The sequence below is a fragment of the Solanum dulcamara genome, chromosome 8, assembly GCF_947179165.1.
Source record: "Solanum dulcamara chromosome 8, daSolDulc1.2, whole genome shotgun sequence".
Lineage (NCBI taxonomy): Eukaryota > Viridiplantae > Streptophyta > Magnoliopsida > Solanales > Solanaceae > Solanum > Solanum dulcamara.
In genome coordinates this window covers 9,001,182-9,145,360 of record NC_077244.1, presented here as the reverse complement: position 1 = coordinate 9,145,360, position 144,179 = coordinate 9,001,182, and the positions used below count along the sequence as shown (strand labels likewise).

The 144,179-nt window shown below is 35.9% G+C and overlaps 2 protein-coding genes, 2 long non-coding RNA genes and 1 pseudogene across 7 annotated transcripts in view; 1 reads left to right on the top strand and 4 right to left on the bottom strand.

The window, feature by feature from the left end:
• Window positions 1-44,764: 44,764 nt before the first annotated feature.
• Window positions 44,765-47,489, bottom strand: LOC129900897 (uncharacterized). The gene is made up of 3 exons (XR_008769719.1): window positions 47,407-47,489; window positions 47,222-47,313; window positions 44,765-46,664 (listed from the first exon to the last, which is right to left on the bottom strand). It is a non-coding gene; the product is annotated as an uncharacterized LOC129900897 (long non-coding RNA).
• Window positions 47,490-56,915: 9,426 nt separating this feature from the next.
• On the top strand, window positions 56,916-93,939 carry LOC129899784 (uncharacterized; annotated as a pseudogene).
• Window positions 93,940-94,043: 104 nt separating this feature from the next.
• Window positions 94,044-97,203, bottom strand: LOC129900983 (mitogen-activated protein kinase 3). Of its 2 annotated transcripts, XM_055976085.1 has the most exons (6): window positions 96,882-97,191; window positions 96,080-96,209; window positions 95,708-95,845; window positions 95,292-95,624; window positions 94,821-95,004; window positions 94,044-94,591 (listed from the first exon to the last, which is right to left on the bottom strand). In XM_055976085.1, exons 1-6 carry the CDS (start codon window positions 97,046-97,048, stop codon window positions 94,422-94,424), a joined length of 1,122 nt encoding a protein of 373 aa, XP_055832060.1. In that variant the 5' UTR covers window positions 97,049-97,191; the 3' UTR covers window positions 94,044-94,421. The 2 variants fall into 2 exon arrangements, with proteins under 2 accessions (XP_055832060.1, XP_055832061.1); XM_055976086.1 differs by lacking the exon at window positions 94,821-95,004 and having other exon boundaries at window positions 94,374-94,591; window positions 96,882-97,203.
• A 6,348-nt stretch (window positions 97,204-103,551) lies between these two features.
• Window positions 103,552-109,480, bottom strand: LOC129900833 (uncharacterized). 2 transcript variants are annotated; one of them, XR_008769704.1, is made up of 6 exons: window positions 109,141-109,480; window positions 108,735-108,813; window positions 104,204-104,332; window positions 104,034-104,075; window positions 103,860-103,953; window positions 103,552-103,776 (listed from the first exon to the last, which is right to left on the bottom strand). It is a non-coding gene; the product is annotated as an uncharacterized LOC129900833 (long non-coding RNA). The 2 variants fall into 2 exon arrangements; XR_008769703.1 differs by lacking the exon at window positions 104,204-104,332 and having other exon boundaries at window positions 109,141-109,479.
• Window positions 109,481-143,349: 33,869 nt separating this feature from the next.
• The window catches only part of LOC129899031 (L-ascorbate peroxidase 1, cytosolic-like), a 3,728-nt gene continuing 2,898 nt past the window's right edge, over window positions 143,350-144,179 (bottom strand). For both annotated transcript variants that reach the window (XM_055973780.1, XM_055973782.1), the window contains exons 7-10: window positions 144,170-144,179; window positions 143,926-144,028; window positions 143,777-143,835; window positions 143,350-143,629 (exon numbers count right to left, since the gene is read on the bottom strand). The exon at window positions 144,170-144,179 is cut by the window's right edge and continues 70 nt beyond it. In XM_055973780.1, the coding sequence (XP_055829755.1) occupies window positions 143,614-143,629; window positions 143,777-143,835; window positions 143,926-144,028; window positions 144,170-144,179 (188 nt within the window). In that variant the 3' untranslated portion in view covers window positions 143,350-143,613. The remainder of the gene's footprint in view (window positions 143,630-143,776; window positions 143,836-143,925; window positions 144,029-144,169) is intronic.

The window sequence follows — 144,179 nt, the reverse complement described above, 5'->3', positions numbered from 1 at the left end:
AGATTGAGTTGAATTGTATGTAATTGGTCCCGTCTAAATCATATTCTTGTTTAGACATTAGGACATTTAATTGAGTTGTTATTCCTCTTGAGTTGAGATTTCGAGTTGATTGATTCTTCCTTGATGTTCGTTGTATTCGGCCATTTTACATACTCGTACATTCCATGTACTGACGCCATTTGGCCTGCATCATTTCATGGTGCAGAGACAGGTATTAGAGATCATCAACCAGCGCTCCGTTGAAGATCCACATACACTCCCATCTTGTTATCATTTTCTTTATTTTATTATGGGTAGCCATGAACTTGTCATTGGCACCTCTTAGACCTTGATAGAGGCTTCATAGACTAGAGTGTGGGAAGTTTGGACTGTTACTTTTGAGGAGTCTTATTATATTGTTTTGATGGCTTGAAATGTTTGGCCTTCGGCCCCCATATTATGAATAGTATTTCATTAATTGAGTTTCCGCTAAGAGAATATGATTAAATGAATATGTGACTGGACCAGGTGGTTCGTTCGAAGGTCAGAAATGGCCTTCGGGTGCCGACCACGCCTAGGGTCTCGGGGCGTGACAAATATGGTATCAGAGCCCAGAGTTCAAGTATCCTAGAGAGTCTATGAAGTCGTGTCTAGTAGGGTCTTGCTTATGGATGTGTTGTGCGCCACACTTATAATCAGGAGGCTATAAGATATTAGGAATTGTTTCACTTCTTTCATACTCTGAATTCGTGCGATAGAGTTAAACTCTATAAAACTCCTTTTTAATTCGTGCGTTTGTACATTACAGATAATGCCTCCTAAACGTACCGCTAGCTCGAGAGATGTTGATAACGCCGAGATGCCCCAATCAGAGGTACATCCAGCAAGGGCTAGAGGCTGACCTGCGAGGTATGCGGAGGCACCTCAAATGCCTGCTACTCCACCTGCACCCACATCAGAGGCAGAATTCCGAGGGGCAATTGCAATGCTCACGCAGTTAATGGCTGCCCGAAATGGTAATAAAAGCTCGCCCACTCTTAGCTCTAGTTCCCAAGAGCCATCTGCTGCCACTAGAATTAGAGACTTTCTGAGGATGAATCCGCCGGCATTCACGGGTTCTAAGGTTGATGAAGATCCCCAAAACTTTATTGATGAGATATGGAAAATTCTAAAAGCTATGCATGCTACGGAAATTGAGGGGGTTGAGTTGGTGTCTTATCAACTCAAAGATGTGGCAAACATTTGGTATAACCAATGGGAACAAGGTAGGGGTGAGGATGCTGAACCTGCTAGGTGGGATGAATTTGAGGGAGCCTTTCTTGACTACTTCTTTCCCCGAGAATTGAGGGAAGCGAAAGTGGAGGAATTTGTGAATCTGAAGCAGGAGGGTATGACTATTAAGGAGTACGGCCTGAAGTTCATCCAGCTGTCTAGGTATGCTCCTGAAATGACCCCATATATGAGGTCAAAGATGAGGAAGTTTGTCTCCTGTTTGGAGAGACATGTGAAGAAGGAATGCAAAGCGGCATTGTTAATCTCCGATATGGATATTTCAAGGTTAATGGTGTACGCCCAATAGGTGGAGGAGGAGAAGAGAAAGGACAGAGAGGAGCATCTGAGCAAGAAGGCAAGATCAGCTGGGCATGAGAATTAGCAGAGGCAAAGCAAGGGCAACAGGTTCTTCTTTCAGAAGAGGCCTTCCAACTATGCCTCCTCTACCACCAGTGCACCTATGCCGCAGAACAGGTATGATTAGCAGGGACAAGTTCGCCAAAATTTCAGACCCCAGGGTTTTTAATCCCAAGCTATCATGGGTCAAGGTGCGCAAGGGAAGCCACCATGCGTTAAGTGTGGGAAACTCCACTTGGGAGAGTGCAGAGCGGGGAAGGTTGGTTGTTATAAATGCAGCCAAATAGACTATTTCTAGAAGGAGTATCCAGCATGGGGGAACAGAGCCCAGTTCTCTACCACCGCACCGCCAGCTAGGGGTAATCAGAGGGGCGCTAATTCAGGTATGAGTGGAGGTACAAACCGCCTATATGCCATGGCTAGTCGCCAAGATTAGGAAAACTCTCCAAACGTCGTGACGGGTATGATTCGAGTCTCTTCTTTTGATTATTATGTATTGATAGATCCGGGTGCCACCCTATCTTTTGTGACTCCTTATGTGGCTAGTAAATTCAATAAAATTCCTGAACATCTTCTTGAACCTTTTAGTGTGGTCACTCTTGTTGGTGATTCTGTCTTAGCTGAGAGAGTCTATAGAGATTGCACTGTATCCATTTATCATAGGGATACCTTGGCCGACCTAGTTGAGTTGGACATAGTTGATTTTGACGTGATCCTTGGCATGGACTGACTCTATGTCTGTTATGCCTCTATTGATTGTAGAACTCAGATTGTCATGTTCAAATTCCCGAATGAGGCTGTCATAGAGTAGAAGGGTAGTCCTGTTGCGCCTAAGGGTAAGTTTATTTCATACCTTAGGGCTAAGGAGCTAATCTCAAAAGGGTGTATTTATCACCTTGTCCGAGTGAAAGATGACAATATTAAGTCTCCATCCCTTGAGTCGGTTCCAATTGTCAACGAGTTTCCGGATGTCTTTATTGAAGATATGCCTGGAGTCCCTCCGGATAGGGAGATTGACTTTGGGATTGATGTTCTTCCTGATACTCAGCCTATCTCAATTCCTCCTTATAGAATGGCCCCAGCCGAGTTGAAAGAGTTGAAGGAGCAGTTGAAGGACTTGTTAGATAAGGGATTTATTAGGCCGAGTGTCTCACCATGGGGAGCTCTGGTCCTATTTGTGCGAAAGAAAGATGGGTCCCTTAGGATGTGTATCGACTACAGGCAGCTGAACAAGGTCACCATAAAGAATAAATACCCTCTCCACAGAATAGATGACTTATTTGACCAACTTTAGGGCGCCACTTGTTTTTCAAAGATAGACTTGAGATCCGGCTACCACCAGTTGAAGGTGAGGGAGTGTGATATTCCGAAGACCGCTTTTCGGACTCGTTATGGCCACTTCAAATTTTTGGTCATGTCCTTTGGGTTGACTAATGCCCCCGCCGCTTTTATGGATCTCATGAACCGAGTATTCAAACCATATCTTGATATGTTTGTGATTGTATTCATAGATGATATTCTGGTTTACTCCAAGAATGAGGAGGAGCATGCCAATCATCTTAGAGTCGTCTTGCAAACTTTGAGAGACCAGGTATTGTATACAAAGTTATCCAAATGTGAATTTTGGCTTGCATCAGTGGCCTTCCCAGGCCATATTATATCTGGAGATGGTATTCAGGTTGATGCTCAGAAAATTAAGGCAGTAAAGAGTTGGCCCAGACCCACATCCCCGATAGAGATAAGGAGCTTCTTGGGTTTGGCTGGCTATTATCGAAGGTTTGTAGAGGGATTCTCATCCATATCATCACCATTGACTAAGCTGACTCAAAAGAAGGATAAGTTACAATGGTTCGATGCTTGTGAGGAGAGTTTTTAGAAATTGAAGACCAAGCTAACCACTGCTTTTGTTCTAACCTTGTCCGATGGTACAGAGGGTTTTGTGATCTATTGTGATGCATCTAGAATTGTTTTGGGTTGTGTGTTGATGCAAAGAGGGAAGGTGATAGCCTATGCTTCAAAACGGTTTAAGGTTCATGAGAGGAATTACCCAACTCATGACCTTGAGCTAGCAGTTGTGGTGATTGTGCTTAAAATCTGGCACCACTACTTGTATGGAGTGCATATTGATGTATTCACCGATCACAAGAGCTTGCAATACGTCTTTAGCCAGAAGGAACTCAACCTGAGGCAAACGAGATGGATTGAGCTACTCAAGGACTATGATATGAGCATCCTCTACCATCCAGGTAAAGCTAATGTTGTTGCTGATGCTCTTAGCAGGTTGTCTATGGGTAGTACTGCCCACGTGGAGGAAGGAAGGAGAGAATTGGCGAAGGAGGTACACAGATTAGCCCGATTGGGAGTTTATCTAGAAGAGAACAATGAAGGCGGAGTTACTATTCAGGATGGGTCTACGTCCTCACTTGTGGAAGAGGTAAAGGAGAAGCAAGACCAAGATCCTGTCCTTCTCCAATTAAAGGGAGTTGTTCACAAACAAGAGGTAATGGTTTTTACCCAAGGGGGAGATGGTGTGTTGAGGTACCAAAATAGATTGTGTGTGCCGAATGTCGATGATGTTTGAGAGAGGATTATGGCCAAAGCGCATAGTTCCAGGTACTCCATTCATCCAGGCTCCACGAAAATGTATCATGATTTGAGGGAAATCAATTGGTGGAGTGGGATGAAGAGGGATATTGCGGAATTTGTTTCCAAGTGCCTGAATTGCCAACAGGTGAAGGTTGAGCATCAAAGGCCATGTGGTTTAGCTCAAAATATAGAAATTCCAGAATGGAAGTGGGAAATGATCAACATGGACTTTATTACAGGTCTACCGAGGTCTCGAAAGCAACATGATTCGATTTGGGTGATTGTGGATAGAATGACGAAATCAGCTCACTTTTTGGCAGTTAAGACTACTGACACCGTAGAGGATTATGCAAGGTTGTACATACAGGAAATCGTTAGATTGCATGGGGTCCCTTTGACTATCATCTTAGACAGAGGAGCTCAATTCACTTCCCAATTTTGGAAATCCTTTCATAAGGGACTGGGTTCGAAGGTGAGCTTGAGTACAGCCTTCCATCCCCAGACAGATGGCCAAGCAGAGCGCACCATTTAGACATTAGAAGATATGTTGAGGGCATGTGTGCTTTACTTCAAAGGAAATTGGGATGATCACTTGCCTCTCATAGAGTTTGCATATAACAATAGCTATCATGCAAGCATTCAAATGGCTCCTTATGAAGCCTTGTATGGGAGGAGGTGTAGATCGCCCATTGGGTGGTTTGAAGTTGGTAAAGCCGAGTTGATTGGGCCCGATTTTGTTCATCAAGCCATGGGGAAGGTGCGAGTTATTCGAAAGAGGCTAAAGACAACCCAAAGCCGCCAAAAATCTTACATCGATGTGAGGAGGAGAGACTTAGAGTTTGAGGTGGGTGATTGGGTGTATTTGAAAGTGTCACCCATGAAGGGTTTCATGAGGTTTAGAAAGAAGGGGAAACTTAGTCCTCGATATATTGGTCCGTACCAAATTTTGAGGCGGATTGGGAGTGTTGCTTATGAGTTGTAGTTACCCTCAGAGCTAGCTTCTATTCATCCGGTGTTCCACGTTTTGATGTTGAAAAAGTGCTTGGGAGATCCCTTGTTGGTAGTCCCTATTGATAGCGTTGGAATTAAGGATAGCTTATCCTATAAAGAAGTTTCGGTCCAAATTCTTGATCGCCAAATTCGCAAATTGAGGAACAAAGAGGTCGCCTCAGTCAAAGTCCTATAGAGGAATCAATTTGTTGAGGAAGCCACATGGGAAGCGGAGGAAGCCATAAAATCTAAATATCCACATCTATTCGCGCCTACCGAGGAGGATGTCGAAGGTAATGTCCCTTTCCTTGACATTGAATTCATTTGCGCATTTTGAGTCCTGATTAATAATTGACTGAGAATTTTGATTGAATGAATGACAGAGTTTTGATTGTTATTTTCACCACGAGTCTATTCTTAATTTCTCGTCATTCGAGGATGAATGATCCCAAGGGGAGATAATGTAACACCCCCCAAAAGTTTTCCCTAAGATTCGGACCCTTTTTGTGTTCGGGTAGGGTCGGACTCGTGTATTGTAGAGCCTTCGCGTGAGTAAGACGAGTTGTTGAGAAATGTTGTAGCATTAGAGGTGATGTGGCGTCATGAAGGACCCCTAGGACCAATTTAACCCAAAGATTTGTCGTGACTAAGTTTGAGGAGGAGTTCGCTTGAGGGGTTGACTTCTAACGACCCTATCTTTTGATAGATGACGATATGGGTGGCCCAAAATCTATTAAATCAAAGGTCGTCGAGTCTTCTTTCCAACGCCACCAAGAATGTGAATTTTGGAGTTCGGAGTCGAAAGATATGACGCTCCTAAGATGAACTAGCACGGCAGGAATTTCATTTTTTGGCCTGGGTTACAACTGCTAGGGAAATGGCCTTGGCGCTGTAAGGGCGCGACGCGCCACTATCGCGCCAGAAATATGCCTTAGTAGTTTGGTACATGGCGCGACGCACCACTAAAAGTTGTTCAGGGTTTTTCAGGCCAAATTTCTAGAACCCAGAAACTTTGGCCTTGGCGCTATAAGGGCGGGACGCGCCACTATCGCGCCAGAAACATGCCTCAGTAGTTTGGTCCTTGGCGCGGCACGCCACTATGAGGTGTGCAAGGTTTTAGGCGTAATCGGCCTGGTGCTGCAATGGAGCGACGCGCCACTATCGCGCCAGGTGCATTTTTGCCTATTTTCGGAACTTTTGAGAAGGGGTAATTTGGGAATTTCCCCAAATTATATATGTATCAGCCCTAACATATTTTGGGATCATTTTCAATCCCTCACTCTCTCTCTCTAAAAGCCCTAGGAGCTTCTCTCTCTCTCTCTCTTCTTCTTCTTCTCCATTTACAACAAGAAGAGTCCAAGAACTTCAAGATTTGAGTTCTCCATTGAAGGCCCAACACCAAGGTTTTCTTCAAGTCTTCATTAAGGTATGTAAGGCTATCCAAAACATGGGTTAAGTCCACCCATGTGCCCTACTCTTGCTTGATGTTAGATGTTCATAAAAAATGGAGTTCCTTGGTATGGTTTATGGTTGAATGAGTTTTGTCCCCTATTTATTTGATTCTATATGTGTCAATGTTGTTGAGCTAAGAGGTTCCTAAAATGAGCCCTTATGTGAGTATGAGTTGATGAAGAAACGAGTTGTTGAATATATTTTATTAATCTTCTTAACTATGTAGATTATGATAAAGGATGTTATTTTCTTAAAAATATTGCTTATTATAAAATGTCAATTTAAAGTCTTGAAATTGTGATAAGCCTCAAAGGTTTCTCAAATGGATGGAAGACATGATTGATTATATCTAGACGATGCTATATATGTGCATTTAAATTTCTTTTGAAGTGTGATTGAGATTGATCGGATAGTATGATTGGTAGAGATTGATTGTGATAGAGTTGATGAGTTGACGATGTTGTAATGAGACTTGTCGATATGATTTGATTGAGTTGATTGGATGGAGTTTTATGAGCATTGAGTCTTGGGAGGAGTATCGAGCACCGAATTGGGCAAGAGTATAGTCCATACTCGAACCCAATAACTGCGTTGCAAAATGTAGGGAGGATCGAACCGTCAAGTCGGATGCTTCCCCGAGAGAATTGTCCTGACATTATAGGACCTGGTTGGATTGGATCCATGATTGGTTGATTTATTCATACCCTGGCAAGGTATGAACGGACGCGGCAACAACGTCGGTTTGTTGTACTTTCACTGGCTCATAAGTGATGGTTGTCGGGTAAGAGAAACTCCCAAATAGGTCTTGATAGTATTCTGAGTCAGATTGAGTTGAATTGTATGTAATTGGTCCCGTCTAAATCATATTCTTGTTTAGACATTAGGACATTTGATTGAGTTGTTATTCCTCTTGAGTTGAGATTTCGAGTTGATTGATTCTTCCTTGATGTTCGTTGTATTCAGCCATTTTACATACTCGTACATTCCATGTACTGACGCTATTTGGCCTGCATTGTTTCATGGTGCAGATACAGGTATTAGAGATCATCAACCAGCGCTCCGTTGAAGATCCACATACACTCCCAGCTAGTTGGTGAGTCCTCCTAGTTTCCGGAGGATGTTGAACTTTCTTGTATAGTTCTTGTTGTCATTTCCTTTATTTTATTATGGGTAGCCATGAACTTGTCATTGGCACCTCTTAGACCTTGATAGAGGCTTCATAGAGTAGAGTGTGGGAAGTTTGGACTGTTACTTTTGAGGAGTCTTATTATATTGTTTTGATGGCTTGAAATGTTTGGCCTTCGGCCCCCATATTGTGAATAGTATTTCATTAATTGAGTTTCTGCTAAGAGAATGTGATTAAATAAATATGTGACTGGACCAGGTGGTTCGTTCGAAGGTCAGAAATGGCCTTCGGGTGCCGACCACGCCTAGGGTACCCTCCCGAGATGTGACAATACGATCGGGTTGGGTTAGATGAGTTGTGATTGGATTATGCATGATTGGATGGATATATGATTCGATTGGATTAGATGATATGTGATTAACTTCGAACTAACAGTATATGATCGAATTGGATTGAATAATTTGATTGAACTGTATTGTGTATGATTAGATTGGACTGTATGGTATATGATTGGTCTTTGTCTAAAAATGTATTATTACTTTAGACTTATGACGCCTTGTTGAGTCTCTTTTATCTTTCTGATTTGAGATATTTGGACCGCTGCTATTCTTCCTTGAGGTATGTTTCATTCTGCCATATTACATACTCTTGCATTCCACGTACTGACGTCTATTTGGACCTGCATCATTTCATGATGCAGAGACAGGCTTAAGAGATCGTCTGTAGGAGCATCATTGAGGATCTATTCGCACTCAGCGTATTGGTGAGTCCTCCCCTACATTCGGAGGACACCGTCTGTGTATTCTTGCATCGAGTTAGCCCTTTTCATTTTGATTTAAGGTAGCCATGAACATGTCATTGGCACCAATTAGATAGTAGTGATAGAAGCTTCATAGACTAGATAGTGATGGGTCGATTGAGTACTTCTATATTTGAGTTATTCTTGTCAAACTATTTTAATGACAAATATTTTAGTTGATCTGTTGGCCCATGGCCTTTATTCTTCGAGTTGGATGGGTGATTTGAGTTGTCCGCTAAATTATTCTTTATTTTTAAACTTTCCGCTGAATGAATGAATGAACGAATGTGTGCTCAGGCTATGTGGTTCGCTTGGGAGCCAGAAATGGTTTCTGAGTGCCGGTTACGTCTAGGGTACCCTCCCGAGGAGTGACAATATTTTAGATTGTTTTATATTTCAAATTATGCATATTATATTTTTTTTGTTGACTATTTAAAACCCTCGATGTCTAATAAAATCATTAAAAGTCATATATAGACATTTACCATCCTTTTTTGCTGCTTCATCTTTTAAAAAAACTAACAACAACAAATAACTTCTCTTCATGATCTTCAACATTTTCAGTAACTTAAGCTTGATTTGTTTTGCACACTTTATCCATATAACTGAATTGCTTGCAGACCTTGCATTGAACTTCAGGTCTGTACCAACAAAACTTTTATGCATGATTGATCTTTTTATAATAGGGACAAGATGGCCAGGTACTTGCCATGTGTTCCATTTGATTATCGTTTTAATTCACCATTAGATTGAGCTTTAAACCTTTACACAGCCACAAGAACAATTTCACTTTAGTTCTCTTCCTCTCTAAAAGCTTTCCTCCACTCCACAACTTGAAGAGCATTAGAAAGTTCATTCAATTGAGAAGATTTTTGCTTCAAATTTTTATGGAAGTTTCACCATCAAAGCATCAATTAATGCTTTGATACTAACTATAGAAAAGCAAGCAAAAACAAGCATGAAACAAAGGAAGCTAATCTGATGGAAAGAGGAGTTAGTTTCATTCATATAGCAATAACTTGCTTTACACAAAAGTGCATAAGAAGTAGAGCCTGTCAAATCCTGAAAATATTTTTAAATAAAATAAAATAAAGTTCCACCACATATTACTTTTGTATAGAGAATTCCAGCAAAATATTCAAAAAGTGATACGTTATCAGCACTTAGCATCACATGCATAATCTGGAAGCTTCATGAGGAGATTTTCTTGTGATCTTCATGTTAGGTAAAAAGTTCACGGTCAGTAAGCTTGTCATAGAGTTATTCAAAGGAAATTGGAGTATCAGTTTGAAAGAATTGAAACACGTCGAAATGGAGCATGAATATCTGCACTGATAAGCAGAGACAGATTTAGGATTTGGAAGCTTAAGGTGCCAGCTATTTTGAATAGTAAGTATGAAATATTTTGTGAAAGTGGTGGCAATATTCATAGAGGAAATATATAATTATCATTTATCAACATGATATTGTACAATATATACTCTTGCCTACTTGGTTTTGTTAAGATTTTGTTATATGAGGTCAAAGGTTCTACTCTAAATAGCCAATTATAAGATTGAAAATGGGGGTGCCAAAACAAAAAAGTAACAAAGTCGAGAGTGAAAAAGTTTATTTGACTATAAAATTGAGCCTTTTTGTATAGCAGAAAATTTGTTAAATATCCGACAGAGATCGAAAGTGCTCACTTTTGACAAATTTAAAGACCAAAACTGCTCATGAATATAGTTAAGAGATTGCTTTAAACCTACCTAAAATTTAAGGCACCATTTTCTCAATTTTCTTGTCAAAGAATATATAGTTTAGTTGAACTCAAAAAAAATTAATAGATTCCTACTAAGATGAGCACTCTACTATAATTGAACAATAAGCTGTCAATCCTAATCGAAATAAAATATATCACTGATAGAAGATTTGGAGCTTGGGAGAAGCAAGAAAATGGAACAAATTCTCGAAAAATTGAATTAGTTTGCAATTGCTATCACAAAGAAATTAAAAAAAAAGGCATTCGAAAAAGGCATTGTAGATGGATGAATAAGAAACATCAGTTTACGGGTCATATCGGAGATGACATAGTGTTTGAGATACTAACATTTATCCCGGCCAAGTCTCTCATGCAATTCAAGTGTGTTTGTAGAGCTTGGAATGCTTTGATACGACAAGATCCCGACTTTGTCAAGTCCCACATTGCTCGTTCTCATGCCCATCCAAATCGACCCATTTAAGGAAAAACCAAGCTGAGCAGGAAGCAGCCAAAATGCCTTATGAATACATTCAGGAAGATGATCCATTTAAACTGTTTCTGCTTTATTTTCCTTAAATATTGGGTTTTAGGCCAACTTGTCCAATGAAAACGAACATGATCCATCACACTCGGATTTGGGTCATAACAGACAACTATCACTACGAGCCTCGTAATGGTACAACGGCTTGCCCATGTTGCCGGAGCCATCCAATACCTTGCCAGGGTAAAGGATGAATTAAACTTATGGACCCATCTAAAAAGCCCTCAATAAGGCTGGGTGAGGATCGCCGGAACCAATGACATGATCTATCTACACTGGCATAGTGGGTTATAGGGTTTGATTTATCTTAACTCGTACCTAAATCAGTGCTCAATACTCCTCCCAAAGCATGCACTATACTCAATAACTTCAACATGTCCCACTTTAAAGGAAAGCTGAGAATCTGATACTTGGAGTCTAAGCTCAAAATACTTCTTTAAAGCTGAAATGGACTAAACATAAATAGACTGAAACTATTTTCTCAAAATGATAATGTTTTCTTTTAAAGTAGCCATGCTCTTTTCAAAATAAAGTAATGCATTTGGAACATACAAGTTCCCTTAAAACTCTTCTTCAACTGATAACTTAAAATACTTGAACTTTACTTTAATTGAAAACAATGCATAATATATATAACAATGTAAAACCTTTAAAAAAAACTCTTAGCTAAATAGAGTTCATGTGAAAAATAAGCATGAACAACAATCAAGAACTAGAATCGCATAAATAATCATAATTTAAATGATAGGGATTCGAATTCAATAATAGTGAATAAGAGAGAAGCTAGAAATTCAAGGAATTTTAGGGAAACCCTAGGTTAATATCTTATTGCCTGATTCTAGATGCATGGCATGAGGACAAACTCAGTCCAACACTATGAATACCCTTTCATACCTTAAACACTCTACATTTTCTTGAAAAACCTCAACTTGATGAAGAAAATCAAGAAACTCTTTCTTAAAGTTCTTGGATTTGGTTTCTTGGAAATCCTATGGTTAATATTTAAGATTTCTATCAGTGATTCATGAATAGATGAAGAAATTTGGGTTGGAGAGCTTAAAATATATGGAGGAGAGAAAACCACTTCTAGGGCTTGAAGGAATGGCCAAAAGTGAGAAAAGTCGGACTAAATTTCGATTTAAATAATTTCCCCACGTCCAACTGGTGTTTCGACCGGTGAAACGCCTATCCAACATTGTTCAATGCAATGAAATGCATGTTCAAAAAAGAAAACATCTTAAATTTTCCTCAACCAGTGCTAGACTAGCATTTTACATGTTCAGTATCATTCAACGCTAGATAAACGCATGTCCAAGACACAATATTAGACATAAAACTAAAATGATCATAACTTTTGACTTAGATCTCATTTTGATGCAATCATAGAGGTGTTGGAAAGAAGACTCATAGTCCTTTAATTTGATTGGTTATGATCCATATAATCTTCATTTTTAAGAAGGTATTTGAAGTTGACCCAAGTAAAATCTTATATCGAAACTCAATTGATAAGGACGTTTTCAACTCAACTTTATGTAGATGATTCTTATGACCATAATTCAACTCAAAATTCATTCCCACCCTAAATAATTGACCTTAATACCTATACACAATAAAGGATCACCTGGTATGACCTTATACACATATGAATAATGGTTCAAGTCTTAGCTTAGAAATTTTTGGAATGTTACAACTAGTTCTCTTACCCGTCCTTCAGCCACCCATCTCTAGTTGTGATTCCCTAAATATATTCCTCATATCTTGTCGTCGAATATTGCTTCTCTTTAGTTTATGTCCTTAGAACAAATAACTTTTTTTTCAGGGAATAAATTTATATATCATATCCAAGTTATGCCCCACGTGATTTCAGTTTCTAAAGAACTTATTCATAAGTTATGTTGTTAAAGGACTAAAATTAAAGACAAACAAAATAGTCCAACTAGCTAGAGAGCTTTTGTTAATAGTAAGGGTGGCAAAACTAGTTCAAATAATAAGTACCTGGCCACCTTGTCCATAATGTAACAATATCAATCATATAGAAAAGTTTTATTGGTACAAACTTGGAGTTCAATGCAAGGTCTCCAAGAAATTCAGTCATGTGGATTAATTGTGTAAAACAAATCAAGCTCAAATTACTGAAAATGTTGAAGATCATGAAGAGAAGTTATTTGTTGCTTCTATTATTGGAGAATGTAGTGTAACAACTCAAAATGATGATGTGTGGCTTGTTTATAGGGATGCACACATCATATGAAAGATAAGATGAAGAATTTTGAACATCTGGACATAAATTATTTTTCAAAAGTTAGACTTGGGGATGAAAAGGGCAAAGGAGCAGTTGCTATTCAAACCGAACCGTAGACAACAACAACATACCCAGTAAAATCCCACAAGTGGGGTCTGGGAAGGATAGGATGTATGAAGAACTTACCACTAGCTCATGAAGATAGAGATATTATTTCCGAAGGACCCTCAGCTCAAAAGTCACAACCCCAACTAAGAGATAAAAACAATATATAGCATAATGTCAAAAAATAGGTGATGCAAATTTTACAAGATAAGAACAATAACGATAATAAAGTAGTGTGATATTCAAAGGCAATAATAACACAACTATAATGGTATGCCTACACCTATGATCACCCTAAACCAACACACAAAAAATACCATTCTATCCCTACTAGCCTTCTACCCTGATCCGCGACCTCCACTCCTTTCTATCTAAGGTCATGTCCTCGGTGATATAGATTAGCACCATATCTTGTCTAATCACCTCTCTCCAATAATTTTTCAGTCTACCCCTACCCCTCGACATAACCCCCAAATCCAACTGCTCGTACCTACTAACTGGGGCATCAACACCTCTCCTCTGTACATGCCTAAACCATCTCAGTCTAGCTTTTCTCATCTTGTCTGCCACAGAAGTGTAACACCCCCCAAAAACATTTCCAAAGATTTGGACCTTTCTTATATTCGTGTAGGGTCGAACTCTATTATTATGAAGTATATGCATGAGTTAAGATGAGCCCCTGAGTAATTGAAGAGTGTTGGAAGTGATGTGGGGTCACAAAGGACCTCTAGGACTAAGCTAAGTCCAAAAGATTCATCGTGGCTAAGTTTTAGGATGAGTTCGTATAACGCATCGACTTCTAATGACCCTATCTTTTGAAAGACGGCAATTGGGGTGTCCCACGACCTATTAAATTAAAGGTTGTCGAGTCTTCTTTCCAACGCCACTAAAAATGTAATTTTTGGAGTTCGGAGTCAAAAGATATGACGATCCTAAGACGAACTAGCACGACAGGAATTTCAGGTCTGGGTTGCAACTACTGGAAATCTGGGCTTGGCGCTGCAGTGGCGCGACGCGCCACTATCGCGCCAAGAGTGTTTTTGGCCTATTTTCTAGATTTTGGAGAAAGGGCAATTTGGGTATTTCCCCAAATTATATATACACATAGTCTTGGGATGTCTTTGGACCATATTTTCAGCCCCTCTCTCTCTCTAAAAGCCCTAGAAAATTTCCCTCTCTTCTTCTTCTTCTCCAAATCCTTCTCCAACAAGAAGTGCCTCCAAGAGCTTCAAGATTCAAGTTTTCCATTGAAGACCCAACATCATGGTTTTCTTCAAGTCTTCTCTAAGGTATGTAAGGCTACTCAAAACATGGGTTGAGCCCACCCATGTACCCTACACTTTCTTTGAGGTTAAATGTTCATAAGAATGGAGTTTCTTGATAAGCCTATATCCAAATGAGTCTTGTCATCCATTAATGTGATTCTTGTTATGTTGATGTTGTTAAGACAAGAAATTTCTAGAAAGAACCTTCACGTGAGTATGAGTTAATGAAGATGAGTTGTTAAACATGCTTTATTGATTTTTCTTAACTATGCGGATTATGACAAAAATGCTAATTTTCTTAAATATATTGTTTATCTTGAATTGTTGATTTAAAACCTTGGAGTTGTGGTGAGTCCCAAAAGTTTGGTTAAATGAATAGAGGAATGATGGGATATGTTTATATGTTGCTATAAATGTTCATTTAAATTTATTCTTGAAAAATATGATTGGAATCGATCGGATAGTATGATTGGGAGAGATTTGATTGTGCTAGAGTTGATGAGTTGACAAGGTTGTAAATGAGACTTGTTGATATGATTTGATTGAGTTGATTGGATGAAGTTTTATGAGCATTGAGTCTTGAGAGGAGTATCGAGCGCCGAGTGGGTAAGAGTATAGTCCATACTCGAACCCCATGAACTACGCCTCCAACGTAGGAAGGGATTGAACCGTTAAAGTCGGATGCTTCCCATGGGATTAAACTATTAAAGTCGGATGTTTCACATTTTATTATTCTGAAATGATAGGACTTGGCTGATCGATGGGATCCATGATTGGTTGATTCGTTCATACCCTGGCAAGGTATGAACGGACGTGGCAACAACGTCGGTTTGTTATACTATCACTGGCTCATAAGTGATGGTTGTCGGATAAGAGAAACTCCCATATAGGTCTTGATAGTACTCTGAGTCGGATTGAGTTGAATGATATGTGATTGGTCCCATCTAAACCATATTCTTGTTTAGACTTAGGGCACTTGATCGAGTTATTATTTCTCTTGAGTTGAGATTCCGGGTTGATTTGATTCTTCCTTGATGTTTGTTTCATTCGGCCATTTTACATACTCGTACATTCCATGTACTAATGGCATTTGGCCTGCATCGTTTCATGATGTAGAGACAGGTACTAGAAATCATCAACCAGCGCACCGTTGAAGATCCACACAATCCCAGCTAGTTGGTGAGTCCTCCTGGTTTCCGGAAGATGTTGAGTTTCCTGTATAGTTTTGTGTTGTTTCCTTTATTTTGATTATTGGTATCCATGGGCTTGTCATTGGCACCTCCCAGATTGTTGATAGAGGCTTCATAGACCGGAGTGTAGAAATGTTGGATTGTTCTTTTGAGTAGTTCTTCTATAACTGTTGGTTGGTTTGATAGTTATTTGGCCTTTGGCCCTAAATTATGAATAGTACTTCATTGATTGAGTCTTCCGTTGAGAGAATGTGTTTGAATGAATGTGTGACTGGACCAGGTGGTTCGCTTGGAGGCAAGAAATGGCTTTCGAGTGCCGGTCACGCCTAGGGTACCCTCCCGGGGCATGACGAACATGGTATCAAAACACATAGTTCAAGAGTCCTAGGGAGTCTATGAAGCCGTGTCTAGTAGAGTCTTGCTAATGGGTGTGTTGTGCACTAAACTTATAATTAGAAGGCTATAAGACATTAGGAATTGTTTCACTTCTTTCATACTCTGAATTCGTGCGATAGAGTTAAACTCTATAAAAACTCTTTTCTAATTTGTGCGTTTATGCATTACAAATAATGCCTCTTAAACGTGCTGCTAGCCAGAGGAATACTGATAATGCAGAGATGCCACAGTTAGAGGTACGCCCATCGAGGGCTAGAGGCTGACCGGTAAGGTATGCGGAGGCACCTCAAATGCCTACTACTCCACCTGCACCAACTTCGGAAGCAGACTTTAGAGGAGCAATTGCCATGCTCACTCAATTAGTGGCTGCCTAAAATGGTACCCAGAGTTCGCCAACTCTTAGCTCTAGTTCCCAAGAGTCGTCTGCTGCTACCAGAATTAGAGACTTTCTGATAATGAATCCGCCGGCATTCACGGGTTCTAAGGTTGATGAAGACCCCCAAAATTCTATTGATGAGATGTGGAAAATATTGAAAGCTATGCATGCTACGGAGATTGAGGGGGTTGAGTTGGTGTCCTACCAGCTCAAGAATGTGGCAAATATCTAGTATAACCAATGGGAACAAGGTAGAGGTGAGGATGTTGAACCTGCTATGTGGGATGAATTTAAGGTAGCCTTTCTTGACCACTTCTTTCCCCGAGAATTAAGGGAAGCAAAAGTGGAGGAGTTTGTGAATCTGAAACAAGAAGGCATGACTATTAAAGAGTACAGCCTGAAGTTCATCCAGCTGTCCAGGTATACTCCAGATATGATCCCAGATGTGAGGTCAAATATGAGGAAATTTGTCTCTAATTTGGGAAGACATGTGAAGAAGGAGTGCAAAGCGGCGTTGTTAATCTCCGATATGGATATTTCAAGACTAATGGTGTACGCTCAACAGGTGGAGGATGATAAGAGAAAAGACAGAGAGGAGAATCTGAGCAAGAAGGCAAGATCAGTTGGGCATGAGAATGAACAGAGGAAAAACAAGGGCAACAGGTCCTTCTTCTAGAAGAGGCCTTCCAACTATGCCTCATCTACCGCCAGTGCACCTATGCCACAGAAAAGGTATGATCGGTAGGGATAGAGTCACCAGAATTTCAGACCCCAGGGTTCTCAATCTCAGGTTAGCGTGGGTCAAGGTTCGAAAGGGAAGCCACCTTGTGGCAAGCGCGGTAAGCTCCACTTGGGAGAGTGCAGAGCGGGAAGGGTTGGTTGTTATAAATGCGGACAAATGGACCATTTTTAAAGAGAGTGTCTGACAGGGGGGAATAGAGCCCAGTTTTCTACCACTGCATCGCCATCTAGAGGTAATCAGAGGGGCACTACTTCAGGTACGAGTGGGGGCACAAACCACCTATATGCCATGGGTAGTTGCCAAGATCAGGAGAACTCTCTAAATGTCATGACGGGTATGATTCGAGTCCTTTCTCTTGACTGTTATGTTTTGATGGATCCAGGTGCCACACTATCTTTTGTGACTCCTTACGTGGCAAGTAAGTTTGATAAAATCCCTGAGTGCCTCCTTGAGCCTTTCAGTATAGCTACTTTTGTCGGTGATTCCGTCTTAGCTGGGAGGTCTATAGAGATTGCAATATGTCAATTCATCATAGGGATACCTTGGCTGACTTAGTTGAGTTAGACATGGTGGATTTTGATGTGATCCTTGGCATGGACTGGCTTTATATCTGTTATGCCTCTATTGATTGTAGAACTCGGGTTGTTAGGTTCAAATTCCCGAACGAGGCTGTCATAGAGTGGAAGGGGAGTCCTGTCGTGCCTAAGGGTAAGTTTATTTCCTATATTAGGGCCAGGAAGCTAATCTCAAAAGGGTGTATTTATCACCTTGTTCGAGTGAAAGATGACAATATTGAGTCTACATCCCTTGAGTCAGTTCCGATTGTCAACAAGTTTCCTGATGTCTTTCCTGAAGATCTGCCTGGAGTCCCTCCTAATAGGGAGATCGACTTTGGGATTGATGTCCTTTCTGATACCTAACCTATCTCAATCCCTCCATATAGAATGGCTCCAGATGAGTTGAAAGAGTTGAAAGACTTGTTAGATAAGGGATTCATTAGGCCGGGTGTCTCACCATGGGGTTCTCCGGTCCTATTTGTGTGAAAGAAAAATAGGTCCCTTAGAATGTGTATTGATACAGGCAGCTGAACAAGGTCACCGTAAAGAACAAATATCCTCTCCCCAGAATAGACGACTTATTTGATCAACTTCAGGGTGCCACTTGTTTCTCAAAGATAGACCTAAGATTGGGCTACCATCAGTTGAAGGTGAAGGAGTGTGATATCCCAAAGACAGCTTTTCGGACCCGCTATGGCCACTTTGAGTTCTTGGTGATGTCCTTCGGATTGACTAATACCCCTGTAGGTTTTATGGATCTCATGAACCGAGTATTTAAACCATATCTTGATATGTTTGTGATTGTATTCATAGATGATACTTTGGTTTACTCCAAGAATGAGGAGGAGCACGTCCATCATCTTATAGTCGTCTTGCAAACTTTCAAGGACCAGGTATTGTATGCAAAGTTCTCAAAATGTGAATTTTGGCTTGCATCAATGGCCTTTCTAGGCCATATTATATTTGGAGATAGTATTCAGGTTGATGCTCAGAAGATTGAGGCAGTGAAAAATTAGCCCAGACCCACGTCCTCGATAGAGATAAGAAGCTTCTTGGGTTTGGCCGGCTATTATCGAAGGTTTATAGAGGGATTCTCATCCATATCATCACTATTGACCAAGCTGACCCAAAAGAAGGCTAAGTTCCAATGGTCCGATTCTTATGAGGAGAGTTTCCAGAAATTGAAGACCAGGCTAACCACTGCTCCTATTCTAACCTTGCCCAATGGAACAGAGGGTTTTGTGATCTATTGTGATGCATCTAGAGTTGGTTTGGGCTGTGTGCTGATGCAGAAGGGAAAGGTGATAGCTTATGCTTCAAGATAGCTTAAGGTTCATGAGAGGAATTACCCAACTCATGACCTTGAACTGGTAGTTGTGGTATTTGCCCTTAAAATTTGGTGCCACTACTTGTATGGAGTGTATGTTGATGTGTTCACCGATCATAAAAGTTTACAATATGTCTTCAGACAGAAGAAACTCAACCTAAGACAAAGGAGATGGCTCAAACTACTCAAAGACTATGATATGAGCATCATTTACCATCTAGGTAAAGCTAATGTTGTTGCTGATACTCTTAGCAGGTTGTCTATGGGTAGCAATGCCCATGTGGAGGAGGGAAGGAGAGAATTGGCGAAGAAGGTACATAGATTAGCCCCGATTGGGAGTTTGTCTTGAAGAGAACAATGAAGGTGGAGTTAATATTCAGGATGGGTCTGCATCCTCACTTGTAGCAGAGGTAAAGGAGAAATAAGATCAGGATCCTGTCCTTCTCCAGTTGAAGGAAGTTGTTCACAAATAGGAGGTGATGGTTTTTACCAAAGGGGGAGATGGTGTGTTGAGGTACCAAAACAGATTGTGCATACCAGATGTCGATGATGTTAGAGGAAGGATTATGGACGAAGCGCATAGTTCCAGATACTCTATTCATCCTGGCTCTACAAAGATGTATCATGACTTGAGGGAAATCTATTGGTGGAGTGGGATGAAGAGAGATATTGCAAAATTCGTTTCCAAGTGCCCGAATTTCCAACAGGTGAAAGCTGAGCATCAAAGACCATGTGGTTTGGCTCAAAATATAGAAATCCTGGAATGGAAGTGGGAGATGATTAATATGGACTTTATCATAGGTTTACCGGTGTCCCAAAAGCAACATGATTTGATTTGGATGATTATGGATAGAATGACGAAATCAGCCCACTTCTAGGCAGTTAAGACCCCTGACACCGCAGAAGATTATGCAAAGTTATACATTTAGGAGATTGTCAGATTGCATGGGGTTCCCTTATCTATCATTTCATATAGAGGAGCTCAATTCACCTCCCAATTCTAGAGATCCTTTCAGAAGAGACTGGGTTCAAAGGTGAACCTTAGTACGACCTTTCATCCCCAGACAGATGGCCAAGCGGAGCGCACCATTTAGACGTTAGAGGATATGTTGAGAGCTTGCGTGCTTGACTTCAAAGAAAATTAGGATGATCACTTACCTCTCATAGAGTTTGCATATAATAATAGCTATCATGCAAGCAATCAAATGGCTCCTTATAAAGCTTTGTATGGAAGGAGGTGTAGATCACCCATTGGGTGGTTTGAGGTGGGTGAAGTTGAGTTGATTGGGCCTGATATTTTTCACCAAGCCATGGAGAAGGTGAGAGTTATTCAAGATAGGCTAAAGACAGCCTAAAGCCGCCAAACATCTTACACCGATATGAGGAGGAGAGACTTAGAGTTTGAGGTGGATGATTGGGTGTATTTGAAAGTGTCACCCATGAAGGGTGTCATGAGGTTTGGAAAGAAGGGAAAGCTTAGTCCTCAATACATTGGTCCTTACCAGATTGCGAGGCGGATTGGGAGTGTCGCCTATGAGTTGGAGTTACCCTCGAAGCTAGCCTCCATTCATCCAGTATTTCACGTTTTGATGTTGAAGAAGTGCTTAGGTGATCCCTCATTGGTAGTCCCCATTGATAGTATTAGAGTTAAGGATAGCTTATCATATGAAGAGGTTCCGGTCCAAATTCTTGATCGCCAAATTCACAAATTGAGGAACAAAGAGATCGCCTCAGTCAAAGTCCTGTGGAGAAATCAGTTTGTTAAGGAAGCCACGTGGGAAGCAGAGGAAGATATGAAATCTAAATATCCCCATCTATTCATGCCTACTAATGAGAATGTTGAAGGTAATGCTCATTCCCTTGACTTAAATTCGTTCGTGCATTTTGAGTTTGGATAGTAAATTTTATTTGAGAAATTGATTGGTTGATTGACTGAATTCTGATTGTGATTTGTGCCCCGAGTCCATTCTTGGTTTACTCATCATTCGAGGATGAATGATCTTAAGGGGGAGATATTATAACACCCCCCAAAAAATTTCCCAAAGATTCAGACCTTTCTTGTATTCGTGTAGGGTCGAACTCTATTATTGTGAAGTATATGCATGAATTAAGATGAGCCTCTAAGTAATTGAAAAGTGTTGGAAGTGATGTGGGGTCACAAAGGACCCCTAGGACCAAGCTAAGTCCAAAAGATTCGTCGTGGCTAAGTTTTAGGATGAGTTCGTATAAGGGATCGACTTCTAACGACCCTATCTTTTGAAATACAGCAATTGGGGTGGCCCACGACCTATTAAATTAAAGTTTGCCGAGTCTTCTTTCCAACGCCACCAAGAATGTAATTTTTGGAGTTCGGAGTCAAAAGATATGACGATCCTAAGATGAACTAGCATAGTAGGAATTTTAGGCCTGGGTTGCAACTACTGGAAATCTGGGCTTGGCACCGCAGTGGCACGACGCGCCACTATCACGTCAGGAACAAGTCTCAGTAGTTTGGCCCCTGGCGCGGCGTGCCACTACGAGGTGTGCAGGGTTTTCAAGCCTATTTTCCTAAAACCCAGAAAACTTGGGCTTGGCATTGTAAGGGTGCGATGCGCCACTACCGCGCCAAGAACAAGCCTCAGTAGTTTGGTCCTTGGCGCGATGTGACACTAAAAGATGTGCAGGTTTTTAGCCTATTCGACTTGGCGCCACTATCGCGCCAAGAGTTTTTTTGGCCTATTTTCCAAATTTTGGAGAAAGGGGAATTTGGGTATTTCCCCAAATTATATATACACACAGTCTTGGGACGTTTTTGGACCATATTTTCAGCCTGTGTCTCTCTTTAAAATCCCTAGAAAATTTCCATTTCTTCTTCTTCTTCTTCTCCAAATCCTTCTCCAACAAGAAGTGCCTCCAAGAGCTTCAAGATTCAAGCTTTCCATTGAAGACCCAACATCAAGGTTTTCTTCAAGTCTTCTCTAAGGTATGTAAGGCTACTCAAAATATGGGTTGAGCCCACCCATGTACCCTATACTTTCTTTGAGGTTAAATGTTCATAAGAATGGAGTTTCTTGATAAGCCTATGTCCAAATGAGTCTTGTCATCCATTGATGTGATTCTTGTTATGTTGATGTTGTTGAGACAAAATATTTCTAGAAAGAACATTTATGTGAGTATGAGTTGATGAAGATGAGTTGTTAAACATGCTTTATTGATTTTTCTTAACTATGCGGATTATGACAAAAATGCTAATTCTCTTAAATATGTTGTCTATCTTGAATTGTTGATTTAAAACCTTGGATTTGTGGTGAGTCCCAAAAGATTGGTTAAATGAATAGAGGAATGATGGGATATGTTTGTATGTTGCTATAAATGTACATTTAGATTTATTCTTGAAAGATATGATTGGAATCGTTCGGATAGTATGATTGGGAGAGATTTGATTGTGCTAGAGTTGATGAGTTGACAAGGTTATAAATGAGACTTGTCGATATGATTTGATTTAGTTGATTGGATGAAGTTTTTTGAGCATTGAGTCTTGGGAGGAGTATCGAGCACCGAGTGGGTAAGAGTATAGTCCATACTCGAACCCCATGAACTACGCCTCCAACGTAGGAAGGGATTGAACCATTAAAGTCGGATGCTTCCCATGGGATTGAACCGTTAAAGTCGGATGTTTCCCATTTTATTGTCCTGAAATGATAGGACTTGACTGATCGATGGGATCCATGATTGGTTGATTCATTCATACCTTGGCAAGGTATGAACGGACGTGGCAACAACGTCGGTTTGTTATACTATCACTGGCTCATAAGTGATGGTTGTCGGATAAGAGAAACTCCCATATAGGTCTTGATAGTATTCTGAGTCGGATTTAGTTGAATGATATGTGATTGGTCCCGTCTAAACCATATTCTTGTTTAGACTTAGGGCACTTGATCGAGTTATTATTTCTCTTGAGTTGAGATTCCGGGTTGATTTGATTCTTCCTTGATATTTGTTTCATTCGGCCATTTTACATACTCGTACATTCTATGTACTGACGGCATTTGGCCTGCATCGTTTCATGATGTAGAGACAAATACTAGAGATCATCAACCGGTGCACCGTTGAAGATCCACACACTCCCAGCTAGTTGGTGAGTCCTCCTAGTTTCCGGAGGATGTTGAGTTTCCTGTATAGTTTTATGTTGTTTCCTTTATTTTGATTGTTGGTAGCCATGGGCTTGTCATTGGCACCTCCCAGATTGTTGATAGAGGCTTCATAGACCGGAGTGTAGAAATGTTGGATTGTTCTTTTGAGTAGTTCTTCTATAACTGTTGGTTGGTTTGATAGTTATTTGGCCTTTGGCCCTAAATTATGAATAGTACTTCATTGATTGAGTTTTCCGTTGAGAGAATGTGTTTGAATGAATGTGTGACTGGACCAGGAAGTTTGTTTGGCGGCAAGAAATGGCTTTCGAGTGCCGGTCATGCCTAGGGTACCCTCCCGGGGCGTGACAAGAGGCCACTCCCACCTTCTCCCGAATAACCTCACTCCTAATCTTATCACTCCTAGTGTGTCCATACATCCATCTCAGCATCCCCATCTCCGCAACATGTATCTTCTAAACATGAGATTTCTTTACTAGCCAACACTCCACTTCATACAACAATGCCGGTCTAACCACCATTCTGTAGAACTTACCTTTAAGTTTAAGTGGTACTTTCTGATAACACAGAACTCCAGAGGCAAGCCTCCATTTTATCTATGCTGCGTCAATGCGATGCGTGACATCATCATCGATGTCACCTCTACTCTGGATGATGGATCCAAGATATTTAAAGTAGAACCGCAGACAAGGACAACAAAAATGATGTCCCAACCAAGTTACCAATAGATTTTATCAACAACAATCATGTACCCTGAAACCTTAACAGATGCAAGTTCAGTGCAACTCTGCGATAGATCTAGCCATGTGTCACGGGCTTGTAGATCCACATGTCAAGGCTCCACGGCTTCATGGATCCTCGCATCATATAACAACTGATGCTCAAAATCTAATGCCACCATATGATTACAATGCACAGGACGAAATAACAATGGGTGATGGTAGTGCCCTACCAGAACTCATAGAGGCTCAATTAATCTTGTTTCTCCCTTTTCTCAGCTTTCTATCAAAAAAAATGTTATATCAGTTTCACAGTTTTGCAAACAAAATCAACCATCACTTGAATCTTATTAGAAGTGAACATTAATTGCTACATATATTTGTCTACCGAATTTATGGATCGTGCATTGATGTTAGAGATATATTTGATCAAATATCTAAACTTATTAGCATAGCAAGATACATGGGAAATTTCACATTATTAGCTGTAAGCTGTGAATATGATGCTAGAAAATTTCACTTTAGGAGGTAAAGCGTTCCTAACCAAATGTGATTTACTCCGGAACAACCTTTGGTAGTATTGAGAAATAGTGCTAGCTAATTCTTATGTCCGGTTTGTGTCATATTTTCCATATTAGTTTGTGTTGGTGTAATATATCATAAATACAATAAATTACAGTTGAAAGTAAAATAAACAAAAATGAATAAAAAATATGCAGGCTAGGGCGCGGATATCTACTTCTCTTTAAGGAGATTCAAGCCCATTGTGGCATAATCTACACCAATCCAGCAGTATATATCTTGACTTCTCCCCTCCAGGATACAACAATCCAACAAAGTTGTACAACTCAAGCAATTCCAGATAAGTTGAAGAGTCCAAAGCTCAACCAAAAGAAAATCTTCCTTCAACATATAGATACCCTCTTTTGTATAATGAATATAGTTGAAGACTTATAATATTTGCTTGTCACAACTCTCTCTTTCACTACTTCACATTACAATATTTTTCCACACTTAAACATATTTCATCTCATCTTATTTGCCATATATTTCACAAAGAAAGACAATCACTATTTATAGGTGAGGAATAAAGTGGATAATAATGTAGGTAAATGAATGGAGGAATCATGCCTTAGAGGTTACATGAGTTACAAGGCATAATGAGGTAGACGTGACTTAGTAATTACATAAAAAATAATTAACCACATTCTTGTCAATTTATATATTCTAAAATAATACACTTAAATATAAAATTTAATATTAAAATGTCATGGTCCAACAGTTTGTATCAAAAAGAATTTATACTTATTTATTTATAAATAATTTTTCAATCCCGTTAGCTCCTTATCTTTGGATTAGGAATTACGTTTGATGTACTGGAGCTAGCCAATTTTTGTAAATTTTGTTATGCTAATCCTCTGTATTCCCATCAATGAATTATTTTACTTCATAAAAAAAATGAGACACAAATGAGAAGAATGATATCTTTGCGAGATTCTAGTTTTAGCTGATGATGTAATCTTGAAGCATATAGGTTCAATAATACTCAACATCTAAAATTGCGATAAAAGTGCTTCAAGAAATTACAAGTAAATAAGATATATCGTAGAAAAGGGGATGAGGAAACAGACAAAGGGAATGCCCTGCTACATCCCACTACTCTGATACTTATAATGAACTATTAACCATCATTCCAATCATAGGCCACCAAGTAAATGGTCATGGAAAATTGAAATTTGAGTAAGGCAAAGATCATAGTATTTAGTTTGAATGTGCAATGCAGGAACCTCCGAGTTGGTAATCTGGCCATCGACAAGAATGCTGACACCAGAATACTCCTTAACTTCCTTGAATTCAACTCTTGATTCTGAAAATCTAATGCCTTGAGAGACATTATTGCTATCGTTGAATAAAGAGATCATCACTGAACCACTTGACGGTTCCCTTAGCTTTCTATCCATGCTCACTCACAAACAAAAACCCTAAATTTCATATGCTCAAGTTGACGGTAGATGGGAGCAGTAGAAACTCAAGTCTGCGGATCAAAGCAATAGCTTTTATCTCGATGTTATACCGACCTTCGAAATAAAGATAAAAAAGCAAATGACCATCCTCACCACACTTGTAGCAACTATCGCTATAGGAACCTCCTGAGACATGGCACCAGCAAATAGGCTACAAACATACTCAGATCTGATACTAGACTGGTGAACAAAGAGATCGTCAATGAACCGCTTGACGGTTTCTTTAGCTCTCTATCAATTCTCGCTCACAAACAGAAACCCTAAAATACATATTGTTAAGTTGATAACTAATAGGAGAACTAGAAACTCAAGTCTGTAGGTCAAAGCAATAACATCATCTCAGTGATATACAGACCTTCAAAATAAAGAGTAACCATATTCGATGACCACCAGTGGTGCATTCACAGGTAAAATGACCATCCTCACCTCACTTGTAGCAACTGCCGCTACTGGTACCTACTGAGATAGGGTCGGTCATGTCACCATCAAAAATTTTACTAACACACTCAGATTTTATACCAGACTGATGAATAAAGAGATAGTCACTGAACCACTTGCTAGTTTCCTTAGCTCTCTGTCCATTCTCACTCATAAACAAAAATCGTAAAATTCATATTCTCAAGTTGACAGCAGATAGGAGCAGAAAAAACTTGACTCTGCAGGTCAAAGCAATAACATTCATCTCGGTGATATAGCGTCCTTCAAAATAAAGATGTAAAAGCAACCATATCCGACGACCACCATTGGTGCATTCACAGGTAAAATGACCATCCTTACCACACTTGTCGCAACTGTCGCTATGGAAACCTCCTGATACAGGACCATTCATGTCACCATCAAATAGGCTACAGACATATTCAGATCCTATACCAGGCTGGGGAACAAAGAGATCGTCACTGAACCACTTGACGGTTCCCTTAGCTCTATATCCATTCTCACTTACAAATAGAAACCATTCATATTCTCAAGTTGAGAGCAGATAGGAGAAGCAGAAACTCAAGTTTGCAGGTCAAAGCAATAGCATTCATTTCGCTGATATACCAACCTTTATAATATAGATATACAAGCAACAATATCCGATGATAACCACTGGTGCATTAATAGGAAAAATGACCATCCTCACCACACTTGTAGCAACTGCCGCACAGGAACCTCTTGAGACAAGGCCCGTCATATCATCAACAAATAGGCTACAGAAACACTTAGATCTGATACCAGACTAGTGAACAAAGAGATTGTCACTAAACCACTTGATGGTTCCTTTAGCTCTCTGTCCATTCTTAATCAAAAATAGAAACCCTACCCTTTGTGTGTTCCCCTTGGAAATGTCACTATGAAATGGAAATAGGTTGTTGAAATGAGAAAGAAAGACATGAATATGTGCTCACCTTTTGGATCAAGCAGTACCCCCGCGCTATACTTTGGTTGCTTCCTGCTCACCATGGTTTTCACTTGAATGGGTCGACTTGAATTTGTATTTGACTCCATCCACCAAGACTGTTGCTCTGTACTTTGGGATATGTACAGAACCTTCATTGATTGATTGGTAACTTGGGATCTCTTTCTCAACTTTTGGATCAAGCAGTAACCCCGCCCGAGGAGAAACTTCCTCTTCTAGATGTTCCAAAACATAAGTGGTGGCCGATGTGACAACTGCATCCATAATATTGTAGATGATGGATGGAAGTGCAGGAGATGAAATTGGTGATGCATCTGTGAACACTAGATCTACTAATGTTGTGGCATATATATTGGCAGAGATGAAATATGTGTCAGATTCGTGGAAAGGTGACAAAAGCAAAGCAGTCATGGATGATTCTGTACATACTAGTGACAATGAGGTCGTGTAGACAGGAAAACACAATAAATTGATGCGCAATCTCGTTGGAAACAAGATTATCAAAGCTAGTATTAGAGAGGATTTCATCTCGCTGTGGTGACATTGATAGAAATTGAAAGCATCAATAAAGGAAAGTAATATGCACGTGGAAGTGCTCTCAATTTCTCAATTACAAGAGTCCTTAAATAGATAGAAACTACTACTAACAGAACATACATGTCTATTACTCCAAATTATTTGGATCTAAACTGACTCCACTAATCTTATTGTGGCCAAAAGACAAGGAAACAACTTATTTAACTCCAATACAATAGAAACAAACAAACCACTACCCCTAAAATTAGTTAGTCGTCGACAGACATTGTGTAAGTAAAATTCAGTAAGTTTAATCATTGGAATAATTTGAGATCCATAAATTGGTATATATACTAATTAGCAAGATTGCTAATTTTACTAAAACAATCAGAAGAGGTTTTTACTATCTTTCAACACCATTCATGCAAGAATTTTTTTTCAGTTTAATCATCACTAGTGGTATATCAATTAATTTACGTAACCTCACGGAATTTTATGAATTGATTAATTCTTAGTGAGAAAAATGCATTACAGTAAAAGAGACATTTAGTGGCAGTAGATTTTTCTGTCACAATTTTTTTAAATTACAATTGAGTTGATGTCATTGAATCCAGAGTCACTAAAGTCTTTAACGGGATTTATATAGAGTGTTGGTTTAAGTACTCATCTTTATTATTGCCGATAAATATAATACAGCGATAGTTATATTATTTCCGCTAAAAATAAAATAAAAAATATCCAAAAAATGAAAGGTGTCTTGGAGGGAAGAAGAAGAAACATCATTTGATGGGTCAACTCAGACATGATATAGTATTCAAGATACTAACATGGATACCTACCTAGTCTCTCATGCAATTCAAGTGTTTTTGTAAAGTTCAGAACACTTTGACATGAAAAGATCCCAACTTTGTTAAGTCCTGCATTGCTAGTTCTCATACCCGTTCTTCAGCCATCCACCTCTAATTGGAATTCAAAAATAGCTTCTTCATATCTTGTCCTCGTATATTGCTACTCTTTAATTTATGTCCTTATAACAAATAACATTTTTGCAGGGAATAAATTTATATGTCATATCTAAGTTATGCCCACGTTTTTTCAGTTTCTAAAGAACTTATTCATAAGTATTGTTGCAAAAGGACAAAAACTAAAGATCAACAAACTAATCCAACTAGCTAGAGAGCTTTGGTTAAGATTAAGGGTGGCAAAATTAGCTCAAATAACCATGACCCATCCACCCTGTTTATGTTTCGGTGACTAAATAACCTACTAGTTTTTAACTGGTTTCATTTTGACCCACTTAGTTTAAAAAGGGGAAATTAGGAAAAGTGGTCATTCAACCATTTGCTTTACGAGAAAACTGGCCCAATTTTTAAAAATTACTGGAAATGGCCGAATCCACTTCTTCTTCTTCTTTTCACTTTTTCCATTAATGACTCATCGTCCTACTCCGCCTCTTTCTTTTTCTTAATTTTCTATTTGTTGCTCTTAGTCTTCTTTCCATCTTCTTCCATGATCAATCAACCATTAAAGTTTCAAACCTTGCTTGTTTAATTTGACGTACTGCAAACGTGAATCGTTTTGAGCGAATTATTTTACAAAAAGACCTAAAACATTGAGAGAATTTCATATCTAAAATGTGGAATTGTTTAGAGGGGATTTTGAGTTGATCAAGATTTAATAGGCAGTGTATACTTAATATATAGTTAAGCTATATTAAGCTTTTTGAGTAGTTAAGTGTGTAACTCATGTATAGGTAACCTATATAGAATAGTCGGTATATACTTTCTATGGTTTTTGAAAACTATATTGTATAATAAATGTATACTTTCTATGATTTTTTCTATTTTAAATGTACTTAAAAACAGATTTATATTTGTTGTAAACTTTATTGTACATATTTAAAACTATCCTTTTTAAAGATTGAGAGGATATGCAAATCAAATTGACCAATGAGAAATTTTGTCAAAATACTTTTAATTTTTTTTATTTGATATTTTTTATAGGAGTCGAGCCTTAAGGGCCGCCATAAATTAAAAATTCCAAATAGTCCACTAAATTTTGGAACAAACCAAGACTGACACATCGTCCATATGTCTACGATTTGCATTAATATTGCTTCCCCCACCCCACCCCCACTCCCACACACCCCAACCTATTTTCTGGAAGTTGAATATCGTTCAATTGCGAACGAAGTCCCAATCTTTTTTTTCGTTCTTGTAAATCGTACAGTGTTCAATGATAAGTCATATTTCCCATTATTGAAAATCGTCCAAAGTTGTAGGATTTACTTTGCAAAGTTCCTGAAAGGCACTCTTGTCTAAATGTGTCTTTTGTTGTAATGTAAATTTGTCTCACTGACAAATAACCAACTAATAACATTTCGTGAGGTTATGTAAATTAATTTATATATAGAGTGATGATTAAACTGAAATAATTTTCTTGTTTGAATAGTGCTAAAAGATAATAAAAACCTCTGATTGTTTTTACTAAAATCAATAATCTTGCGATGAATCTATACCAATTTTTGCATATCAAATTATTGCAATAACCTTATTTATTTATTTATTTTTACATAAACTTTGGCAACCAGCTAATTTGTGGGGGTAGTAGTTTGTTTGTTGCTATTGTTGAGGAGTTAATTAAGTTGTTTCCTTGTCTTTTGGCCACATCAGGATTAATGGAGTATGTTTAGATCAGAATAATTAGGAGTAATAGACGTGTTCTGTTATTAATAGTTGTCTATTTATGGACTCTTATAATTGAGAAATAAAGAGCACTTCCACTTTCTTTGATGACATATGCCCCTGCTTTTTCCACTATTGGCACTATTCATCATTGATGATTACAGAAACTACATCTAATCTAATCAGTCCCTTCTCTGAAAAGCCAAAATATTTGGAATTGCCACTTTGTTTAGCAAATCAAGTTACAAAAAAGAACCAATCACGGAATACCATTGCAAGAAGTCTATGTATGCGAAATGTTAATCAGTAGGAAAACAAGATTCAGGTTGGAAATGAACAAGTGCGAGTTGATGAAGCCAGAAAAGTCAAGGTTGTCTTGTATGGCAGATCAAAGAGAGATGAACCAAGACAGCTGGCACTGGAAAGGATACCTCTGTTTTTGAATGAAATATAACTTGCACACACGATGACAAAAGAGCAATGTTTGTCTTCTTGAAGAAGATGTCTTAGTCATCCAATTGATCCAGCCCTGCAAATTTAAGGTAACACCTTTAGAGTGCTTATTAATCAAGTTGACGAAAAAGAGCAAGTCATGTTGTTACCAAACTCGGACCACGGCCATATAAAAGATCAATGATAGAGATAATGGCCCTCAAGGCATTATATTTTCAGAATCAAGAGTTGAATTCAAGAATGTGATGGATTATTCTCGTTTTAGCATTCTTGGTAGATATCTAATAAGAAAATATTTTCACATTCATTATTAGCAGTAACGTAACACAACTCACCTTCCATTTGTGTTAATGATCCATGCCTCCCAACTTGAATAGGAAAAGATATGGATCTCATCAAAGGCGAATAATTCGTTTGGTAACAACATGACTTGCTCTTTTTTGTCATTTTGATTCATAAGCACTTTAAAGGTGTTACCTTAAATTTGTAGGGCTGGATCAATTAGAAGATCAAGACATCTGCTTCAACAAGACAAACATTGCTCTTTTGTCGTCATGTGTGCAAGTTGTGTGTCTTTCAAAAACAGAGGTATCCTTTCCCGTGCCAGCTGTCTTGGTTCGTCTCTCTTTAGTCTACTATCAAAGTCAACCTTCCCTATTCTGGCTTCATCAACTTATACTTGATCATGCCCTACCTGAATCCTGTTTTCGTACTGATTAACATTTCGCATACTTAGAATTTTTGCAATGGTATTCAGTGATTGGTTCTTTTTTGTAACTTGATTTGCGAAAGAAAGTGGCACTTCCAAATATTTTGGCATTTCAAAGAAGGGACTGATTACATCAGATCTAATTTCTGTAATCATCAATGATGAATAGTATCAATAGTGGAAGAAGCAGGGGCATATTTCATGCTCATGTAACCAATTTCATCAAAGAAACTAGGACAATATGTGTTTAGCCACAAAATAGAAGCAAGTCATTTTTTAGCATTGTGCAGTGTAAAATTCCTTACTTAGTAATTTTAGTTGCTCCTCTTGGCCCGTGGTTTTTTTCTTATTTGGGTTTTCACGTAAAATTCTTGGTGTTATTATTTTTTTCATTTTATTTCTACTATTTTGACTATATATATTTTTGTGTTTGTCCGCCTTTTTCCAACAATCTATAGGTAACTTGGTTGGGATATCGGTTTTGCTTTCCTTGTCTGCGGTTCTATTTGAACAACAACTGCTCCTTTGCCCTTTGCATCTCCAAGTCTGACTTGGTAAAAATAATTGATGTCCAAATGTTCAAAATTCTTATGATGCGTGCATCCACTATCAACAAGCCACGCATCATCATTTTGAGTTGTTATATTGCATTCTTCAACAATAGAAGCAAATGTTAAAATTTGATTTTAGTTACTACAATAGTTTTGAATTTTAGTTAGATTGTTTGAGTTGTTGATATATTTTAGATTGTTTTATATTTCAAATTATGCATATTATATTTTTTATGTTGCCTATTTAAAACCCTCGATGTTTAATAAAATCATTAAAAGTCATATAGAGACATTTACAATCCTTTTTTGCTGCTTCATCTTTTAAAAAAACTAACAACAACAAATAACTTCTCTTCATGATCTTCAACATTTTCAGTAACTTAAGCTTGATTTGTTTTGCACACTTTATCCATATGACTGAATTGCTTGCAGACCTTGCATTGAACTTCAGGTCTATACCAACAAAACTTTTATGCATGATTGATCTTTTTACAATAGGGACAAGATGGCCAGGTACTTGCCATGTGTTCCATTTGATTGCCGTTTTAATTCACCATTAGATTGAGCTTTAAACCTTTACACAGCCACAAGAACAATTTCACTTTAGTTCTTTTCCTCTCTAAATGCTTTCCTCCACTCCACAACTTGAAGAGCATTAGAAAGTTCATTCAATTGAGAAGATTTTTGCTTCAAATTTTTCTGGAAGTTTCACCATCAAAGCATCAATTAATGCTTTGATACTAACTATAGGAAAGCAAGCAAAAACAAGCATGAAACAAAGGAAGCTAATCTGATGGAAAGAGGAGTTAGTTTCATTCATATAGTAATTACTTGCTTTACACAAAAGTGCATAAGAAGTAGAGCCTGTCAAATCCTGAAAATATTTTTAAATAAAATAAAATAAAGTTCCACCACATATTACTTTTATATAGAGAATTCCAGCAAAATATTCAGAAAGTGATACGTTATCAGCACTTAGCATCACATGCATAATCTGGAAGCTTCATCAGGAGATTTTCTTGTGATCTTCATGTTAGGTAAAAAGTTCACGGTCAATAAGCTTGTCATAGAGTTATTTAGAGGAAATTGGAGTATCAGTTCGAAAGAATTGAAACACATCGAAATGGAGCATGAATGTCTGCACTGATAAGCAGAGACAGATTTAGGATTTGAAAGCTCAAGGTGCCAGCTATTTTGAATAGTAAGTATGAAATATTTTGTGAAAGTGGTGGCAATATTCATAGAGGAAATATATAATTATCATTTATCAACATGATATTGTACAATATATAGTCTTGCCTACTTGGTTTTGTTAAGATTTTGTTATATGAGGTCAAAGGTTCTACTCTAAATAGCCAATTATAAGATTGAAAATGGGGGTGCCAAAACAAAAAAGTAACAAAGTCGAGAGTAAAAAAGTTTATTTGACGATAAAATTGAGCCTTTTTGTATAGCAGAAAATTTGTTAAATATCCGACAGAGACCGAAAGTGCTCACTTTTGACAAATTTAAAGACCAAAACTGCTCATGAATATAATTAAGAGATTGCTTTAAACCTACCTAAAATTTAAGGCACCATTTTCTCAATTTTCTTGTCAAAGAATATATAGTTTAGTTGAACTCAAAAAAATTAATAGATTCCTACTAAGATGAGCACTCTACTATAATTGAACAATAAGGTGTCAATCCTTATCGAAATAAAATATATCACTGATAGAAGATTTGGAGCTTGGGAGAAGCAAGAAAATGGAACAAATTCTCGAAAAATTGAATTAGTTTGCAATTGCTATCACAAAGAAATTAAAAAAAGCCATTGGAAAAAGGCATTGTAGATGGATGAATAAGAAACATCAGTTTACGGGTCATATCAGAGATGACATAGTGTTTGAGATACTAACTTTGATCCCGACCAAGTCTCTCATGCAATTCAAGTGTGTTTGTAGAGCTTGGAATGCTTTGATACGACAAGATCCCGACTTTGTCAAGTCCCACATTGCTCGTTCTCATGCCCATCCAAATCGACCCATTTAAGGAAAAACCAAGCTGGGCAGGAAGCAGCCAAAATGCCTTATGAATGCATTCAGGAAGAAAATGATGATAAAATGTTTCCGCTATGAATAATGAATATCTTTGCAAAATTCTATTTTTATGTAGCCGATGATGTAAATTGATAAAAGTGCTTCAAGGAATTACAAGGAAATAAGATAGATCCTAGAAAAGAGGATGAGAAAACAAACAAAGGGAATGCCATGTTAAGTCCCACTACTCTGCAGCCTAGTCTTTGGTATTTTAACCCTTTTGCCTCTTCCCAAATTTATCTATTTTTGCTGGCATGTCCTCTCTATCCACAGCTGACCTTGTGGAGATATTATCTTGAGTTGAATTGTAATAAGTGCAGATCTGATTTTCTGTCATTGTTTCGCCATTGAAATTGTGGCAAAAATGTGTATAGGCAACAAATAGAAGCTAGTCAAAAATCAGAACACGGGCTAATAATACAATGTTCTGCATCTGTGCTAGCATCTTATTGTGAGAAAATCTTCTCCCAATCTTTTGTAACACCATAGCGAGAGTTTGAGATTGATAATGAAGATTGCAGTTACCGCTTGTGGGATTCCAGTCGTTTGTTGGGATATGTGATGTGTATAGAATGGAATTGAGATGGATTTTTAAAGAGGTAGTAAAAGCACAAATGAGATTAACGAACCCTTCCAATGTATTGTCCCAAGTTCTAAGCACAAATATAATTTTGTAGCTGCAGTTGTTCTTGCATTTTAACCTTCTCTTGGTAACATTGAGGCATATTATCATGTTATCTGTGCATTCCCTATGCTTGATTAGCCAATAATCGGCTTTGAGATTTACTCTTCAGAATCAAATGCTTGGACTGCTCTTCTGCTTACTGTACTGATTTAGAAAATCGGTGTCTTGTTCTTGCGGGTTTGTTTATGAAGGGGGTTGCTTACTATGAGATGATATCAAACGAAATATTGGCCTATCATGTAAAAGATGAGATCCATATCTTTGCCTATTCAGGTTGGGAGGCATGGATCCTTAACACAGATGGAAGGTAAGCTGTGCGACATTACTGCTAATAATGAATGTGAAAATGTTTTCTTAATAGATATCTACCAAGAATGCTGAAACTAGAATAGTTCTTCAAATCCTTTAATGCAACTCTTGATTCTGAAAATCAAATGCCTTGAGATCCCTGGTCCGAGTTTGTTAACAATATGACTTTCTCTTTTTTGTCATCTTGATTAATAAGCATTTTAAAGGTGTTACCTTAAATTTGCAGGGCTGAATCAATTGGAAGAGCAAGACATCTGCTTCAAGAAGACAAACATTGTTCTTTTGTCGTCGTGTGTGCAAGTTGTGTGTCATTCAAAAACAGAGATATCCTTTCCGGTACCAGCTTTCTTGGTTCGTCTCTCTCTGGTCTTCATCAACTCGCACTCGATCATACCCAACCTGAATCTTGTTTTCGTACTGATTAGCATTTCGCATACTTAGACTTCTTGCAATGGTATTCAATGATTGGTTCTTTTTTTGTAACTTGATTTGCTAAAGGAAGTGGTAATGCCAAATCTTTTGAGAGAGGGGACTGATTACATCAGATGCAGTTTCTGTAATCATCAATGATGAATAGTGCCAGTAGTGGAAGAAGAAGGGGCATATTTCATTCTTATGAAGCCAATTTCATCAAAAAAAAACTAGTACGACAATATAGACACAAATCAAAAATCAAAGCACGAGACTAATAATCTAGTTGAAGTAATGGATAGTAAATATGGTTCAAGCGGCCCAAATATAACACAGATATATTTATGAATGAAAAATCACTCATCTATTAGAGGGGATTTAATGGATATAAGAAAGTGCTGTGCTCTAGATAGATAAAAACTATTAATAACAGAACACGTCTATTACTCCTAATTATTCTCATCTAAACATACTCCATTAATCCTCATGTGGCCAAAAGACAAGGAAACAACTTAATTAACTCCTAAACAATAGCAACAAACAAACCACTACCCCACAAATTAGTTGGTTGCCAAAGTTTATGTAAAAATAAATAAATAAGGTTATTGCAATAATTTGATATCCAAAAATTGGTGTACATACATCGCAAGATTATTGATTTTAGTAAAAACGATCATAGGAGGTTTTTATTATATTTTAGCACCATTAAGCTAAGAAAATTATTTCAGTTTAATCATCACTAGTTATACATAAATTAACTTACATAACCTCACAGAATGTTATTAATTGATTATTTCTAGTGAGACAAATTAATAGACATTACAACAAAAGACACATTTAACTTAGGACGATTTTCAAAAATGGGAAAAATGACTTATCATTGAACACTGTATGGTTTGCAAGAAAGAAAAAATGATTGGGCCTTTGTTCTCAATTGAACGATATTCAACCTTCAGAAAATAGATTGGGGTGTGGGGTGGGGTGGGGGGAAGCAATATTAATGCATATCGTGGACATATGGACGATATGTAAGTCTAGGTTTGTTCCAAAATTTAGTGGCCTATTTGAATTTTTAAGTTGTGGCCCTTTAGGCTACCGACTCCTATAGAAACATGTCAAATAAAAAAAATTAAAAACTATTTAGATAAAATTTCTCATGGGTCAATTGAGTTGCATATCATCTCAATCTTTAAAAGGGTAATTTCAAATATATACTAGAAAGTTTACAACAATTATAACTATTTTTTTTATGTACATAAAAAATAGCCAAAAATCATAGAAAGTATACATTAACTTACAATACAGTTTGCCAAAAGTCATAGAAAGTACACAACAGCTATACAATCTAGCTTACCGATACATGAGTTATACACTAAATATACACACTCAAAAAGCTGAATATAGCTTAACTATACATGAAGTATACACTGACTATATATGAAGTATACACTGATAATTCAATCTTGATCGACTCAAAATCACCTCTAAACAATCCCAAATTTTAGATATGAAATCCTCTAAACAATCCCAAATTCACGTTTGTGGTGCGTCAAATTTTTAAATCATGCAAGCTTTGAAACTTTAATGGTTGATTGATCATGCAAAAAGAAGGAGGGAAGACTAAAAGCAACAAAGAGAAAATAAAGAAGAATAAAGAGGAGGAGTAGCCATTAATTGCTAAAGTGGAAGGATGGAGAAGAAGTGGATTTGGCCAATTCTGGTAATTTTTAAAAATTGGGCCAATTTTCTCGTAAAGCAAATGGTTGAATGACCACTTTGCCCATTTTCCCCTTTTAAAATGGGTTGAACTAAGTGGTTCAAAATGAACCCAATTAAAAAAAATAAGTAGGTTATTTACCTGCCCAAACATAAACAGGTTGGACAAGTCATGATTACTTGAGCTGACTTTGCAACCCTTAATCTTAACCAAAGCTCTTTAGCTAGTTAGACTAGTTTGTTGGGCTTTAATTTTTGTCCTTTTGGAACGTAACTGTCACGCCCGAGAGGGTACCCTAGACGTAACCGGCACTCAGAAACTATTTCTGCCTTTCAAGCGAACCACATAGCCTGATCAGACATCCGTTCATCCATTCAATCAGCGGAAGACTTAAAATAAAGAGAATATTTGGCGGGCAACTCAAATCGTCAATCTAACTCAAAGAATAAAGGCCAAGGGCCAACAAATCAACTCCGATATTTGTCATTTAAAAATAGTTTGACAAGAATAATTCAAGGAACGAAATACTCAATCGACCCATCACTATCTAGTCTATGAAGCCTCTATCACTACTATCTAAATGGTGCCAATGACATGTTCATGGCTACCTCAAATCAAAATGAAAGGGCTAACTCGACGCAAGAATAACATAAGCGGTGTCCTCCGAATGTAGGGGTGGACTCACCAATACGCTGAGTGTGAATAGATCCCCAATGATGCTCCTATTGACGATCTCTTAAACATGTCTCTGCATCATGAAATAATGCAGGTCCAAATGGATGTCAGTACATGGAATGTACGAGTATGTAATATGGCAGAATGAAACATACCTCAGGGAAGAGTAACGTTGGTTCAAATATCTCAACTCAGAAAGATAAGGGAGACTCAATCAAGGTGTCATAAGTCTAAAGTAAGAATAAAATTTTTAGACAAAGACCAATCATATACCATCCAATCCAATCTAATCATGTATGATACAATTCAATTAAATCATTCAATCCAATCCAATCATATGCAATTGGCTCAATCCAATCACATACCGTTAACTCTAAGTCAATCACATATCATCTAATCCAATCTAATCACATATCCAACCAAATCATGTACAATCCAATCATATATTCATCTAACCGAATTCGATCATATACAATCAACTCCGAGGACTCAACTCAATAAATATGCAAATTAAACAATGCAATGTTTTATAATTCAACTCACTCATCTACAATGACAATCAAGCCAATCATATTAAGCACAATCCAATCAATTGGGAGTTTCTCTAACCGACAACTATCACCATATGGGCGAGTGATAGTACAACAATTCAACGTTGTTACCACGTCCATCCATACGTTGCCAGGGTATGAACGCTCAACCAATCATGGATCCAATCCAACCAAGTCCTATAATGTTAGGACAGTAAAATGGGAAACATCCGAATTTAACGGTTCGATCCCATGGGAAGCATCTGACTTTAACGGTTCCATCCCCTCCTACGTTTGGTGACGTAGTTTATTAGTTCGAGTATGGACTATACTCTTACCCAATTCGGTGCTTGATACTCCTCCCAAGACTTAATATGTTCATATCTATCAAGTGAGTAAGATACTCAAAATACTCATTTAGTCTCATTGGACTCTTTTCAAAACTCAACTCAAATCTGGCCTCATTGGACCTTCTTTCAAATCGACTTATCTCAAATCATCAAACCCTTCTCTTTAAAATTTATACAATCTCGACTCAATCTCAAAAATCGACATTTTTAAAGTAGAAATGCTCAACTCATTTATACTCAAAATACTCGTGTTTAAAAATAATTAAAAGACTTCTCAAACTCAACTCATGCTTAAACTCTTTTTAAATCATAGATGAAAATAATCACTCTTTAGACTCAAAATAGTGTATAAATAGTTTATGCAAAAAGGTTCACACATTCTTTATTTAAAGCTCCTTCTCAAAAGATCATTTATTTTCAAAATATTCATAAGACTCCAATCAACTCAAATTATGAAAATCACATACCATATAATCACATTAGACTCCAATCCACTTCATCACACAACATCCTCATCAACATAACCTCTTCATTCACATCATTATGAAATATCATTATTCACATCATCATCAAACATCATCATCACATCATCATCATCATCATCATCAAACATTATCATCACATCATTGTCAAATATCATCATCACATCAATCGTCAAACAACTACTCCAAAAATCCTTATTTTAGTCCTATGTTCAATTTATATAAGCAAAAGGACATTCTTAATTATCCAATTCATTCTTTTCATTCCAATTAATACACATATACACAAAACCATCCATCTCAACCTCAAGACAATTATGACAAAGAAATCTTATCTTGGGTTCATGCGAATGTAACATGAATCCATACTCCCAACAAAACTCCACTCAAGAATACCGTCAATACCTATAAATCTATATCCAAAGATCCATTTGTAGTTAATAATATAAAAGATAACTATTTAGTAATTCAAGTCATTAAAATCATCAATCAACCAATAGTATCTAAAAACATTCTATAGTTTAGGAAAACTTTCAAGAAAACCTTCCTAGAAGGTTCAACTCTTTCAAAACTCCTATCCAACACATCTATGGGCATATGGAAGAACTCAATCCATATTTTAGGTTATCCTTACATACCTTGCTTGAAGACTTTGAAGAAACCTTGATGTTAGGTCTTCAATGGAAGGCTTGAATTCTTGAAACTCTTGAAGGCACCCTTTGTTGGAGAAGGATTTGGAGAAGAAGAAGAAGTAGAAGAGAGGTAAAATATTAGGGCTTTTAGAGAGAGAGAGAGAGGAACTAAAAAATGGTCCCAAAAACGTCCAAGGATAGTGTATATATAATTTGGGGAAATACCCAAATTGCCCTTTCTCAAAAATCCAGAAAACAGGCTAAAATGCTCCTGGCGCGATAGTGGCGCGTCGCGCCACTGCGGCGCCAAGTTGAATTTAGGCTTAAAACCTGCACATCTGATAGTGGCGCGTCGCGCCCTTACAGCGCCAAGACCAAGTTTTCTGGGTTCTGGAAAATAGGCTTGAAAACCCTGCACATCTTGTAGTGGCGCGCCGCGCCAGGGACCAAACTACTGAGGCTTGTTCCTGGCGCTATAGTGGCGCATCTCGCCACTGCGGCGCCAAACCCAGTTTCCTGCAGTTACAACCCAGGCCTAAAATTCCTGCAGTACCCGTCCGTCTTAGGATCGTCATATCTTTTGACTCCGAACTCCAAAATTACACTCTTGGTGGCATTGGAAAGAAGACTCGATGAACTTTAATTTAATAGGTCGTGGGCCACCCAGATAGTCATATTTCAAATGATATGGTTGTTAGAAGTCGAACCTTATACAAACTCCTTCGACAACTTACCCAAGATGAATTCTTTTGGACTTAGCTTGGTTCTAAGGATCCCTTATGACCCCACATCACCTCTAACACTCTTTAATTACTTAGGAACTCATCCTAACTCATGCACACACTTCACAATAATTGAGTTCGACCCTACAGGAATACAAGAAAGGTCCGAATCTTAGGGAAAAATTTTGAGGGGTGTTACAGTAACTTATGAATAAGTTCTTTAGAAACTGAAAGCATGCGGGTCATAACTTGGATATGACATAAACCTATCCCCTACAAAAAAATTATTTTTTATAAGGACACAAATTAAAGAGCAGCAATATCCAAAGAAAAGATATAAGGAAGCTAGTTAGGGAATCCCAACTAGAAGTGGGTGACTGAAGGATGGGTACGAGAACTAGCAATGCAGGACTTGAAAAAGTTGGGATCTTGTTGTGTAAAAGTGTTCCAAACTTTACAAACACACTTGAATTGCATGAGAGACTTGGCGGGGTATCCATGTTAGTATCTCGAATAGTATATCATGTTTGAGTTGACCCATAAAATGATGTTTCTTCCTCATCCCTCCACGATACCTTTTTTGGATGTTCTTTTAATTTTTTTAGTAGCAATAATATATTTGTCGCTATAGTATAATTAGCGGCAATAATAACTATGAGTAATTAAACCAACATTCTATATAAATGTCGCTCAACACTTTGGTTCCTATGGATGCAATGATACTCAATTGCCGCTCAATATTTTTGTGGCCAAGAAAAATCTATTATCACTAAATGACTCTTTCATTGTAATGTATATTTTTCTCACTGAGAAATAATCAACGCATAACATTCCATGAGGTTACGTAAATTAATTGATATTTTACTAGTTATGATTTAACTAAAAAAAATCTTGCCTGAATGGTGCTGAAAGATAGTAAAAACCTCTTCCGATTATTTTTACTAAAATCAATAATCTTGCTAAGTAATATACCAATTTATGGATCTCAAATTATCGCAATGACCTTTTTTTTTACATAAACTTACTGAATTTTACTTAAACAATGTAATGTCGACAACTAGCTAATTTTTGGGGTACTGGTTCGTTTGTTGCTATTGTATAGGAGTTAAATAAGGTGTTTCCTTGTCTTTTGGCCACAAAAGGATTAGTGGAGTCAGTTTAGATCAGAATAATTAGGAGTAATAGACATGTGTGTTCTGTTATTAGTAGTTTTTATTTATTTAAGGACTCTTGTGATTGAGAATAGAGAACACCTCCACTTACAGATTACTTTCCTTTATTGATGCTTTCGATTTCTATCAATGTCACCACTGGGAGATGAAATCCCCTCTAAATTCCTAATACCAACTTTGACAGTCTTTTGTCCAACGAGATTGAACATCAGTTTGTTGTGTTTCCTTGTCGAGATGACCTCATTGCCACTAGTATGCACAGAATCATCCATGATCGCTTTGCTTTTGTCACCTTTCCGCGAATCTGACACATATTTCATCTCTGCCTATATATATGCCATAGCATTGGGAGAGCCAGTGTTCACAGATGCATCACCGATTTCGTCTCCTGCACTTCCATCCATCAGCTACAATCTTACGGATCCAATTCACACCGCTACCGCTTATGTTTTTAAACATCTAGAAGAGAAAGTTGCTCATCGCGCGGGGTTACTTCTTGATCCAAAAGTTGTGAAAGAGCTCCCAAGTTACCAATCAATCTATGAAGGTTCTAAACATATCCCAAAGTATAGAGCAACAGTCTTGGTGGATGGAGTCAAATACGAATACAAGTCGACCCATTCAAGTAAAAAAAAAAGCTGAGTAGGAAGCAACCATAGTATAACGCGGGGTTACTGCTTGATCCAAAGGGAGAACACATATTCATGTCCTTCTTTCTCATCTCAACAACATATTTCCTGGTTATGGCGACAATTAAAAAGGCAATAGACAAAGGGTTTTTAGGGTTTCTATTTGTGAGTGGGAATGGACAGAGAGCTAAGGGAACCGTCAAGTGGTTCAGTGACGATCTCTTTGTTCACCAGTATGGTATCAAATCTGAGTGTTTCCGTAGCCTATTTGATGGTGCTATGACCGGCCCTGTCTCAGGAGGTTCCCGTAGAGGCAGTTGCTACAAGTGTGGTGAGGACGATAATTTTGCCTGTGGAAGCACTAGTGGTGGTCGTCTGATATATTGTTTTTATATCTTTATTTTGAAGGTCGGTATATCACCGAGATGGGTGTTATATCTTTGACCTGCAGACTTGAGTTTCTGCTGCTCCTATCTGCTGTCAACTTGAGAATATGAATTGTAGGGTTTCTTTTTATGATTGAGAATGGACAGAGGGCTAAGGAAACCGTCAAGTGGTTCAATGAAGATCTCTTTTTTCACAAGTCTGGTATCAGATCTGAGTGTTTCTGTAGCCAATTTGATAGTGACATGACCAGCCCTGTCTCAGTAGGTTCCCGTAGCAGCAGTTGCTACAAGTGTGGTGAGGATGATCATTTTGCCTGTTAATGCACTAGTGGTGGTAGTCTGATATGGTTGCTTTTATATCTTTATTTTGAAGTTCGATACATCACTGAGATGGATGCTATTGCTTTGACCTGGAGACTTTAGTTTATGCTGCTCCTATCCGTTGTCAACTTGAGAATATGAATTTTAGGGTTTCTATTTGTGAGTGAGAATGGACAGAGAGATAAGGGAACCGTCACGTTATTCAGTGACGATCTCTTTGTTCATCATTCTGGTATCAGATCAGAGTGTTTCCATAACCTATTTGATGGTGACATGACCAGCCCTGTCTCAGGAAGTTGCCATACCGGCAGTTGCTACAGGTGTGGTGAAGACGGTCATTTTGCCTGTGAATGGACCAGTGGTGGTCGTCGGATAGGTTGCTTTTATATCTTTATTTTGAAGGTAAGTATATCACCAAGATGGATGCTATTGCTTTGACCTGCAGACTTGAGTTTCTGCTGATCCTATTCTAAGTTGCACGGACTCTCCACTTTCGATGCCGCACTCATGTCGGATTCTCCAAAAATACACTACTTTTGGAGAATTCGACACGCACCCATTGCCATTTTTTAAGAGTTCGAGCAACATAGCTCTTATCTGCTTTCAACTTGAGAATATAAATTCTGAATGGTCGGTATATCACCAAGATGGATGATATTGCTAGATCTTCTTCCACTGGTGGAGAGCATATGATACGAGTTCGCAAAAGGAGTGGAACTAATTGCTAATGTGGCAAATTCTGTTTAACAAGTGCAGAAGTTAGTTAGAAGCAGTAAGCACTGTTAGGTGTTAAATTCTGTTAACAGTGCTTAAATTTTGTTATTACTGTAGCTTTGCATTTTAACAGTTTTAGCATTCTCTAATGATCTTATAAAAGGATTGTATTAGATCATTGGAAATTCATTCAGTGAATGATAATAAGATTGTTCTCTTCTTTCTCACTTCTTCTCTTAGTTAAATTCGCAGAATTGACCCTGAACTAGCTGATCATATTCCTTGAGATTACTTCTAGAATTAGTTTCTTCTTCGCAAATGCATCAATTGGTATCAGAAGCAGCAATTCTTGGCATGGCTATGGCGACACGCAGCAAGAACCAAGAAAGACCAGCAGATGAAATGGGAGATGTATTTCTGCAAATTATAAAACAGTTGAAGAAATGAATGGAGGATAGGAATTAGGTGAGATCAAGGAAGCCATTGGATACATGGGTGCGAGGGGCAGATAAATGTCACGTCCCGAGACCCCGCCCTAGATGTGACATGGCACTCGGAACCCCATTAGGTCAGAGAGTACCAACCAACCTACTTAACCTAGATAATCCAAAATAAATACAAAATTAAATACCAATGCAGAAGATAAGGCCAATTTCAATTAATTTTCAAAAGAATTCAAAAGAGGAAAATCAATTCGACTCTTAATAAGAAAACCAACTCGAACTAACCATAGGTCTACAAAACCTCTACTAAAAGAATAACAATGTCTACGTCGGGACATGATCCCCGACATACCATGAAAACCAAAGAAAATACTGATGAAAGGAAAGTCTTCTTTCCGGAAGATGGAAAGCTCACCACAATGCTAACCGTTGTTAGTTCACTGCTGCTCGGAACTACAAACCCGTGTCTCCGATCCTACATCATGAAACAATGTAGCGTCCAAGGACGGTGTCACACCCCGATCTTAATAGGGTGTGATGGGCACCCGACCCCATGCTCGGAGTCGAGCGAACCTGTTACCTCATATTACATACTTAATCTATTTAGACTTGTACATCAAAAGAAATGAAAAAAAACATAGCTAAGCTTTGCAAATCTTGCTTTCGAAAATCTATCATCCCATATAACTCGTGACATACGACATAATAACATATTGGCTGGTGACGCCGCTTACAAAGCTGACACTCTATACCCACGACTCTGTCTGCAAAGTCTCTAACTTCGAACGAAACACCATAGCGCATATACTCTGACTAAGAAGCACTCCAGGAACAAGTGGAGTTGCTAAGCCTGCTGGAACATCTTCTATAATAGCTTCTACTCGTCTGGGTGTACCTGCGCGGCATGAAACGCAGCCCCCGGAGAAAAGGGGGTCAGTACGAGTAATGTACCGAGTATGTAAGGCATGAAAATCAGCATAACAAAGAACATAAGGTATGAACAGCCATATCATAGAATCATAGAACAAATAGTGAGATAAGAGAGTAACCTGTACATATGAGTGCCTTTTAAGTAGGATGCCATGCATGCTTGTCTTTTTTCCTTTAAAAACATTTCTTTTTCATATCCATAGAAAATAGAACATGTCATATCGCCCACATATGTCCCGAGTCCGGGCATCCCGCGTCCTGGATGAAAATTACGCCAACTAACCAGGTGGCAATGCGTCTATAGCGCCACATATGAACCTTCCCCATATCCCCTATATACATATACATATACATATACATATACATATAGACAGCATGCAGGAGAGCTCAACGAAAGTCATGTATCTGTCGGAGTGACGGAAGGTCGGTAACCTCCGATTGTATTATAGACTAACCATGGTCACTTTGTCTCACCTTGAAGGAACAATTATTATAAGATGAGACTATCCACGAAGGATAATATTAAGAGAACGTAGAATAAGGTCACAATCTCGTAAGGCGCCAAATCGTATACATATGCACATAGGACCAATTTTCAAGACTCATAGAATAATCGGAATGAGCTGTGATTCAAAAGAATCAAGACAAGAGTCATATCAAGTACCTTTCGAAAATTACCATGGATTATATCAAATAAAACTTTTGGAATCATATACACGTATCTAAGCACGAGAAAATATCCTTTGGAAACTCAAGAAAATTGGTCATCCTAGTGGCTCTACGAATAGGACTTCCTTGAAATTGTATAAAATGTCATATACTTGTTTCATAAAACCCATGCCAAAAGAAAGAGTAGCTCTATATACTTATGTCAAAACATGCCAAGAGAAAGAAGAGTAAACCTTACATACATGAAGCCGTTCTTATCATAGCCATCATAGACATATTCTCATCCTCGACATCATCAATGTCGTTTGTAAAACATATCCATCGTTATTGTCATAAAATCTTGTAATACTATAAACCTTTGTTTTGGGAAACTATAGACATTTTGGAAAACATTGACGGGTTATAGGAAAAGTAGTCATTTCCTTGGGACCATTGACACCTAGCTTTTGAAAACAAAGAAAATATGGAAGCACTTATAAAATCATAACATCTGAATCATGCCTTGAAAGAAAAGGGTAAGCCTTACATACCTTGTCAGCTTCCTTAGTCAATCCCACTTAAATCTTGGCCTTCCCAAAAATCTATAACAATGTTAACGAATGCAAACATTAGCTGTAGATATCTAAGATTCTCATCCTAAACTAACATTTTTTTCTATCGAAATTTCGGCAGCACTTCCCCTGTAAATACATCATCCCCGAGATTTCAACTCGGCCACAATATCAAAAACCATCCAACAACAACAACCAGCATCACATATACCATTAAATCACTTCAATATCCCACAATACAACTCCAAACAACTAGCTCAAAATTTACGATACCAAAATAGAGTTTTTAACCTTTATTTCATAAAATCTTTAACCATACCAAATGGGGGGTCGTGTGGATGCAACCAGCAGAAACCATACCCTTTTTAAAACACTTTAAATCCCTTCAACATGCAACCCAACCAGATGCAATCGCAGCACCACAACGACAACACACTACGCGACTTCGATTTAACTACTACGACTTTCATTTAGTTATTTCTAACGTCAAGCATCCTTATACATTGTTTTCACTTCCAGCATAATTTAATACATTTAACATACCCCATAAAAACCTCATAAACTTCAATTAAAATATAAAACCTTACCTTGCTCAAAATTCACCAAAACTCGCCAAAACTTGCCTCGGAAGCTCTCGTAGTGCGGCTAAAATTTTGGGGCTGTTTGATAACGTTTTGGGCTGCTCCAAACCATAAATTTACATTAGCAATACCTTCATAAAATCTTGGTATACCCTAGATAATTAATTCACGAAACAAAATCGGAGACTTACCTTTCTTTTTCTCCCCCAAAATCGAGCTCTCTCTCTAGCTTCAAGTTTCTCTTCTCTTCTTCCTCTTGAATTTTCTAGAATTCTCTTGGGATAAGAATGACCCTAATGAGTCATAAGACACACACATATATATATATATATATATATCTTCCACCACTTATCCATATTTGAAAATAAGTCCCTCAAATATGAATATAGACACAGGACCCCTTCTCCATTTTTTCTAGAATCTTCTTTAAAAAAAATAAAGATGACTTAATTGTCTTGCCATGTACACTTTGGTTCATATATTTTCATCACATGGCCATAAAAGAGTGCACCCCTACATGAATTTTCTTGAACACTTTGGTCTTTCAAGAACTTTCTTGAACACTTTGTGAAATTCCCGTTTTAACCCTAGCCTTCCACAATATTACCATAGGCTACTTTGCGAATTTTCCTTTTTTCCCTTTGCCTTTCCCAAAATTTTTACACTATTAATGTTCATAAATAATATTCATAACCAACTTGTATATTAAAATAAATTTTGGAAGATGGTCATTCCCTTCACTTTACCACGGCTACTTTAAAATATCCAACCGTATAAAATACGGGATATAACAGACGGTTAGTACGGTGAGCACTGGTATGCAACCAGAGGGAAGGGAAAACAATATACATGCATATAATATAACCATAAAGGAAAGGCAAAATCACAAGTGCAGACCCAAATGCATTTAGACATAGACCTTTCGAAAATTAATTCAGTTTAATCATCATTAGTTATACATAAATTAACTTACATAACCTCACAGAGCGTTATTAGTTGATTATTTCTAGTGATACAAATTAATATACATTACAACAAAAGACACATTTAACTTAGGATGATTTTCAAAAATGGAAAAATGACTTATCATTGAACACTGTATGATTTGCAAGAAAGAAAAAATGATTGGGCTTTGTTCTCAATTGAACGATATTCAACCTTAAGAAAATAGATTGGGGTGGGGGGTGGGGTGGGGGGAAGCAATATTAATGCAAATCGTGTACATATGGACGATATGTAAGTCTAGGTTTGTTCCAAAATTTAGTGGCCTATTTGAATTTTGAAGTTGTGGCCCTTTAGGCTACCGACTCCTATAGAAACATGTCAAATAAAAAAAATTAAAAAATATTTAGACAAATTTCTCATGGGTCAATAGAATTGCATATCATCTCAATCTTTAAAAGGGAAATTTCAAATATATACTAGAAAGTTTACAACAAATATAACTATTTTTTATGTACTTAAAAAATAGCCAAAAATCATAGAAAGTATACAATAACTTACAATACAATTTGTCAAAAATCATAGAAAGTACACAACGGCTATACAATCTAGCTTACCAATACATGAGATATACACTAAATATACACACTCAAAAAGCTTTATATAGCCTAACTATACATGAATTATGCACTGACTATATATGAAGTATACACTGATAATTCAATCTTGATCCACTCAAAATCACCTCTAAACAATCCCAAATTTTAGATATAAAATCCTCTCAATGTTTTGAACATCAAAATAATTCACGTTTGTGGTACGTCAAATTTTTAAATCATCCAAGCTTTGAAACTTTAATGGTTGATTGATCATGCAAAAAGAAGGAGGGAAGACTAAAATCAACAAAGAGAAAATAAAGAAGAATAAAGAGGAGGAGTAGCCATTAATTACTAAATTGGAAGGATGGAGAAGAAGTGGATTTGGCCAATTCTGGTAATTTTTAAAAATTGGGCCAATTTTCTCGTAAAGCAAATGGTTGAATGACCACTTTGCCCATTTTCCCCTTTTAAAATGGGTTGAACTAAGTGGTTCAAAATGAACCCAATTAAAAAAAATAAGTAGGTTATTTACCTGCCCAAACATAAATAGGTTGGATGAGTCATGATTACTTGAGCTGACTTTGCAACCCTTAATCTTAACCAAAGCTCTCTAGCTAGTTAGACTAGTTTGTTGGGCTTTAATTTTTGTCCTTTTGCAATGTAACTTATGAATAAGTTCTTTAGACATAAATCTATCCCCTACAAAAAAGTTATTTGTTATAAGGACACAAATTAAAGAGCAGCAATATCCAAAGAAAAGATATGAAGAAGCTATTTAGGGAATCCCAACTAGAGGTGGGTGACTGAAGGATGGGTACGAGAACAAGCAATGCAGGACTTGACAAAGTTGGGATCTTGTCGTGTAAAAGTGTTCCAAACTTTACAAACACACTTGAATTGCATGAGAGACTTGGCGGGGTATCCATGTTAGTATCTCGAATAGTATATCATGTCCGAGTTGACCCATAAAATGATGTTTCTTCCTCATCCCTCCACGATACCTTTTTTGGATGTTCTTTTAATATTTTTAGCAGCAATAATATAATTGTCGCTGAAGTATAATTAGCGGCAATAATAACTATGAGTATTTAAACCAACATTCTATATAAATGTCGATAAAGACTTTTGCAACTATGGATGCAATGATACTCAATTGCCGCTAAATATTTTTGTGGCCAAGAAAAATCTATTATCACTAAATGACTCTTTCTTTGTAATGTATATTTTTCTCACTAAGAAATAATCAACGCATAACATTCCATGAGGTTACGTAAATTAATTGATATTTTACTAGTTATGATTTAACTAAAACAAATCTTGCCTGAATGGTGCTGAAAGATAGTAAAAACCTCTTACGATTATTTTTACTAAAATCAATAATCTTGCTAAGTAATATACCAATTTATGGATCTCAAATTATCGCAATGACCTTTTTTTTTTACATAAACTTATTGAATTTTACGTAAACAATGTATGTCGACAACTAGCTAATTTTTGGGGTACTGGTTCGTTTGTTTCTATTGTATAGGAGTTAAATAAGGTGTTTCCTTGTCTTTTGGCCACAAGAGGATTAGTGGAGTCAGATTAGATCAGAATAATTTGGAGTAATAGACATGTGTGTTCTGTTATTAGTAGTTTTTATATATTTAAGGACTCTTGTGATTGAGAATAGAGAACACCTCCACTTGCAGATTACTTTCCTTTATTGATGCTTTCGATTTCTATCAATGTCACCACTGGGAGATGAAATCCCCTCTAAATTCCTAATACTAGCTTTGACAGTCTTTTGTCCAACGAGATTGAACATCAGTTTGTTGTGTTTCCTTGTCGAGATGACCTCATTGCCACTAGTATGCACAGAATCATCCATGATCTATCACGCCCCGAGAGAGTACCCTAGACGTGACCGGCACTCGAAGACTATTGTTGGTCCCCAAGCAAACCACTTGGTCCAATCACACATCCATTCAATATCAATCAACCAGTGGAAGTTTAAAATAAAGAAATAATTTAGTGGGCAACTCAAATCATTAATCTAACTCAAAGAATAAAGGCCATTGGCCAACAAATCGAACTCCAATCAATGTCGTTAAAAATAGTTTGACAAAGATAATTCAAGAAAAGAAAATACTCAATCGACCCATCATTATCTAGTCTATGGAGCCTCTATCACTACTATCTAATTGGTGCCCATGACATGTTCATGGCTACCTCAAATCAAGATGAAAAGGGCTACTCGACGCAAGAATAACATAAGCGGTGTCCTCCGAATGTAGGGAAGGACTCACCAATACGCTGAGTGTGTATAGATCCTCAATGGTGCTTCTATTGATGATATCTTAAACCTGTCTCTGCATCGTTTCGTCCAAATGGACGTCAGCACATGGAATGTACGAGTATGTAATATGGCAGAATGAAACATACCTCAAGGTAGAATAATATCGGTTCAAATATCTCAAGTCATAAAGATAAGAGAGACTCAATCAAGGTATTATAAGTCTAAAATAAGAATACAGTTTAGATAGAGACCAATCATATACCATCTAATCAAATCCAATCATGTACAATATAGTTCAATCTAATCATTTACAATTCGATCCCATCCAATCACGTACCATTAACTCTAATTCAATCACATATCATCTAATCCAATCCAATCACATATCCAACCCAATCCAATCATATGCAATCAACTCAATTCAATAGATATGCACATTAAAATTATGCAATGTTTTACAATTCAACTCAATCATCTACAATCACAATCAAACCAATCATATCAAGCACGATCCATTCAATTGGGAGTTTCTCTAACCGACAACTATCACCATATGAGCGAGTGATAGTACAACAAGCCGACGTTGTTGCCACGTCCGTTCATACCTTGCCAGGGTAAGAACGAATCAACAATCATGGATCCAAAACCAATCAAGTCCTATCATGTCAGGACAATAATTTAGGAAGCATCCAACTTTAACGGTTCAATCCTCTCCTACGTTTGGCGACGTAGTTTATTGGTTCGAGTATGGACTATACTCTTACCCAATTCGGTGCTCGATACTCCTCCCAAGACTCAATATGCTCATATATATCAAGTGAGTAAAATACTCAAAATACTCATTTAGTCTCATTGGACTCTTTCAAATCAACTCATTTAGTCTCATTGGACTCTTTTCAAAACTCAAATCAAATCTGGCCTCATTGGACCTTCTTTCAAATCGACTCATCTCAAATCATTAAACTCCTCTCTTTAAAATTGATACAATCTCAACTCAATCTCAAAAATTGACATTTTAAAGTAAAAATGCTCAACTCATTTATACTCAAAATACTCATTTTCAAAAATGAGAATTTAAGAGACTTTTTCAAACTCAATTTATGCTTAAACTCTTTCTAAATCAAAGATGAAAATAATCACTATTTAAACTCGAAATAGTATATAAATAGTTTATGCAAAAATGTTCACAAATTATTTATTTAAAACTCCTTCTCAAAAGATCATTTATTTTTAAAATGTTCATAAGACTCCAATCAAATCAAATTATGCAAATCACATATCATGTAATCACATTAGACTCCAATCCACCTCATCACACAACATCCTCATCAACATAACCTCTTCATTCACATCATCGTCAAGTATCATCATTCACATCATCATCAAACATCATCATCACATCATCATCAAATATCATCATTCACATCATCATTAAACATCATCATCTCATCATCGTCAAACATCTACTCCAAACTCCTTATTTAATTCTATGTTCAATTTACAAAGACAAAAAGGACATTCTAACTCTACCAAGGTTTCATTTCTTTTTATGCCCTTCACATTCATAACTATCCCAAAATTCTCATATAACTAGAAATCAATTTCATCAAACTCATGTAAAAGAATACCTTATTCCACTATGAAAAATAATATTATTTTTATTATACATAAAAATCATCAATCTCATCCTCAAGACAAATTATGACCAAAAAGAAATCTCATTTTGGGTTCATGTGAATGAATACATGAATCCATACTCTCAGCAAATTCAACTCAAGAACATCATTTACACATTTTAGTAATATTCTATAGTTTAGGAAATTTTTAAAAACCCTTCATAGAAGGTTCAATCCCTTCACAATTTTCATCCAACATATCTATGGGGCATATGGAAGAACTAAATCCATATTTTAGGTTAGCCTTACATACCTTGCTTGAAGATCATCTCACTGGAAACCAAGACTTGACTTGAAGATCTTGAATCCTTGGGCTTTTGAGGGCAAATCTTGTTGAGATGTTTGGGAGAGAAGATAATGAAGATTAGGGTTTTTAGAGAGAGGCACAAGACTAAAAATATGGTCCAAATCATCCAAGGCTAGAGTATATATAATTAGGGAAAAAGTCTAATTTGCCCTTCCTCAAAAATCTGGAAAACTAGGCAAAATCTCTCCTAGCGCTATAGTGGCGCGCCGCGCCACTGTAGCGCTAAGTAAAAATAGGCTAAAAAACCCTGCACATCTAATAGTGGTGCATCGCGCCAAGGACCAAACTACTGAGGCTGTTTTCTGGCGCTATAGTGGCGCATCGCGCCCTTGCAACGCCAAGCCTAAATTTTATGGGTTCTGGAAAATGGGCTTAAAAACCCTGCACATCTAATAGTGGCGCATCGCGCCAAGGACCAAACTACTGAGGCTTGTTTCTGGAGCTATAGTGGCGCGTCGCGCCCTTGCAGCGCCAAGCCTAAATTTTCTGGGTTTAGAGTTCAGGCCTGCATGCTAGTCTGTAGAAAAAGAATCATAACTTTTGACTTCAAACTCCAAAAATTGAAATCTTGGTGGAGTTGGAAAGCAGACTCAAAGATCTTTAATTTGGTAGGTCATGGGTCACCCAAATCATTATATTCTAGGATATATGCTCCTTTGAAGTTGACCCTTATACTAACTCATTCGAAAACTTAATCGATTGGAATTCTTTGGACTCGACTTGGTGTTAGAGATCCCTAAACACATCTAACACACTTCAAATACTTGGGAATTAATCCTAACTCATAGATAAAATTACAAATCCTTCGGTTCGATTCTACACATACGTGAAGAAATATTCGAGTCTTTGTGAAAAAGATTCCGGGGTGTTACATTATCTCCCCCTTGCGATCATTCATCCTCGAATGAAGATCAAGCAAAGCTGGACTCGAGGAAGGAATAACAATCGAGACTCAATCAAATAAATTTAAGTCAAGATTAGGGACATTTCCTTCATCATTCTTATCATTAGTCACAAATGGAACATCAAAACTCTACCAACCGAATCATTCAAACATCTACATCATCAACCGTCGAACTCCAATTCATGAGTGACATTCCCAATCCCCTTCACATTTTCGTAAGGCCAATATATTGGTGCCCAAGCTTCCCTTTCTTTCCAAGCCTCATAACACCCTTCACGTACATCTAATCATTCCCCCAAAATTCATTAATAACCTTCTACCATCACTCTAATAGTTACTACCAAACACTCAAGCCTATCACTCTAACCACCTCAACCACACCTAAGAATTTCCAGGCTTACCTTAAGACTTCTACCTCCATTATTGTATGAGCTCTTATCCAGAGACATATAACATACTCTTACCTATCTATTTCACATCACAGGGTCTTATCTCGCTCCTCTTCCACTCCTCTATCCTCAACTAGACTAGTACAACACGACTATCACATCTCGCTCCTCTTCCACTCCTCTATCCTCAACTAGACTAGTACAACACGACTATCACAACTAGTACAACACAACTACTAAAGATCTTTAATTTGGTAGGTCGTTGGCCACCCAGTTCATTATACTCTAGGAGATATGCTCGTTTGAAGTTGACCCTTATACTAAATCATTCGAAAACTTAATCGATTGAAATTCTTTGGACTTGACTTGGTGTTAGAGATCCCTAAACACATCTAACACACTTCAACTACTTGGGAATTAATCCTAACTCATAGGTAAAATTACAAATCCTTCGGTTCGAGTCTACACACACGTGAAGAAATATTCGAGTATTTGCAAAAAACTTTTGGGGGTTTTACATGATTGTTTTGCTTTTGTCACCTTTCCGCGAATATGAAACATATTTCATCTCTGCAAATATATATGCCATAGCATTGGGAGAGCCAGCGTTCACAGATGCATTACCAATTTTGCCTCCTGCACTTCCATCCATCAGCTATAATCTTATGGATCCAATTCACACCGGCCACCGCTTATGTTTTTGAACATCTAGAAGAGGAAATTGCTCATCGCACGGGGTTACTTCTTGATCCAAAAGCTATGAAAGAGCTCCCAAGTTACCAATCAATCTATGAAGGATCTAAACATATCGCAAAGTATAGAGCAACAGTCTTGGTTGATGGAGTCAAATACGAATACAAGTTAACCCATTCAAGTAAAAAAAAGCTGAGCAGGAAGCAACCATAGTATAACGCGGGGTTACTGCTTGATCCAAAGGGAGAACACATATTCATGTCCTTCTTTCTCATCTCAACAACATATTTCCTGGTTATGGCGACAATTAAAAAGGCAATAGACAAAGGGTTTTTAGGGTTTCTATTTGTGAGTGGGAATGGACAGAGAGCTAAGGGAACCGTCAAGTGGTTCAGTGACGATCTCTTTGTTCACCAGTATGGTATCAAATCTGAGTGTTTCCGTATCCTATTTGATGGTGCTATGACCGGCCCTGTCTCAGGAGGTTCCCCTAGAGGCAGTTGCTACAAGTGTGGTGAGGACGATAATTTTGCCTGTGGAAGCACTAGTGGTGGTCGTCTGATATATTGTTTTTATATCTTTATTTTGAAGGTCGGTATATCACCGAGATGGGTGTTATATCTTTGACCTGCAGACTTGAGTTTCTGCTGCTCCTATCTGCTGTCAACTTGAGAATATGAATTGTAGGGTTTCTTTTTATGATTGAGAATGGACAGAGGGCTAAGGAAACCGTCAAGTGGTTCAATGAAGATCTCTTTTTTCACAAGTCTGGTATCAGATCTGAGTGTTTCTGTAGCCAATTTGATAGTGACATGACCAGCCCTGTCTCAGTAGGTTCCCGTAGCAGCAGTTGCTACAAGTGTGGTGAGGATGGTCATTTTGCCTGTTAATGCACTAGTGGTGGTAGTCTGATATGGTTGCTTTTATATCTTTATTTTGAAGTTCGATACATCACTGAGATGGATGCTATTGCTTTGACCTGGAGACTTTAGTTTATGCTGCTCCTATCCGTTGTCAACTTGAGAATATGAATTTTAGGGTTTCTATTTGTGAGTGAGAATGGACAGAGAGATAAGGGAACCGTCACGTTATTCAGTGACGATCTCTTTGTTCATCATTCTGGTATCAGATCAGAGTGTTTCCATAACCTATTTGATGGTGACATGACCAGCCCTGTCTCAGGAAGTTGCCATACCGGCAGTTGCTACAGGTGTGGTGAAGACGGTCATTTTGCCTGTGAATGGACCAGTGGTGGTCGTCGGATAGGTTGCTTTTATATCTTTATTTTGAAGGTAAGTATATCACCAAGATGGATGCTATTGCTTTGACCTGCAGACTTGAGTTTCTGCTGCTCCTATTCTAAGTTGCATGGACTTTTCACTTTCGATGCCGCACTCATGTCGGATTCTCCAAAAATACACTACTTTTGGAGAATTCGACACGCACCCATTGCCATTTTTGAAGAGTACGAGCAACATAGCTCTTATCTGCTTTCAACTTGAGAATATAAATTCTGAATGGTCGATATATCACCAAGATGGATGATATTGCTAGATCTTCTTCCACTGGTGGAGAGCATATCGCAAAAGGAGTGGAACTAATTGCTAATGTGGCAAATTCTGTTTAACAAGTGCAGAAGTTAGTTAGAAGCAGTAAGCACTGTTAGGTGTTAAATTCTGTTAACAGTGCTTAAATTTTGTTATTACTGTAGCTTTGCATTTTAACAGTTTTAGCATTCTCTAATGATCTTATAAAAGGATTGTATTAGATCATTGGAAATTCATTCAGTGAATGATAATAAGATTGTTCTCTTCTTTCTCACTTCTTCTCTTAGTTAAATTCGCAGAATTGACCCTGAACTAGCTGATCATATTCCTTGAGATTACTTCTAGAATTAGTTTCTTCTTCGCAAATGCATCAATTGGTATCAGAAGCAGCAATTCTTGGCATGGCTATGGCGACACGCAGCAAGAACCAAGAAAGACCAGCAGATGAAATGGGAGATGTATTTCTGCAAATTAAAAAACAGTTGAAGAAATGAATGGAGGATAGGAATTAGGTGAGATCAAGGAAGCCATTGGATACATGGGTGCGAGGGGCAGATAAATGTCACATCCCGAGACCCCGCCCTAGATGTGACATGGCACTCGGAACCCCATTAGGTCAGAGAGTACCAACCAACCTACTTAACCTAGATAATCCAAAATAAATACAAAATTAAATACCAATGCAGAAGATAGGCCAATTTCAATTAATTTTCAAAATAATTCAAAAGAGGAAAATCAATTCGACTCTTAATAAGAAAACCAACTCCAACTAACCATAGGTCTACAAAACCTCTACTAAAAGAATAACAATGTCTACGTCGGGACATGGCCCCCGACATACCATGAAAACCAAAGAAAATACTGATAAAAGGAAAGTCTTCTTTCCGGAAGATGGAAAGCTCACCATAATGCTAACTGTTGTCAGTTCACTGCTGCTCGGAACTACAAACCCGTGTCTCCGATCCTACATCATGAAACAATGTAGCGTCCAAGGACGGTTAGTATGGTGAGCACTGGTATGCAACCAGAGGGAAGGGCAAACAATATACATGCATATAATATAACCATAAAGGAAAGGCAAAATCATAAGTGCAGACCCAATTGCATTTAGACATAGACCTTTCGAAAATTCTCAATCCTGAGTAAGATAGTGTTCACCGACATATGTGACCCATGGGCTATATAGGTTTGTCCTCCGCCCAAACAAGGGCCCAATCCATGTATGCCACATGAATTGAGAAATATAAGAATCTAGCGAACCAAAATCTCCCAGAAAAGAACTTTAGAGGTTGTTCTGATTAACAACCTACAGCAGTCAACCATCTTTCAGGATAAGGACCTCCCACGTTGGTAAACGCGGTTTTGGGTCATGATTCACGAGGACTTTACACCTTCTCGGTGATGCTACTATACTCTCTTTAAGCCTCATTAAAACTTTTACAAGTTCCATTTATTAAGAGTTGTCTGAATAAGTCACATTTCCGTTAGTATCGCCAGACGAAGACTTGCAAGCTCTTTTAACCATGCCAAAATGTATAATTAAACCGTTTAAAACACTTAACCCATTCTTTGAAAATCAAAGACTCATTTATGATAAATCATTTTGTTCAATGCCATCACCCAAGTCTTTCCAAGTTATATGACAACATATAAAAAGCAATATCATTAATATTTAACCGGGGCAGAAAATTACCCATTGTTCATCTCTTTAAACTAAAGATTTTAAAAGACTCACAAATTCCCAAGTCTGTTATTTATTCAAAAAAAAACCTTTTCAAAATCATATGAGGTAACTTACCATTCAAACTAATAATCCATGTTTTGAAATCATAATAAAGTAATTTGAACACAATTAACAAGAGAAAAATATTTGTAATCCATTTTGTTGAAAGCATCTCTCAACCCTAACCACAATTTGTAATTTAGAAAATATGAATAATAAAATATGAATCTTGTATGAGTGTTTTCAAGTAATAAATGTTCAAACATACCTTTTGACGAAGAACTTAGGAAAAGGACCTTGAGAATTAATCTTAGATCTTGCTTTTTGAAGTGTTGGGGAAGAAGAGGAGAAGAGTTTGTCGCAACTATCAAATCTCATTGAATTTGGCTTTTGGGGGAAGTTAATAGGCATGGGTTAGGGTTATGGGATGAGGAAAAGATGAAAACACCCCTCTTAAAACATGAAAAGAAGATAAGATTAAAAGAATTACGAAGAATGTGCACAGTCGCACAACTGAAGTCTAGGTTGTGCAGGAAGCAACCTTAACAGTAACACTGACCTTGGCTCGCGGTCATGCGACTGACGTCCTCATCGCGTGGCAGATCATACAGAATATGTAGTGCCCAATAAAATGGGCATAACTTTTAGCACATAATCAGATTGATGAACGGTCGAAGGCGTTGGAAAGAATGCTTAATGACCTTTCATTTTCTTGCTATTAGGCCACAAAAATCCATATACTGTAGGAGTCCATTATGACCTTAATTCACATTCAAAGATCTTCCCACAGTAAGGAATTGTTTTCAATATCTATGCAACATTAGAAATCATCAGGTTTGGGGTCTATACGCATTTAAAGAACGGCCCGAATAATAATTTGAAAGTTCAAGATGTTACAATATCCCCCCCTCGGGAATCATTCAACCTCGAAAGGGAAGTTAAAACATGTTTAGCGCGATGTGAGGAATGTAAACTACAAAAGGAACCTATGTTAAGACCTTAATCGCCAAAACACATTCTTTTAACACCACCAACCCAACATAGCACCTATGAACCCAACCATTTTAGAGCTGCATTTAAGGATAGGCATGAAGATAAGAATACAACGGGATATAAAGATAAGAGTAGGATTGGTACCTTCATTAGCCTCATCCGGAAGAGTGAATAATAAGGGACATCTATCAATCATGTCCTCTTCCGATTCCCAAGTAACTTCTTCTATCTTATGATTCCTCCATAATACTTTCATCTAATCTATTTCCTTAGTTCTCAGCTTCTGGACTCCACGATCAAGAATTTTAATAAGGACCTAAAAACCTTGTCTCACCTACCTCATCCACCCAATAGGGGAACGACACCTCGAACCATATAAAGTTTTGAATGGGCCCATTTGAATACTAGAGTGCTAGCTATAGTTATATGCAAACTCAATGAAGGGTAAGTGGTCCCCCCACCCAATCTCCCAAAAAAACCAATGACCAAGCCCTTAAGTTTAGCAACACTTTTCAACCATGTGTTCTACTATGTCTACCTCCCTTCATCGTTTCCATCTTAGAACTCCCTCGCAAAATACATAAGTATAAGAGCCCAAGTATACTACATAGTCTTTCATGTTAAAGCCTAATCTGGAGTCAAAATGTGATAGCCTAATATATGGGGCTCCATGCTCTACATCCCTCCAAGAATACTACACCATCTTATCACTATAATCAAATGAACTCAAGCTCTAATCAAGGAGTAATAGACTCATAGTATAACGGTCTGTGAATCTATCAATCACAATATTCAAGCCAAACATTACAACACTCACTTTATGGATTTTTTAACAGAAAATCAAAAACTGCAATCATTTTTGTATGGATCTACACCACATATCCCCTTTCTAATAATTCCACATAACGGCTGTTCATCTCACCCTTCCCCTTCACCTATAACCTTAGCTTGAATTGCCATACCACAACCTTCCCAATAAGGAACATATACTCTCTTATCTATATCATTGCTCTGTCACTTTAAAACACCACTATTGTCATGACTCAAGCTAGACCCTAGATGTGGCACAACGATTAGATTTTGAGGGACTCCAACCAAGCCTATTAGCATACATAGCAAGATATGAGATAACACAAAATCAAGAGTAATCCTAAAGGCAGAAGATAAGTTTTAAAATATAGAAATCTCGATAAAAGAGAATTCAAAATATGACATTCAAAATGAATAGAAACATACTCGTCTAGTTGGACAATGCCTCCACTACTTAGACGACGATGTAGGATAAGCTCTTGCTCACCCAAGTCATAAGAAAGTGAAATAGTCTAAACATAAGGGAATGATATAGCGGTTACGCCCTTGAATCATGAGGACTCACCAAAGCTAACAACTCTGATTAGAACCTGTGTTAGCCACGGGAATAGGCAGAAGCGTCGTAACCTATATTATGAAATAATATAGGCAAAAGTATGTGTTAGTACATAGAATATACTAAGTATGTAAGAAAGATGCATAACATGTATAGAAGGACATAATAAGCATGAACATGAAATGCATGACCAAAATTCCTTGAAAACATGAAGTAAATCATAAAGTCATGGATAAGGTCAATGCATCATAGAAAGCTTGTAAGAAAACATAGACATTTTGTGGGATATCGGTTGTAACGGAAAATAAAACCATGTGAACGATAACATGGAGTCTGATGTAACTAATACATCGAAAAAGGAGACTACTTGCTAAGGCAGACTCTGTATCATTATCATCATGAGCTATTTGTGGATCAACTAGCTAAGTCATTTAAGACAATCCTACGGGGGCACGTAGTTTGGGAATAAAGGTTGCTACTAGAGACTCCTTTATCAAGACTCCACCTCAAGCTCTCTCGGTGCTAAGTCGAATCCCAATGGAATAGATAAAATCAATTATCAACATAACATTAGAAAAGAAAATAAACATCTACAATTCCACATCATAAAAATCATATAAGAGTAGCTCCTTTCAAATCATGATTCATAACATAATTCATATAGACACTTACTTTTCTAAGCATCTAAATCATGATTTCATTCATATTGTGAGAAAATCTTTCACAATTCATTGATACATACTTGAAAACATCCTTGAAACATAATTCATCACTTTCAAAACACATTCGTAAATCCTTATCAATTTCATGATCATACTGCATGGTTCATAATTGAAAATCATAGAGATAATGCATGGTTCCATAAGAAATCAATTGTAAATCATGTATCTTAGTAAATTCCTGAATAATAACATAAAATAATATCAATTAAATCAAAATAAAAGGACCCATTAAGAATTGACATTAAAAAACCCATTGAATTGGATAAAAATAGATTTGGAGAATTGAGATCTTTTGGGACCCAATGTCCATTGGTGAATTTCCACATACCTAGATAATCAAAGTCAAAAGGTAATGTAGATTGAACTTGACTTGAAACCCTAGTCTTGATTTGGAAGGAAAGATTGAGAGAAAACTTGAGAGAGAAGAAATCCTAACTTGAGAGAATGAGAGTGAATGGGAGTTTAGGAGACTTGGAAATCATATATACTCCCCTAACAAAGCCCAAAACGACAAGGTTAGGAGTTAAAAGAGGGTAATGGCTAAAATACCCTTGGGAATTAAATGGCATGATCCCCTATACGAATCCCTAAACAGTCCGTACAAGTTACCACAGAGTGTATAAGTGTCCGTGAAAAGGAGTAGACCTGGGCTCCTAAAGGTGGTTTTATACGGAAGGATATATGGTCCATATAAACCAAGACGGATTGTTTAGCTCCTCGTAAAAAGGTAACCCAAAGTAACAGCCCTCATGGTGTTCTACGGATGGTCATATAGTTCGTATAACTTTGTACGGGCCATACATCCTACCGTAGAAACCTGGTCTAACATATTTCCCATCTTTCCTTGGCTTCCTTTCTATGGTTTCCTTCTATGGGCCGTGTAACTTTGTACAGTCCATAGAAGGTCTTGTCCAAGTCGTCAGTGGCCAAAATTTTCTCAAGTCCCAGATTCCTTATTTCTAAGATTGGTTCCTACGGCCCGTACAACCTTCTACAGTCTATACAAAGGACTCGTGGAATCAGTATACCAGCTATTTCCTGCATTTTACTTTCCATTCTGTATTTCCAACTTTCGGGGTCTTACAACTATATAACATCATAACATAAGGGAGGTCACAGAGGTATAGAGTATGAGGTTCAAGAAATAGGAGTAATACAACTTAATTATGACTCATAGTTATCACACTAATCAAGATATGAGTAAGATACGATACAATAGGAACAAATACCTCATCTATAGAATGGATAGATGATCGTTCTGACATACATATAACATGGCACGAATTCTCAGAAAAATGAGCATACTAGGAAACATAAGTCTGTAGCTCATGAGTAGGGTACCACAGTTTCAAATCTATTGAACAATAGGGTGAAATCAGAATTACCATATGAGTCATTTTTCTTCTTGCTCGAGGAGTGAAGCATGGAGGTCAGAATTTGCATAAAGTGCTTGGGACTTAGAAATAGGAATGGAATGAGTGTGTAATACATGAGTCACGTGCCATCTTGGCTTAGTATAACATTATGCAGATTGGTAGCATACTACAGAGTAAGGTTTTTTAGAGTTGAGTGTAACATGAGACACAACTTTAAGGATCATGAGCATCACATCATCGTACTTGAATATCTAGAAGTTTAGAGGGGAACTTTTATCATTTGAGAACCATTATTACTTTCGGTCAATGGGTCAGACATGAGCATAAGTGTGCATACCGAATCTGGATCTTAGATATAATCATGGCTAGGATAAATAAAACATAGGTAGAGTGTCTTTTTAAAAAGAAGTATAAGGGATACATTAGAATAAGAAGGGATCCCTATGGGACTCATCATGACCCCTCTATGGAACTTAAGGCCTTCCATGGTCCAATACTTATCATCTCCCCCTTAGTTCCAAGGCCACCATCCTAGGTTTGCGGACCTATTGTATAAACCGATCTATAAGTACAACACTTGATATGATGGGTAATCCTATAAACATGAATAATATATTTGGAAAGTACCAACTTCTTTCTAGTTCATCTCTTTGAGAGACACTACCTTTACCTATACCATGTTTGTCATCATCCTAAAACTTCTCTCATGGGGATACACATCCCTATTCTTTAACACTTAACAGCTTATTTTCCCACTCCTTAGTCTACAAGCACTAAACTTCTAGTCTAATATCCTTCCAACTCAAAGGGAATCCAGTACTATACAAAGGGCTCACATCGTCTAGCTATAATTCCCTCAATTCAACTCTAATGAGCACCATATATTAACCACCTAACCTTCCCCATATGAAACAAAACCAGAATACTACTAGGTACACATAACAATTACAAACTTAAAATCTCATCTAACAGTATTATACCTTGGGTACAATATATTCTTACAAACTTAAGACTCTTATTCATATAATGCACCACAATTCACTACTTCAACACTAGTCCTCACATAAATCATGCGCACATTTAAAGATTCTCAAGGGATACCAACTTAAACTTTTCCTCACAGCACATCTAGCCTAATAGATCCATTTCCACAATCAACATCTAGAGTTCAAACTTAGTATCTAGTACAAATAATTGACTACCGATGGAACCTCCACATACTATACTAGTCCATCAAAATCAAGGTAATCAACCTAAATTTCTAATTTCACATAACTTTGGCCTGCAGGCACATCTTCTTTGCAACATACACTTAAAAATTTACTACACACCTCCTCACCTATTAGACCGGCTTGCAAGTACTAGGAAACAAATTTAGGATTACCATTCCGCTATCCCCATGATTAAATAGTAAACTTATCGTATACTCAATCTTATTATAATCTCTTAACACATTCTTATTCTTCACATCAGCTCCATCTCCCCATAAATACATTTAAACCAATCTTATAGTTCTAAAAAGCAAGGAGTTCCTCCCCAAAGCCACTAATTGAAACCTACACTTGTAAATTCTTAACCACCCCAATCTTTCCATTCATCACCTACGCTTGTTCTTTAGAAACTCCATCCTTATTTCAAATAAACTTAAAAATATCTTAACTAACCACCCTTTTTGCTAATGGACTACCATAAAATTTTATAATATTGCTAGGCCATAACCAACACCATAAGCATACCACCTGCATCACTCAATTAATAGATAGAATACTCTGGCCATCGTCTTCGATTAATTTCTACTCACATTCTTAGACTTCTAGATGTATGACTCCACACTTCAAGCTCAAGGTCATCTCACTGCTCATGGGTCACAACACCCTCTACCTCTAATAATATATATATTCGCTTGAGCTGGCATCTAAACACAATTATGAGAGCAATGGGACACCTGTCCTACCTCGGCTCAACCGCACAATTCATGAAACTAAGGGTATACCCTTGAGCCAATAAAATTTGATGCACTAATGGACTCTTCTTAAGTCCTAGTGAAAATTTCGTACCCTTTTTGATAACTAAATTTGAAAGATTTGCATTTTAGAAATTGAGTTTTAAACACGTCCACCACATCAAAATTAAGAAATAGCTAATGAAATTAGAGTAAAGTAGGAAATCTGGATGAGTTTACTACGGACGACTCAATTGCATGATCTGGAGTATGAAAGAATGGGAACATTTCCTAAATATCTAATAGCCTCCTCGTTATAAGTGTGGCGCGCTACACACTTATAAAAAGGACTCTAGCCGACACTGTTTCGTAGACACCATAGGAAACTTAAATCTTAGGCTCTGATCCAAGTTTTTCACTATCACGATCCATCCCCGTAGGCCGTGATTAGTGCCCGAGCTGGACACTCGTGTACATATCTGTTAGACATCATCAAACTGAACCTAAACACAATATGGAGGTTTTGTGAAAACATAACGTCATCTCAAAATATTACATACATGTATCAAGGTAACCTATCTCCTGAGGAATCACAATCAATATAAATATCATAATACATGAGCCTTCAAGGTTGTTACTACATACGGAAACATCCCTAAACACATACGCAAGCCGATAAGGCTGCCATTACATACAATATCCCAAAATATATATATATATATATATATATATATATATATATACAAGCCAATAAGGCTGCCACTACGTATGGGTACATCCCAAAATAAGTCATGCTAACACAGCCGAACAACATCTATACACAATCCACACGTATATCTACAGACTTCTAAGAGTATCAATAGTAACATATGATGGGACAGGGCCCCGTCGTACCCCTGGATAAATATATATATATACATCAAAAGTATCTATACCAAAAGTCTAGGCTCCGAGATAATGGAGTACTCCAAAACAGCTGAATAGAAGTCCTAAGCTGGCAGATCACCAAAGCGAGTATCTGCAACTGTGGACATGAAATACAGCCCCCCCTCCCAAGGGAAGGGGTGAGTATGAGATATGTACTGAGTATGTAAAGCATGAAATACAATAAAAATGATCATACTGAAGTAGAGATTCTAGGAGACAATTATGATAATCAAGAAATCACTGTACCTGCATCTTATGAAATGAAATCATGTATATCATTATCATATACCGTACCCAGCCCATTATGGGACTCAGTTCCACAATTATATCATCATATACATATACCGTACTAGTCCCTCTAGTAAAAGACTCGGTGAATAAAGTCTTGTACATGTATATCATTATCATATACCGTACCCAGCCCATTATGGGACTCAGTTCCACAATTATATCATCATATACATATACCGTACCAGTCCCTCTAGTAAAAGACTCGGTGAATAAAGTCTTGTACATGTATACCATACTCGGCCCATCATGGGACTCAGTGAATAATGCAGTCACACTATGTACAATAACATACCCGGCCCAGGACTCGGTGAAAGACATATTGAGGCATACACGAGTAGAACATCATGAGCAACCATTTATAATTAAATCATCATCTGAGACTCAATAGAATAAATAATACTCGAATATCAAGGCAATAGTCATGCTAAGCACTCTTTGCAAATCAATATGAACTATATCAAATAGAGCCTCGGGAATCATATGTTATGTATCAAGATAATGCGAACAGCTATTGTAAATTAAGGACATTAATCATTATAAAGTCTGTACGAATAGGGACTTTTATACACCAGCAATTATCCAATATATAGATGACTCAAGGGGCAATAGCTCGATCACATTAGGAGCTCTAACATCAAGAAGTAAATAAGGATCGTAAATTACACTCGGAATTTATGAATAGAATTTCCCCAAGCTCATATCATTCATCACTTTAATCTAAGACATGCCAAAAGAAAGAAGGGACAGTTTTACATACATTTGACACTTAATTTGTGATTCGATGTATATACGTTGTCCAAAATATCTCAACATATGTTAAGACGTCAGGACTATAGTTAAGCTACGAAAAGGCATAAAATGTACTTTAACATTAGTAGCTTATTTCTAGATAGTTGGGCAGCACCTCCCCTATATCACTCACTCTCCTCACATCCAACCAGCCATACAACAACCAAGTAGCATCAATAATCATACATTCAAATGCCATATTAAGACTAGCCAAGACAAGATTTCTGAATACTCCGAACAGCCCGTATAACTTTTTAACATTTGTTAATCATCAATATAACAACTACGATGCTATCAAATTACTCCTAATAGCCCACAGCCACCATGCTTTATCGAAACAATTTATCCCCCCCCCAAACACGGATCAAAACATACTTCAACATCAGCATACATAGTTTCTTATATCCAATTCACATCTACCAAATTATAACAAGTCCAAACCACTTCTAAATATGTAGAAAAGGATTAAGTTTTACCTTAACAAATTGGCTCCTTAAGTTGGCTGAAACTTGTGGATTGAAGTGATAATTATTCTTATTGCTTCAATAACTACTTCACGTTGTTAATCACCTCTAATTGATTGAAAAATACCTTAGAGAACTAATGTAGGGATAAGAATTTGGGAGTTTGACTTGCTCAGCCACAGCCGTGAGTTGCCATGGCTTAGACTCTCTCTCTCTCTCTCTACCTCTATGTTATGTTGAAGAAGAATGAAGTGAATGAAGGTGTATGACTAATTAATTAGTCATCAACTAAGCTCTATACATGCAGCCTTTGAAGCTTACACGTGCCCCACTCATAGCATGGGCTAATCAGATTTGGCCATGCTATAGTGGGGTCTACTTGGCCCACTCATGATTTAATTAGTATTAGTTTAATCACTAATCCCACTTAATAATCTAACCATAGTTAATTAATCCCTAATTCCCACTAATATTTCTATATCAATTAAAATTTGTAAGCAATATGTATACTTAATTAAAATCAGGGATTAAAAGTCTCTATTTCATATCTCAAAATGATCTTGTCCTTAAACTTATCTCGGTTAGCGTAAAATATTCCAACGTCCAAAAATACGGGATATAACAGTCACATCCCGAGACCCTACCCTAGATGTGACATGGCACTCGGAATCCCATTAGACTCGAGAGTACCAACCAACCTGCTTAACCCAAATAATCCAAAATAAATACCAAATTAAGTACCAATGCCAAAGATAAGGCCAATTTCAATTAAATTTCAAAAGAATTCAAATGAGGAAAATCAATTCGACTCTTAATAAGAAACCAACTCCAACTAACCATAGGTCTATGAAATCTCTACTAAAAGAATAACAATGTCTACGTCGAGACATGGCCCCCAACATACCATGAAAAACAAAATTAAATACTGATAAAAAAGTCTACTTTTCAGAAGATAAAAAGTTCACCACAATGCTAAATATTGTCAGTTCACTCTTGCCCGGAACCACGAACCTATGTCTCCAATCCTATATCATGAAACGATGTAGGATCTGAGCACGGTCAGTATGGGGAGCACTAGTATGCAACCCGAGGAAGGGACAAACAATATACATATATATAATATAATCATAAAGGAAAGGCAAAATCATAAGTGAAGATCCAAAAGCAATTAGTCATAGACTTTTCAAAAATTATTAATCTTGAGTAATGTAGAGTTCACCGACATATGCGACCCACAAGCTATATCGGACCGGCCTCCACCCCACCGAGGGCCCCAATCCATATAGTCCACATGAATTGAGAAATATAAGACTCTGGGAAACCAAACTCTCCCAAAACAAATTATAATGGCTGCTCTGATTAACAACCTACAGCGATCAGCCATATTCCAAGACAAGGACCTCCCATGCCAGCAAACACGGTTTCGGCTAATGAGTCACAGGGACTTTACACCTTCTCGGTACCATATTCTATTTAAGATCCATTAAAACCTTTACAAGTTTCCACTAATTAAAACTTATCCGAATAAGGCATATTCCATTGATACCGTCATACCAAGACTTGCAAGCCATAGTAACCATGCCAAAATGTATAATTAACCATCCCATTTTTTGAGAATCAAGGACTCATTTATGATAAAGTATTCTCTTCAATTCCATCATCCAAGTCTTTCCAAGTTATAAGACAACATATAAAATACAATATCATTAAACATTAAACCGAGATGGGAAATTACCCTTTGTTCATCATTTTAAACCAATACTTTTGAAAGACACAAATTCTCAAATCCATTATTAATATTAAAAAACCCTTTTCAAAATCATATGAGGAAATTCACCCATTAAAAACTAACAATCCAAGTCCCTAAATCATAATAAAGTAATTTGAAACACAATTAATAAGAGATAAACATTTCTAACCAATTTTAATGAAATCATCTCTCAACCCTACCATCAATTCGTAATTTAGAAAAATACAAATAATAGAATATGAAACTTGTATGAGAAGTTTGAAGTAGGGAATGTTCAAACATACATTTTACCGAAGAACTTAGGAAAGGGACCTTGAGAGTTAACCCTAGATATTGCTTCTTGAATCTTTAGAGTTTTTTTTTTGAAGTTTTGAGCATAGGAATTTAGGAGTGAATGAGAGGGTTATAATTATGAAAAACTAATTTTCTACATGTTTAGGGCTTTTAGATAACTCTCCAAAGATTTTAAGGACAAAAATACCACTCAAAACGAATTAAAAGAAACGATAAAGACAGCGAGGTCTGTATCCCCTCCGTATCGCGGACCTCATCTGCCAAATTGGAGCGTCTTTGGTAAATTGGTCATAACTATTTACTCTGAACTCTGATTAATGAATAGCAGGCGATGTTGGAAAACTGACTCGTAGACATCTAATTTGATATTTTATGAGTCACCTAACTCTTCATATTATAGGAGATATGATCGTTTTAAGTTGACCCTTGCAAAATCTTATATGGAAATTCAATCGATAAATAAGCTTTCGGCTTAACTTTGAACTAGAAGTTTCTTATGACCCTAATTCATATTCAAACCTCTTCCTACAATAAGGGATTATTTTCAATACCTATGCAACATTAGAAATCATCATGTTTGGGGTCTATTCGCATTTAAAGAATGGCTCGAATCATAGTTTGAAAATTTTGGGTGTTACAATATCCCCCTTGGAATCATTCGTCCTCGAATGAGAAGTTAAGACACGTTTAACATGAGGTGAGGAATGTACACTACAAAAGAAACCCATGTTAAGACATTAATTGCCAAAGCCAATTCTTTTAGCACCACCAACCCAACATAGCACCTATGAACTCAACCATTATAGAGTTGTATTTAAGAATAGGCACGAAGATAACAATACGCAGCTATATAAATATAAGAGTAGGATTGGTACCTTCATTAACATCGTCCGAAGGAGTGAACAAAAAGAGGTAGCTATACTTCATGTATTTTTCCGATTCCCAAGTATCTTCCCCTATCCTTTGATTCCTCCATAATACTTTCACCAAAGCTATCTCCTTAGTCCTCAACTTCCAAACTCAACGATCTCGAATTTCAATAGGGATCTAACAACCTTGTCTCATCTACCTCATACCACCCAATAGGGGAATGACACCTCCTACCATATAAAGTTTTGAATAGGGCCATTTGAATACCAGAGTAGTAGATATAGTTATATGCAAACTCAATTAGAGGTAACTAGTCTGCCGAACTTTCCAAAAAAAAAATCAATGACCATGCCCTTAAGTTTAGCAACACTTTTCAACCATGATTTCTACTATGTCTACCTCCCTTCATCATTTTCAACTTAGAACTCCCTCGCAAAATACATAATTATAAGATCCCGGGTCTACTACATAGTGCTTCCATGTTAAAGCCTAACTTGGAGCAAAAATGTGCTAGCCTAATCTATAGGGCTCCATACGCGACATCCGTCCAAGAATACTACACCATGTTAGCACTATAATCAAATGAACTCAAGCTCAAGTCAGGGAGTACTAGACTCATAGTATTATGGTATGTGAATCTATAAGTTGCAATATTCAAGCCTAAAGTTACTACAACTACTTCAATCATTCTTTTTGTAGGGATCTACACCACATATCCTCTTTCTAACCCTTCCACATAACGACTGTCCATCTCACTCCTCCCCTTAACCTATAACCTTAGATCGAATGTCACACCACAACCTTACCAATTTGAAACATCTACTCTCTTATCTATATCATTGCTCCCTCACTTTAAAGCACCACTATATACCATCATAACATATGGGAGTGAAGCATGGTTCAGGTTCATAATTTGCATGAAGTTCTTGGGCCTTAAACATAGGCATAGAATGAATGCGTAAGACATGAGCACGTGTCATCTTGGGCTTAGGTATAACATGATACAGATTGGTAACCTACTACAGAGTAAGGTTGTTTAGAATTGAGCATAACATGAGACACAACCTTAAGGATCGTGAGCATCACATCATCATATTTGAATATCTAGAAGTTTAGAGGGGAACTTGTATCATTTGAGAACCATTATTGCTTCCGATCAATGGGTCAGACATGAACATAAGTGTGCATACCGAATATGGATCTTAGACATAATCATGGCAATGATGAATAAAACATAGGTAGAGTGTCTTTTTAAAAAGAAGTATGAGGGATATGTTAAAATAAGAAGGGATCCCTATGGGACTCATCATGACCCCTTCATGGAACTTAAGGCCTGCCATTATCCAATACTTATCATCTCCCTCTTAGTTCCAAGATCACTATCCTAGGTTTGTGGACCTATTGTATAAGCAGATTTATAAGTACAATAGTTGATGCGATGGGTGATCCTATACACATGAATACTATATTTGGAAGGTACCAACTTCTTTTTATGCCATCTCTTTCAGAGACACTACCCTTACCTATACCAAGTTTGTCAACATCCAAAAACTTAACTCTCATGGGGATACATCCCTATTCTTTAACACTTAACAATTTATTTTCGACTCCTTAGTCTACGCATTAAACTTCTAGTCTAATATCCTTCCAACTCAAAGGGAATCAGTACTATACGAAGGGCTCACATTGTCTAGCTATAATTCCCTCAATTCAACTCTAATGAGTACCATATATTAACCACCTAGCCTCCCCCATACGAAGCAAAACCAGAATACTACTAGGTATACGTAACACTTATAAACTTAAAATCTCATGTAACAATATTATACCTTGGGTACAATATATTCTTACAAACCTAAGGCTCTTATTCATTTAATGACTTAGCTACGATTCACTGCTTCAACACTAGTCCTCACATAAATCATACTCATATATTAAAGATTCTCAATAGACACAAACTTAAACTATTCCTTACACCACATCTAACCTAATAGATCCATTTCCACAAAGAGTGTTCTACCATCCTCAAGATATCATCATTTTTTCCCACCACAATCAACATCTAGTGCTCAAACTTAGTTTCTAGTACAAATTACGGACTACCGATAGAACCTCCCCATACTATACTAGTCCATCAAAATTTTGATAAGGAAATCAACCTAAATTTCTAATTTCACATAACTATGGCCGACACACACATTTTCTTTGCAACATTACTACTAGACCTTAAAAATTACTATACACCTCCCCTATTAGACCAGCTGCTACTACGACAAAACAAATTGAGGTTCACCAATTAATCCACTAACCCCCATGATAAAATAGTAAAACTTATCTTACACTCTATCTAATTACTAATTTCTGGACATGTGTGTTGCGTGTGTGACCCGTGCAATTTTTTTATAGATCATTTTACCAGAGAAACTGCAAAAGCACCACTAATTTAGTTATTAACATATTCAACAAAATAATTATTGTTCAACAATTAATAAATTACAAAATATGTAACGTATAGAATTAATAATGAAGATAAAGAGATTGAGGAAAGCTTGCAGAGAAAGTCCTTAATAGGCCAAGCTCGAAAAACATATATTGTTATCTCTGATTATCAATGTTGGGGCTTTCATGAACGATTTTGCATCATGTTCACTTATTAAGTTTGATCCGGTAGTTTAGATCTTCACGTCTCTACATTTGTTGTAGTGGGATAAATGTATTAAGTCCTTCTCTCCCATGAGCTCTTATGTGACTCTAATCTATTCCATGATTTCATTAAAGACCTCAGATGCCAAGACATAGATCCTGGGAAAAAGAATAAGAAGAAAATCAACAATTTTAGAATATTTAAGCACCCGTAATATAATGTCAAAGAAAAGAAGAAAAGCTAGATTACCTTTGAGGAATGAGATGTCTGAAAATCCAACCTAGGAAAAAAAGTAAATTTATGATTCATGAGAAAGAATAATTATGAGTTCACTTGTGCACAATCTGCACATGCATATTTTTAAGAACTTGGGGAAGTTTGAGAGTCTATGAATAATGAACATGTGAATTAAATAATTGGAAAATGGATAAATTCCCCCTAAAGTTGTACTGAAAAGTTAGCTACACATTTAAACTATCATGGCAACATATTACACACATAAACTACCTAAAAGTGAAACTATTACCCCCCTTACAACTGACGTAGCAAAAACAAAAAATGCGTCACCTATCCTTTTCTTCTTCACACTCACCTCCATTTACTCCCATTTTGAATCTTGATTTTTTTTCTTTCAAAACCCATTAAAGTAAAAAAAAATTAAAAACAAAATCACCCCACCCTCAGATCATTTCTTCTTCACACCCACCTATTGTCACATCCCGAAAGGGTACCCTAGACGTGACCGGCACTCGAAGACCATTGCTGGTTCCCAAGCAAAACACTTGGTTCAATCACACATCCATTCAATATCAATCAACCAGCGGAAGTTTAAAATAAAGAAATAATTTAGTAGGCAACTCAAATCATCAATCTAACTCAAAGAATAAAGGCCATGGGCCAACAAATCAAACTCCAATCTATGTCGTTAAAAATATTTTGACAAAAATAATTCAAGGAAAGAAAATACTCAATCGACCCATCACTATCTAGTCTATGAAGCCTCTATCACTACTATCTAATTGGTGTCCATGACATGTTCATGGCTACCTCAAATCAAGATGAAAAGGGCTACTCGACGCAAGAATAACATAAGCGGTGTCCTCCGAATGTAGGGAAGGACTCACCAATACGCTGAGTGTGTATAGATCCTCAATGGTGCTTCTATTGACGATCTCTTAAACTTGTCTCTGCATCATGAAATGATGCATGTCCAAATGAACGTCAGTACATGGAATGTACGAGTATGTAATATGGAAAAATGAAACATACCTCAAGGTAGAATAATACCGGTTCAAATATCTCAAGTCATAAAGATAAGAGAGACTCAATCAAGGTATTATAAGTCTAAAATAAGAATACAGTTTAGACAGAGACCAATCATATACCATCTAATCAAATTCAATCATGTACAATATAGTTCAATCAAATCATTTACAATTTGATCCCATCCAATCACGTACCATTAACTCTAATTCAATCACATATCATCTAATCCAATCCAATCACATATCCAACCCAATCCAATCATATACCCAATCCAATCCAATTCAATAATATGCAATCAACTCAATTCAATAGATATGCACATTAAAATTATGCAATGTTTTACAATTAAACTCAATCATCTACAATCACAATCAAACCAATCATATCAAGCATGATCCATTTAATTGGGAGTTTCTCTAACCAACAACTATCACCATATGAGCGAGTGATAGTACAATAAGCCAACGTTGTTGCCACGTCCGTTCATACCTTGCCATGGTAAGAATGAATCAACAATCATGGATCCATAACCAATCAAGTCCTATCATGTCAGCACAATAATTTAGGAAGCATCCAACTTTAATGGTTCAATCCTCTCCTACTTATGGCGACGTAGTTTATTGGTTCGAGTATGGACTATACTCTTACCCAATTCGGTGCTTGATACTCCTCCCAAGACTCAATATGCTCATATCTATCAAGTGAGTAAAATACTCAAAATACTCATTTAGTCTCATTGGACTCTTTCAAATCAACTCATTTAGTCTCATTGGACTCTTTTCAAAACTCAAATCAAATCTGGCCTCATTGGACCTTCTTTCAAATTGACTCATCTCAAATCATTAAACTCCTCTCTTTAAAATTGATACAATCTCAACTCAATCTCAAAAATTGACATTTTAAAGTAAAAATGCTCAACTCATTTATACTCAAAATACTCAGGTTCAAAAATGAGAATTTAAGAGACTTTTTCAAACTCAATTTATGCTTAAACTCTTTCTAAATCAAAGATGAAAATAATCACTCTTTAAACTCAAAATAGTATATAAATAGTTTATGCAAAAATGTTCACAAATCATTTATTTAAAACTCCTTCTCAAAAGATCATTTATTTTTAAAATTTTCATAAGACTCCAATCAAATCAAATTATGCAAATCACATATCACGTAATCATCATCTCATCATCGTCAAACATCTACTCCAAACTCCTTATTTAATTCTATCTTCAATTTACAAAGACAAAAAGGACATTCTAACTCTACCAAGGTTTCATTTCTTTTTATGCTCTTCACATTCATAACTATCCCAAAATTCTCATATAACTAGAAATCAATTTCATCAAACTCATGTAAAAGAATACATCATTCCACTATAAAAAATAATATTATTTTTATTATACATAAAAATCATCAATCTCATCCTCAAGACAAATTATGACCAAAAAGAAATCTCATTTTGGGTTCATGTAAATGAATACATGAATCCATACTCTCAACAAATTCAACTCAAGAACATCATTTACACATTTTAGTAATATTCTATAGTTTAGGAAATTTCAAGAAAACCTTCATAGAAGGTTCAATCCCTTCACAATTTTCATCCAACATATCTATGGGGCATATGGAAGAACTAAATTCATATTTTAGGTTAGCCTTACATACCTTGCTTGAAGATCATCTCACCGGAAACCAAGACATGACTTGAAGATCTTGAATTCGTGGGCTTTTGAGGACAAATCTTGTTGGAGATGTTTGGGAAAGAAGAGAATGGAGATTGGGATTTTTAGAGAGAGGCACAAGACTGAAAATATGGTCCAAATTGTCCAAGGCTAGAGTATATATAATTAGGGAAAAAGTTCAATTTGCCCTTCCTCAAAAATCTGGAAAACTGGGCAAAAACTCTCCTGGCGCTATAGTGGCACATCGCGCCACTGCAGCGCCAAGTCAAAATAGGCTTAAAAACCATGCACATCTAATAGTGGCACATCGCACCAAGGACCAAACTACTGAGGCTTGTTTCTAGCGCTATAGTGGCGCGTCGCGCCCTTGCAGTGCCAAGCCTAAATTTTCTGGGTTTAGAGTCTAGGCCTGCAGTGCTAGTCTATAGACAAATAGTCATAACTTTTGACCCTGAACTCCAAAAATTGAAGTCTTGGTGGCGTTGGAAAGAAGACTCAAATACCTTTAATTTGGTAGGTCGTGGGCCACCCAGTTCATTATACTCTAGGAGATATGATCATTTGAAGTTGACCCTTATACTAACTCATCCGAAAACTTAATCGATTGGAATTCTTTGGACTCGACTTGGTGTTAGAGATCCCTAAACACATCTAACACACTTCAAATACTTGGAAATTAATCTTAACTCATAGATAAAATTACAAATCTTTCGGTTCGAGTCTACACACACGTGAAGAAATATGCGAGTCTTTGCAAAAAAAAATCGGGGTGTTACACCTACCCTCTTCTTCTTCACACCCACCTCTATTTACTCCCCATTTTGAATCTTGATTTTTTTTCTTTCAAAATCCATTAAGAAGAAGAATTCTTCTCCCCATTTTGGTGGAGAAGACGATTGGGGTTTGGGGGGCGGATGGGAGGTTAATAATTAATTAAGAGTTAATTAATATAAAATATAGTTAATAAAAGAAAAGTTAATTAATAAAGAAAGAAAAGAAAAGTAAAAAATATAAAAAATCGGATGGGTAGTTAATAATTAACTAGGAGTTAATTAATATAAAATATAGTTAATAAAAGAAAAGTTAATTAATAAAGAAAGAAAAGAAAAGAAAAAAATATAAAAAATCGGATGGGTAGTTAATAATTGATGGGTAGTTAATAATTAATTAGGATTTAATTAGTCTAAAATATAGTTAATAAAAGAAAAGTTAGTTAATAAAGAAAAGAAAAGAATAGAAATATAAAAAAATCTGATGGGTGGTTAATAATTAATTAGGAGCTAATTAGTATAAAAGATAGTTAGAAGGAGAGTCTTGGAGTAATTGGTAAAGTTGTTGTCATGTGACCAGGAGGTCACGGGTTCAAGCCTTGGAAACAGCCTCTGGCAGAAATGCAAGGTAAGGCTGCGTACAATAGACCCTTGTGGTCGGGACCTTTCCTGAACCCTGCGCATAGCGGGAGTTTTAGTGCACCGGGCTGCCCTTTTTTAGTATAAAAGATAATTAATAAAAGAAAAGTTAATTAATAAAGAAAAGAAAAGAAAAAATATTAAAAAATTAGATGTATAGTTAATAATTAATTAGGAGTTAATTAGTATAAAATATAGTTAATAAAAGAAAAATTAATTAATAGAGAAAAGAAAAGAAAAAAAATATAAAAAATTATAATTTCTGACGTGGCGATATCGTGGAGATGACGTGGCACCACGTGGCAGCGAGTGTAATACACCACATATTATGAGAGTGGTGTTATGCATTTAGGTATGTAATAGTTTCACTTTTAAGTAGTTTAGATGTATAATAGATCGACATGATAATTTAAGTATGTAACTTCAGGGGAAATTAGCAAAAATAGTAGGAGTTACAAAAGAGAAAAAACGGAAGAGATGATTGAATAATAGTAATAGGCGTTATTGAATTTTAATTGCTGTAACTGTAGGTGTAATAATATAGTTCTTGGCTTATTAGTATTTGTAGAATTTAGTGTGGAAACGTCCATTGATTGATATTTTATTTTATAAATGAGGAAAATTAGAGAAAATATCAAAAAGAGAAGAATATATATATATATATATATATATATATATATTGTGTTGATTAAATTGAAGGAGAGAAATAAAAATAAATATAAAAATTAGAAGTCGTGTAACCTTACAACTTTCTATGGATATTTTCATCTTTCACCTTTTTGACTTAATACCTTCCCACTTCTAGTATTTAGTATTTACTATTAGTATAATATGTGTTATGTCGAAAAAAGATGGTTTAAAATTAATTTTAATTTTTTAGAGAAAAAATTAATTTTAGAAAAGAAGAGTCGCCACTTAATTTTTTAAAGAAATTAAGAAAACTTAATTTAAAAGACCCTAACAGATTTTAAATCTTAAAAATTCAGAGAAAAAAGGTATGAGGTTCTTATTTCCACTTTGATAAGGTGTTAAGCATTCAAAGTGGCCGTTAACGCGCGATTATCCAACAATTTGAAAAATTATTTGACTTACTTTTGAAAAATATTAATTTAAAAGGAAACGAAGACTTTAAAATTATTTTTTAGAAAAATTGATGAAACTTAAATATTAAAAATAATATACATGTATATATAAAAAATAAAAAAAAAGTTTATCAAATGGAAGGGGAACCTTGGAGTAACTGGTAAAGTTGTTGCCATGTGACCAGGAGGTCATGGGTTCAAGCCTTGGAAACAGCCTCTGGCAGAAATGCAAGGTAAGGGTGCGTACAATAGACCCTTGTGGTCAGGCCCTTCTTCGGATCTCGCGCATAGCGGGAGCTTTAGTGCACCGGGTTGCCTTTTTAAAAAAAAAAAATTATCAAATGACTAAAGTGAAGATAGAAAATCATTTAAAGGGTAAATTATCATGTTGGTTTATCTTTAGGGGAATCTAATTAAGTTAAAATAAATTAAAATTAATATCTAAGCAAACATAAATAACATAAGTAAATAAACTATTACAATCCGAATCAATAATAAACAATAAATAACACATGAAAATGTGGCCCGACACTTAGTTTCTGTACGTCTGGACTAAGTTGTTGGGTCATCTGCGTTTTGGGTCTTAAGCACAATTTTACTGTATATCGCAACTATATATACACTGTATATCGAACTTTATACACACAGTATACCACCTGTTTGTTCCTTGTATTTGATGTATATCACTGTATATCAGACTGTATATATATTGTATATCAATATATATAACATTATTTTCTTGCATATCAGACTGTATAGATACTGTATATCAGTGTATATGACATTGTTTTCCACCTGTATTCCATGTATACAACCCAATATCAATATTCAAATCATGAATGTTACCTTCCTTTCCATGTATCAACTTTTCAGCAATTCAAGCAAGATGATGGGAGACTCAAAACACAATGATATGCAAGGATGGAGTCCAAAGATGGACTCGAATTGATATCACATGCACCAAAATAAAATTACATAAGCATTTACTTATTTTAAGCTAAATTAGGGAATATATCATGATATTTTAATTTATTAAATTGATGAGCATCCTAGAAATGACTAACAATACACATATATGTAGACAAAGGAAAGGAAAGAAAAAATATATTCAAGTAACTAAAGAACATAGATTTAATATATACTCTATACTAGCTCAAATTTTAAAGAAAGAATTAAATCAATTAGGCCATGAAAGTTCTAATCAAATAACAACTTTAAGCATATTTTTTGTTATCTAAATCATGTTAAAAGAAGAAATTAAAAACATAAAAATTTATATTGTCAAAGAAAATTATTTGAAAAAATAATGAACAAAACTAAGATTTTTCATGAAATAATCCTTACACATGATAGTTAATTAATCCTAACACATGCTAACTATAAAAAATTTCTATCATTAATCTAATTATTCTTAATACGTGCTAACTAAATAAATATGACTACGAATCAACTAAATATAAAATATTAAATAATTAAATAAAATAAAGCTGAAAAATTTTTTTACCTCTTTCCGGGCAGCGAGAATGAAGACGATGAACGGAAGACAACTTCACCACCACCCAAGAGCTTGATGGAACTCCAATCTACAAAAAGAAAAATTGAAAATTTAGACTCGAACCTTCGTGGGTTCGATGTTATAAGAACACTATTCTTAGCCTAAATTTCGACTTCAATCTCCTATTTTCCTTGAAGAAAAATATATATTGAAAGTTAGAAATTGTCACAACTTTTAGGCTGGGGACAAGAGTCCAAAATCCTAGCCAAGTTAAGAAATTTCTAACTTTGGGTGACCAAAAAACCTCTCACTTCTTTCCTCTTCTTAATAAGAATATGAGCTTTTATATAGGCTCCAAAAACCTCAAATCCTTTAAGGATTTTCGATGTGGAGATTGGGGAATTTTTTATTTGTTTTTTTAGAAAAAACTATAAATTTCAGAAATGCAAACTATAATTAAACTAACCTAACTAACATTGTATTTAGTTAAAAATAAAATCTTTTTGAGATGATTTTTGAATAACTACATAAATAATAATCAAAGATATAGTTATATAGAAATATGTATATTATACTAAAATTTATAAAAAGATAAAAATAGTTAAGAATAACATGAAAATATCTTTATTTTTATAAAAGACAATTATTTCAAAATGTTCAAAATTCAAAGAAACTCAATAGCTAATTTGCGTTGTAGAGGGTCAAAAATGGGTGTCAACAATATGATATGATTATATTTTAATATTTAATTAATTAAATAATTTTTAACATTTTAATTTGGTGGAAGAATAAAATGGTAATCCAACTTTAAAATTTAGAGCTTTCCACTTTTAGTACAAAATTATATATATATGATAATCTCTTAGCACGTTCTTTTTGTTCACATCCCATCTATCTACCTATACATACGTTTAAGCAACATACATTTAAACCACGCTTATAGTTCTAAGCAACAAGTAATTCCTCCCCAAAACCACCAATTGAAACTTACACTAGTAAATTCTTAATCACCCTATCTTTCCATTCACCACCTACTTTTGTTCTTCAGGAGCTCTTCCTTGTTTTAAATAAACTTAAAAAATATCTTAACTAACCACTCTTTTTCTACGGACTATCATAAAAGTTTCTAATCTTGCTAGACCATAACCAACATATTAAGGACGTACAACCTCCATCACTCAATTAATGAGTACAATACTCGCGCTATCTTCTCCGATCAATTTCTACTCCCACTCTAAGACTTCTAAACTTATGATTCCACACTTCAAGCTCTAGGATCATCTCGCTGCTCATGGGTCACAACATCCTAATTTATACTTTATCCCAAGTGGAAATACTAACTCAATATTCAGATACATATTTATTTTCTTAAGTTGGCATCTAGACAAAATTATGAGAGCACCTGGACACCCGTCCTACCTTAGCTCAACAACACGATTTATGAAAATAAGGGTATACACTTGAACCAATAAATTTTGATTCACTAATGGACTCCCTCAAGTCCTAATACAAATTTGTACCCTTTTTTATGACTAAATATGAAAGATTGCACCGTTAGAGATATGACCTTTAAGCATGTCTGTCACCTCAAAATTAAGGCATAGCCAAAGAAATTAGAGTAAAGCAGGAAGTCATAATGAGTTTATTACGGACGACTTGATTGCACGATCTGGAATACGAAAGAATGAGAAACAATTCCTAAATGTCTCATATCCTCCTAGTTATAAGTGTGGCGTGCTACATAATCATAAAAAGGACTATACTTGACACAGTTTCGTAGACACCCTATGACACTTGAACCTTAGGTTTTGATACCAATTTGTTACGTTCTGAGACCCACCCTATACGTGACATGATGCTCGAAACCCCATTAGGCTCGAGTGTACCAACCAACCGTCTTAACTTACATAATCCAAAATAAATACCAAATTAAATACCAATGCGGAAAATAAGGCTAACTACGATTAATTTTCAAAAGAATTCAAAAAAGAAAAATCAATTCGACTCTTACTAAGAAAACCAACTCCAACTAACTATAAGTCTATGAAACCTCTACTAACAGAATAACAAAGTTTACGTCGGGACATGGCCACCAACATACCATGAAAAAATAGCGAAGACCGATAAAAGAAGAGTCTACTTTACGGAGGATGGAAAGCTCACCACAATGCTAATTGTTGTCCCTGAAAGATCTACTGCTGCCCAGAATCACAAATCTGTTTCCCCGATTCTACATCATGAAATGATGTAGTGTCCAAGGGCAGTCAGTACTGGCATGCAACCCGGGGGAAGGGATAAACAATATACATACATATAATATGACCATAAAAGAAAGGGAAAAAATCATAAGTGCAAACCCAAAAGCATTTAGACATAGACCTTTAGAAAATTATTAATCTGAGTAAGGTAGTGTTCACCGACATATATGACCTACAGGCTATATGGGTCCGACCTCTGCCCGATCGAGGTCCCCAATCCATGTATGCCACATTAATTGAGAAATATAAGAATCTAAGAAACCCAATTCTCTCAAATAAAGACTGTAGAGGCTTCTTCGATTAACAACCTACAGTGGTCAGCCATGAGGATTTTACACCCTCTCGGTGATGCTACCAAACTCTTTTTAAGTCCCATTAAAATATTTACAAGTTTCAGTTTATTAAAAGTTATCTGAATAAGGCATATTCTCATTGGTATCTTCATACCAAGACTTGCAAGCCATAGTAACCATGCCAAAATGTATAATTAACCATTCAAAACACTCAACCCATTTTTTAAAAATCAAGGACTCATTTATGATAAAGCATTCCATTCAATATCTTCATCAAAGTCTTTTCAAGTCATAAGACAACATATAAAGTGCAATATCATTAACATTAAACCGGGGGGACCTTTTGTTCATCATTTTAAATCAAAGCTTTTGAAAGACTCTCAAATTCCCAAATCCATTATTTATACCAAAAACCGCTTTTCAAAATCATATTAGGCAATTCACCCATTAAAAACTAACAATCTAAGTCCCGAAACCATAATAAAATAAATTGAACACAATTAATAAGAGATAAGCATTTGTAACCAATTTTCATGAAATCATCTTTCAACCCTAACCTCAATTCGTAATTTAGAAAAATATGAATAATAGAATATGAACCTTGTATGAGTAGTTTGAAGTAGGAAATGTCCAAACATACCTTTTGACGAAAAACATAGGAAAGGGACCTTGAGAGTTAACCCTACATCTTGCTTCTTGAAGCCTTATGAGTTTTCTTTTGAAGTTCTTGAGCGTAGGAATTTAGGAGTGAATGAGACGGTTATAATTATGAAAAACTAATTTCCAAAATGTTTAGGGCTATTTGGATAACTCCCCAAAAAGTTTTTAGGATAAAAATGCCACTCAAAATGAATTAAAAGAAATGACGAAGACAGTGAGGTCCGTATTCTCTCTGTATATCAGACCTCATCCGCCAGATTGGAGCATCTTTGGTAAATCGGTCATAACTTTTTACTCCAAACTCTGATTAACGAATGATCGATGGCATTGTAAAGAAGACTCGTAGAGATTTAATTTGATAGGTTGGGAGTCACTATCTCTTCATGTTCTAGGGGATATGATCGTTTGAAATTGACTCTTACAAATTATTATATGAAAATTGAATCGATAAAAAAGCTTTCAACATAACTTTAAATTAGAAGTTCCTTCTGATCCTAATTCATACTCAAAACTCTTCCTATTTCAATACCTATACAACATTAGAAATCGTCACGTTTGGAGTCTATTCACAGTTAAAGAACGGCTCAAATCATAATTTGAAAATTCAGGGTGTTGCAGCTCCACCACATATTCGAGGTGGACATATGGACGATATGTCAGTCTTGGTTTGTTCCAAAATTTAGCCTATTTGGAATTTTGAAGTTGTGGCCCTTTAGGGTCCTTTGGAATTTTGAAGTTGTGGCCTTTAGGGTCCAGACTCCTATAAAAACATATCTACTAAAAACATTAAAAATATTTAGACAAAATTTCTTATGGGTCAATTTGAGTTGCATATCATTCAAATCTTTAAAAAGGATAGTTTCAAATATATACAATAAAGCTTACAACAAATATAACTATGTTTTTATGTACATAAAAAAAAGCCAAAAATCATATAAAGTATACATTGACTAAACAATATAATTTGCCAAAAATCATAGAAAGTATACACAGATTATACAATATAACTTACTTATACATGAGTTAGAGCCCGTTTGGATGGGCTTATAAGTTGGTCAAACCAACTTATAAGCCCTTTTTAGCTTATTGTGGTGTTTGGCTACCAACTTTAAATTTAAGTCATAAAGTTCTTAAAGTCACTCAAAAATGAAAAGTTGGAAATCCTAACTTTTTTTTTGGAGGGCTTAAAGCTATTTTCTTTGACCATGGAAATTACTTTTATATCCCTTATATTTTTTTTAATTCCTAAAGTACCCTCTTTAGCCTTAAAATACATCAACAACTTATTTTCAGCGTAAGCATTTTTATCCAAACATTCAACTGCTTATTTATAAAACTAACTTTCAGCACTTAAAAATTTTAAAAGCACTTTATACATAAAAGTTACCTTTTTTTAAGCTTATCCAAAAGGGCTCTTATACACTAACTATATATACTCAAAAAGCTGAATATAACTTAACTATAGGTGAAGTGTACAGTGACTATAATTGTGCTTATGACTTGTAATCTTTTAAAAAATTGATCTTCTCAGTTTTATTTTGACAATCTGCTTATGGGTTACCATAGAGTTTTGAATTTTGATCTTCTTAAATGTGGTTGACTATCATGAGGATAGTGGCACATGGAGCAGCATGTGTCTCTGCCAAGTCAAATTATCAATTTTAGGAGAAAAGTCATTTCTGTTGAATAAACATATTTAGGTTTCGCCCAAAGAACTCCCTTAATTCCATTTCTTTTGGCATAAAAAGAATTGGATGAGTGGTTTAGTATCTTGTGTTGTGCCTCTCCTAACTTTTACTCCAAAAAAAAAAAAAGATAGAGAAACACTTTCAATTAAGTGTTAATCTAATTCATTTGAATTTAGAAAAGGATAAAGTATTTCAAATATTCAGAAGTTAAAAAATCTCTCTCTAATTTTATAAAAATATATTAAATGAGGTATTTTTTTTTTTACCGCGCGAAGTGCACACTTGTTAACTAGTGGAGTAATAATTACAAGTTCCAATCAAATAACAAAGTTGTGGTGTAGTGGTGGATTGCTTAATCCTTAATTATTGGTTTTGGTTAGCGCTATTCTTTAATAGGCTCTATAGTGCGCGATTCGAATTTAATCGTGCTCTAATACCATGTAGAAAAAAAGGGAAATTTATCAAACCACCAACATTTCAGCATTAAATAGGACTTTATAACTATAGTTTGCTTAATTATGGATAACAACAAAATATTAGGGGAGGAGGGAGGAGAGAGACGAGCGAGATCTGGGAGAGAGAGGAGCGAGATCTGGGAGAGAGAGGAGTGAGTGTATTTTTTTCGCTGATTTTGGAGAAAAGAATACAAAAAAAATTGATTTGTATCAAAGTGCATACATATTAAGAGGAAAGAGGCGAGCGAGATCGTTAGAGGGAGGAGGTAGGCGAGCGAGATCGAGAGAGGGAGGAGAGAGGATTGTATTTTTATTTATTTTGCATTGTATTCTATATTTATTTTGTATCAATTGTATTCAAAATACAATAAATTATATTTTGTATTTATTTTGCATTGTATTCCATATTTATTTTGTATTAATTGTATTCGCAATACAACGAATATAATTGTATTCATCCTCTCGTTGATTGAATACAAATATATTTGACAGAGAGGATGAACACATATTGTATTTGTATGAATACAAATACAATTGATACAAAAATAATACAAAACACAATTTTCGAATACAATTGAAATAAAATACAAAACTTTCACCTATATTTATTGAATACAATTGATACATAATAAATTTAAATATATTTCTTCTTATTGGCAAGAGAGAGAAAGAGGGCGAGAGAGGAGAGGGAAGGAGAGAGGCCGAGAGAGAGGTGAGGGAAAGAAAGAGGGAGGAGAGGTAAGGGAAAGAGGGGACAGAGAGAGTGAGTGTGAGAGAGAGGAGAGGGCAAGAGAGAGGAAAGGTAAGGGAGAGAGGGGGAAATGTTTGTTATACTAACAACATATTTTTCGTTTTGATAATATTTTAAAATTATAATTATTTTTCTTAAATAAGTTGCTACTTTTAACTATTGATAATTTTTCCAAAAAAGAAACAAAATGAACATAAATTAATATGAGTTATAGTGCAATAATAATATTTATGGTGTGCAATAATGGATTGCTTAATCCGAGGTCTCGTATAAAATTTATGAAGTGTTTTTAGAACTTTAAAATGCTGAAAGTTATTTTTATAAATAAGCAGTTGAGTGTTTGGATAAAAGTGCTTAAATGAGGAAAATGATGTGAATTTTAGGGTTAAAAGAATAAAAAGGGTAGTTTGGAATTTAATTAAAATATAAGGGATATAAAAATAATTTCCATGCTCAAAGAAAATGATTTTAAGCACTTAGAAAAAAAAAGTTAGGAATTCTAACTTTTCATTTTTGACTGACTTTAAGAACTTTATGGCTTAAAGTTAGCATTAGGCAAACACGTCCAAAAGCTAAAAAAAAACTTTAAGTTGGTTTTGACCAACTTAAAACTCATCCAAACGGGCTCTTAGTCGTGCCTGAACACAGGTAGAACAAAACAAGGGAAGCTTACATAAATATACAATATTAAGAAAATATTTACCATTTATAGCAATAAAAAAATAATTTCACTGAACACTTATAATACATTTATAATACAGTTTTAATACATATTGCAGAGAACTATTTATAAAACATATATAATACAAGTTTTATAAATGGATAATACATTTATCATATATTTTAATAGACTTATAATATATTATGTTAGTTTCTTACTGCACAAACATAATATATATTTTAAAACACTTATAATACATTTATATAATATGCATAATTTACTTTTAATACAAGTGTAGATTTATCATAATATTGCTATATATTGCTATAAATAGTAATAAATAAAAAATATCGCTAAAATCAGTAATTAATTTTTAAAATGAAATAATTTTTCCACAAAACAAAGGGAGCACAAATATGTGTATATGTTTGGCAGGGGAAGAATAGAGTAAAGAAGATATACAGAGAAGGTAACATGAAGAGGCTGTACAAGGCAAGTGACGATGAATTCAGGTAGTTCCATAAGAGAGAAATTGGGGTTTCTCAACCCAGAAACTTCACTCGCCGAATCTCCGCTTCTGAGGTCTGATTTATTTGAAGATTATCTATTGTTGAGCTCTCTATTTACTCGATGAAATGATTGAGAGTATTGAACTTCCCCAAATTTAAACTGAACGCTTTTCTTACTTATGATTATTCATCATGCTACCTGTGTTTGTGGACTATCACAGGTCGCCCAATAGACTAGTCTACCAGAAGCTCAAGCTGGTGATACATCAGTTTATATAAATTGGGGGTAGAGGAAGGGGAAATAGGGAGGGGATTACAAGGTGGGGGAATCGAACCTTACCAATAAGGTGAAAGTTATTGGGAACCAACTGAGCTACTAAGAGTCATTCCACTGTTGGTATCTTTCACCAGCAACTAGTAATTTTGTCAAGATTTAGCTTAGACATGTGGGGAGGAAATAAAATAGGCATGGTTTGTAGGAATTAAGTGGCAAAATTTGTGTTATATTATGGAACGAAAATATGAACGTTTGCCTTGCGGTTTATTTTGTTTTTTCGATGTCGGGGGTATTTTCGAGTGCTGAAGGGCAAAAATTAAAGACCATCCGAAAATAGGGGCATCCCTATGAATGACCCGTAAGAATTTGGATCAACTTAGTACACTTTGCACGAACTGTCTATAGTGAGTCGTGCATCAGGCTATCTTTTTTCTTCTTTGGGTGGATTTAACCAACCACTATTTGCGAATGTAAAGGTTTGAGTTACAGAGATATAGTCACCTTGTTAAATGAGTTGAATGGTACACATATATATTTCTGGTTAATACCTGCAATTTATTGAACGCCAAGTATCCGACCTACTAGCTTTTGGATGAGAATTTAAGTTTTATCTATTAGCAGTGTTGAAATATTTATACAACTAGCGTAATTTGGCCAGCTCCAACAGGGTTGTAGCCTGGTTTTCCATGCTACCAACATTTGCTTAGTGTAGAAGCTCACCTCCATTTGGCTTTAAGTATGATTATTTTCTTCCATTGTCACCAAACAAAATTTAAAAGTCTTTCAGCTAGTACCAGCTACTATTTACTGAATGTATCATCCAAGTGACGGTCTTCAGGTTCATCACCAGGCATGTACTGTTGATTTCCTTGTTTCTATTTCTTCTTAATGGCAGAGCCTGATGTTAAGTATATGTGGCACATCCAATAAAGTGGAACAAACAAATAAACAAATAACTAAAGAAAACTGAGGCCTTCATGTTCCTTGATGTTAAGTCTATTTTTTTTGTATAAGAAATTATCACATTAGTATAAGAGGGTAACAAAAAAGAGACCTTCATACTTGGTGATGGAAGTCTCAGTTGCAGCTTAATTTGGCGTAAAAGAATTTCACATTCGATACTAAGGTAATCCCACATCAGTCATTAAATCAATCAACTAACTACCCCTAATCCTAAATTAGTTGCATTATCTATATCAGAGTATATGAATGCGCAATATCTACCAAGACTAGGGTTAGGACGGTGGAGGTGATTCAAAGCATTTTTCTGTCGAGATGGGACTACATCAGGGATTTGTACTGAGTCCTTTTCTTTTTGCCTTGGTGATGGATGAGCTGACACGGTCTATTTAGGAGGAGGTTCCATGGTGTATGCTATTTGCGGACGACATAGTTTTGATTGATGAGACTCGGGACAGAGTTAATGATAGGTTGGAAGTTTGGAGACAAACGCTGGAATCCAAAGGGTTTAGATTGAGCAGGACCAAAACAGAATACTTGGAGTGCAAATTTGGTGCTGTGATGGATGAAGAGGGCACGGAAATGAGGCTTTCCACTCAACCTATTCTCAAGACAGAAAACTTTAAATATCTTGGATCCATCATCCAGAGTAGTGGGGACATCGATGATGATGTCATGCACCGCATTGGGGCAGCGTGGATGAAATGGAGGCTTGCCTCTGGAGTCCTGTGTGATAAGAAAGTACCACCTAAACTTAAAGGTAAGTTCTAGAGAATAGTGGTTAGACCAGCGTTGTTATATGTAGTGGAGTGCTGGCCAGTAAAGAACTCTCATGTTCAAAAGATACATGTTGCGGAGATGAGGATGCTGAGATGGATGTTTGGACACACTAGGAGTGATAAGATTAGGAATGAGGTTATTCGGGAGAAGGTGGGAGTGACATCTGTGACAGACAATGTGACAGACAAGATGAAAGAAGTGATGCTGAGATGGTTTGGGCATGTGTAGAGGAGGTGTCGACGCCCCAGTTAAGAGGTGCGAATGGTTGGAGTTGGGGTTATGCTGAGGGGTAGGGGTAGACCGAAAAAGTATTGGAGAGAGGTGATTAGACAAGATATGGCGCTACTCCATATCACCGAGGACATGACCTTAGATAGAAATGAATGGAGGTCGCGGATTAGGATAGAAGGCTAGTTGGGATAGAATGGTGTCTTACCGTGTGTCAATTTAGGGGGGTCGTAGGTCTAGGCGTGCCTTTATAGTTGCGTTGTTATTGCCTTTAATTATCACATTACTTTGCTATTGTTATTGTTATTGTCTTGTAAAATTTGCATCGCTTTTTTGCCATTATGCTATATATATTGCTTGATTTTCTTTCTTACTTGGGACTGTGACTTTTGAGCCGAGGGTCTTTCGGAAACAACCTCTCTATCTCCATGAGGTAGTGGTAAGGTCTGCGTACATCTTACCCTCCCCAAACCCCACTTGTGGGATTTCACTGGGTATGTTGTTGTTGTATATTCTGCCTGAGCGAATAAATTTTAAGGTGTTTGAAATTCTTTTCTGTAAAATTTGAGAAACTGGTCCATTATGCAAAGCCGCTGAAACTATTTACTTTTTTTCCATCTTTGGGGCAGGTTACAGTGAAGCGGCTGGATTTGTATGGGAAGTTAAATGGTCATGAGGGATGCGTTAACATAATCGACTTCAATGCCACTGGCGATGTTCTTGTATCAGGTTCCGATGACAGACGAGTAATATTATGGGACTGGGCAACAAGGAAATCAAAATTGTCTTACTCATCAGGCCACATGGAGAACATATTCCAGGCCAGGGTCATACCCTTCACTGATGATCGTAAAGTAGTAACTGCTGCTGCTGATGGCCAGGTGATGTTCTGCCCATCTTGTGCACTTTACTATGTGAAATCTGAAAGATAACGCCAAGGTGTATGAGCAAATTTTCATTTGTAAGTCTGATATATGCTGTATTAGATATGGCTTCTGCTTACTGGACCATTCTCCTATTGTGATTTAATCATGATCACAATCATTATCAAACAAGAAGAACTGTCAGATGATGATAATTACTAGTGGTCTGTATTGGAAAGGACAAGTCCTGTCAAATTCTCCGAGCCAATCAAGCCCTTTAAGAGATTTTAAGAGGTCGATTTGTTTGTCGCATAAGGAAAAAAGCATAAAAAACTGCATAACTAGTATAACATTTGATTTATCTCTGCATAACTATTGCAGTATATGGTCTGCATAATTACTGCAGTGCTTGATTTGCAATATTTAACTCTTAATTGCTGATACTCGTGCAATGTAGGAATCTATGCATTGTTTTATGTGAATCCAATGTGGATTAACAATACATTTAATAATCTGTGCATTATTTTCGTGATTCCAATGTGGATTTACCATACATTTATTAACAAGACCTGGGCAAGAGTATTAAAGGCAACCACTCAAGGGTATATGGCCTAGCGGTCAGTGAAATGTGTGAAAACCATTGAATGGGAGAATGGTTCAAATTGTAGTAGAGACAAAAGATGCTAGATGTTTCTTTCCTTCTGTCTAAACCTTGGCAGGGACCCGGTACTTGTGCTGTTGAGATGTAGCAGGTACCCAGTATAATAGTCGAGGTGCGCACAAGCTAGCCTAGACACCACCATATTTAAAAACTGTATTGAACAACAATCCTTGCATTATAATTAGCTATAAGAATTACCTATGCAACTATCAGCTACTGTATGGCATCTTCTGCTTCACTTCTCCATTCTTTTTCTCAATTCTTAAAAGAATCTGTGCCCAACACTTCAAGGATTTAGGAGTTCTTACGCATTGCAGAATTAGTAAGATCACCAAATTACATTGCAGCATTGAATGATTGGATAAATAGTTGTCATACCAAACATATTCTTCTAATTGTCCTAGTATGAAGTAACATATGTTTATAGATCGCAGGGATGAACATCCAGACAAAGTTTCTGTACCAATAGATAATAGTCTAGGCCTGCTGGAGTTGTTTAATTCGTATTTGAGAAGGACTAGGGAGAAATAATTCCCGACACCTATGGGCTTATTCTTCAATCTTGTCTGATTTCTGCCATCGCAAACATTGGTTTTCTTACTGCAGGTCAGGCTTGGTCTATTGCTGGAGAATGGCCACGTAGAAACTAAAAGTCTTGGTAGGCACCAAGATCGTGTACATAATCTTGCAGTGGAACCAGGGAGCCCCTACATATTCTATAGCTGCAGTGAAGATGGTTTTGTTCAACATATCGGTTGCCGCATGCTGTTTTACCTGTAAAAAGTTCTCTTCTTCAGGTTATTTTGCTATAACTTGCATCTGTTCTGCAGTATGACCTGCGAAGCAATTCTGCCAGAAAGATATTCTGTTGCTCATCTTTCATGGAAAACAATAAGCAATCTTCTAGCAGTGTTAGGTTGAACTCCATTGTGATAGATCCAAGAAATCCTAATTATTTTGCTGTTGGAGGTTCTGATGAATATGCATGTGTATATGACATCAGAATGTACCAAATGGATGCTTCGCATAATACAGATAGGCCTGTCAACACATTTTGCCCCCTTCACATGATTGAAACACATGACGTTCACATTACAGCATTGGCTTACTCAAGCTCTAGTGAGTTTCTGGTCTCATACAATGACGAACTGATATATTTGTTTCAGAAGAACATGGGATTGGGTCCATCTCCCTTGTCTTCACAAGGTGAAGATGCAAAGAAACTGGACGAGCCACAAGTTTATTCTGGGCATAGAAATTCGAGAACTGTTAAAGGAGTGAGTTTCTTTGGTCCTGGTGATGAATATGTCTTGAGTGGGTCTGATTGTGGTCATATATTTATCTGGAAGAAAAAGGGCGCTAAGCTTGTTAGGTTGATGGTTGGTGATAGGCACATAGTAAATCAGCTTGCGCCCCATCCCTATATTCCTGTTCTTGCAACATGTGGAATAGAAAGGACCACAAAACTTTGAACCCCATCATCAAATAATGTTACTCCATTGCCTCATGATGTCCAAAAGGTGCGTAGCTTAACAGTTCTCTTAATAACTATTCATGGTTTAGAATCGAAAGTCACAGTTGGTTCTGTAATCTAGTATTGATTTATTTTTCTACTGTACTTTGTCTTGCTGTGAGCGAAGGGGAGCCTTGGAGTAACTGGTAAAGTTGCTGCCATGTGACCAGGAGGTCACGGGTTCAAGCCTTGGAAACAGCCTCTGGCAGAAATGCAAGGCAAGGCTGCGTACAATAGACCCTTGTGGTCAGGCCCTTCCCCGGACCCCGCGCATAGCGGGAGCTTTAGTGCACCGGGCTGCCCTTTTTTTTTTGTCTTGCTGTGAGCAGATAATGGAAGGTAACAGGCGAGGCCGAGAGGACCATTCACGGGCTACGCTGACCCCAGATGTAATAATGCATGTCTTACGTATGCATAGGAGGCAAGCCCTGGCTTATGTTGAGAGAAGACACAATAGAGATGACATCGAGAGTGATGAAGATGATGGGGGAGAGGCTTATGTTTTAGGGTTTTCAGATGGTGATACTGAGGGTGCCTCTGAATGCAGCATTAGCTAAAGTCATATGTATCTTATTTGGGAACAACGGTTCTTATCTTCTACTACTTTTTGCCTTCTTATCCTCTGAAGAGTCCACATCTGTATCAATCCTGGCTCACAATCACTTGGTGCACCTTATAGCTGTAGTGCATCACATTTTCAGTTGACATCTAAGTTTGAGAATTTGCTAGCTGCCTGTTCCCATGTCAATAAATAAGCAGTGTGTCATCTTCACTCGAGTAAAGTTCAAAGTTTAGCATCTGCAAATTATCTCGTATCTTGATTACTACAGGGGAATGGCTTCATTTTGAAACTAGTAAGATTGCTTATGTTCTAGAATCTATCCATTTGGTGGTAAATATACTGTCTCATTGCGATTTGAAAGTGAGAACTAAAAACATTTGCACTTGAGAGATGAAATACTTGAAAACCTTTGGTCCACAGTAAGCAGTTTTATTATATATATTGCTGGACAACGATCTGTCGTTCCAGGTTAGCTAAACTCAGCTTCACAAACCGAGGAACAATTGTCTAATTCAAACTTTGTAAGATTCATACATTAAACCAGCTAACATATTTGCCTTTAGTGGATCATCCAGATCAATGTCTTTATCTTCATGATGACAGTGGATCATCCAGATGAATGTCTTTATCTTCATGATGACGGTCATCTACAAGATTCGTCCATGGAAGCGAGCCAACAAGTAAGTTTATTCAACTTATATGTGGCCATAATTCCATGGAATACTATCAATATTAGCACTAAATACAGAAAGAATGAGAGTCCATTTGCAGATATGCCGCAACACCATATTGTGATGCACATAGAGGATTTTGCTCTTTGAAATACTAGAAATTGAAAGGATTAGATGCCACAATTGTCTTTCCCATGCTGTCTTGAACTGCATTATAATTTAATTCCAACTAGAGCAAATGCTCTGTACTAATTTTCATCAGTGGAAGTTAGACTATATGTTGTGATTTTAATTTTGATTATCTCTTAAATCTAATTGATACATCGTTAATTGTTAACCTGATACCAAACCAATCGATATCTTATTAGTTTAGCGGATTAGTACATTTAATCTTATTAGTTTAAAGATAGTTTAGCAGATTAGTACATTTAATCTTATTAGCTTGCGGATAAGGTTCCAATACGATAGAACCTTGACTCAAGTAATGCATATCGAAAATCAGTTATGGCTGGTAGCATTAGTAAACGTCAAAAACTGAGATTATATATCTCTCCGGTACTCATTCCAATAGAATAGTAGTTCATGCACAAATAGTTGAACACAGAAAATTACACCCAAATCTTCAAAATGACAAATAGATTCTTGGATAGGTTTTCAACATACTGTACATAATACAACATGATAGAGAGAACGAAAAATAGAGACTACAATAAGCTGAAAACAGAACACATAATACAAGTCATAAGAATGAGTGGAAGACATAAATGTCTGTGTTGGTGGGAAGTAGCAAATATCCTATGATATACTCAAGGCGTACACAAGCTAGCCCGAACACCACCATAATCAAGAAAAAATAAAGAAGAAAGGTATATAAATGGCTGCACATCGAAGGCTGCCTTATATTAAAGTTGCAAAGGACTACTGACCCTGTGAACAAAAACTTTGGGAGGCTGGTCCAAGCAAGAAAATCCACTCTAGGTAAAATAGATACTCTTATGCTTAAGCATATTCAGGATTCAGTGCCAAAGCTTCTTGATAAATCATGTCTTTAATCTGCTCTTCTCCTATCCCTTGTTGCTCAAAGTCGAAGGAGAACGGAATGGGGCAGACAGGTTCATCAGCTACATCATGGAGCTTTGCAAGGTAGGGATGAGCTAATGCTTCCTCAACTGCAACCGAAGACAAATACATTACTCGATGAGCTTAAAAGAGAATGAACGGAAAAATGTTGCAGCAAGAATCTTCCTTTAGTATAGCCTAGGGGTGTGAATACATTCAAGAAAAAAAAAGAAATATTATGATTTTTTTAGTTACAAAATGAGGTTCTTTTGAGTCAAAATAGTTGATCTTTCAAGCTTTCCGGTCTATCTTAAATATCAGTACAGATAGGAAAACTACCAGTAATTCTTCTGGTAGGGTCGAGTGTCAACATTTTATCTACAAGATCAATGGCTAATGGATTCACATGAGGGAACACTTTTGCTAACTGCTGGCGTGGATGTTGCGGGAGTTGCCTGACATATCTCTTTGCATCTTCATTTTGGAGGAAGCTAAGATCAGATTCTGTAGGAGTGCCAAGAAGCTGAGAAAAATAAAGGCAGAAATAAGCATTTGTTTCTCACAAGACCACTCAGAAAGGTATGATATGTTGTTATGTGTAGTCTAAAATAAGCTGATGTCAATGGTTATTTGAGGAAAGGAAAATTTTCCCGTTTGGACAGCTCGAATAGATGATATTCCACAGAAATATAAACAAAGCATTTGACAACATGGATCAAGAATCCACATGGTAAAACATCGTTCCATGTAAAAACATGAAAAAAGTGTATCCTATTATGTTATATATGTCTTTCATGAATCAGTTTTTACCTCAGTTAGCAAGCGTATTTGATGTACATGATCTTTTCCAGCAAACAAAGGTTTTCTATTCATAAGCTCCATGAAGATGCAACCCACAGACCAAACATCTATGGCAGCAGTGTAATCTGAAGAGTTCAACAAAAGCTCCGGTGCCCTGTACCATCTGGTTACTACATATTCCGTCATATTCTCATTCTCTAGGTTTGGTCTAGCAAGACCAAAATCACATATCTTAAGATCACAATTTGCATTTAGCAAGAGGTTACTTGGTTTGAGATCTCTATGTATAACATGAGCAGAATGTATGTACTTTAGCCCACGGAGAAGCTGATACATGAAGTACTGCAAAATATAAAATTATTTAGAGAAACAATAAAGACGGTATCCATGAAAGCATTTGGGGTGAGCGCAGGGAGTGTGTTTACCTGGCAATGATCCTCCGATAAACCTTGGTTCGATCTAATTATTTGGTGAAGATCAGTATCCATGAGTTCAGTAGCAATGTAAACATCAGAAAACTCCCTTCGTAAAGGCGGAGGAATCACGTCTCTTAAACCAATAACCTACATAGCATTTTTGATTTCCTTGATAAGCAAAAAGTATGAGGTACTTTGCATATTAAGACAAGCAGTACTTTACAGCTGAAAACCAGAGGAATAGTTTATTATCGACTTTTGGAAATTCCACTACAACAAGAAGGATCAGCTGAGGTCGACTATATGAATCTTGTATAGCAATTCACACTATTCTGGTTCATTTCAGTCCAATACTGATCTGTTAAGCAATATGAGACTCACATTTTCATGGTCTAAATGGCGAAGAAGCTTAATTTCGCGGAGCGTCCTTTTAGCATCCATATAATTATCAAACGCATTGGCGATTTTCTTAACTGCAACCATCTCATTCAGCTCTGCGTTAAACACCGAGCTTCACACAGATAGACACAAAAAGCACCATAATTAGTCCAAAATTTAAAGTTAGGAAATATACAAACTAGATAAAATTATGAGATTACTTCTCATTTGCTTAAGCCTTGATAGACAGAGCTATCAATATCTGTGCTTGTGAGAGATAACAAACAATAGTAGACGTAGCTTTAGTGCAATGCTCCTTCTCTCAATTTATGTGACACTTTCTATATTTAGTACTCCCTCTAGTAGACGTAGCTTTAGTGCAATGCTCCTTCTCTCAATTTATGTGACACTTTCTATATTTAGTACTCCCTCTAGTAGACGTAGCTTTAGTGCAATGCTCCTTCTCTCAATTTATGTGACACTTTCTATATTTAGTACTCCCTCTGTCCCAATTTAAATGTCTTATTTTTCTTTCTATTCTGTCCCAAAAAGAGTGTCCTTTTCAATTTCAACTTTCTATTTAGGATCACGTGATTCAAAAATCTCATTTTATTTCTTAAACTCCATACTCAGTCAAATTAAAATACTTAAATTGAGACGGAGAGAGTAACAATTTGTCATTTCCCTCCTTTTACTCTGGGTATCCAACCAAACACGTTTACATAAATTGAAACAGAAAACAGGAGAAAAACAACAAAATTTGAATAAATATTAGATCTGGATAAATGGAAAATTGTATTATTACCAGACGATTCCATAAGCGCCACGTCCAATAGGCATGATAGGAGGACGATACTTGGTAGTGATCTCAAAGAAATTACCAAAAATGTCATACTGAACATATTGTCCACCATGAGTCACAATTTTAGGAAAATCAGGGAATTGACCACCACCCATATTTGCATCAACCATTATTGATTGATAGATTTTGTAAAATCTAATTTACACAGGATCATCAAATATGACTATATATAATGTGTCATATTGAGGGGGGTTGGGTCAATGGAGGAATTGCAGGAAGGAAGAAGGAAGTTTAGAGGAAAGAAGAAGAGGACGCGTTTAGGTGCACTGGATGTCATTGACTCAACAAATGTGCATTACATTTTCTCGTTATTTTACACTTCAATAAATTTAGCCGCCGAGTCAAAGGCCTACTATTCACCCCTTTGCTTCATGCTTGGCATTTGGAACGTGGTAGAGTGATAAATATTTATTTATTTTTATCAGATTTTTTTTAGTTTGTACGGAGTTGTTTTTGTAAGGGGGTGTTTTATTGCTCAATATGGAATTTTTCGACGTGAATTTGAATTTAATTGGATTTCAATTTGAGTATCAAACACCAAATGAAAAACTTTTTTTTAAAAAAGGTATTTTTACACAATTTTATTTTAGCATAATTAGCAAGTACTATGTAGCAATTTTGAGTCGAGAATCTATCAGAATAACAAATTGTTTGCATTACTATTAAAAACTGCTTATTTTTAGAAGCATTTTTTTAAAAATAGCTTTTTAGAAACGTGTTTTTAAAAAAGAAAAATAATAATTTATGTTTGTCTAATTTATTTGAAAAGTCTTTTTGATAAGCAGATTATGTTTAGCTAATCTTTTTTAAAAAGTGCTTTTGAGAGTCAAATTAAGAAGAAAAAAAAAGACATGTATCAATGCATTTTTAATATTAAGATTATTTCATAGAGAGAAATTATTTTAAATATTTATCATAAAATTTTTATTTAAATTTTTATTTTTATTAAATTAAAATTTACTTATTCAAAATTTCAATTAATATTATACATAGATAAATTAAAAAATTAAATATTGATATAATATTAACATAATGATTTAAATATAATTAAAATTATCAAGCAAAATAAATTTAAAATAATTTCACAAACTAAATCACTACATACGAAAAAATCACCATAAAAATAAATAAATAAATGAAATATATTGGTGAATAGGTATATATAGAAGGTATATTTTAGTCTTGAAAATAATAATTTTCTGCTTCTGCTTTTTTCTAAAATACTAAAAAAAATTAGTTTTTTCTCGAAAAATTGCTTCTACTTCTATTTAAAAGCATATTTACTGATTAGCCAAACACCTTTATTTTTCAAAAAATATTTTTTTGATCAAAATAAGTATTTTTGACTTTCCAACAACAATGTCAAACAGGCTCTTTAAATCTCTATCACAATGAAACTAGGAGTAAGATTTAGGTATATTCTATTTTGGACATGATGATATGATTGAGATATGAAAAAAAAAAGTGAATAGTTTGAAGTTAAAATTAAAGAAAAATATTTTAAAGTTGAAGTTCTATTTAGACAATAATAATATATAGAGTGTAATTTTATAAGTAACATATAGAAACTTAAATCCATTTGTTTATACAAGCAAGCGTGCCTATTGTTGGACTCGATTGGTGTGGACCAAGGCGGCTTATGTTCACTCACCAGCCTAAGACAACACAACACACAGAAGATAATTCTAATTATATTGGTTTCATATTCATTCACGTTAGAGTTTTTTTGAGTATGAAGTTGTTTTTGTTAAGGAATGATTTATCCTTTTATTTTATGCGAATTTAAATTTTGTTGTTTTTGGTTTGAGTTCAGAGTCGCCTTTGTTAGAAATCACTTTATCCTAATGTGAGATTTTATAGAGCGAATTTAAATTTAGTTGGACTTCAATACGGATATCGAACGTTGGGTGGGAAATAAAAAAAGTTTTTTATGTCAAAATTAGCAAGTACTATATGTAGCAGTTTTAAGTCGAGGATCTATCATAAATAGTCTTTCTAACCCCGTAAAAGTAGGAGTAAAGTCTACGTATATTTGATTTTTTCAGAGTGTACTTATAAAATTATATTGGATATACTATTGTTGTTGTTAGGGATGTACAGGGCAAACCGATAAACCGCACCAAACCGACAAACCGAACCAAACCGGGAAAAAAAACCCGACTAGTAGTTTGGTTTGACTTGGTTTGGTGTTTGGAAAAAAATCCGACCATTATAGGGTTGGTTTGGTTTTAACTAAAAAAAGTCAAACCGAACCCAAACCGACCCGATTATAGATATACTACTTTTAAATTATGTTATACATAAAAATATTTATTAAAATGTAATTTATAAATATTTTTTAAAATTTTTTCATAATTTTTGTTTTCTTTCTTACATTTAGATTTGGACTTGAGAAGCCCATCTAAATTATATACAAAAAAACTCATCTTATAAAGTTATATTATAAAGTTAAAACTTCAAACAGTGTTCTGCCTCCATCTTATATGTTGATATTTTGTACTAGAACTCTTTTTAAGAAGCACTGCTCTGTGCTTTTTATTAGATACTATGAAAAATCCGAGAAACTCGAAAAAACCCGAAAACCCAAAAAAATCCGAAAAACTCGAGAAAAATTGATATCGAAAAACCCGACTTTTATTGGTTTGGTTTGGTTTATAGATTTAATAACCCGACACAAATGGTTTGATTTGGTTTGTAAAAAATCCGAACCAACCCGGTCTATGTACACCCCTAGTTGTTGTTATTGTTATGTAGCAATTTGAAAATAAATTAAGTGATATTTGAACATTAAATTATGTTTCGACATGTATTTCATATGTCATGAGTAGAAAATAAATTCACTTGAAAACAATAAATTAGAAATACTTCTTTGAAAAAGAAAAGAAAAAAACTCATGTCAAATGACCCTAAGTGGCTGTTTGGACATGATAATATGATTGAGATTATGAAAAAAGGTACTAGTATTTTAGAAGTTGAAGTAAGATATTTTCAAGTTGAAGCTATATCTGAACCATAATAATATATATTGTATAATTTTATAAGTAAGATTTTTAGACTAAAATTCATTTGTTTGTACAAGCAAGCGTGCCTATTCTTGGACTCAATTTTGTGTGGACCAAGGCTGCTTATGCTCACAAACACAACACATTAGAATATAATTCTAGTTGTATTGGTTTCATTCATCCACGTTTACATCGTACCATAACTTCTAATATTGAAAATTATTAGTAATTTTTTTTTATGAATTTTTGTCTCCTTTAGAGATAAAATAATCCATTACACTAAAGTAGAAAAAATATTAATCCTTGGGATTAAAATAGCATTATAACAAGCTATGACTATAGTCAAGAGTAATGTTGTGTAATTTGAGTCAAATGAATCATGAAAGTTTGTTCGTATGAATTACTTGAAAGAAGGAAGAATGAGTCAAAAAATAATATTTTAATTAGCACGACTTTATTGAATACTAATATACACTTACACAAGTCAAATCTAGGATGACACGTCTATGATAATTAGAACCATTTGACAAGTGAGACTCCATAATCAACTCATTGAAGGGGTATTTGGTATGTGCTATGTAATTTATTGATTAAAGTTATGAATTTTATGATATGATGCTCATAAAATCACAAACAATTTATTGTAACTTATCATATCCTTTTGGATTATTTTTATTTGTTTATAATTTAGGCTAATTTATTACATAAGTAGCCCAAATGGCTTTTTCAGTAAATTACAAAGATAGTCATTAGCTTGCAAATTAGGCCTCCCCTCCTTTCAAAGAAACCATGAAGACATGAAACCCCTAGTTGGCATCAAAGTGTACTCAAGTACATCTATCTTCATGAATAGTCCTTGTAGTAATTGAAGGTCTCGAGCCTGACTTCTTGGGAATGGCATTGATGGAACTTGGCTTGCATAAGAAATTGTGGTATCAATTTTTTCAAAAATTTCGATATCTACCAAAGTATGCACACCTCTAAAGCAAACTTTGATACTCCTATCCAAGAGGTAAAATGATTTTTATTTTTGTGTAATCATCTGATATTTGAAATTCACTAATCGACTAATTCTGATTTGTATTGTTTAATTAATGCTCATTTGTAGGGAAAATGTACGCTCTCTACAAGAAGTTTAGCGATTCATAAAACTCAAATCCAAAATATTTAGTTAAGAACAAAGGAATCTCATCCATCCCGCCACACCCTTGATGCTTACAATTAATGTCGGCACAAGTGCAAGAAATTTGATTAATCATAGTATTATTTAGAAGGAAAAAAAGTTCTAATTTATGGATAACCTAATTTCAAATGAAACTATGAGTTATTTATGATCAAATGGTACTAATCCCGGGAGAGATCTCAAGCTCTATGTATAGTCTTGACTACTTTGTAAAATATTTCAACCGTATTTTTTTATTTTATAAATTAATCTAAATAACTATCTATCCAACCACTTAAATTAAAAATAGTCGTCGGAGATATATGTATATATAATCTGTGAAGAGAGGATTTCCAATTGGTCTTTCCTATGTTGAGAAAGAGTCTCATTTGTTGAAAGAAAGGGTCTTTTGCATATCAATGACTAGTTCAATATTTCTAGTTTCTAGTAATAGTACTCCAAATGTGTGGAGTCCAAAATTGAAGCATCACTGGCTTACCTGACGTATTTAAAGCCAATAGTTAATGCACAACTCTCAACCGTTTTGTAAGTGTGGGCGTGGCTGCATTTTCAATGCCCTCCGAAAGGGCACTAGGAGACTAGACAGATTACGTTATGGGCACTGGATCTCGGGGCGCTCCGACTAGTGATAACGGGAATCCTAGATCTGAAAGAGCTAGACTCGCACGAGGTTGCGAAGCAAGAAAAGAAATTTGATTAGGCGCTAGCTTAGGGGCCCATTCCTAAGCCATGAGAGTTGGTCAGAAAAACGTTATCCTAGATTATATTGAGGAGTAAGGAAGGGGCTTCCATGACAATGAGGTCATGGACTTGCTTTGCTCGGACTAGATAGACGCACATAGTTTAATTGATGTATCTATTATTTTTGAGTTTATCTTTGGTACACTATCAGTGTACAAGATTTTTTTGTACCATCAAGTAACTTAAAAGATAATTATCATAATTTTTCAAGTAATATTTGCACTTTTTTAAAAAAAAAATTAAGTATAAGTTTAGAAAAACATTAAAGGTAATTTGAATCTTAATGATATTGTAATCCAAATTCCTAGTCCAAGACTTTCTCTCTTTATTGTCACGGCAGCTATGAAGCACAGTATTGCAATTCTTCTCTTTTCTATTTTTTATTTCTTCCGTTTTTCTAAACTATTCCGTTCTTCTTTCATTTTTTTATTTCCAAAAAAACCTTAATTCATGAGATTCATATTTATAATAATTATAATATAATTTCAGTTTTAAAAATAATAATTACAGTATTATAATATAATGTGTAATCAGAAACAAGATTTAAAAGAGGTGGAAGATGAAGGAAATTATCCAGAAAAAAAAAATTGTGTTCGGAAATACAACAGTGGAAATCAAGTTAACCTGACCTTTGCAATACCGTAACCCTAATTGCCAACCAAATCTAAATCATACATCCACAGAAAACAGCCAACCAGAACTGGCTGACCAGCCACTTCTCACCTCTACATTGATATTTTCCCACCTTTACCAACAAAAACCCACCTATCGAGACTTCATTGCCTAGCATACGCACACCTACCATAGGATCGTCATCACGTTTGGGACAATATGTAAACCTTTTTAAGCCTTTAACAATTAATGCTCCGAAGAATCAACAGTCTGTTGAACCTATTCCTATTAAAAAGTTGAACTATATCAATGGTACTCCTCGAGTCATGTGGACTGAGGAAGAAGTGGATCGAATGAACATAATTGAAGAGTTACAATATGCAATAATAGGGAAATTTTCTTATGGATGGCCTGAATTGGAGGATCTTCCTATCCCTAAACAACTTAAAGTGAAAGGAGATTGCAGGATTGGTATCTTGAGAAATCGCCACATTTTAATACGCTTTAATTTGTTTGAGGATTTTGTTAATGTTATGTCCAAGAATATTTACTATATTAATGATAAGGATGGCTACTCCTATCAAATTGAAGAGGAAACATCCCAAGCTATGGCATGGATATCCTTTCCAGATCTTAAGCCAACTTTTTTTTGTGAAAGAGTCATTATTCTCACTAGCATCTTCTATAGGAAAACCAATTCATTTGGACTTAGTGACTGTGAATAAGACAAGACCGAGTTGTGCAAAGGTTTACCTAAGTATGTGGAGATGGAGATAGTAAATGTCAGCACTAAAGAATCAAGGGGTGAACAGGTGAAAATTAAATATGATTTTCTACCTAAGTATTGCAAGGAGTGCATTTACAAGGTCACAATGAACTAGAATGCAGGATCCTTCATCCAGATGCAATATGACAAGGAGGAAAAGAAGGTTAACACGGATATTGGTGAAATGGACGCCACTCCATCAGTGAGGCAAGCGGGAAGATACACTTATCAAAGGAAGCAGTAGAACCCAACCAGGAGGAGATTCATTAACAAGGATTATCTTAGTGAAAAAGCAATATCGCCAGATAATAGGATAACTAATGATAACTCATTTGAAGCACTCACATAGGAGGGAGAAGAGCACACACAAGCAAATGAAACAATTATTACATCAATGATGGATATGCAAGCATCTGGGAAAGCAAGAGTTAATAATTGAAAACCAAATGTCCACTAAGGAGTGGATATCCAGATCCTTTCATAGCCAAGAAAGGTAGAAGCAGTCAACAGCACCAGCAAAAAATACACGCAATTCTGCAGATCAGAGGCATGAGAAATCAGTGGATAACATAACAGCAAACCACAGTAATGATAACTTAACTAGGGCCCATTCAGACCTGAGTGGTAAACAAGCTAATAGTCCTACAAATGATCAAAAAAGCCAAGAGAGGGGAAAGCAGTCAGCATCAGCAGCAAACGATACAGGCAAATCTGCATGTCAAAGTCGAGAGAAATCAGTGGATAACATAAAATATGCAGCAGAAAAGAACTTTAATATAATGATCATTTACCTAGGTATCCTGCAGACTTGGGTAATTCACAAGGAAAAAGTCCTACAAATAATCATCAAATTGATGATCAGTCCTATCAAAAACAAGTAGTAGAAGTTTTAACTTCTAGGGGGGGGGGGGGATGAAGGAGTGGAGGAAAGAAGACAGAATTAATGCTATTAAGGCAACACCAAAATAATAATCTAGCAATAGTGGTTGTCCCTGTAGCTGTTGAAGCAGCACTTCCTTTGAGTGTATCGCCTAATGAAGTTCTCCATAACATCCTAACTCATAATGTCCAGGAGGATGTGGTTTGTGGTCTATTGGAAGCAGAAGATAAGGAGAATATTACAAACCAGCATGATGAGCAGATTTATAAAGATGCAGATATATCTCCAAGAGCCATCAAAAGTCTTAAATATACAAGAAAAGGGAAAAAGCAAGGAAATGGAGAGGTAACACATTCTGTTAGAGTTCAACCCAAGAGAGGGGGAAGGATACAATCACTGAAGAAATGATGAAAGCTTTTATATGGAATATTAGGTCTGTTAAGACACAAGAGGCTTTTCAGAGAGTACATATGTTACATAAATACCATAAATTTGCTTTCATAGCATTACTTAACCTTTTCAACACATCAGGCACTTGAACTGTTATAGAAGCAGACTTCAAATGCCTTTAATGTTTCACAACTGTAATGGCAAAATTTGTTTTTTTATGAATCATGAGTTCAGTGTTACTTTGATCAGTGATACAGAGCAACAATTATCATTGAGTTTGTGTAATCAATCCCTTGGTGTTTCTTTTCTGGTGACTATTGTTTATGCTAACTGTGACCGAAACCTAAGGATGGAATTGTGGGACAACATTCTTTCTTTATCTAATGGAAATCATAGTCCCTGGATCTTAGGAGGAGATTTCAACACTATTTTGAATGGTGCAGAAAAAATTGGTGGGATTCCAATGGTGGATGCGGATGTTGAAGACTTTAATAACTGTGTTGAATCTTGTGATATCTTGCAAATCCAATATAAGGATAGTCCCTTTACTTGGTGGAATGGTAGAGCAGGGGAAGACAGCATCTTTCAAAGACTAGATATAATTTTCTCCAATTCTGATTTTCAGAGTTTATTCTCTCATTTGGAGGTGGAGCATTTACCTAGGGATGGTTCTGATCATGCACCCCTGTTACTTAGCTGTGAAAATAGAACTATCAGGCTCAGAAGACCATTCAAGTTCTTAAATTTCTGGACAGAACATGGTGACTTCAAGGAAGTGGTTGGAAGGAGTTGGGACGCAAATTATTCAGATAATTCTTTTTTAGACTACAAAAGGAAAATAAAGCAGGTGAAAAAGGCTCTCACTATTTGGAGTAGGCAAGCCTATGGGGATATTTTTCAGCAATTAATCATCAGAGAAGAGATCGCTAAACTGAAGGAGAAACTGTTTGAAGAGGTTCCTTCTCAGTAGAATAGAGTTGTAATGCAAAGAGCTAAAGCTGAGTGCATCAGATATTTACATATGGAGGAGAGTTTATTGGCAACAAAAAGCTGGCTGTAATTGGTTTGAAAGTGAAGATAGAAACACAAATTTTTTCCACAACATTGTGAAAGGGAGAAGAAATAGGCTTAAGGTCACAAGAATTCTTAATAAGCAGGGTTGTTGGATAGAGGAAGAAGATCAAATTGTTAATGAAGCACTATCATAAACAGTTCAATCAAGAGAGGGATGCTACTAAATTTTCACTATTGCAGCATATTCCAGAATTGATGAATGAGGAGGATAATGTAGTTTTAGGGGCCATACCAGAGGAATCAGAGATAAAGAAAGTTGTATTTAGTTTGAATGCTGACAGTTCATGTGGACCAGATGGCTTATCAGGAAGGTTTTTCCAATCTTGTTGGGACATGGCATGTGTTGATGTGGTTAGAATGGTGAAGGCTTTCTTTAAAGGTAACACACTTCCAAAATCTATTACTCACACTAATCTAGTACTCATTCCTAAAAAAGACAATGTGCAGTCTTTTCAGATCTGAGGCCTATTGGTTTGAGTAACTTTGTTAATAAGATTTTATCAAGAAGTGCGCATGATAGGTTGGAAACTATTCTTCCTAAATTGATTTCTCCTAACCAATCGGAGTTTGTTAAAGGGAGAAGCGTTGTTGAGAATGTACTTCTTGCACAGGAATTGGTTGTTGACATAGGAAAAAGAGGAAAACCCTCTAATGTGGTTTTGAAATTAGACATGGCCAAAGCCTATGACAGAGTCTCCTGGTTCTTCTTAATGAAAGTGATTAGAAAAATGGGCTTCTCTCGGGTAGTAGATGTGATTTGGGGATTAATTTCTAATAATTACTACTCTATTCTGCTAAATGGACAATTTGTTGGCTTCTTTCATTCTACTAGGAGGGTAAAACAGGGAGATCCACTTTCTCCGGCTTTGTTTATCATGTCTGCTGAAGTACTGACCAGATCTCTTAATCATCTCTTTGATGATGATGCCTTTGTGGGTTATGGTATGCCTAAGTCGGGTTCAAACCTCAATCACTTAGCATATGTTGATGACACTATTATTTTTGCCTCTTCTAATTAGTATTCTATGGGAAAGATTATGATGATTTTACAGGAGTAAGAGCAGGAATCTGGGCAAAAGGTGAATAAGGACAAGAGCTTCTTTTATATCCATCAAAACTCAGCTACTGATGAGGTGCAACAAATGGAATTGAGTACAGGGATGGCTAAAGGATCTTTTCCTTTAAAGTACTTGGGGTGTCCCATTTCACATTCAAAGAAAAAGAAGGAGCATTTTGAAGATTTACTAGACAGAGTAAGAAGTAAGTTGCAAGCATGGAAGAGTAGGTTGTTTTCCTATGGAGGTAAGGACGTATCGCTGAAAAGTGTATTACAGAGCATTCCCATTTATGGTCTTTCAGCAATTGTTCCTCCTAAGAGTTTTTAAAGAATTACAAAAAGAATGTTTGCAAAATTCTTTTGGCATTCCAAAGATAAGGGGAGGTGTAAACATTGGGTAGCATGGAACAAGATTTTTTTGCTAAAGAGTGAAGGGGGGTTAGGGTTCAGATCATTACGGAATGTTTCTCAAGCAATGTATGCCAAATTGTGGTGGATGTTTAGGATACAAACTAACCTGTGGTCCAATTTTATGTGGAATTAATACTGTAAGAAGCATATCCCTACACTGATACAATGGAGAGGAGGGTCTCAAGTGTGGAAAGCAATGTCGAAAAACAGAGATATATTTGAGCATTTTTTGTGGTGGGAGCCAAAAAGTGATACCTCTGCCATATGTTTTGATAACTGGACCAATACTGCTCCTTTATTCCTCCGCCCAACTGAGGTACAATCTTGTCATCCTCTAAAAGATGTTACTGATTTCTTAAAGTAGGATGCTTGGGATTATGGTGTTATGCAAGATTCAGTCCCAGATTATGTCATTGATCATGTTAGAGAGTATATGGGGTTTTTTCAGCCTGATAATGTGATGGATAGGCCTTGGTAGACTAAGAATAGCACTGGTAAATTCACTACCAGAAATGCTTGGAAACTTTTGAGGCATAGAGCAGATGTAAATGAAGATTTAAAAGCAATATGGAGTAAAGGGTTACCATTTAAATTCACATTCCTCACTTGGAGGATCTGGTTGGGGAAGATTCCTGTAGCAGCTCTTCTTCATCAGTGAAATTCTAATTCTTTTGAGGATTGTGGATGTTGTGATAATCCATGTAGAGAAACAATTGAACACTTGTTTCTTAAAGGAGAGGTAGCAGATAGAGCATGGAATCACTACTGTGGGGCAATAGGTATTATTGATCAAAGGTTAAATTTGAAACAATGTGTGAGAATGTGGAGAAGTATAGAAGGTAATAATAGGCTACAGGTTGTTCTCAAGGCTCTTCCTATTATACTACTCTGGTTTTTGTGGAAAAAAAGAAATACCATTCTACATGGTTAGCTCTTATAGTGAAAGAAAGGTATACTGGAAGTTAATGACACAGTCTTGAAATTCATCAAGAGCATATTCAATATGAGTATACAGGGGAAGAAATGGATAGATATCAGTGATGCATTGCAGAATTACAGAAGCACCTCAGTAATTAAAATAGTGAAATGGATTCCTCCTCCCAATCCTTGTTTGAAAGGAAACACAGATGGTGCTTCAAGAGGGAATCCTGGACCTAGTTATATTGCCTTTTGTATTAGAAATAGAGAAGGGGGTCTGGTTGTTGCTAAAGGCGCAAGAATTAAAGACACTACCAGTCTTAAGGCAGAAGCTACATCAATAAGAGAGTGTTTGCTATATTATAAAGATAATTATATCCATCACATCATCATAGAGTCAGATTCATGGAGTATGGTGCAATTTCTTCAAGGGAATTGGGAGGTCCCATGTAGTGTGACTATGGAAGTTAACTCCATAAGAACACTGATGGGTGCTATATCAGTAAGGGTAATACATTCCCTCCGGGAAGGTAATATCCTTGCTGATTTTTTTACTAACTTAATTTTTGATTTTGCAGGTAATTTTCAATTTAACAACATGGAGAATATTCCACCAAAAGAAGACGGATTTTATATCTAGATAAAGCGGGAACACTAAACATCAGCAGATCCAACCAATACTCATGACATCAGGATACAAGGAAGATAATACAATATCTTTTGGAACAGGGTTTACAAAACAATAACAATTAGGTTACTTACTATCGTTGTTGGAAGTTTTGCATTAACAAGGATATCCACATTTGGTAGTTGGTAATCTCAGTGTTATTGTTACTTAAACCTATAACAAAATCAAAGAGTCAGAACTCAGAAAGCAATACTCTCTTGGATTGATTTGAGAAACGGATGGTGATATTAGCTTAAAGCCCAATCCACTGTTTTAAAAATTGAGAAAAGAGGAAGATAAAGAGAACACAAACAAACTCAATCGGAAATCAATCCATATACACAGAGGCAACATAGAGACCATATTTCAGAAGCTCAATCAGAGATAACAATATAAACTGAATGAAATAAGGTTTGCGTAGGTATAACAGTAAAGTGAGGAGTTACTATTAAGAAAAAGGTGTTTCCTATTGTTGGAAGTGAATTCATTGGATACGAGTACCTTTAACCGGTGAGATTGTGGGGGTGTTGATGGTATGAGTATCCACACAAAGGATTCGCCAGATCTGAAAGTAGCTCCAACCTTGGACGTGGGAATCCTACAGAAAGAAAAAATTTGACGAGACTATTGTTCTAGGTTGATTCTTTCGATTTGATGGTTGTATAAACTTCTATGAAGCTCATATCTGAGGAATAGGATTGAAATGGAGGATGAATTTTGCGAGGTCAAAGATACAGAGGAGCAATTCTGGGGGTTCTTGTTTAAGATGAAGAAGAAGTGTCTTTAGTCTTTACACCTCTTTCGTAAAGGAGCTGAGGAATTCTCTTCTTCTTGTTATTTTTATTTATAATACATAAATACGACTTTCAACTTGAAGCCAAAGTTTAAATTACCTGGAATTTTTATAGTGCATAAGTAGGCACTTTAACTATCCTATGCTTAAACAAAAAAATACTTGACATCTGAAGCTTAAATGTGTGTAAAGCAAATGCTGTGATGTGGATTTATTAGTCATTCAATGGCTGCGAACTAATTTACACGTAGATTTTAAAATTTAAAAATAAAATAACCAATTAATTCACCTTTTCACTCACTATCTTCTCAAAATTGCAAACCCTAGCTATAATTTCTTCCAAAATCAAAGATTTGTTCAAGATTTGTGCTTTGGTTGATATTCTTAGGTGTTTGCCTTTTCTTCTTTATTAATTTAGTCCAAGTATGATTAATTTTTTCCCTTTGAAAGTTTATTCTTGATAGATTGCAGAATCTTTTTGAAACCATTGCTATAAATTCTTTCTTTTTTACAACTTTGGTCATATGAATCATCTTCATTATAGCTCTTTTTTCACAATGACTAAAAAAATTCAAAGCCATTTTCATTAAAAAAAGATCAGAAATAATGAAAAAAAGAGAACAAAAAAAGCTTGAGTATAGAATTAGAAAGAAAAGGGAACAAATGGGATTTTGATTTGAATAAATAAAGGATATATATATAAAAGGGATTCATTAAGGGCAATAAGTGTCATTTTCGGAGTTTTTTTTTTTTACTGTTGTTGGCCTGGAATTTTACTCCGGACGCGCCTGAATTGCGTTTCGATCACGTGTTATGCTAGATCAAATTTGCATGTTTTTTTTATTAAGAGTGGATAGTTAAAGTGCTTACTTGTGCACTATGAAAATTGGAGGACCAACTTAAAATTTGAAGTCAAGTTTAAGATTTTATTTTTATATAATGCCTTAGTTTTTAGTTGATGGGCTAGACCTCTTTTGGGCCTGGCATATTTGTACATATTGTTGCTATTGATTTTTTTGTTAATAAAAGGGCAATTGGCAAAACTTTTATTTTAAAAATAAAACAACAGTGGAAAAATGAAATTGACACTTTAAAAATATCTAAGTTTCATGGAAAAATACTAATAAATTCTTGGTATTTAATCTTGAGGAAGACAGAGGGTGAAGCAGAGAGATGGAAAAGAACGAGAAAAAAAATATTAGTGTTTAATTTTTTTATGAGATAAATAAATAAATAAAAATTACTGAAAAAAATTTAGTAATCTGTAATAGCAGGTCAATATTGTCTGATAATGTAAGAAAATAATACACAGTGCACCAAATTTAAACTCTTATTGAAATACAAGTTGTAGACCCCATTCAAATATATGTGCCCTTTCCTTTCTTGTTTTGCCTCCTTCCGTACTTGGATGGCTCCAAGCAATTGCATAATTTCCAATAGGATTACCTCTTCATTTTTAATCAGAAATTTCACTTTTAAATATTACTCCCTTCGTTCCTTTTAACTTATTCAAAATTTTCTAATTTGATTTATCTTTTTACTTATCAAATTTGATAAATCAGAAAAGTATAATTTATTTTACCTATTATATCCTCAATTTAGTAAGAGAGATAATATCTTTGAAATATGTAGAATTTCTTAAAATCTAAAATGATCAATTCATTCGTAGACTTAGAGTACAAAGACAATACTCACGTACAATTATCAAAATTATTTAGAAATTGACACAACATACCCCAAAAAAGCATTCTCATTAAGTTTTTATGAAAAAAAATTGAACATTTTTTATACTCTAAGAAATAAATAAAAATACAAAAATAACACTTGAAGTTTCAATAAATATCAAAGTAGAGAGATCACTTACATTGGTTGAAGAATCAAAAACTATTGAAGTCAAAAGATTTAAAAAGGAAAGATGAAGATCGAATAGAAGCAATCGAAGATTCAAAGAAAAAGGGTACTCATGTTGCAGCAGGCGAAATTGCTTTGAACAAATTTTTTGAAGAAGGAGAAGATACATTTTTTATAATGAAATATTTTGGTGAAAAATTTTTAATTGTTACAAAAAATTATAAATTATCTCCCTTCAAATTTTTTTTACTTGAATTCAACTAAAGAAAAATGGCTATTAATTATTTTTTTTTACTTAAACTCAACTAAAGAAAAAAAATCATTGGAATTCAACAAAAATGTGAAAAGAGACGGTAGTATATGTAAATGATAAACTCATGAACTTCCCACTGCATTGTTGTTGGTATCAAAATATTTTGAAATTTGGATTATGGCTTTAATGATTAATAAGGATAAAATGGTAAACTCACAATATTAATTATTATTATTTTAATAGGTGTGCCAAGTAAAAATTTGACAAATAAAAAAACGGAGGGAGTAGGAATTAAAGAAAAAAAAATCTAATGATAATTGATTTTAAAATTCTAATTACAACTACTAGGATATTTGCATGTATATTATGTAACATGACAACAAAGACAGTAACAACAAGTTCAATAAATTTTATAAAATTGAAGGAATTGCTCAACATCGCATTGTGAGGGTAACCCCTCAGTAAAAAGGTATTGTAGAAAGGATGAAAAGAACTCTTTTGGAAAGACTTCGTTGCATGATTCCAAATGCTGAATAGACAAAGATTAGCTCTACAGCTTGTTATACTATCAATCATACTCCTTTTGCACCTTGAAACTTTAACACACAAAAATAAATATGACTAGGTACACTTGCTAATTATTTTGATTTAAAGGTTTTTGGTTGTCCTACGTAAATGCATGTGAATGATGAAAAGTTAGAGTCAAAGGCTAAAAAGTGCATTTTCCTTTGGATATAAATTTGGGGTGAAAGGATACAGACTTTGATGTCTTGATCCCAAGTCACCAAAACTTATAATTAGCAGAAATATAACCTTTGACGAATCCTTTATGTTACATTTCAAAACAAATTCTTCTAATTCTTGTACAAAGAGAAGGGTATAAATGAACAGGTGGAGGTCAGCTTGGCATTCCTTCTGAGACAAGCTCCTTAACTGTGGAACAAAATATAATTGAAACTCCAAAAATTGATGCATCAGAAGTTGATCCAAAAATTGTAACTTCTAAAGTTAAAGCAAATAAGTATTTCATAGACTCATACAAGTCAAAGAGACAAATTCAAAAATCAGGAAGGTATGGAGGTTATATTGCATTTGCCTTTTTAGTTGCACAGAAAATTGAAAAATTGGAGAACCAACATATTATTTAAAAATAATTTTAATGTTGATTCATCCAAATGGTTGATTGCAATGAATGAAGAAATTGAATCTTGTCACGATCCAAAAATCGAGGTCATGATGACACATATCCCAACACCCAATCTGATTTATAAGCCTAAAAGTAAAACTCATATGAGACTACCAAAGAGGAAGTCAGGCCACAAAATAACTAAAAAGCTGAACACAATATAATGTCTCAAAACCTGATGTCATAAGTGTAAAAAGAACACAATGATAGAATATGATATACATCATAAGTCTTCGAATAATAGTAAAGACTGAAAATAAAATCTAGAACTAATGGCAGTCTAAATCCCAAGATCTCACCACTAATCTGAATAGTAAGAGATCCGCATGCGAGAGAGATCAGTTATTGCGCGAAATACCCTAACTAGGATTTGCATCAAAAAGGGGCACAAAAGTAGGGGTGAGGACAATCCACATGTACTCAGTAGGTTTAACCAACTGAGTATAAGAAATTAATCAAAACTATAAAATAAACTAAGGAACGCTTCCACATGCACGCAGAAAAGTCCTACTCCAGCTACGCTGCCGCTAATTTATATAGAACGGTGTGATTAAAGTAAACACATAAATACAGCTCAATATCACAATCAAACAGATAGGTCAAATATCACAGGTATCAATGCAATGCAATGCAATATGATGATACAATGATATGATGGTACGGTGGAATCAAGATTGTCGCACAACCTGTCGTATACACCTGCCAAGCTGTGCTACCAAGCAAGACCCATGAGGGTCTTGCAGACCATATACCTCATCATAATCTCAATATATCAAATACCTCGCCACCCAACTCGTGGCCAAGGACTCAAGATACTAATATTTTATCCGCTTGCCACCTATCTCATGGTCAAGGATATAAAAAGATGTTATATTTTCTTTTTCAAAAAGAATTTCCACAGTTCTCGACTTTCCAATTATGAATAATAATATGAATAAGGATGAATGCATTCACAACATATAAGGCATGGAGGTAATATTCAACACAACATATAGTACAAGGTTCAAAGTTCTCAAAAACTAACCTAAGCATGATATTCACCCTCAATAGATAGTGATGGAAAGGAATTACCTCAATTAAAGTGTTCAACCTTTTTCACAATATTTCAATACTCAGGCATTCTCAAAACCCCCAAATCAACCCATCATGCAGTCATTTCAAGTCAAATAACTATTTCACATCTCTAACTCAGTTAATTCATGAATTACATAGTCTCAACACAGATAAGATATTAAATAAGGCTCCTACATGGACTACACAACACATATAAGCCCCCACACAGGCATCTCAAAGGAAATTATCTATCCCAAACTACACTATGACTCCATCCCAAAGTATACAACATAGAATTTGACTAATTACCCCAACTCAGCCTCAAGAAGGATAGTCAAACCTACCTTAATTGCCGAAACCGCACTTGAACGCTCTACCGAACGAACAATCCTTGAATTCAATGCTCGAAATGACAACCCACTATCAAGATTGAAATATATGTGTCATAAGGAGTTCAATAACACCCATACTGATAGATTTCAGAACCGAAGGTATGGTCCAAAAATTGATCATTTTCAAAAAGAATCGAATCTGGAAATTTCTTGTAAAAATCATTCTACTAGTAATAAGAAACTCATGGATGAAAACCCCATAAAAATAGAGTACAAAACGAGTTAGAAATCATCATTTTCCTTAAATTCGGGTTAGGAAAGAAAACAAGAATTTTAAGATTTGAAACTAAAAATTAGGGGTTAAAATCATCAAATAATTAATTAAAAAGGAAAGTTTTAGGTCAAAATTCACTTACTTAACAATTTTACTCGAAAACCTCTTCTCAAATCGCCTTTCCAAGCTCCACAGACTCAACAATGGAGGAAATAGAGGTTTTCCCTGAAGTTGAAGACTGTTTAGGTGAAAATGTGCATCGCGATCGCGATCCACTAATGCTTGTGATCGCGAAGAACATAGGATAAAAAAGATCATCGCGATCGTGGAGTCCACCCTCAGGATCGCGAATAATACTGACCCATAACAACATGATCGCATGACCTAGGTTCGCGATCGCGATGAGTTAAGTGACCTACACCAGAAACCAGCAGAACCCAAACTCAAATTCTCCGATCGGACTCATGGAATTTGTTTGAAATCTTGTATACACAAACCTTATATACACACCTACTAAATTCGATGTTCCAGACTCAATGGAACCATCAAAATTTAAATTCTAGATCTCCTTGACTCAGAATATGATAAGACACAACTAAACTACTTTTGACTCTTGAAATACCCAAACTACCCTCGGAACCTCTAAAAATTATAATTAAGCCATTTCTAGTGTTAGAATTTACCCCCAAAACTATTGAAATCATCAGAAATCCAATATGAATCTCCGAACTCGATTAGTTGACCAAAGTCAAACTTAGCTCATTTAAAACCAAACTTTTCAACTTGAGACCTTAATTTCAAAATACAACTCCAAACTTGAAAATGAAGGCACTCTTAGACCAATTTCCACATTTCAGAGGTGGTGGAACTGATGAAATCTTGTTCCAAGATCCGTAGCTCCGATTGGGATCGAAAATTACTTTTTTACAACTTAACTCTATAAAACTCAAGAACTTGCCCAATTCACAAACTATTAAGACTTTAACACATTCAACCACACAAACTGATCAAATAACACTCAAGAATACTAATGAGAGGGGTAAAATAATAATTTTACGAAGATTTTTGAAAATGACCCTCAACGTCATTACAAATCTCGCTACAAGAATAATACTTGGTCTCTTGTGCAGCCACCATCAGGAAAAAAATTATTGGTGGCAAATGGGTCTTCAAGAAAAAGGATAAAATTTTATTTCAGGGGTCGAAGATGCAAGGTATAAGACACAATTAGTTGCAAAGGGTTATAGTCAATATAATGATTTGATTTTATTGATATTTTATCACTTGTTATTAAACATAGCTCTATTCGTATTTTGCTCATCTTAGTTGCCATGTATGACTCAAAATAAGATCAAATTGATAGTAAAAATAATTTCTTACATGGCAAACTTGAGGAACAAATATATATGCACCAATTTGAAGAATTTAAAATTGAAGAAAAAGATCATGTTTGCTTGTTGAAGAAATTTGTGTATGAATTAAATCTATCTCCAACAATAATGGTACAAGAGATTTGATTCCTCTATATTGGGCCATGGTTATTTGAGGAGTATGTATGATAGTTGTGTTTACTTTAGAAAGTTAAATGATAGTTTATTTATTTACTTATTATTATATGTTAATGACATGCTTATTACTGATAAGGATTTAACAGAAATTGACATTTTGGTAAGTCAGTTGAAAAGTGAATTTGGAATGAAAGATGTGAGAGCAGCTAAGAAAATTCTTGGCATGAGGATTAAAAGAGATCAAGGAGACAACAAGCTATTCCTTACCCAAAAGAAGTACATAGAAAAGGTCTTGGAGAGGTTTAGCATGAAAAATGCTAAATACTCCTCTTGTTACTCATGTTAAGTTATTAGTTGCTCAATCAACACAGAAAAAGAAAGAAGAGAGGTATATGGGCACAGATACCATATTCTAGTGTAGTTGATTGTATGTATGCAATGGTGTGTAAACATCCAGATATTTTACAAATAGTAAGTGTGGTAAATTGGTATATGACTTGCCCTAATAAAGCACATTGACAGGCTATGAAATGGTTCATCGGATACTTGAGGTACTTCAAACACATGTTTGGAGTTTGGGAGAAATGTTAACACTTTAATTAATTTTCTAGACTCTGATTATGCAGGTGATCTTGACAAAAAATTAATAACGGGCTATATCTTTTGTATTGATGGTTGTGCTATCAACTGAAAAGTTGCATTACAATATGTAGTAGCTTTATTTACTACCGAAGAAGAATATATGGCAGTGATTGAGGCAATCAAAGAAGCCTTATGATTGAAGGGACTATTGTCGAAGTTTGCTTACACCAAGCTGGTATTATTATTTTTTGTGATAGTCAAAGTTTCATTCACTTGACAAAAAAATTAGATGTATCATGAGACGACGAAACATATTATTATGAAGTATCACTTCATCCAAAAAAAAAATCATTGACGAAGGAAAGGTGAGGTTCAGAAGATCAACACTAGAGATAACCCTCCTGACATATTTATGTAGTCTCTTCTAATCAGCCAGTTTAAGCTCTACTTGAACTTGATTGCCGTTTATGAAGAATAATTTAGTCCATAATAAATTTTTGAGGAGAGAATAGAGCAAATTTACTATATTTATCAAACTCAGGTCAATATGGAGATTTGTAATATGGCAATTTTTATTTTGATTTAGATATTGTAAGATTCATATTATGATTTAAGAATGTTTTTTTTCTTTTTTTTTGGAAATATTTGGCAACCATATTATATTGAAATATTGAAGTTTGTTTCTTCTATTGATATCATTGATAACATCAACAATTGCATTTCATTCCTATAAATAGAAAAGTTGGCCATCAATTGTAACATACCTTGAAACACATGAAAATAATTTATTGCTTTCTTTTTTTGTCTTTTTTTTAGATTGCAATTTTGTAAGAGAGTGAGTGTTCTGAAACACTTGTGTGAAATCTTTTTTTTGGAGTGATCTTGTGAGGTTATTCTCTTGAAATATTTGGGATTAATTAGAGTATATACTCTAATTTTGTACTTTCTTTTATATTCTTCTGTAAGTATAGACTAGTCTTTTGCCTTTAAAGACAGATCTTATTTCCGTGGTCCACTTTTGACACTTGTACTCTTTTGATTATTCAGCTCAGTACTAGACACTTTCAAATTCTGAGAGGAATCAGTTGTATATATTTGTTTTTTGTTTGTCTTCCGCTTATCTATGCTATTTATGTTAGAACTGCTTATTCATGTTTAGTTTCTACCCTTAAACACATTACTAGCTGTTCTGAGCTACTAGTTGGCTTAGCTACTAGTGAGTCATAGTAGGTATCATCATTACCTGAGAAATAGGAATGTGATATATTTATCCACAAAAGAACAGGAGGCCGATATTTTAACAAAAGGACTACCAAACAATGTGTTTCAAGATCTAATAAGCAAGCTAGAAATGGAAGATATCCATTCACCCTAATCGAAAAGTCAATCGCAAAATTGACTTATTGGCTTACTAGTATTGGGTTATGATAATTCTCAATTACACCTCTCGAAAGAAATATAGACGATTGTTAGCAGTATATTTTATCCAACTAAAAGTCAAGGTCGAACCCACAAGGAATAGGTTGAAACAAGTTCTATTAGCTTTCACTATTCAATCGTAGTTGCTACTTCCCTAAAATAAAGTTTCATAAAGTAAAAGTGGGGGGTTTGGTTATGTTTTAGAAATAAAATAATCATGTGGTGACAAATAAATAAGATTGAAGTTGTAAACTATATGAAGACTAGACTAGGATTGTGTTCCCCATGACTTATAAGTTAATAGGCTAATCATATTCATTATATCGTTAATTGTATTGAATGCAAAATCTAGCCAGTTAGGTAACATCTAATTGACCACCTGGTCCTTCTTAGACATATCTCATTCATCTCCTCCCGGTCTCAGAATGTATATTTTACTAACCCTCATTCTGGATATCAGAGTACTATCTCCTCCTGGTCTCAACTAACTTAGACGAAGTTTATCCCTTCTTTTGAAGCCAGACACTTCGAATTTCTATTGTGAAGTCTTTTTCTAATCACTACCTCCCTCTCGAGCAAGAAACGAATACGGATAAGTTCTTAATGCGTGCACTCACTAAGAAAGACTTTTAAATGAAGAAATTACAACACATGCAAAAACCAATCACGAATATCAATCCTACTTTTGCCTATTCTAGCTAAGTCATCATGATTCCCACAACCCTAGTTGTGGGTTTAGCTACTCATACTTGTAAGTAAAAGAATAAGAATTTGTAGAGAATTCATGAATTAATACCTACGCGGATGAAGAATTCAACCTTGAATCAATCACACGAATCACAATACAAGGATGAAAACCGGAATGATATTCCAAGGATCAATCTCCAAAAGTAACTAAGTGTAGCTTTAATATGTTCACAAAGTACTCAAAAACTAGTAAAAACATTGAACCCTAAAAATAAAATAAATTCGAGTATTTATAAAAATACAAAATCAAATCCTAAACCAAATAGAAAAACTGAAGTCGACACATTTCACGCTCGACCACTACGAACCGTATTGGAGTTCATGGTTCGTGGTCCTTCTCCTATAGTGTTTAACTTGGGCTTCAATACTGTGTAGCTCTTCACTTCTTCACGGGCAATCCTCATGGCCTGTGGTGATGAATACGGTTCATACTGACCTATGTGTTGATAGACTTTGCCAATTCTCTCACATTTACCCTCAACTTTCACGATTATCCAGCACTATCCACAGTAGACTCCATTGCCCGTGATTGGTTCCATAGAGTTACATTTGGCCAAAATTTGTACTATCAGCACCTTCACAAGATCATCAATACGACACCCACCACAGGCACCACGGTCTGTGGCGGGTTCCGTGGAGTTGTACTTAGCACCTCCAGCATAGCTTCCTTCTCTCATCATCTCTACGCCCACCACCACATCCCGTGTAAGGCACTATAGTCTGTGGTGAGGCTCATACTCTTCAATACTCAGCAAAACAGTACTTAGACCCACATATCATCAAATCTTATGCGCAACTTAGTTTTCCAGCAAAAATAAACAAAAACCCACATCATATCTACAGAAACATGCTTGCAACGCACACTAATTCACCATTTTAAGCATCATAAATATGCGACACATCAACACCCTTAACTTAGAACCATTGTTTGTCCTCAAGAAATGACATAAAATAAAATAACACGACGCGCAAATACAATGGACTATAGTATAGATATATAGTAGCCCATCTCATTAATCATGACTCATTCCCAACTATGCAATACATTGGTAGTCCAACTAACTCACAAGGATCGATTTACGACATGGCATTACTCACAGTCAACCAAACAAATGCAACTGACAGTGTACCAAGCAATATAGCAACTCAATAATATAATCATAGTGCCCTCACCACAAAGAAGTCTCTCTCACAATGTATAGAGAATAAACGGAGACTGGAACAAAACTCTCGCACTCTTAAAAGAAATTCAAACAATGCATAAATAAAGACCATAGGCTTGCCCTTATTTTTAATACTTCAACTTTTGAATAACCTTGTTGGGATCGCAATTGGACTTTTTAGGCTTATTACGTAGGCTCGGGGTTAGGGTAGGATACATTTAGTATAAAAGTGACTACTTTGCCCCTCCAAATGCTACTTTGGCTTAGCTTACTTGTTTTCAACCCTCCAAACTTATGTTGTGCCCTTATTTCCTTAGTCTTCCTTTCCGGGTGTGATTTTTTCTTTAGGAATCATTTTCTCATAGCATTGTCTTTTCCATTTGCGGACACAACCCATGATTTTCTTTTCCTCTCACTCCACCATTCCTTTCATACCTTAACTTTTATGCTTTCCTTATGGTAGCCACCCTTAACTTAGGCTTTTGGCTTGAGTTGAAGTACATAATCACCTAAGAGGGATCAGGGCCAAGATTTGGATTCATTGACAGCAAGGGAAGGTGAATTTCAGTTATTCAAAGAAAAGGTTCATTAAAGCTCTAATTTTTAGTTCAAAGGGTACAATTTCATTTGATTGGTTCAATTTAGGATAAGTGACTCATTATCAACAATGGCCTATGACCATGTCCTAATAAGGCTATTCAATCATTTCAGTAAGATAAATCAGGCAAGTTCGAGCTTACAAGTACATTGTTCAAACTAAGTAGTTAAGCTCACACACACATGGCACTTATGTTATACTATTAAGCCCTAATCAAACTAGGCATTTTCTAGCTAGCATTTGATCGACAAGTCAACATGTACCATATCCTATACAGATCCTAATAAGTCAATTTTCAAAAACCAGATCAATCACATAGTGTTCCACAAAAAATTTAGTTGGGAGTCATTTTAGCTTCAATTCAACTCATTTCTTTCATAGGCTATTGTATACTTCTACAGACTCTTGTATTTACAAAACAATAATTCTAAACAAGTTAGTTCTACCAGATATACGCTTGAGAGAAAAGAAACATGGCCACAAAAATTCCAAGCGTCAGGGATTCCCTACCCCCTAACAAAAGAGTGTGCATTGTCCTCAATTGCACGTCAAATGACTCAATAATAGGTATAAAGGGAGTGATCATACCTGCGATGCCCTAGGTGTCAGTCGATGGTGGTGTAGGGACACCGACATCGGCCAGTGCACTCAATGATATAGGCTACCCCAAAGGGTTATCGCTTGGAGAAGGAGTAAGTGCTCTAGGAGGCACTTCAATCACAGTCTCATCTGGAGTGCCAGAAAGTGTAGCAACACTGGATGACGCTCCAGCCTTAGCATCCTAAAGTTGTTGCTTCTCAAGCTCTTGTTTCTCCTGAAACTCTTTCCTAGAAGCACGCTTAGCCCTCTTTTCTACATCATTCAGGAAATCATCTTCCTGTCGCCACTTCTTTTCCTTGCCCTTTTTATCAGGATTGGGTGCTGAAACGGAGCCCCAAACTCCATATAGTTGTATAGGTATGGGCGGTGCCAATAATAACTATAGCAAAGTATTTATTTTGCTCACCGAGACAATAGAGGACGCCTTTGCTTCCAATTTACTTACAACTTCTTTTAAAACATCCAACTCTTTCTTTAAGGACGCAGTCTTTGCATCACCTAGACGACTACTCTAAGTAGTGATGTGCACCTCAAGGCCATCAATACGGCTCTGTATCATTGTTACCTCCTATCGGAGCTCGGTGCGAATCTGATTCGCCTCCTTCTGTATCTATGTCTGGACTACCCTAGGTAGTCACTCAATCACCTGATCAACCTATGACCGTATATGCCTCTGGTCCTACACTATACACTCACAAAGTACATAAGGGACAGTTATCTTTATACCTAAAACTGCGGGTGTAGACAAGGTAGGTATGTTGTCGCCTTCGGGTTGCTCGGTGGCCTTCTCCATCGGAGGGCATGAAGTCTCCCCTCCAAAGTAAGAGTATGAGTAGGTTGGCTTGTAGGTATAATGACTGGCCGAATAGGTCTACCCGGCTTTGATTTGTACAGTGGGTTGTCCAAATCCTTTATTAGCGCCGCATTTGTGGACTTAGTTGCTGGGATGCGCTTGTCAAAGTAACAATTTACCACTGTCCCTATGGCCTCACATAAAGCAGTGATCAAACATGGGAATGGGAGTTCAGCCCGTTCATTAAATACTCGGTGAATTTTGGCAATAATTAGCCTTTCGCTGTGTAGTCCAAATCGAGCCATAATATAAGCTACTAGAGATACTTGCGTGGTATGAAGGGTGTTGTCATTTGTAGTTGGTCGTAAATGGTCATGGACAATGGCCCCCAAAAACTTAGCTGGAAATATGAGGGACATCTTAGTAATCGACTGCTTCGCATTTGTGACCCTTGATGAATTTTCTCCCTTAGTAGCAATATGTTTTCCGATCCATTCCATAATCATTTGGTGCACCAAAGGATCACCCTTCTTCGCCTCATCACTAACCTCATTGTGTCGATGCTCATAAAGACTTGTCTGAACCTCAATATAGAATTTTGGGCCATATAGGAACATGTTGATTGTAGTCTCTAAGATGTCCACTATCATGCCTCGAACTGTGACTTTATTCAATGGTGGTTGCTTTAATGCTGATGCCCTCTTTTTCTTTTTAGAGATCCCCTCGGCCATATCATTTAGCATTAAAGTTGCATAGGCCGAATAAAACTCCCAGACTAGATTTTCACCATAATATCCTGGGTTTTTGGTCATCCACCCAAAATGATGCTTGTAGAAGAGGTCTTTGAGCTTAGGTAGAGCGGAGATATTATCAGGGACCACTCAAACCTCTGGCACAATGGCTCATTTACACAAACCCTTAGACCCTTTGGTTAGGCTGTTCAAAAAGATATCATATTGGCTCGGAACCAACCACCTATTTCTCAGAAAAGTGATGATATTTTGGCGTATAACTGGGTCATTTTCCTTTGCATGGGCAAACCTCTCTATAGAGTCCAGTCTATCATCCCTAACACCATCAACATTCTCCTCACCAGCATCATTGCCCTCCTCTCCGAATTGTGCATTGTCCCCGCTTGCCTCATTGGCCTAGCTGGCTGCCTCCTGTGTAGACTTGGGGGAAGTGGTATCAGCCTCGGCAGTTTCTTTAGATCTAGACGTGCGAGGAGTGTGAGGAGATATGTGGGAAGCCACTTGGACCTCTGACCCATTTGATTCATTACTTCCCGACCCTTGCTCTAACTCATATTCTGATTCATGCTCTAATTCTTCAGATAGGAGTCATGGAGTTGGTATTGGGAAGCATTCTTGGTGTGTGGTCATACTATGGTACCTGCAAAAGCTCTAAACGGGTACTCAGACTTCCCTATGATTCATACAAGCATGAAAATATCTCTTAAGAAGTGACGTCGCTCAACCTATAATCAAGTGATCGCTAGCGGAAACTGAAAATAAAATTATTTTTGTATATTTTAGAATTAAAGAAAACTGTCCAAGTGTTGCAGTGCGGTAAACCATCACATGCCGTGAAGATCATGATGGACTTTAAAGGCTTTCGTATTACCTTCTAATAGCTATGTCTTAGGAAGTGCTTGGAAAATTTCTAAGTGTAGGAACCACAAAACAACACCACGGCCCGTGATGAACTTCACGGTCCATAATGCCTTCTGTGATCCTATAATTTGAAATTTATAGTAGGGAGGACAATGTGCTTCCACCACGGATCGTGAAGTGCAATACGGTATGTGGTGAAGGTCATTGTCCCCGACCTCTCAGTTCTTCCATTGATCGACCTACTTCACTTTTCACAACTCAATCTTTACACCAATTTAAGAACATTTAGCACATTTAAAACATGCAACTCAAAAGTTAGGCATTCATAGATAAGAAAATATAAGTATGTATCAACTCTACATTCCAACTACTACTATCCAAAGTTAAATTATCCTATCCCATCATACTATGCATATTCACAGATACAAACATAGTCCAAACTATCTTAATAATTATGCACACATGATCTAAACTACGACACAACTCCCATTTTGCATCTACCCAAGGAATCAAAAAGAAAAAACTTAGTAAATTCGTTCAATGTATGTTTCACACCGTTGATTTTCAAAGTTCTAGGGACTAGAATACTCGGCTACACACACAAATCATGACTTGTAATTTGAATTCGTGAGAGGTGGAAGGGTTTTCATGACAAAGGATAGGAGGGGTGTTCGTTGTGTTGTTTCATAGTGGGAAAGAATGATAATGGCCCGGATTTGTGGCTAAAATTGGTAATAAACCAAAAGCCCTAATTAATTTGAATCCGGGTCAAAATCAGGTCGACTAAATATAATTTAGCCAGCTAGGCTTCACCACCCATGGTGAGTAATAGTGAAAAGGACCACGGATCATAATCCTCTTTCGTGACATGGGGATTTAAAAAAATAGAGGTGGTCTTACTAGGGTTGCACGGAGGGAAAAATGGTCCATGAAGATCATCACGGATCGTAATGCCTACCGAATTGGTGGACTTAGATAACAGGTGAGGGACCTTACCTAGGATTCACGGAAGGCAAAATGGTTCATGAAGTCCTTCACGGGCCGTAATCTCCCCCGTAATCCTGAAGGTACTAGAGCATGTGCTCATCACGCCACTCTACTATGGGGCGTGGTGCCCTATATGGTCCGTATAGGTGCCCGTAGTGGGGAGATTATGCCAATTGTTTTATGTTTTTCTCCTCCTATGAGAACCTGCACTTACTGAACACACTGTGACACTATAAAAAAAATCAAATAATAGAATTTAACCTAACTAATATAATACAATTCTTAGGTTGCCTCCCAAGCAGCGCTTAATTTAATGTCACGGCACGACACAGGTGTTGACACCCATTTTGGCTCTCTGTACTCAAAATTAACGTCTTAAGACTACTTGATTGTTAAAGAACACAAAATATAATATTTTACACATTTTTTTTAGTTTAAATTTTTTTTTATTAATAATTATCCTTATTTTAGCATTTTCATGAATTGTTTTTCTCATTTTTTTCCTTTTAATAATTTGTGGATAAACATTCTTAATTTCGTAAATAATAAATTTTTTATCAATTTATTGTCATAGTAAATTTTAATAGTCACACTATTTTACAGTCATCTCCAAGCGTACACAACATAACACTGTAATTTATTCTTTACAACACAATATCTTCCAAAATACCGATTACATTTTTTATTTTTGTGTTACATATCGATACATATATATTTTTTTTGTAATGACTCGTTAAGTCATTTTGATGACATTTTGAGTGATTTTTAAAATTTATTTACCATAGATTTGCGATTGTAGTTTAGGGGATCGTATTGGGGAATTTATGTAAACTGCTAATTAGAATTTTTCATTACATATACATATACACATATGCATATATGTATGAATTTGGGCTGCCCACTTTTACTTTTTGGGCAAGCACCTTCCTAGTAAGTGCTAGGTGATAAGTATCACCTAAGAAGACTTTCTATTCTACTTTCTCTCTCAATTTCAGATCTCTAAAGCCAAGAAGATACTTTGATCCCTCTCTCCAGCATAATCCCTCACCAAAATTCACCAAGAAAACTTGTCCTTTCAATTGGAACTCAAAGCAACCCCTCTCTTGTGGTAAGTGTTCAAATTCGTTTTTGGGATTGTGTAGGCAGTAGTGATTCTTGCATATCTCATTGTGTAGACATTTGATTTTAGTAAAATAAATATGTTTTGGAAAGATGAAACACGTACCTACAACTTTTATGTTTATGCTGGAGCCTAGATCTATTGTTATTAAGTCGTAAAAAGAGGATGAAACATAGGACAAGTTCTGTCCAGATTCTCGATTTGTAAAATCCGTTATGTGTAACTGTTAGTATTTTGATGATATCTTTTTGTACAAAATGTTTTTTGCATTGATTTCTTTTGTATTGGAAACTTAAGACATAGATATAAATGTTTTGTGAAGGGAATAGAGTCCAGTTTTTTCCTTTTTAAGTTCCCAAACTTAGATACAACCGGACAAGGGTGTTATGTCTAGATTCTCGATTGTTTTAAAATTCCAGCATGTACAACCGCTAGTATTTTGATCATATATTTTTGTACAAAATGTATTTTGTGCTGATGCTTTTCTTTTTGCAAGCTTAAGACATATATCTACAACTTTCATGAAGGACATAAAGTCCAGTTTTGCCGTTTGGAGTTTCAAATTTTAGGTACAACATGAGGTACATTTTTGGTCGGATTTACTGTTTTGATAGCCTTAAGTGTTGTTGTTTGTTATTGTTGTTGTTGTTGTATAGCCTTAAGTGATAATATGAAATATTACTTCAAATTTATATATAGTTCAAATTGTAATTGGCCAATAAAAAAATCTTTCCGTCGATTTTAGAGGCCTCCCCATTAAAAAAAAGACGGAGATTTTAGTTTAAGTTTATATTTTACGTTATATTTTGCAAGCTAAAATAAAGTTCAATAGTGTTAAATCAATAACCTCCGGAGTAGCTCCATCTTCGGGAAACAACAACTAGCTATCACGATGGTAAATCCGGTAAGAAACTAACAAGTAACAACTCTATCTCTCCTTTGTTTTATTATTTTTTTTTTCATTGTTGTTTTTACTTTTTTTTTGTTTATAGATCTACTTTATTTTATGATAGATATAATTATTATGATTTGTTTCTATTATTTTTTTTACTTATTGTTGTTGTCTCCATCATATCTTTTATTAGTGACATCTATTGTCATATATATTTACTTTTGATTATTTTAATTGATTATTTTAAAAGATATGATAGTTTTAATCTACTTTGTTTGATGATAGATATAATTATTGTGATTTGTTTCTATTATTTTTTTTACTTTATTGTTGTTGTCTCCATTATATCTCTCTATTAGTGATATTTATTGTTTGTTGAGTGAAAATTATTATTTTGTTTTTGTTTGACTATTTTTGTTAATAGTTTAACTTCATTTGTTTTGGCTATATTTATTCATCACTTTTGTTTGTTGGTGGATTATAATTGATGATTAGTGTATACTTTATTTATTTATAGTTATCTTGTATCTATTTTTAACTTTGTTTGACTACTTTTGCTAATAGTTTAACTTCATTTGTTTTGACTATATTTATTCATCAAAAGATTATAATTGATGATTAGTAATAATTTATTTTCTTTAATACATGATTTCTTATTTAATGGATGTTGATATTATTGTTTTTATTCTTTTTGACTATGTAGGATATACTAAAGCTAGGTTGATTCACTTGTCATTAACTTTAGTATTACTATTTTATTTTTTATATTATCATGTGTTTAAGTTAATTGATAAAATCTTCTCACTTATTTTTTGTCATATTGTACCTTTATTTTTGTGGGTGTTGGTGCTTGATTATGTAAATATTCACTAGTTATTTTTTTTTCTTTTGTTATTTTGTTTATGTTACTATTTTTGTTGAATTATTGTTGTTGGTTTGAATTTTACATCTTTTATCTAGTGTATTTCTTATTATGTTATTAATTACGCTATTATTGTTTACTTCTCAAATATCTTATATGTTGTCTCTATTATGTCGATTGTTTCATCAATTATTGGTTGTCATGACTTTCACGCCATTTTATTAAAATAATTTTATTATTTTTAATTATTATTGTAATTCATCATATTAAATAGAGATTACACCTAATAGGTCGATGAAGAAATTACCGTCGATTTCCAAGGCCTTCCATGTTTATAAGACGGATTTTATTTTTGGTTATTATTATTATTATTATTATTATTATTATTATTATTATTATTATTATTATTATCATCATTATTCATATTTATCCCCTACTAACACTTTTATTAAGTCTTTTACAGGTACTCAGAACTGCTTCCCGAGGAAGTTATTCGAATTAAATTCGAATAACATTTTAATTTATTATTGTGTATATTATTGACGTTAGGCAAATAGTAGGTCGTTCTTTATATTATTGCTTTAATTTACTCATTATGTATATTTTATTATATATTTGTACAATATTTTTATCTCCTCAATTAAAAAAAATAAAAATAAAAAAATAATGAGTTCAGCTGGGACCCGCAGTTGTGGATTCTAAAGGATGCTAATACCTTTCCTTCGGAATAACTTGAACCCTTACTTAGGATCCATTGGCTTCGTAGATATTTTTAATAATTAATTGGTTTTAATTATCCCAAATTATGATGATTCCTTAAATTAAACATATTTCTTTTAAAATCTCTTTTGAACAATTGAATTGATTTTTTTACAAATCACCACGATATTTAATAGGGATATAACACTTATTATAGTTACGCTTCTGAGCCCACTATATAATAAAATTCTATTTTTTTGTAGTATACATATAGACACATATATTTTAAAATTATTTTGATAATAATTTATTCATTATTAATATTTTACCAAGTGTTTGTATAGGTATTCGGAGATATTTTTTGCAAATGATATTCAAAATTATTTCTCTTTTCATATGATAAAAGATTTCTTTGTTCATATTAATAAAGATCTATTCTTTTAATATTGCATAAAAATTACTTATATATATATATATATATATATATTTATGTATCTTTTCTCATATTTTCATACACATAGTTGACAATAACATACATTTTCTTGATTAATATTTTTTTATACATATATTTTATATAATTTTAATACATATTCTTTACATATATATGTGTTATACTTGTAAATAATAATTTTATCCCTCCCTCATTGATAAATTAAGTCTAGTCGGGTATCATATTTTGTGAATTTTGAAGGGTGCCTAACACCTTCCCTTTAGAATAATGTAAACCCTTTCCTAGAATCTAAACTGGTTTTTCGCAGATTGAAACGTGAGTCATACAGGTCATGCATCAAATAGGTTTTCCTTATTTTCCTTAATAAATTAGGTGGCGACTCTATACAATAATCAATCCTTTTAGAGTCCATATATTGTGCTTTATCTAACCTCGGTTAAAAATAGGGCATAACAGCAGGTCCCTCAACTACTCAGACTTCATCAAGTTGGAGTTCTTCAACCACTTTCACTTTGTCCAGAGATCCCAAGTACCGCTTCACTCACTGCCCATTCACTTTGAACCTATGACCATCTTGAGCTTCAAGTTCCACTGCTCCATGAGCAAATACTTATGTGATGGTGAAAGGTCCACATCACTTTGACCTCAGCTTGCCTAGAAACAACTTCAGCCTTAAATTAAATAGCAACACTTTGTATTCACTACTGAATTGGCGTTGCTCAATATGCCTATCATGGTATAGTTTCATCCTTTATTTGTAAAGAGAAGCACTCTCATACGCACGCAAATGAATCTCATCCATTTCATTGATTTGATCCAGCCTCATTTGCGCAGCTTTACTCTAATTTAAATTCAACTTTTTCAAGGCCCATAATGCCTTATGTTCCAGCTCCACAAGTAAATGACAAGCCTTTTCAAATACTAACCGATTTGGGGACATACCAATGGGTATTTTAAAAGCTATCTGATATACCCATAGAGCATCATCAAGATTCTTTGCCCAATCAGTTCTGTTGGCATTTACAAACTTCACTAAAATATCCTTGATTTCTTAGTTCGACACCTTAACCTGCCCACTAAACTGGGATGATGTGGACTAGATACCTTGTGTTGTCGCACACCGTATTTCTCCAGTAGAGTCCAAAAGATCTTATTGGAGAAATAGGAGCCCCCATCACTAATGATAGCCCTAAGAGTACCAAACCTAGAAAATATATCTCATTATCTGGTAAGGCGACAGCTTCCACCCATTTGGAGACATAATCAACTGCTACAAGAATGTACTTCATCCTATATGAGCTCACGAATGGCCCCATGAAATCGATGCCCCATACATCAAATAACTCCACCTCCAGGGTTGGTGTCATAGGTAGCTCTTGACACCTAGATTTGTTCCCCTACCTTTGACACTGGTCACAGCTCCTCACTAAGTCATGTGCATCTTTATAGATAGTAGGCCAGTAGTATCCACATTGTAGTATTTTTTGTATTGCCTGGCTCCCACTGTGGTATCCACCTACTTGTGATGAGTGACAGGCCTCCAAAATGCTACACATCTTTGCTTCTGAGATGCACCTCCTGATAACATTGTCAGCACACAACCTAAATAGGTATGGCTCATCCCAAAAGTACCTACGAATATCATGCAAAAACTTCTTTCGCTAGTGGAAAGTAAGATCTTCAACATAAGATCACTAATAAGATAGTTAGAATAATCAGAAAACCAAGGAATGAGATTAAGAGTGGCAGCTAAAACCTTTTTATTTGGGAAGAAATCATCAATGTCAAGCTTAACCTTACCTTTATTTATATCTTCCAGCCTGGACAAGTGGTCAGCTACCTGATTTTCACTCCCTTTATGGTCCTTCACCTCAAAATCAAATTTCTGGAGCAACATGACCCATTTGATCAATCTTGGCCTAGCATCCTTCTTGGTCATCAAATATCGCAAGGCTACATGGTCAGTGTGCACAATCACTTTGGTACCCAAAAGGTATGCTCTGAATTTTTCAAATACATACACTACTGCCAACAGTTCCTGCTCGGTGATAGTGTAATTCTTCTGGGCTGCAGTTAGCATTTTGCTAGCATAGTATATGGGATGAAAAATCTTGTTACTCTTATGCCCTAGCACAACCCCCAAAGCGACACCGCTAGCATCACATATGATCTCAAATGGGGTAGACCAATCAGGAGCAACAATCACTAGGGCAAAGATCAACTTGTCCTTCAAGCACTCAAACGCTTTCATGCAGGCCTTATTAAAGTAAAACTTTATCTTCTTCTTCAAAAACTTACACAAAGGGTGTGCAATTTTAGAGAAATCCTTGATAAAATAACAACAACAACCCAGTGAAATCCCAACACGTATGGTCTGGAGAGGGTAAAGTATACACAGACCTTACTCCTACCACGATAGGATGGCTATTTCTGAGAGACCCTCGGCTCAATAGAAGCATAAAAAAAGGTCAGATAAGGCTAAGAAGTTCAAATCAATATGGATAAGACCTTACTCCACCTCATCCACGCTTTCTATCAACTTTACATACTCCATCTTCTTTGCTTTCACCTTCCCTTGCACTTCTCCATTCCACCACTAGTCCCCTCGATGCCGACCACGACTTCTTGTCGAGACTCCCAACACTTTCCTTACTACAACCCTACTACAACTAGCCGTCCTATCCCACATACTGTTTGCATCCCCACTACTATCCCAGGCCCCCATATCCTTTAATTTCTCTCCCGTCTCTAGGGTACTAGCCGTTGTCAAACTCCCTCATCTGATCCGAGGTCGGTCATCTCTGACCCTCTTTTTCCTCGTCATCTTAATCCATAAATCCATTTCTAAGAGCTTATGTCGGGTCGTAAGATTGTCAAACAGAATGATCTTATAGTCTTTACACAAACCTTTATCATCCTTCTTAAGGAGTAAAAAATCTATCTGAGTCTTAGCCACCAAACTACGAAAGGTTACCAAGTGGTCCTCATTCTTTGGGAAACTCAAATTGGCTATCATCAATCCAAAAGCTCTTGCAAAATCCAAAAGTGAAACTCTTTCTCTATTTCTGTCCCCAAAGCCAAAGCCTCAATGCACATCATCATACCCTTCCAAAATAGACCCAATGTGCCCATTGAAATCCCCTCCCACGAAAAGTTTCTCAGTAGGCGGTATGCCTCCCACTAACTCGTCAAAATCCTCCCAAAAATGCCTCTTATCCTCCTCTCCTAAGCCTGATTAGGGCGCATAAGCACTAATAATTTTCAATGTGATCCCTTCATTGACCACCTTAATCGACATCATTCTATCAGTGACTCTCCTAACCTCTACCACCTGATCTCTTAAATCAATATCTACTAAAATGCCTACCCCATTCTTATACTTTGATTTACCAAGAACTAAATCTTATACCCATCTACCTCCTTAGCTTTAGAACCTACCCATTTGGTCTCTTGGACACAATCTATGTTAATCTTCCTCTTCTTTAGAATCTTAACTAGATCTATGGATTTTTCCATTAACGTCCCAATGTTCTAAGAACCTACTCTCAGTCTAGACGCTCATTTAACCCACTTACCCCTCCTTACCCTCGTCCCCGTCCCTGAGCGAGAACATGATTCTAGTCTACCATCACTACCCAAAGCCATGAAAATACGTATGAACTAATAAATTATTCAAAGGTCTAAAGTCAGCAAAATGTAACTACAATTATATGAGCAAAGAATAGATATGGAAAGATAAGGAAACTGGATGTACCAACTCCAGTTGAAATGAACTTGGTTGCCGCCAGAAAATACTGGAAGTGAAAAGTAAACATTATGGGAATACTCAAGTAACAAGTGATTGTTCAAAGAAACTCTCTGAGGAGTTTCATCCAACACTTTGAACCCTAAACCCTGAAATCCTTGATAAAACACCTTTAAAAACTTGCATGGCCTAGGAAACTACGGATACCCTTTAATGAGATAGGAGGAGGTAATTTCTCAATTACCTCTATCTTTACCTTATCAACCTCCAACCCATTTTTAGAAATCTTGTGACCTAGCACAATACCCTTTTTGACCATAAAGTGGCATTTTTCTCAATTCAAAACTAGGTTAGCCTCTTCACATCTCTATAAAGCCCTGTTAAGATTTAACAAACAGTCATTGAAAATATCACCTACCACTAAAAATATCATCCATAAATACCTCAATAGTGTCCTCCACCATGTAAGAAAATATAGACATCATGCAGCGTTGGAATGTGGCAAGAATATTACATAGTCCAAATAGCATGCGCTTAAAGATAAAGGTGTCATAAGGACACGTAAAGGTAGTCTTCTCCTAGTCTTCTGGTGCTATGAAGATCTGGTTGTAGCCAGAGTACCCATTAAGAAAACAGTACCAACCTCTACCAGCCAACCTATCTAACATTTGGTCCATGAAGGGTAATGGAAAATGATCCTTCAAAGTCCATTTGTTAAGCTTTCTATAGTCTATGCAGACTTGTCATCCAGTGACTGGCCTAAGTGGAATCAGCTCATTCTTATCATTCTCGACTATTGTCATACCTTCCTTCTTAGGGATATAATGAGCAGGGCTTAACCAGTTGCTGTTGGATATGGGATAGACCACACATGCATCTAACTACTTAATAAATTCTTTCTTTTCCACATATTACATAGGTGGGTTTAATCTCTTTTGATGTTCAATACTGGGCATACAATCCTCCTCCAACTGAATTTTGTGAGTCCAAATGCCAGGAGGAATACCTATGATATTAGCAATCGCCCACCCAATGGCCTTCTTATACCTCTGCAATACCTCTACCAGTGTTGTAACCTATTCTTCACTCAAATTTGCAGTAATAATGACTGGCAAAGTGTTATGCTCACCAAGAAATATGTACTTTAAATGGACTGGCAATTATTTGAGCTCAAGTACAGGTGGCTCCTCTAAAGATGGTTTAGCAGGTAGAGTTGGCCTGTTCTTTAAGTCAAGGTCAAGCTTCTTGGGAGCATATGAGTGTGAACCCATACCCTGCCAAGCATTTATAGATTCAGTGTACCCCTCAATATCATCATTGTCGAAAGTCATGATTACAGCCACTAAAGTCTCAACAGCAAGCCTTTCCTCAATGGGCACATCAACAACACTTTCTACCTTAATATCGAGCACAAATATCACGGTCATATCCATTGGTTGCTTCATGGAGGCACATACATGTAACATCTCCTAAAAACGTTGTATACGATGTTTCAATTTTTGCCTAAACATGATACAGCCTCTGTATTTTGGTCATAACTTTTCATAGGAATATCCAAATTGAGTGATTCAAATTTTTGAGTAACCACAAGATCATTATGTACAACTTTTATGAAGACCATACGTTAAGATTCGGAGGTTAAGTAGGTCAAATAAATTAATCTTTATAAGGTAGGATGCTGTGACGGAAATGAGTGTTTATAGAAGAAAAATCATATCTCATTGTAGCTTTATCCAAATTGGTTGATTCTTGAACGATATGAAACTAGACTTCCATATCTACAATTCTTATGAAGACACCAAATCCTAATAAGGAATTTATCTTATTCAAACGCAGCTCCCAAAAAGAGTATTCTGTCAAAGATAACTCATTTCACCTACCATAGAAAGATCTACATACATTTGACATCACTCATGACATAAATTGTCCTCCATTTAACATCATCCATGACATCAATATATTCCACTAAATTTTCAGATTTTTATTTATAATTATTTTATTTATTGTTAGGTCCCTCTTTCCCACCTATAAATACCCACCTTATTTCCTCATTTTATTCATCAAGTTTTCTCAAGCAAATCTTCTCTCTATACACTTCTTTACACATTCTCAAATATAGTTTTAGTTCTTAGTAGTGAAGAAATACTATTCCGGTAATTCATATATTCCGGGTAGTAAACAAAATGTTCCGGCAAGGAGAGAAGCTAGGACTCAAGAGTGGTCATTAAGTCTTCCGGTACCAACTAAAGCTTCGGTTTCCAGGTATGTAAGGCTTCAATGAGAGTATTTCTTCCACTCTCATGTCTAAATTATTTTGATTATATGATAAATTATATTTATTTTCTTTAAACTCTACTCTAAGTTATGTGTGTGTTTATCCATGGGTTCTTCCACCCATGTAGTCCAAAAACTCTTTCAATTAAATATCTTGATTTCAAATAATATTTTCTTATGGTAAATTCTTATTCTTACTTAATAGTATAAATCATGGTTAAACTAATGATTATTGCTCTATTTTGATGCAACATAATTTCATATATATGAATTGATGGTTTACAAGTAATTCCTCTATTTATCTATTTAAAGGCTCTTGAAATTCATGGTGGGTTGTTTAAAGCATGATTTTTAATTAATGGATTTCAAAGTATTTATGAATATTTATTTACATACATATTTGTAAGTTGAAGTGATTTGAACCCACCTAGTTTTACTATGTTTTTAATAAAGTTTGACTTGAAAGCTTTGACTCCAAATAAATATTTATGAAAGCAATATTTATGATCAAAAAGGGAGTCTTATGAAATGAAAGAATGATGAAATGATATGAATGATGGATTCTTTATGCAATAAGGACAATTTTTGCATATTTGAATTATCAAATATTTTAATGAGCTATTCTACCGAACATGATGTTTGAATTCTCAAGTTATATGCTATGAATATTTTGAAGTATTAAACTATTCTGTGGGATTGACTTAGCACCGAATGAGGCATTGAGGTGGGATTCGGTAAGGGAATCCTAGTAGCAACCCCTTGTCTCATTAACTATGTGCCAACATAGGAGCCCTTGTAGGCTTAGGCTAATGGATCCATAAATAGCCCTTAAAGTTAAAGCTAAAGAAATGAATGAAGTTGACGGAGTTCTACCTGGAAAGTAGTCTCCCCGGTCAACGTAGGGGGTTATGTTGGATTCCATGTAATAGCTCGCATGGTCTTAAATGTCGTTTATGGTTAATTCCCACAAAATGAATGTTTTAAAGGATATCTATATGATTTATTATGCATACATTAAATTATGTTCCATATTACATAAATGTTTTAATGTTTCCTCAATGTTCATGCATCCTTACATACTTAGTACATTCAAAGTACTAACGCATACTCTTTTGCCTACATGATATCACCATGTAGGGATCGGTGCTCCTCCTCATTCTCCTCCACGTGGCTAGTTGATATTCCATTGGAGACTACTTTTGGTGAGTTCCCATGTTCTGGGAACAATACTCCTTTATCTTTCTAGTTTATGATATGTTAAGATATTTTACTATGACATTTCTTCTATTATGATTGAGGATGAGCTAAGGACTTGTCTTAGCCCCGTTAAATCTAATAGTTAGAGGTATTGTTGGACATATGTAAGTTGAAGATTTACTATTATGATTTCCGCTTGTTTATTTATCATCATTACCTATGAAAGGCTAAAAGAATGCTAAGAGGCTTGATTGAGATACTTTCGGGTTCCTCATTCGCCATGTCACGTCTAGGCCCTAGGCTTGGGTCGTGACAATACATTAAACTTGACCTCTTCACTGTTGAGTCTGAATGTGAGTTCTCCATGCTCTACATCTACCAATGCTTTGCCAGTTGCCAAAAATGGTCTCCCTAGAATGATAGGAACCTCAAAATAAACCTAGCAATCTAATATGACAAAATCAGTGGGAAAAATAAACCTGTCTAGTCGTACCAACACATCACACATAATTCCAAATGGGTGTTTCACAGACCTATCCGCCATCAGCAGTCGCATAGAAGTCGATTTGGGGGCTCCCAAGCCACACTGTCTATAGATGGCTAGCGCCATTAAATTTATGCTAGCACCCAAGTCACATAGAGCCCTTGCAAAATTGAAAGCACCAATGGTATAAGGTATGGTGAATGCGTTCGGATCTTCCTTCTTTTCCACCAATGACTTTGTATCAATGGCACTACAGTGATGTAATTTGTCGGCTAGCTCAAAAGAAACCATCATCTTCTTTGTAGTCAAATCCTTCATGAATTTAGCATAACCTGGCATTTGATCTAGTGTTTCTACCAATAGGATATTGACTGATATTTCCTTAAACATTGAAATAAATTTCAAAAACTTGCCATCCTTAGCCTTTTTCTTCAATATATGTGGTAATGGAGGTGGTGGCTTGCAAACAGGTGGCAATGGGTGAGGTCTCTCTATTTCTATTTATTACGTACAACTGCTCTCTTCAGTCTTTTTCTATTCTAATACTATCTCATCATCTTCATCAAACAAAACTGCCTTATCTGCCTAATGCCCGGCCTGCCCATCAGTCTAAGAAGTTGCATCCTTAGTCTGCTCAGTGTCTGCAATAATAGGGTGAGAAAGTACCTTACCACTCCTTGTTGTCACTATCATCCATTGCCTATCTTTCTTAGAATTTTACACAGTGTCACTAGGCAAAGTACCAGTCTTCTTCTAATTAAATGCTGCTAACAACTGGACCATCTGATGCTCCAATTGCTTGATAGAGGTAGAGTGTGAATCCACCAACTAGCTTATATTATACATGTCGCCTCACATATCTCTGACTCCAGAGTCAGTTTTCTCAACTTTTTGTAGGACCTTTGTCATCATCTCTTCCAGCTTAGAGCCACCATTATTGTCATCGGCTCGCTCTCGCCTTTGTTCTACCACCCTCCTTGATCACAATTTTTGGTTTGGTTATAGTAGTTTTCTTTTTGAAAGTTCCGACCTTGGTTCCAAGAGTTGTATGTCTGAAAACCCCCTGGCTATTTAGAAACTTAGCTTCCTCCTTATAATCAAAGTCTGGTTCATCATATCGACTTTCAATATCCATAGTTTCCACCTTCTATAGTCCTCCACTTAACAGGCGCTTGGTCAATAAGTCCATCTATGTCCTTATGTGAGCCATGTCTTGATCACGCTCCTCCTCTTTTCGCTTTGCTCTACTGATATCTCAAACATGAATCCCAAACAATCTGCATCTCTGGTATACCAAGCCCTATTATTCTTTGTGAGTTGATCCAGAATTGTTATGGCTTCTTGAAATGTCCTAGCCATAAAGGAACCCCCATAAGTCGCATATATCACAATCTTGATCACAAAGTTACAAGACTTATAGAATATCTCTTTCAAGTGCTCGTCGGTCAAATTATGATTTGGACACTATTTTAGCTTCTGCCTGAATCTTTTCCAAGTCTCATGTCAGCTTCACTAGGTTGTTGTTTATGAGCATTAATCTCATCCTTGATTTACAGCTTCTTGGATGGTGGGAAGAACCTTTCTAGAAATACCTCTTTCAACTCCCTCCAAGTTATGATAGAGTCATGTGGAAGTTCATTCAGCTATTTCATTGCCTCCAAGACATAGACAATGGAAATAAGCGCAGGCGCATGCCTGATTGGCTAACCCCGAGGATTTCAAATGACTTGCAAGTGGCGATAAAGTTCATCAAGTATTGGTTGGAATCATCACTAGATGTTCCACTAAATAGTTCCTTCAAATTCAGCATTTGCAGCATAGTACTAGTGATAGTGAACTTCACACCTTGAGGTAGTGGTGGGAGGACTATAGCTCCAGTAGCTCCTGCACCATATGTATCAGCATCATCATCAACCAGACCAAAGTTCACAGGTCTCTGATCTCTACCCTGCAAATCTCCATTGAGTTTATCCCTGTTGTCAACACCATCTCTGACTGGATTTTCAGCCACCTCTCTCAGCCATAACGCCTCACACTCTTACGCATTCATCTTTCGAATTTACCTTTAAAGTTCAGAATTATATGGAAGTAGTGGTTCACCTTTCTTTGGGCGGTTGGTATGCACTATTTGTTCCCTTCAAAAGAAAAAATAAGAAACGACAAGTAAAATTAGGAAATAGAACTATAAACTGAAGTAGCAACTAATAAAATATTTCAAAACCGTATTCCCCGGCAACGGCGCCATTTTGATAACGCTCAATTACACCTTTCGAAAGAGATATAGATGATCGTTAGTAGTATATTTTACCCAACTAAGAGTCAGGGTCGAACCCACAGGGAATAGGTTGAAACAAGTTCTATATCTTTCACTATTCAGTCGTAGTTGCTACTTCCCTAAAATAAAGTTTTATAAAGTAAAAGTGGGGGGTTTGGTTATGTTTTAGAAATAAAATAATAATGTGGTGACAAATAAACAAGATTGAAGTTGTAGACTACATGAAGACTAGACTAGGATTGTGTTCCCCGTGACTTGTAAGTTAATAGGCTAATTGTATTCATGATATCTTTCATTGTATTGCATGTAAAATCTAGCAGGTTAGGTAACAACTAATTCACCTCCCGGTCCTTCTTAGACGTATCTCATTCATCTCCTTTCGGTCTCAGAATGTATATTTTACTAACCCTCGCCCTAGATCTCATAGTACTATCTCCTCCCAGTCTCAAGTAACTTGGATGAAGTTTATCTCTTCTTTCGAAGGCAGACTCTTGAAATTTCTGTTGTGAAGTCTTTTCCTAATCACTACCTCCCTCCCGAGCAAGAAACGAATACGGATAAGTTCTTAATGCGTGCACTCACTAAGAAAGACTTTTAAATAAAGATATCACAATACATGCAAAAACAAATCACGAATATCAATCCTACTTTTGCCTATTCTAGTTAAGTCATCATGATTTCCACAACCCTAGTTGTGGGTTTAGCTACTCATACTTGTAAGTAAAAGAACAAGAATTTATGAAGAATTCATGAATTAATACCTATGCAGATGAAGAATTCAACCTTGAATCAATCACACGAATCACAACACAAGGATGAAAATCGGAATGATATTCCAAAAATCAATCTCCAAAAGTAACTAAGTGTAGCTTCAATATGTTCACAAAGTACTCAAAAACTAGTAAAAACGTTGAACCCTAAAAATAAAATAAATTCGAGTATTTATAGAAATAAGATCAAATCCTAAACCAAATAGAAAAACTGAAGTCGACACATTTCACGCTCTACCACTATGAACCGTATTGGAGTTCACGGTCCGTGGTCCTTCTCTCGTAGTGTTTAACTTGGGCTTCAATACTGTGTAGCTCTTCACTTCTTCACGGGCAATCCTCATGGCCCGTGATGATGAATACGGTCCGTACTAAACTCCGTGTTGATAGACTTTGCCAATTCTCTCACATCTGCCCTCAGCCTTCACGATCATCCAGCACGATCCGTAGTGAACTCCACTGCCCGTGATGGTTCCGTGGAGTTACACTTGGACAAAATCTGTACCATCATCACCTTCACAAGATCATCAGTACGACACACACCACGGTCTGTGCAAGGCACTACGGTCTGTGGCGGGTTCCGTGGAGTTGTACGTAGCACCTCCAGCATAGCTTCCTTCTCTCATCATCTTTACGCCCACCACCACGGCCCTTGTAAGGCATTACAATCCGTGGTGAGGCTCGTACTCCTCAATACTCAGCAAAACAGTACTCAGACCCACAGAATCATCAAAACTTGTGCATGACTTAGTTTTTCTGTAAAAACAAACAAAAATCCACATCATATCTATAGAAACATGCTTGCAACGCACACTAATTCACCGTTTTGAGCATCCAAAATGTCGTAAATACGCAACATATCAAGCTTTTTGGTGTAGATGTGATTATTCAATTTTTTTATCGGATAAACCGATAACCCGTTAAGAATTACCATACTTACACTTTTATTTTAAGTATATTAGCCTCATTTAATATTTTATCATAATATATAAGAGTAATTATATGTCTTTCCTTTGTTAGTCCTAACTCTGAAAGGCTAAAGCCGTAAAATCAGGAAAACTTATTTACTTTTCTATAATTATATATTTTGCCTTCAAAAATAGAGAGCAAGTCAGTAAATTCAAAAAACACTAGAGTTTAAAAGATGTAAAGGTGTAAAGAAGCCCCTGACTCACTGCATTTAAAATAGTGAAAAGAAGTCATCTCTTTTGTAAGGTGCATTTATTGAAAAAAATGTACCATAAAAATTAATTAGAAGTTAGCCGATACATCGCCCGATAACCGTCCGATAATTGTTAATGCATTACCGAACCAACCGGCATCTTATAGGTTGGCTAACGGATTAGTAAATTTAAAAATCGATATTCGATAAGCCAAACCGTTAAGTAAAATTATCCACCCAATTCGCCCGATAAGCAGCCCTAATTCACCCGCTTGAGGGATAGTGTTGACTAATAGAGGATTTCCAACAATAGTCATGAGTGCTTTAGAAATCTATCACAATTTCATAAAAGTGGCACCACTTCACACTCATATAAGTCTACTCATCAAGTGTATTTTGCAGAACAATATTGTAATGGATTAAGAGTTTATAACCCGAGCTTACTTTCCTTGCAGAGTTATACTATATATATATATATATATATATATATATATATATATAAGAAGGAATAAGTATTATAGTGCACAAGATTATACAGTGACTTGTTATTACCATTATGAACATATTTTATGTTATATCTAGTAACATGGGTTGAATTACCATCAAACATGATATATGACTTGATAAAAGTTTTATTCCCACTGAAGCTTCATTTAATAAATGTTCTTCCAAAAAATTTAGTCAGATGGTTAGTCAAATTCACTTCTGACCTTGTTTTATCTCAGTTTGAAAACTTGCTGAGAAGTTATTTAAGCGCACTCAGTCTCATTATCATTCAATTATAAAATAACAAAAGAAAATACATAAAATTTCCTGTCAACTTAGTCCTCTATACTTATTTTAGCATTTGACTTTATGAATAATTTTTTACTCTCCTAATTTCATTTCAAGTAAATTTAATACCACTCAAACAACTAACTTGAAAAATTAAAAAAATCAGAGCGTAAATAAAAAAAAATGGAGCCTTTTTTATATTTTGATCTATCTTTTTCATGCCTTCTTCTTCCTCACGCCCTACCACACTTCAGCTTCCCTCAATCACCACATGTCCCACCCCTTTCTTCAGTTTGTTGATTGTGGTGAACTAGAATCTTCTTTTAATGTAAAAATTTAAAATTCTTTTTTCTCAAATTAAATTTTCAATTGTTAATTTATTTATTTATTAATAATGTGTCTTAAAAATTGAATGTTTTTTGTAATGAAATAATTTTGAGAATCTTGAATCAATCCCTCAATTTTGGAGTCTGATCCTTTTTGAATTTCTTTTTTTGTTTATACAATTTTGGATCAGTTCTCATTTTTTTCTAATGTTTTTCCTTTCTAAAAATGTGAATAAATAAAAAGAAACAACAAAATTAAAATTTTAATAATTTTAAACGTGGCAATGATGTAATGCTAACATGGTGTGTGTGCAATGCATTTTTTATTGTGAGACTGGTATTATAGTTTTAAGGTGATATTTATTCATCTTAAAATAAGAATAAGGAGGTAATGAATAACTCGTAAAGCTAAAAATGTTAAAGTAAATTTAGCGGACAAGTTCAAGAGAAATTTTATATATTTTCAAATTATAGTTAGCTTATTTTCTATGATAACTCCCCCAGAAGGAATGTAAATTTTGAATAATAAGACCATGTGAAATATTATCACTTTTAAAAATTCTTGCGATAAAGTCTTAGTAAGATCCTTCGTCCCCACACTTTCAAAATTTTAAGATAAAAATGATAATATTTTCAACTTAAAATAAGTTCAATCAATTTCTCATAAAACATTCATCATATAAATAATAAGCTAATAACATAGCTTCACCCCGAACATTATTTATAGTCACATACACTCTGTCAACATTTTAAAATTGAAAAAGGGTCAATAATACCATGAATTATAGGAAAAGCTAAAAAATACTTATCTACTTGTCTTTTTGACACACTTTTATCCATGAAATTAACAGCTCCCTCTTTAATATATATTTTTTTCAAAAAATATTTATCACGTGTTATTTCCTAAAATAAAATAAGCCCCTCCCCCTCCACCCCCAACCAGATTTAATTTTTCATCTTATTAACTGTATAAGCTTATGATGTTGATATTACTCACAAAAAGTCAAAAAAAACTCCAGTTTGTATTCACAGCCAAACATAACAATTTTCAAATATCATTTTTCACTTTGAAAATAAAACCTATTTTTTTTCAAATTTTACAATGAAAACTTTTTTCCCAGCCTGGAATCAAAAGAAAATGTAATCACTTTTTTCCCTGTCAAGTTGCTTTCCTCTCTTGTTTGTTCTTTTAGATGTTAAGACTCAAAGATTGTGAAAGGTTTCCAGGTTGTAACCTTTCTATTTTGGAGAAAGAAAAATATTCTCATTTGGTCAAGAATACCTTTTCTCATCCAAGACCAATGCACCATTTCAAAATCTGTAGTACTAAAAATTATACAGAATCCAAAATGGAGACATCACTTTCTGACCTACCAAGCTTTGAACAGTTTGTTAAAATTACAAGTGGAACACCAGATTTTCAGTTCTTTAATATCACCAAACTTGGAAATTAGACTTTTGACTTATAAAAGGAACAGACACAATATCCATCCTATAAAAAGGTGCTCCTTTGTGTTATTCGGCATTCACAGCTGAATATATAAATCGTTATATCTGAATGATTTAATAATTTTAAGACAATCTTAACTTAGTTATTACTACCACTCTTAAAATTAACAAAGCGTTAATCCACAGACCACAATAATAGTTTCTATTCACCATGTTTCTCTATGTACTGCACTTGTCCTTTATCCAATAACAAACACTAAACACAACAGGAAAACATCGGAACGATCTCTAGACCAATTTATCATATTAGTATTATGAGAGGAAAACATCGGAACAATCTCTAGACCAATTTATCATATATTAGTATTATGTTCTCAATAACGTAAGTCATACTAGACAACTGAGTGAAAATAATGTCAAAGGGAGGAAAAATCACTAAGCTGATTTTAATCCAGGGCACGCTCTCTGCCAGAGTATGTAGGGGAGAAAGTTGGAGCATATCACTCCATCGTGCATTTCTTTCCTTAACATACCAAGTTCATCAAAGTAATTGCATACAAAAACAAAATACTTGAAACTTATTAATAAGCTGGAAGAGAGTGACAATATCATCGTCTAATGTAGCTGCCAAATTAAATCATGATATAAAGAGCAGCAAAAAACAGCAACTCCAGCGAGCTTTTCAGAAATGAAACATTAACAAAAATATGCCACCACTCCCACAACTCTTCCCATCACCATCTTAAGCTTCAGCAAATCTGGCATTAAAAATATAAATTGATAGGTTAGACATAATATCTAAGCAGAATTGTACGTGTGCCTTTCAATAAGAAAGAGATGTACGTGTGTCTTTCAATAACAAAGAGATATACAGACGAGTTTTCAATTAGTCATATTATGCCTACCCCAATTCAGAGAGCTTTAAATGAGCCTCAGCATAGTCAGCAAAGAAGGCATCTTCATCCTGACATAAGCAAAGAGTTGCTCCTATCAGTATACACAGCCAGCATTTTACAACTTAGATGAATAGTATTTACAGTTTATATATACTAACCGCAGCATATTTCTCAACAAGGGGACGGAAGGCAGGATCAGAGAGGAGAGCCTTGTCTGATGGCAACTGTAAGAGCCCTTCTTTTTCCCCACTCAAAAGCTCCCTGACAATAACAAATGTCTTATAAACAAAATGGACTGATAATAGCTTGCAGTTAAAACCGTACTCCAGAAATGAACAACTTTTTTTGAACAAGTATTCCACATGGAGAACTGAAAAAAGCATTTCTGTTTGGTCTTCTTACTTAAAGTACG

What these genes read in the sequence shown, in the direction of transcription:
- LOC129900983 (XM_055976085.1), bottom strand. Translation starts at nt 97,048, where the DNA reads ATGGTTGATGCAAATATGGGTGGTGGTCAATTCCCTGATTTTCCTAAA. An exon ending in TATCGGAGGATCATTGCCAG is followed by an intron (nt 95,625 to 95,707) that starts GTAAACACACTC and finishes TATATTTTGCAG; the next exon opens with TACTTCATGTATCAGCTTCT. An exon ending in AAATACGCTTGCTAACTGAG is followed by an intron (nt 95,005 to 95,291) that starts GTAAAAACTGAT and finishes TATTTTTCTCAG; the next exon opens with CTTCTTGGCACTCCTACAGA.